Raw genomic sequence first — 144,179 nt, forward strand, 5'->3', positions numbered from 1 at the left:
TGGTTTGGGCCTGCTTTTCTTCAGCAGGGACAGGGAAGATGGTTAAAATTGATGGGAAGATGGATGGAGCCAAATACAGGACCATTCTGGAAGAAAACCTGATGGAGTCTGCAAAAGACCTGAGACTGGGACGGAGATTTGTCTTCCAACAAGACAATGATCCAAAACATAAAGCAAAATCTACAATGGAATGGTTCAAAAATAAACATATCCAGGTGTTAGAATGGCCAAGTCAAAGTCCAGACCTGAATCCAATCGAGAATCTGTGGAAAGAACTGAAAACTGCTGTTCACAAATGCTCTCCATCCAACCTCACTGAGCTCGAGCTGTTTTGCAAGGAGGAATGGGAAAAAATTTCAGTCTCTCGATGTGCAAAACTGATAGAGACATACCCCAAGCGACTTACAGCTGTAATCGCAGCGAAAGGTGGCGCTACAAAGTATTAACTTAAGGGGGCAGAATAATTTTGCACGCCCAATTTTTCAGTTTTTGATTTGTTAAAAAAGTTTGAAATATCCAATAAATGTCGTTCCACTTCATGATTGTGTCCCACTTGTTGTTGATTCTTCACAAAAAAATACAGTTTTATATCTTTATGTTTGAAGCCTGAAATGTGGCAAAAGGTCGCAAAGTTCAAGGGGGCCGAATACTTTCGCAAGGCACTGTATTTGTCCCCTGTGAGGCTCAGTCTGTGAGGTGGAGCATACATTACTTCTGAAGGTACAGGGGACCCAGACAAACATACTCCTAATACCCATTCAAATCCTTATTGATGCGGTGGCTCTGGAGAACTCAAATAGAGATAACTACAGTAACTGTAAATGGGTGTTTTGATGAGGAATTGTGGTTGTGTTATGCTGTTGAAAGTTAGAAGGGGCTCTGTGTGTGGAATGAATGTGATGTTTTTCCAGCCCTACTGGAGCCATAGGCCTTCTCGTCTGTCTGCCTCCAACCCAGTGACAGGAGCCATTATATTTGACTGACAAAATTGGAATGGAAACAGATTTACAGAGTAGACACAGTGGAATAGCTCATCTAATGATCAGTTTAATGGTAGTCATAATAACTGGTGTGTTACTGATTGAGTTGGAACAGATGAATGTCTACAACACCAAGAAGTGACAGCTAGATATTTAATTTCAGACTCACTACTGTAGTGACACAAGGTTCCATTATATAGAGCTGGCAAACCATCCAGCTCCCTCTGTTGCTCTCTCTAAGTCTTAGTCACAAATGGCACCCTATTTCCTACATAGTGCACTAATGTTAACCAAAGTCCTATGAATTTTGGTCAAAGTAGTTCACTATTTGGGGAATAGGGTGCCATTTGGGATGCCGACTAATACTACTACCTATAAAGATGTGTGCTGAGAGTCGGGAAGCAAGTTCAGGGAGTGAGTGATTTAACCAATTAACGAAACACGAACAACGCACAGACATGAAACTGAAACAGAAACATTTATAGGGAAGGTAATCAGGGAAGTGATGGAGTCCAGGTGAGTCTGATGACACGCAGGTGCGCATAACGATGGTGACAGGTGAGCACCATAACGAGCAGCCTGGTGTCCTAGAGGCTGGAGAGGGAGCACACGTGACACTACCCATACAATAGAGTAAGCCCATCCGGTGCCTCCATTAATCACAGCTAACAAACAACTTCTATCTGAAGGCCATCAGACTGTTAAATAGCCATCACTAGCCAGCTTCCACCCAGTTACGCAACCCTGCACCTTACAGGCCTTATATACATAGACTGGGAATCACTGGCCACTTTAATAATGGAACACCTAGTCACTTTAATAACATTTAAATAATGTTTACATACCGCTTTACTCATCTCATATGTATTTACTGTATTCTATTCTACTGTATTTTAGTCAATGCCACTCCGACATCGCTCAATCTATTATTTATGTCTTAATTTCATTTTTTTACTTTTAGATTTGTGTGTATTGTTGTGAATCATTTTTAGATACTACTGAACTGTTGGAGCTAAGAACTCAAGCATGCATCTACACCCGCAATAACATCTGCTAAATATGTTTATGTGACCAATAAAATTATATTTTGTTTTATTGTATTTGGTCCTCTACCAGGCTCCCCACCAAGCAGCCAGGTGTGTCCCAAATGGAACCCTATTCCCTATATAGTAAATATGATCCATTGGGTTCTGATTCAAAGTAGTGCACTATACAGGGAATACGGTGTCATTTGGGATGCAATCCATGAAAAGACTCGTCCAAACAATCTCTGACATCATAAGCTCAAGGATTTCCCAGGTGTTCCGGAGCCAATGACATCACCCTACCATTCTAGAGTACAATGGGGACTTTGAGAGGTGGCTGGTGACTGGTGTCTAGTGGCTGGTGTCTGCTGGCTGGTGGATGGTGGCTGGTGCCTGGTGACTGGTGGCAGGAGGCTGGTGAGAACAGTCAGTTAAACAAGAACTGAAACAGACATCAACAAAAAGTCCTCTCTCTTAAAAAAAACATAAAGTGGAGATGAGATCCAAAATAGCTTTGCAGCTGAACCCAGTTAACACTATTTGGAAAATATTGAAGGGGGGCAGTCTGTGGCTAACATTTAGGAGAGTGTGTGTGTGTGTGTTTGTGTGTTTGCAGTCAACACTGGATGGGGCATACATATTCAAAACATAAACAATATCCTTTTTTTAACTCCACTAGAATTCTGCAGTAAAAACACATGTATTATTTCTATGTTTTGAAGCCAAGGTCTTTCTGAAACAACTAGGTGTTTGTGTTAGAGCCCTAGACTGTGCTGTCAGCTTTACCTTATTAAAATGTAATTAAACAGCATATTTATTCATTGCTAACCAGCACTGTGATAGCAGGCAGACAGCAGAGCCTCCACAGCAAAAAACAGATTCCGTATGCGTCCCAAATGGTACCCTATTTTCTATGTAGTGCACTATAGGGCTCTGGTCAAAAGTAGTGCACTATATAAGGAATGTGGTGCCTTTTATGATTCAGCCAAACTCCCTTTCCTTCTCCCTTTCCATGGCAGGCTGACTTATTCCCAGACTGCCTGTGTCAGGCAGTGTCACACCTGCTCCCGCTACTCCTCCCTGGCGCCAGGCTCCCCTGCATTACACACTCCTGCTACCATCAGTACGCACACCTGCCTTTCCCCGTCACACACATCAGCGTATTATTGGACTCATCTGGACCCAATCACCTGTTTATTGCTTGTCCTATATTTGTCAGTTCCCCATCTCTGTTCTGCGCTGCTGCATTGATTGTCGTTTGTCATTGTGTATCCGTGTGCTGACGCTGTTCCTGTCTTGTTCTACGTCTGTTCCTAGTTACATTTCAACTCCATGTACAGTATCTGTTCTCATCTGCGGCATCGGTCCTTTCACAGAAATAAGGTTTATTACGCAATGTATTCACAGGCACTCTTTGATAGATGCTTCTCCATTATTATTATTATTATTATTATGTCCTGGCTGGGTAGTATTTTCCTGGGTGTCATTAAAGACCAGGTCTACTTTACTTGTGTCAGATTCCAACGGCCAAGATGCAGGGCCCGATCTGAACATCGAAATGAGTTGGCAGTGTCAGGGTGCTGGGTTGATGGCAGGCGCAATGTTCAACCAACACAGTTACAGACAGCAGCATTAGGGTTCAGCTCAGGGAAAGTGAACATTTTTCCCATTAAATACAGTGCCTTGCGAAAGTATTCGGCCCCCTTGAACTTTGCGACCTTTTGCCACATTTCAGGCTTCAAACATAAAGATATAAAACTGTATTTTTTTGTGAAGAATCAACAACAAGTGGGACACAATCATGAAGTGGAACGACATTTATTGGATATTTCAAACTTTTTTAACAAACCAAAAACTGAAAAATTGGGCGTGCAAAATGATTCAGCCCCCTTAAGTTAATACTTTGTAGCGCCACCTTTTGCTGCGATTAGAGCTGTAAGTCGCTTGGGGTATGTCTCTATCAGTTTTGCACATCGAGAGACTGAATTATTTTCCCATTCCTCCTTGCAAAACAGCTCGAGCTCAGTGAGGTTGGATGGAGAGCATTTGTGAACAGCAGTTTTCAGTTCTTTCCACAGATTCTCGATTGGATTCAGGTCTGGACTTTGACTTGGCCATTCTAACACCTGGATATGTTTATTTTTGAACCATTCCATTGTAGATTTTGCTTTATGTTTTGGATCATTGTCTTGTTGGAAGACAAATCTCCGTCCCAGTCTCAGGTCTTTTGCAGACTCCATCAGGTTTTCTTCCAGAATGGTCCTGTATTTGGCTCCATCAATCTTCCCATCAATTTTAACCATCTTCCCTGTACCTGCTGAAGAAAAGCAGGCCCAAACCATGATGCTGCCACCACCACGTTTGACAGTGGGGATGGTGTGTTCAGCTGTGTTGCTTTTACGCCAAACATAACGTTTTGCATTGTTGCCAAAAAGTTCAATTTTGGTTTCATCTGACCAGAGCACCTTCTTCCACATGTTTGGTGTGTCTCCCAGGTGGCTTGTGGCAAACTTTAAACAACACTTTTTATGGATATCTTTAAGAAATAGCTTTCTTCTTGCCACTCTTCCATAAAGGCCAGATTTGTTCAACATACGACTGATTGTTGTCCTATGGACAGAGTCTCCCACCTCAGCTGTAGATCTCTGCAGTTCATGTTTAAAGCTTGGGAAATATTTTTGTATCCAAATCCGGCTTTAAACTTCTTCACAACAGTATCTCGGACCTGCCTGGTGTGTTCCTTGTTCTTCATGATGCTCTCTGCGCTTTTAACGGACCTCTGAGACTATCACAGTGCAGGTGCATTTATACCAGGATTGTAGTTATCATCATTAGTCATTTAGGTCAACATTGGATCATTCAGAGATCCTCACTGAACTTCTGGAGAGAGTTTGCTGCACTGAAAGTAAAGGGGCTGAATAATTTTGCACGCCCAATTTCTCAGTTTTTGATTTGTTAAAAAAGTTTAAAATATCCAATAAATGTCGTTCCACTTCATGATTGTGTCCCACTTGTTGTTGATTCTTCACAAAAAAATACAGTTTTATATCTTTATGTTTGAAGCCTGAAATGTGGCAAAAGGTCGCAAAGTTCAAGTGGGCCAAATACTTTCGCAAGGCACTGTAATAGCTTTTTTCAGTCTCTATGTAAACTAGACATGTGCATCCCAAATGAACCTTTACTGCCTTTATAAGGCACTGCTGTCCTAAATTATCCTTTGAAGCTCAGTTTGTAGAGCATGGTGCTTGTAATGTCAGGGTAGTCGGTTTGATTCCCAGGACCACCCACACCTAAAATGTATGCACGCATAACTATTCACTTTGGATAAAAGTATCTGCTAAATGTTATATATTATTTGGCAGTCTCTCTCCCTTCTGGGTTCCTGGGTTGCAATTAACAAGGGCAGAGAAAATGAGTTGTGGATCACATACATATGGAATGATGTAGATAAGTGGTTTTCTCCAAAGAGAGAAGTCAATTAAGTAAGGTACAGTCTTGATTTCAATCTCACCGACTCCTCGCATCCAAGCATCACAAATGTGTAGGCCCGCATCCTAAATGGCACTCTATCCCTTATATAGTGCACTGTATAGGGAATTGGGTGCCATTTAGGACTCAGCCTAAATCATTCCAGTAGTTAGCACTCTACAAGAAACTCTGTATATCACGTAGAGGACGTCTGCATTCGTCATTCTCATTACATGTAGAAGGGAGTTACAGTTTAACCACTTTGGCCAGACTCACATTTTATCACCCTCATCTCATGGGAGGTAGAACTGATGTGAGGAAGTGGGCTATGATTCCATTTTGTATTCACATTTGCATCTCATCCTGGCAGCTCATCAGAGAGAGAAGGGATATCTTGTTTAGTAAGGACCTTTATGATGAGGTGTGTATGTGTGTGTGTGTGTGTGTGTGTGTGTGTGTGTGTGTGGCATCTAACACGTTCACCACGTTAGAGGGCAGAGAATAGAGAATGCAGGGCACTCCTGAGTGTGTGTGTGTGTGCGCATGTGTGTCCATTGAAGTCTAAAAGGTGGTTAAAATTCAATGGAATTTATGTGGTTAGAATTCCATGGAGTTTAGAAGGTGGTTTGAACTCTGTAGAGGTCCGGTGGTTAGAATGCCATGGAATTTAGAAAGTGGTTAGAATTCCATCGGGAGTTAGAAGGTGGTTATAATTAAATGGGGGTTAGAAGGTGGTTAGAATTCCACAGAGTTTAGATGGTGGTTAGAATCCCATGGGGTGTTTAGAAGGTGGTTATAATTACATGGGGATTAAAAGGTGGTTAGATCTCCATGGAGTTTAGGTGGTTTGAATTCCGTGGAGTTTAGCTGGTTGGAATTTTGTGGAGTTTAGGTGGTTTGATTTCCATGGAGTTTAGAAGGTTGTTAGAATTCAATAGAGTTCAGAAAGTGGTTGGATGACCATGTGGGTTAGAAAGTGGTTAGAATTCCATAGAGTTTAGAAGAAAGCTAGAATTCCATGGAGTTAAGAAAATGATTAGAATTCCATGGGGTTTAGAAGATGGTTAGAATTCCATCGGGGTTAGAAGACAGTTAGCATAATCCATGCAGTTTAGAAGGTGGTTGGAATTCCATGGGGGTTAGAAGATGGTTAGAATTCCATGTGGCATTAGAAGATGATTAGAATTCCATGGTCATTAGAAGGTGGTTAGGATTCCATGGAGTTTAGAAAGTAATTTGAATGCAATGTGGGATTAGAAAGTGATTAGAATTCCATGGTCATTAGAAGATGGTTAGAATTCCATGGTCATTAAAAGATGGTTAGAATTCCATGGTCATTAGAAGATGGTTAGAATTCCATGGAGTTTAGAAGGTGGTTAGAATCCCATGGAGTTTAGAAGGTGGTTAGAATCCCATGGAGTTTAGAAGGTGGTTAGAATCCCATGGCATTTAGAAGGTGTTTAGAATCCCTTGGGGGTTATAAAGTGGTTAGAATTCCATGGAGGTTAGATGATGGTTAGAATTCCAGAGTTTAGAAGGAAGTTACATTGCCATGGAGTTTAGAAGCTAGGTAGCATTATATGGGTGGATAGAATTCCATAGGGGGTTATAAGGTGGTTATAATTATATAGAGTTTAGAATGTGGCTAGAATCCCATGGGTGTTAGAACATGGTTAGAATTCCATGGGGGTTAGAAGGTGATTTGAATCCCATCGGGGTTAGAAAGTGGTTAGAATCCCATGGGGGTTAGAAGGTGGTAAGAATTCCATGTTGTTTAAAAGGTTATTAGAAATTCATGGAGTTAGGTGGTTAGAATTCCGTGGAGTTTAGATGGTTAGAATTCTGTTGAGTTTAAGTGGTTAGAATTCCATGGAATTCCATTCCCTGGACTTTAGAAGGTGATTTGAATCCCATGGGGGTTAGAAGGTGATTTGAATCCCATGGGGGTTAGAAGGTGGTTAGAATCCCATGGGGGTTAGAAGGTGGTTAGAATCCCATGGGGGTTAGAAGGTGGTTAGAATCCCATGGGGTTTAGAAGGTGGTTAGAATCCCATGGGGGTTAGAAGGTGGTTAGAATCCCATGGGGGTTAGAAGGTGATTTGAATCCCATGGGGGTTAGAAAGTGGTTAGAATCCCATGGGGGTTAGAAGGTGGTTAGAATCCCATGGGGGTTAGAAGGTGGTTAGAATCCCATGGGGGTTAGAAGGTGATTTGAATCCCATGGGGGTTAGAAAGTGGTTAGAATCCCATGGGGGTTAGAAGGCTGTTAGAATCCCATGGGGGTTAGAAGGTGGTTAGAATCCCATGGGGGTTAGAAGGTGATTAGAATTAGAGTTTAGTTGGTGGTTAGACAATTGTCATTACTTGGTATGATGATTACTTCTCCAGTTGAAGTCGTTCAGTTCCACAGGGAGACATTACAGACACAGAGAATAAATGATCTTACCACTTAAATGAATTAATGGATTCTTTAATTTACAGTTTTTATGTCAGCAATTGAGACTTTAGCACTTTCAAGTTCAAAATACTGTCTTTATAAAATCATTCTGAACAATAAAGGATTAAATTACAACAATCAAACACACATACACTGTCACGCCCTGACCGTAGAGACCTTTTAATTCTCTATGTTTGGTTGGTCAGGGTGTGACTCGGGTGGGAAACTCTATGTTCTGTGTTTCTATGTTTTTGCCGGGTATGGTGGTTCTCAATCAGGGACAGCTGTCTATCGTTGTCTCTGATTGGGAATCATACTTAGGCAGCCTTTTTTCCTTTTGTATTTTGTGGGTCTTTGTTAGTGGACTGTATAGCCCTAGTAAGCTTTACGTTCGTTATTGTTGTTTCGTTTGTTGGCGACATTTATAATAAAGAAAAATGTACGCTCACCACGCCGCACCTTGGTCCGGTCATTTGCGTGACGATGATCGTGACATACACAGCATGCATCCTGCAATTAGCAAACAAACACAGAGTACCAAACTAATGCAAACAATAAGTATACATTATTAGGAATGACTTCTATATTTGTCTAGCTGCAAACGACCACATCTTTACTGGAGTCTGCCCTGTCTTAATGTTTATGTATGTACCAAACAGATTTCTCTCGTCGCTAGGAGACTCATCAGCGATACACACTGAATGACAAAAACATTCCATGACATACGCTGACCAGATGAATCCAGGTAAAAGCTCTGATCCCTTATTGATATGACTTGCTAAATCCACTTCAATCAGTGTAGATGAAGGGGAGGTGTAACGGCATTCTTCCTCCTCTTCAGAGGAGAAGTAGTGAGAAGGATCGGAGGACCAATGCGCAGCGTGGTAAGTGTCCATAACGTTTATTTAAAGACATAAACTGAACACTACAAAACAATACACGTGAAACGAACGAAACCGAACCAGTACCGTGTGGCAAACAAACACTCACACGGAAAACAAACACCCACAACTCAAAAGTGAAACCCAGGCTACCTAAGTATGATTCTCAATCAGACAACTAACAACACCAGCCTCTGATTGAGAACCATACTAGGCTGAACTCAAAACCCCAACATAAAAAAACACACATAGACTGCCCACCCCAACTCACGCCCTGACCATAATAAATAAAGACAAAACAAAGGAAATAAAGGTCAGAACGTGACAGGAGGAGACAGGTTAAATAATTTTTTCAACCTTGAGGCAATTGAGACATGGATTGTGTATGTGTGACATTCAGAGGGTGAATGGGCAAGACAAAATATTTAAGTGCCTTTGAAAGGGGTATGGTAGTAGATGCTAGGAGCAGCAGTTTGTGTCACAAATTGCAACTGCTGGGTTTATCATGCTCGGCAGTTTCCTGTGTGTATCAAGAATGGTCCAGTACCCAAAGGACATCCAGTCAAGTTGACTCAACTGTTGGAAGCATTGGAGTCAACATGGGCCAGCATCCCTGTGGAACACTTTCAACACCTTTTAGTCGATACGCTGATGAATTGAGGCTATTCTGGGGGCAAAAGGGGTTCCAACACAATATTAGGAAGGTGTATTGAGGAATTTAAATGACAATGCTGTGTCAAGTGGCTTGCTTTCATAGCATTGCATGTGATGAGGCTGGCAGAGTAATTTATGCCTTACTCTTACCCTACTGAAGGTATAGTCCTATATCTCAAACCTGTATTTAAACTAGTCAGGCGTCCTGAGACAGTTACACTTATCTCTTCAATAGAACCCATGTTGATATAACACCAACAATTTCAGAGGATGTTTCAAAGATAGTAGTATAAACATTTTATATACTAGTAAGATGGACATGTACAGGAGAGTGGATGCTGTAAAACAGGGTTCCCCAACTGGCGGCCCACAGGCTGAATTTGGCCCGTGGGTGGTTTTATTTGTCCCCCCAAGTTGTCTGAGCATTAAACCTGTAAAAACTCCAGGAGTTCCAAGTAGCATCCACTCTCCTGGGTAAGAGTAAGACATAAACTGATAATGTGGTCATTGTTCAAAGCCTGTAGTCAGACATCTTGGACAGTATCTTGGTCACAAAGACAACTCCAAGACTACAGAACTTCTACCCTTGGCACCCGCCATTCAGACACATAGATGGAATAAACTGGCTCTGCCCTTGACTATTTTTATTTTTTTATTTTCTTTATTTAACCTTTATTTAACTAGGCAAGTCTGTTATTAAGAACGGTCAGATGTGATTCAGTTTGGATTTGAACCAGGGACTGTAGTGACGCCTCAAGCACTGAGATGCAGTGCCTTAGACCATTGAGACATTCGGGAGCCCCATGCCGTGTGGCGAACAAGGTTTCTCACGCTCTGGCTGATATTAACAAGTCATTGAATGCAGAATTTTAATTAGGCCTGTGGGGCCTCTAGCAGTAGATAAATAAATGAAGGCTAAACTTATTCCAGGCCGCAGATGCTGATGTTAACAAATAGTGTTCACTATTTACCGAATTACCAAGCCGGCTTCTCCAGAATGTAAATATTGTGAGGCGAGAGGTTAGCTGGATTCACGCTTAAACATGAAAGATGGTGAGTGGAAGCTTATCGGCCAGTGAGTGATGGTGAGTTTATTGCCCAATTGACGATGATGAAAATTAACCTCTGGAACATAATTTCCTTCTCATCAGCTTTTAACACATCACGCGCCACCTCATTCATTAATGTCATTAAGTGATGGAGTTATAGGTATTTTCAGTTACACAACCATGCTATTTCAAAAACACTTGAAGATACACTATATACGTATGTGGACACCACTTCAAATTAGTGGATTTGGCTTTTTCATCCACACCCGATGCTGACAGGTGTATAAAATCGAGCACACGGCCATGAAATCTCCATAGACAAACATTGACAGTAGAATTGCCTTACTGAAGAGCTCAGTGACTTTCAACCTGGCACCTTAATAGGATGCCATCTTTCCAACAACTCAGTTCGTCAAATTTCTGCCCTGCTAGAGTTTTCCCGGTCAACTGTAAGTGCTGTTATTGTGAAGTGGAAACATCTAGGTGCAACAACAGCTCAACCGCGAATTGGTAGGCCACAGAAGTTCACAGAAAGGACCCGTCGAGTGTAGAAGCGAGTAGCGCATAAAAATTGTCTGTCCTCAGTTGCAACAGTCACTACCGAGTCCCAAACAGCTTCTGGAAGCAACGTCAGCACAATAACTATTCATAAGGAGCTCCATAATATGGATTTCCACAGCCAAGCAGCTGCACACAAGCCTAAGATCACCATGCGCAATGCCAAGTGTTGGCTAGAGTGGTGTTTAGCTCGCCGCCATTGGACTCTGAAGCAGTGGAAACACGTTCTCTGGAGTGTTGAATCACGCTTCACCATCTAGCAGTCCGACGGACGAATCTGGGTTTGGTGTATGCCAGCAGAATGCTACCTTCCCGAATGCATAGTAATTACTGTGAAGTTTGGTGGAGGGGAGAATTATGGTGTGGGGCTGATTTTCATGATTCAGGCTAGGCCTCTTAGTTCCAGTGAAGGGACAACTTAACGTGACAGCATACAATGACATTCCACATGATTCTGTGCTTTCAACTTTGTGTCAACAGTTTGGGGAAGGCATCTTCCTGTTTCAGCATGACAATGTCCCTGACCACAAAGTGAGGTCCATACAGAAATGGTTTGTCGAGTTTGGTGTGGAAGAACTTGTCTGGACTGCACAGAGCCCTGACCTCAACCCTGTCGAACACCGTTGGGATAAATTGGAACGCCGTCTGCAAGCCAGGCCTAGTCACCCAACATCAGTGCACTATCTCACTAATGCTCTTGTGGCTGAATGGAAGCAAGTCCCAGCAGCAATGTTTCAACATCTAGTGGAAAGCTTTCCCAGAAGAGTGGAAGCTGTTGTAGCAGAAAAGGCGGTACCCTTCTCCATATTAATGCCCATGATTTTGGAACGAGGTGTTCGACGAGCAGGTGTCCACATGCGGTTGCCCATAGAGTGCAGTTGTAACGCTATCCCACCAGACGTCACCTCAAACACGCGCACACAGCCAATCACTTCACCAGACATCACCCCAAACACAGACACATACACCAACACACACACACTCTGCTGCCAATCAACCTTGTTTTCATAACGTTAGTCTGTTTCCACAGAGACGGGGAGAGCTCAGGTGTTTTCATAGTGTGGGGTTTCAATTCCAGCGTTCTAGGGTCTCCCTCAAACAGACACCTGGCCTCCCTGACTGAATGATTGACTGAGGAGCGAGAGAGAGAGATAGTGAGAGATAGGTGTAGAGGTAAACAAAATATTGGAGAATAATCTATGTTACAATAATCTATGTTATAATAATCTATTGTTACATATGTTCATAGACTTTCTATACAGTTCTGACAAAAGGAAGTTGGGGAGCCATAGTCATCTCTTCCCACACACCTATGACTGAATTCTAATCCTCATACTCTCCCTTATAGAGCAATAACTGTTTATTATCTTTTTCTTACATGGGAAATCAAGATTTTGATTGATTGCAGTCACGCTATAGTAGGGATTGATTGAATCTCAATGTTAAATTCAAATTTCCCTACCGTCATGTCTAAGCCAATATGACACCAATGTCGAGGAAAATCAGGAAATCAACTTGATTGGAGGTACACAACACACTCCCTGTCTCCCGTCATAGTGGTTACAGAGAACAGCTATACCGGATTTTTAGTCATAGGGACGTCAGACACATTTTTTGCCCAAACCTAGCTCAAATTCGAGAATTCGTATTAAAACGAGGCTACAGAGTCCATTAGGTGACAATTAGACTTGAATCAATTTGGACGGAATATGTTTGTAGGTGTAACAGTTTTTATTAATTGTATAATTCATCGCTCTCGTGCCCATTTCAGTCCATTAAGAACCAATGATGTGTTAAAGAACATGGACCAACAAATTAGGTTTGTGTGTAGCAGCTAGCTAGTAGCAGGCTAACAGCTGTAGCTAGCTAACATTAGCTAACACCAGTAGATGAGAAGCAAAGGAAGCTAGCTTGCTAGGTATATTTTGCTATGGAAGGTTTTTCATATGGCTAAATTCATCTGTGTAAACTAAATCAGAGCACAAACAAATAAGCTAGCGAACATCCTTGGCTGCTATTATAGACAGTTAGCCAGGTGTAGCTGCAAGCCAACGAGACTGTACCATAGCTGTATAGCACCAACCACAACTCAATTTTGACAATATAGCCTAGCTAGCTACATTCTTCCATAAAGCATAGCTAGCTAGCTGTACAAACTTGTAAATCATAGACATCTATGATTGGTTCAGATTGGGTCCAGACCAAAACGTCCGTGGACGAGATTCTCTAAAAACACTCTACTTTGATACAGCTTCAACTTTTTCATAACAGGTTAGCCGAATATACACAACAGGTTAGGATGATTCACGCAGCAGTTTGGGATACTTAAAGTAGCAGTTTAGGAGAATTGGGTTAAGGTTAGGAAAAGGGTTAGGGTTAGCCTTTTTGGGATAAGGGGCAGCATTTTCACATTTGGATGAATAGTGTGCCCAGAATGAACTGCCTCCTACTCTGTCCCAGATGCTAATATATGCATATTATTATTAGTATTGGATAGAAAACACTCTGAAGTTTCTAAAACTGTTTGAATGATGTCTGTGAGTATAACAGAACTCATATAGCAGGTGAAAACCTGAGAAAAGTCCAACCAGGAAGTGGGAAATCTGAGGTTTGTAGTTTTTCAAAGCTTGGCCTACTCAAATACACAGTGTCTATGGGGTCAAGTTGCACTTCCTTAGTCTTCCACTAGATGTCAACCATCTTTAGAAACTTGTTTCGGGCTTCTGCTGTAAAGGAGGGGGGAATGGGAGCTGAATGAGTCATGGGTCTGGCAGAGTGTCTCAGGCTCGTGACGCGAGTTCCCAACAGAGTTAGATCTCGTTCCACTGCTTTTCTACAGACAATGGAATTCTCTGGTTGGAACCTTATTGATGATTTATGTTCTAAACATCCTAAAAATATATTCCATACATCGTTTGACTTGTTTCTACGACCTGTAACGGAACTTTTTTAGTTTTTGTCTGGACGTAGTGCTCGCGCCTCATGAAGATGGATTACTGGGCTGAACACGCTAGCAACAAGTGGACATAAATTATGGACTTTATGGAACTTTATGGAACAAATAAGTCATTTATTGTCGAACTGGGATTCCTGGGAGTGCTTTCTGATGAAGATCATCAAAGGAAAGTGAATATTTATAATGTTATTTCTAACTTCTGTTGACTCCAACAGGGCGGATATTTCTTTGGCGGATTGGTCTCTGAGCGCTGTACTTTCCATAAAGCTTTTTTGAAATCTGACACAGCGGTTGCATTAAGGAGAAGTCTATCTTTAATTCTGTGAATAACACTTGTATCTTTTATCAATGTTTATTATGAGTATTTCTGCAAAATCACCGGATGTTTTGGAATCAAAACATTACTGCACGTTATGCGCCAATGTAAACTGAGCTTTTTGGATATAAATATGCACATTATCGAACAAAACATACATGTATTGTGTAACATGATGTCCTATGAGTGTCATCTGATGAAGATCATCAAAGGTTAGTGATTCATTTTATCTATATTTCTGCTTTTTGTGACTCCTATATTTGGCTGGAAAAATGGCTATGTTTTTTTGACTTGGCTCTGACCTAACATAATCAAATGTTGTGCTTTCACTGTAAAGCCTTTTTGAAATCGGACACGATAGGTAGATTAACAAGAAGTTTATCTTTCATTTGCTTTATTGGATTTGTTAATGTGTGAAAGTTACATATTTCCCCCAAAAAATGTTTTATTTCGCGCACTGCCTTTTCAGCGGAATGTTGTCGAGGGGTTCTGCTAGCGGAACGCCTGCTCTAGAAAGGTTAGCAAAAATGCTCTCCTAACCTGCTACGAGATTACCAGACTATTTGCATTGTGTGCCCCCCTCCCTAACCCCTCTTTACGCTGCTGCTACTCTCTGTTTATCTTCAAAGCATAGTCACTTTACCTATGCATTCATGTACATACTACCTAAATGGCCCAACCAACCAGTTCTCCCGCACATTGGCTAACCGGGCTATCTGCATTGTGTTCCACCACCCGCTAACCCCTCTTTTTACTCTTCTGCTACTCTCTGTTCATCATATATACAGAGTCACATTAATGATACCTACATGTACATACTACCTCAATAAGCCTGACTAACAGCTGTCTGTATATAGCCTTGATTCTTTTTTTTGAAATGTCTTTTTACTGTTGTTTTATTTCTTTACTTACAAAAACACACACACACACACACACACCAAACAATACTGGGTAAAAAAAGGTATGTGTGAGTCTGAAAACACAGCAGCACCAGAACCCAGTCTCCCATCTACCCATATACTATATCATGCCTGACACCTTCAGATCCTTCAGTTTGACAGCAGCTGGCCCCACTTCCCAGTCTCCGTTGTCTTTGCTTTCACAGATAATTATTGTTACTGTGGCAAAATAATCACACAGACTGAGAACTGTGTTTGTTTTGGAGCTTGTCTGGACTATCAGGTGTCCATCATCAACAGAAATGTTGGGAATGACTTGTCTAGCACCTCAGTCCAGGCCTACCAGTGAAAGCTATACTTAACCTGAACACCTCAGGCTTCTTTTGAAGTACACTCATAGGAGCTCATGTAAAGGAAATATGTAAGAGACCATGTTCAATTAAGGAAAGATAATGTTTATAAAAATATATACTGCTCAAGCTAATTATTGACTGTTACTGAAATGGGGCTCAATCATATGATGTCATCTATGGTGGATAAGACGTCTGTGCTGTTTAGTGCTGAACGATTAACCAAAATGTTGTAATTTTTTTTGTTTTTTACACCACGTCGAATCAATTATTTTAATTCCATTCACCAATTAGTTTTTAGAAGAGATGTAGTCGGGAGTTGTAGTTTCCAATAGGCCAATATTCTACATAGTTAAGTGCAGAAAACGTGATCATTAACTACAATGACCATAATCCATTGCATGCCTACTTGCCCAGCCTGTGTTTCTTTTACATCTGCTACATTAGTTTAATGTGGGCGGAGAGGAAGAGGCAAAGTGAGAGGGATAACTGGACCCTAACCTAGTCTTCTCCAACAGGTGCTGTTTTTTCCTCTTTTTTTGCTAACCAAGTGAGGAGTTTTTTTATGGATGTCAATGAGTGTCAAACAAAATATGCAACGGCTTATTTTCTGTGTGACTTACTCGATCAAATATACTTTTCATATTGCTTAGGGTGTTACAAGTGTACTGATATAAGTAGGACAAGTGACATCCTTTGAGAAAAAAACACTTTATATCGTAGTTGTGCCTGTTGTTCACACGTATATATCTGCCCTTTCATTGGCTAGAATGGTCCCGCCTGATCTTGGCTCCTCCCTACTCCATTTTTGAAGACATTTTATTTTCATTGTTAGAGCGGCGACTAGAGGATCTGGCCAACATAATGGATTATCTGTGGTGTGGGCCAGACATGGAGAGGGAGAGAAGAACGCTAGATCCAGAGGGATAAAGAGCAATTGCTTCTAGATGAAAATACATGATCTAAGTGATTGATAGTTGGTAATCAGCAGTCATAAAAGCATGTATTACTTACTTTGAAGAACTACTAAAATAGTGATTTTGTCAGACAGCATACAGTAGGGAGCAGCTCTATTGAGATGAGATGATGACTTGGAATGAAATAATAGTCATCAAATAAAACAAATGTAATATACACAACAACTGAAATGTTTTATTAATGTAAAGTAATGTGAATAAGTTATGGTTAAAAAGGGATAAGGAGTAATGGGCAGTCACTACCATCATAGGAATTGTATTCATTGTTGTATGTGTTACAGCATTCAATCCATGTAATGCATTATGCATTTAATGTAACTTTTTGAAATCTAAAACGAAATAGAAAAAACTGTGAATATTTGTTAATAGCTGAACTGAAACCGAGTCGCCCTCAAAAAGCCCTAATCCCTCAGCACTAGTAGTTATGTTAGCGAAAGACAGCTGGCTTAAACCCTCATCTACACATCCATATCCCATAACATAAAATGAATACAATTTCATACATGTTGCATGATATTTCATCAATTACCTCAAATAAATCATCTTCACCGAGAATTCAAACTGTAGCTGTACGTAACCCACCAGACCACGTAAGGATATTCAACCCTACTCCTGAGTCACAGTGACGCTATGCAATCATTTCATTCAGGAAGAAAAACAACCGATTCAACAAATGACTGACTAAATTGATTTGGCTTCATTCAATACATATGAGAAAAAACTGCAAGAAAATATGCTAGATTTCAGTAAGTCCCAAGCCCTATATGAATTTAAAAACAACAAAAATCCCAGAATGAACAACCAGTGCTGTCCAGCTGCACTATAATGGACCACCAGCTCTGTCCAGCAGCACTATAATGAACCACCAGCTCCACCAGCAGCACTATAATGAACCACCAGCTCTGTCCAGCTGCACTATAATGAACCACCAGCTCCTCCAGCAGCACTATAATGAACCACCAGCTCTGTCCAGCAGCACTATAATGAACCACCAGCTCTGTCCAGCTGCACTATAATGAACCATCAGAGTGGTGGTCTGTAACGGACCTAGATCTGCACTATAATGAACAACCAGCTCCTCCTTCTGCACTATAATGAACCACCAGCTCTGTCCAGCTGCACTATAATTAACCACCAGCTCCTCCAGCAGCACTATAATGAACCACCAGCTCTGTCCAGCAGCACTATAATGAACCACCAGCTCTGTCCAGCTGCACTATAATGAACCACCAGAGTGGTGGTCTGTAACGGACCTAGATCTGCACTATAATGAACAACCAGCTCCTCCTTCTGCACTATTATGAACCACCAGTGCTGTCCAGCTGCACTACAATGAACCACCAGCAGTGTCCAGCTGCATTATAATGACCCACCAGTGATGTCCAGCTGCACTATAATGGACCACCAACTCTGTCCAGCAGCACTATAATGAACCACCAGCTCCACCAGCAGCTCTTTCATCAACCATCGGCCAATCCATCTGCACTACATTGAACAAGCAGCTCGTCCATCTGCACTATAATGAAGCACCATCTCCATCTGCAATATAATGAACCACCAGCTCCTCCATCTGCACTATAATTGACCACCAGCTCTGTCCAGCTAAACTATAATGAACCACCAGCTCCTCCATCTGCACTATAATGAACCACCAGCTCTGTCCAGCTAAACTATAATGAACCACCAGCTCTGTCCAGCTAAACTATAATGAACCACCAGCTCTGTCCAGCTAAACTATAATGAAAACCAGTGGTGTCCAGCTGCACTATGATGAACAACCAGTGCTGTCCAGCTGCACTATGATGAACAACCAGTGCTGTCCAGCTGCACTATGATGAACAACCAGTGCTGTCCAGCTAAACTATAATGAACCACCAGCTCTGTCCAGCTAAACTATAATGAACCACCAGCTCTGTCCAGCTAAACTATAATGAAACACCAGCTCTGTCCAGCTAAACTATAATGACCCACCAGTTCTGTTCAGCTGCACTATAATGAACATCCAGTGCTGTCCAGCTGCACTATAATGAACATCCAGTGCTGTCCAGCTGCACTATAATGAACATCCAGTGCTGTCCAGCTGCACTACAATGAACATCCAGTGCTGTCCAGCTGCACTATAATGAACATCCAGTGCTGTCCAGCTGCACTATAATGAACATCCAGTGCTGTCCAGCTGCACTATAATGAACATCCAGTGCTGTCCAGCTGCACTACAATGAACATCCAGTGCTGTCCAGCTGCACTATAATGAACATCCAGTGCTGTCCAGCTGCACTACAATGTACATCCAGTGCTGTCCAGCTGCACGATGATGAACAAGCAGTGCTGTCCATCTGCACTATGATGAACAACCAGTGCTGTCCAGCTGCACTATAATGAACATCCAGTGCTGTCCAGCTGCACTATAATAATCCGCTGTCCAGCTGCACTATAATGAACATCCAGTGCTGTCCAGCTGCACTATAATGAACATCCAGTGCTGTCCAGCTGCACTACAATGAACATCCAGTGCTGTCCAGCTGCACTATAATGAACATCCAGTGCTGTCCAGCTGCACTACAATGTACATCCAGTGCTGTCCAGCTGCACGATGATGAACAAGCAGTGCTGTCCATCTGCACTATGATGAACAACCAGTGCTGTCCAGCTGCACTATGATGAACAACCAGTGCTGTCCAGCTGCACTATAATAATCTGCCAGTGCTGTCCAGCTGCACTATAATGAACCTCCAGTGCTGTCCAGCTGCAATACCATAATCCACCAGTGCTGTCCATCTGCATTATAATGGACCACCAGCTCTGTCCAGCTGCACTATAATGGACCACCAGCTCTGTCCATCTGCATTACAATGGACCACCAGCTCTGTCCAGCTGCACAATAATGGACCACCAGCTCTGACCAGCTGCACCATAATGACCCACCAGTGTTTGTCCAGCGGCACTATAATGGACCACCAGCTCTGTCCATCTGCACTATAATGGACCACCTGCTCTGTCCAGCTGCACTACAATAAACCACCAGCTCTATCCATCTGCACTATAATGGACCACCAGCTCTGTCCAGCTGCACTATAATGGATCACCTGCTCTGTCCAGCTGCACTACAATAAACCACCAGCTCTGTCCATCTGCACTATAATGGACCACCAGCTCTGTCCATCTGCACTATAATGGACCACCTGCTCTTCTGTGACTTAATCCAGCTTGTCTTTTAACCTTATCCTGCTTACTTGAAATATGGGGCTCCCTGTGCTGGAAAGACTCCCTAACCTCCACCCACCCACCCTCTCTCTCTCTCTCTTTTTCTATCTCTGCATCCCACTTCATCTTAAGTTACGGAATGGGACACTCACACACATACCCACACACACCCACCCGCACACACCCACACACACCCACAAACATGCATGCACACACACACTCAACAAACAGTCTGAGATTTGAATGTTAATGATGTGGTGAATGAAATGTTCTGTTCTGCAATTCATGTTATTAGATCTTTGTTGTAAAAGCATGAGTGAACCAATGAGGTCTTTTCATTTTAAGATATTATCCAACCAGAACACTGGGAATAATTAATTAACCTCTCCGTGATTGGTGTCCCTATACCAGGATGGTTGTTGCTAATGTGCGCTAATGTGACTAGCATGACGTTGTAAGTAACAGCAAACTTTCTAGGACTTAGACATGTCTTATAAGGGCAGAAAGCTTAAATATTTTTTTATCTAACTGCACTGTCCAATTTAAAGTAGCTTTCACTGTGAAAAAATACCATGCTATTGTTTGAGGAGAGTGCAAAACAACAACAACAAAATAATCACGGCAACCTGTTTGATACATTCACATCTGAAGGTAAATAATGCACTTATATTCAGTAATCTTGCTCTGATTTGTCATCCTGAGGGTCTCAGAGATAAAATGTAGCATATTTTTGTTTGATAAAATCCGTTTTATATTCGAATGTAGGAACCGGGTTCTACAGTTTGAACTGCCTGACCATCTAGATGTGTGAAAGTTAGTGTATAAGTTAATGATCCATCATGTATGACATTCCTGGGAGTGTGTAAACTGCAATTTTCTATTACCATAATTTTTGTATGTTCTCTATAGTTATGTAATTGAAAATGTATTAATTGATCAATTCGGCACATTTGGGCAGACTTGATAAAGAATATTGTGCAGTATTGCAATGCTTCGCTGGATCAATCTGAAACTTTGCAAACACACTGCTGCCATCTAGGTGCCAAAATCTATATTGTGCCTAAACTCCTATATTACATTATGGTCTTTCTCTTTGTATTTCAAAGATGTTGGAACAAAACAATATATATAAAATGCCTATTTTTTTGTTTGTATTATCTTTTACCAGATCAAATGTGTTCTATTTTCCTACATTAATTTCACATGTCCACAAACTTCAAAGTGTTTCCTTTCAAATTATAGCAAGAATATGCATATCCTTACTTCAGGTCCTGAGCTACAGGCAGTTAGATTTGGGTATGTCATTTTAGGCGAAAATTGAAAAAAAGAGTCTGATCCTTTTAACCTAATTCAACTGACAAAAAATTGCAGGGTACTTTGCTTCATACAATATATATTTGTGACACTGTGATACAGGTCATGCAAACACAAATAAATAAAACATTCTCAATCTTTTTGAAGACCTCTTTAAATTGATGAGCTATGGACCCTTAAAGTCCATGGAAAGTAGTGAATGGACCTCCATCATATCCTTCCATTCTAAAAAAAGAATCTTCCTGATCAAGTAGCCTCTCTTTAATCCCCTGCCTAGTGCCTACCGCTCACACACACAGCAAACAAACTTTCAAGATAACTCACTTACAGATTAATCATATTGTTTTTGACATATTGTAAAGACATTTTAAAAATCCATGTCAAAACAATCAACTTCACTTGAGCAGTAATCTGATTTAGAGTTTGATTTATTTGTGTTTCCGTGGTTACTTAATAGGAACCCTTCCTCCTATTCAGGCTCAGATGATGACAGTGAAAACATCACCCCAGTGACTGGCCCACAGCTGTGTATATACAACCCAATACATTTCCTCCCTGTCTCCACAGAAAAAAGCCTACAATATGCAGCTATGCAACACTTTAGGTCTGCCCACCTGGATATACAGTGAATGATATGTTGCTATTATATCATGTGATACATATGTTGTGTATCAGGAAAGATGGGTTTCATTATTCCCTGAAACCTGTTACTTTAATCCAGACCTGGGTTCAAATATTATTTTAAATCATTTTAAGTACTTTATCTGGGCATGATTGAGCTTACCTGGAGCATTGGAACCAAAAGAATAGTTACAAAAGGGAAAAACCGTCTGGCACTCCAGACAGACTATAACAACAGATTTCAAATACTATTTGAAGCCAGGTCTGCTTTAATCCCCACTCAAATAATCTAAAGTAGTTCATTACTGGGTGCTGAAGAGGGTATGACATCGCACTGGGTGGCATTAAGCTCTGTCTTTTACTTAGCTCTTACTAACTGTCTTAATTGAACTCTTAAGTGTACGATGCCACTTCAATTCACTTTTTCTTTTTTTGCCAAGTTGCTCTGTTTCAGCCAGAGATCAAATACTGAGCTTGTGTGGAAAGTTTTAATTTAGCTCATAACTCACCCCAGGGAACATATTATGAATCATAATTTAAATTCATCCATTTGTAAAAGTTTTTAATGGTAGTATATTCGTATAACAATGTTTACACTGTGTAGGCCTCAGACTTATTTATCCTGTGTGTCATCCTCAAACCCAATCAAATCAAATTGTATTTGTCAAGCTTCATAAATAACAGGAAATAATAGAAAAGTTAAACACTTTATAGTAAAAGTAATAATAAATACAGAATGAGTAACGTTAACTTGGCTTCAAACACAGGGTACCAGTACCAACTTAATGTGCAGGGGTACAAGGTAATTGTGGTAGATATGTCCATTTAACTGGGAATAAGTGACTAGGTAACAAAAAACAGTAGCAGCAGCGGATGTGATTAGTCCAAAAAGTTTTTTTTAAAGTGTCAATGCAGATATTCTGGGTAGCTATTTGGTTAACTATTTAACTAACTATTTAGCAGTTTTATGGGGTTGAAGCTTTGGGGGTTGAAGCTGTTCAGAGTCTTCTAACAGTAGGAAACTTCTGACCACGTCCAAATCCCACCAGAGAGTTCTGATGAAATTAGTATTTCTGTTTTACAGCCTTGAATTTCCAGAAGCCTCCAGCAGTATGTGGCAGTAAAGATGTCTCTTGTGAAAGACAGGTCCCAAATCTCATAAAGCGGACAATGATGTGAAGGCCTGAGACGCACAGTCCGCATCCCAAATGGCACCCTGTTCACTATACACTGACATTATACACAACTATACAAAACATTAAGAACATCGCTTTTTCCATGACAGGCTGACCAGGTGAATCCAGGTGAAAGCTATAATCCCTTATTGATGTCACTTGTTAAATCCACTTGAATCAGTGTAGATGAAGAGTAGGAGACAGGTTGAAGAAGGATGTTTAAGATTTGAGACAATTGACAATTGATTGTGTATATATGCCATTCAGAGGGTGAACGGACAAGACAACAGATTTAAGTAAACGGGGTATGGTAGTAGGTACCAGGTGCATCAGTATTTATCAAGAACGGCAACGTTGCTGGGTTTTTCACACTCAACAGTTTCCCATGTGTATCAAGAATGGTCCACCACCCAAAGGACATCCAGCTAACTTGATACAACTGTGGGAAGCATTGTAGTCCACATGGGCCAGCATCCCTGTGGAACGCTTGTAGAGTCCATGCCCTGATGAATTGAGGCTGTTCTGAGGTCAAAAGGGGTGGCAATTCAATATTAGGAAGGTGTCCTAATGTTTTTTATTTCTCTTTTTTTTATTATTATTCTTTTTGCATTTTCCAATTACGAACATTCAAAACAAAAGTTAAAAAATTATTAGACAACGATAGGACAAAGTGACAGTAACAGACGAGCGTAACAACAAAAATAAAAATAATTATATATACAAACATACAATAAAAAATAATAATAATGAGACATTGGATCATATGGTCACATATTATACATTACATGTGAAACATTATGTGAAGATTATATAGAGATTCAATCAATGTGATGTGGGGGAGATTCTCCATGTAGTCAATAAAAGGTTGCCAAATTCTGTAAAATGTCTTTAACTTATTCCTCAAGCAGTAAGTGATTTTCTCCAGTGGGATACAACTATTAACTTCTGATAGCCACATTGCAACTGGCAGGGAGGAATCCAATTTCCATTTCAAGGCAATACATTTCTTGGCAATCGCTAGCAATATTTATGTTAGCTTTATAGTATGGCTTTGCCTAAGATTGTTGTTAGTAAAGTTACCCAGTAAGGGAATGCAACCCCGTGAATTGAGGATATGGTATCACATACCCCCTGCCAGAAACCGTGTAGTTTTGAACACTGCCATGTGGAATGGAGGAATGTTCCTTCATGTGAGCCACATCTAAAACATAGGGAGGAGATATCTGGGTTGAACTTGTGCAGTCTAGATGGGGTGATATAGAGCTGATAGAGGAAATTAAACTGGATCAGTCTGTATCTGGAGTTCAAAGTGGATGTAACACCATCCCTGCATAGGTCACTCCATAGACCCTCATCAAGATCAATACCCAGATCTTTTTCCCCATCTAAGTCGGGGTTTATCTAGCCCAGGCAGTGTTAGTCCTGACATAAGAGCATCGTAAACACGGGAAATGGTCTTGAACAGTGGTTGGTCTGCGTGGCAGAGTTGTTCAATAGGTGACATCTTAGGTAGGTTCCATTGTCCCTTGAGAGTCACCCTAATAAAGTTTCGTAGTTGTAGGTAGCTAAAGAAGTCCCTGTTAGACAAGTGGTATTTCTGTTTCAGCTGATCAAAAGACATAATAACTCCCTCCTCACAACAATGTTACAGAAGAGTGATCCCCTTATCAGACCATGGTCTAAAGTTACTATTCTGGAAAAACATAGGGATCAATCTATTGTTCCATAAAGGGGTTTTAGGGGAAAGGAATCACCTCTCGTCCAAACAGCTCATGCAGTTTGCACCATGCCAGGACAGAATGTATGATTAAAGGGTTGTCTGTGATGGTTTTTATAGACTTTCTGTCCCATTTGTAAAACAATTCTGTCCCAGTGTCATCATTTACCTCAAGCTTTTCAATGTTCAACCATGAGGGAGAGGGACCATTGTCAAACCTCTGAGCCAGAAACCTAGACTGTGCAGCCCAGTAGTACATTCTAAAATTGGGGAGGTTTAAGCCCCCTTGACTGTAATCAAGGGTCAGTTTATCCAGGCCAACCCTAGGGGTTTTGCCATGCCAGATAAACCGTCTGGTCAGCTTGTCGAGAGAGGAAAAGAATGCTGCGGGAACAGGGATAGGGAGAGATTGAAACAGATATAGAAATCTGGGCAGAACATTCATTTTAATTACATTGATTCTACCCAGTAGAGTGAGCCGTAAGTCCATACATTTACAAAGGTCACCCTCCACCTTTTGCAACAAACTGGCCAGATTGAGTTTATAGAGGTTGTTCAGATTACCATCTACCATTATGCCCAAAGATGTGAAGCCCATAGGCGACCATCTAAAAGGAAACTTGTGCTTGATGGTATGATGGTCAAAAACAGACAACGGTAAGATTTCGCTTTTATCCAAATTGACTTATATCCAGAGAAAGAACTATAACACTGTAGCAGGATCTACAAGTGAGAGAGGGAGTGTTCTGGGTTTGTTAGAAATAAGATAAGGTCGTCCGCAAAGAGTGATCATTTATGGGTATGGGGGCCCACCTCAAAGCCATGTATGTCAACCTTGTCTGTTCCCCCTATAAAGAGCTAAAGAGGAGGAAGTAATCCCATTGGTAGCAATCCTATCTTTAGGAGATTTGTAGAGTGATTTTATAAAAATGTACAAACACGGTACCTAAACCAAACTTTTCCAAGACGCGAAAGAGGTATGGCCATTCAACCCTATCAAAGGCCTTTTCAGCATCGAGGGAGACTGCGACACTAGGTATTTTGTTTTTGTTAGCAAGGTGAATTATATCAAAGAACCTTCTGAGATTATTGGAGGACAATCTATTAATTATGAAGCCAGTCTGATCTGGGTTGACCAACATTGGAAGACATGACTCCAGTCTCTTAGATAGCATCTTGGTGACCAGTTTACAATTTAATGGCGTCCTAATGTTTTAAACACTCAGTGTACAGGGCACTACTTTCGACCAAGGCCCATTAGGCTTTAGTGTACTACTTTTGGCCAGAGCCCTATGGACCCTGATCAAAAGTAGTGCACTATATAAGGAATTGGGTGCCATTTTGGACATAGCCCCAGTCTCCTTGCTGTATCAAGACTACTGGGCCAATTCAATAATGTTGGCGCAAACAAGGTTTCATTATTAATACACAGTACTATAAACAGGAAAACATACGAATCTGCAGAACTATAATTTAAAACAACAATCAGGGCCAGATTATTTTATGATTTTGGTATTTGTCTTCTTTGTTGACAGTGTTGACTTTGCCTTGCCGTGGCCCTTAGAATTTATTCAGTATACAGGGTAAAGTGTAAGTCTTTATTCTGAGGATAATAAACAGCTTTGTGTTTTGCACTCCCTTTAAACTTAAACCCCAACTCTGCATCCAAGATTCCGACAAGGATCCGTCAATGTAACCATAGTACAGTAATTTGGATAAATAGTGAAGATGAAAGGGGGATTTTGTTCTTACATGCCTTCTAGACTGTTTGCACATTTTTGCTTAAACACCAAAGTCTGGGTGTATAACTACACTCTAAATGCTGTTTTTTGTTTTTGAAGAAAATGTGTATCCTTGCACTCCATTACCATGTTACACAGACAAACCCCAGATCACACAGGCTAAGTCTCGAAAAATATAGAAAAGCTGCTTGATGGATAGTTCTCCTGAATCACTACAAAATCTGTGTGTCTAACTCTTGACTGTCCTCCTGCACAAGGAAGCAGAAACTCTATGAGGTAAGATATGCAGCCATTTCTTCTCTCTCTCTCTCTCTCTCTCTCTCTCTCGCTCTCTCTCTCTCTCTCTCTCTCTCATATAGAAACTCAGCAAAAAAAGAAACGTCCTCTCACTGTCAACTGCGTTTATTTTCGGCAAACTAAACTTGTGTAAATATTTGTATGAACATAACAAGATTCAACAACTGAGACACAAAATGAGCAAGTTCCACCGTCATGTGACTAACAGAAATGTAATAATGTGTCCCTGAACGAAGGGGGGGTCAAAATCATAAGTAATAGTCAGTATCTGGTGTGGCCACCAGCTGCATTAAGTACTGCAGTGCATCTCCTCCTCATGGACAGCACCAGGTTTGCCAGTTCATGTTATGAGATGTTACCCCACTCTTCCACCAAGGCACCTGCAAGTTCCCAGACATTTCTGGGGGGAATGGCCCTAGCCTTCACCCTCCGATCCAACAGGTCTCAGACGTGCTCAATGGGATTTAGATACGGGCTCTTTGCTGGCCATGGCAGAACACTGACATTCCTGTCTTGCAGGAAATCACGCACAGAATGAGCAGTATGGATGGTGGCATTGTCATGCTGGAGGGTCATGTCAGGATGAGCCTGCAGGAAGGGTACCACATGAGGGAGAGGATGTCTTCCCTGTAACGCACAGCGTTGAGAATGCTTGCAATGGCAACAAGCTTAGTCCGATGATGCTGTGACACACCATAACAGACCCTCCACCTCCAAAACGATCCCGCTCCAGAGTACAGGCCTCGGTGTAATCCTCATTCCTTCGATGATAAACGTGAATCCGACCATCACCCCTGCTGAGACAAAACCGCGACTCATCAGTGATGAGCACGAATCCGACCAAATCCTGCACCTCCTGTGCAGGTGTTGTTCCACGTGGTCTGCCACTGCGAGGACGATCAGCTGTCCATCCTGTCTCCCTGTAGCACTGTCTTAGGAGTCTCACAGTATGGGCATTGCAATTTATTGCCATGGCCACATCTGCAGTCCTCATACCTCCTAGCAGCATGCCTAAGGCACATTCATGCAGATGAGCAGGGACCCTGGGCATCTTTCTTTTGGTGTTTTTCAGAGTCAGTCGAAAGGTATCTTTAGTGTCCTAAGTTTTCATAACTGTGACCTTAATTGCCTACCGTCTGTAAGCTGATAGTGTCTAAACAACTATTACACAGTTGCATGTTTATTAATTGTTCATGGTTCATTGAACAAGCATGGGATACAGTGTTTAAACCTTTTACAATGAAGTTCTGTGAAGTTACTTGGTTTTTAAAAATTATCTTTGAAAGACAGTGTCCTGAAAAAGGGACGTTTTTTTTTGTTGCTGAGTTTATTATTATATATATATATATATATACTGCGCCTTGCAAAAGTATTTAAATCAAAAGCACCATTAGCACCATTAAATCATTAGCACCATTAAATCCATTATTAAAAAATTGAAAGAATTTGGCATCACAACAAACCTAGTCTATTGCATAGTTACAATGTGTAATCATTGATGTCCCAGGAGCAGGAGTGGTTGAAGACGGAACACGGTTGAAGTGTATAATTGTAATACATTCATGCAGACACAGCATCATTCAAATAATGGAGTTAGATACAGTGCCTTGCGAAAGTATTCGGCCCCCTTGAACTTTGCGACCTTTTGCCACATTTCAGGCTTCAAACATAAAGATATAAAACTGTATTTTTTTGTGAAGAATCAACAACAAGTGGGACACAATCATGAAGTGGAACGACATTTATTGGATATTTAAAACTTTTTTAACAAATCAAAAACTGAAAAATTGGGCGTGCAAAATTATTCAGCCCCTTTACTTTCAGTGCAGCAAACTCTCTCCAGAAGTTCAGTGAGGATCTCTGAATGATCCGATGTTGACCTAAATGACTAATGATGATAAATACAATCCACCTGTGTGTAATCAAGTCTCCGTATAAATGCACCTGCACTGTGATAGTCTCAGAGGTCCGTCAAAAGCGCAGAGAGCATCATGAAGAACAAGGAACACACCAGGCAGGTCCGAGATACTGTTGTGAAGAAGTTTAAAGCCGGATTTGGATACAAAAATATTTCCCAAGCTTTAAACATCCCAAGGAGCACTGTGCAAGCGATAATATTGAAATGGAAGGAGTATCAGACAACTGCAAATCTACCAAGACCTGGCCGTCCCTCTAAACTTTCAGCTCATACAAGGAGAAGACTGATCAGAGATGCAGCCAAGAGGCCCATGATCAATCTGGATGAACTCCAGAGATCTACATCTGAGTTGGGAGACTCTGTCCATAGGACAACAATCATTCGTATATTGCACAAATCTGGCCTTTATGGAAGAGTGGCAAGAAGAAAGCCATTTCTTAAAGATATCCATAAAAAGTGTTGTTTAAAGTTTGCCACAAGCCACCTGGGAGACACACCAAACATGTGGAAGAAGGTGCTCTGGTCAGATGAAACCAAAATGGAACTTTTTGGCAACAATGCAAAACGTTATGTTTGGCGTAAAAGCAACACAGCTGAACACACCATCCCCACTGTCAAACATGGTGGTGGCAGCATCATGGATTGGGCCTGCTTTTCTTCAGCAGGGACAGGGAAGATGGTTAAAATTGATGGGAAGATGGATGGAGCCAAATACAGGACCATTCTGGAAGAAAACCTGATGGAGTCTGCAAAAGACCTGAGACTGGGATGGAGATTTGTCTTCCAACAAGACAATGATCCAAAACATAAAGCAAAATCTACAATGGAATGATTCAAAAATAAACATATCCAGGTGTTAGAATGGCCAAGTCAAAGTCCAGACCTGAATCCAATCGAGAATCTGTGGAAAGAACTGAAAACTGCTGTTCACAAATGCTCTCCATCCAACCTCACTGAGCTCGAGCTGTTTTGCAAGGAGGAATGGGAAAAAATGTCAGTCTCTCGATGTGCAAAACTGATAGAGACATACCCCAAGCGACTTACAGCTGTAATCGCAGCAAAAGGTGGCGCTACAAAGTATTAACTTAAAGGGGCTGAATAATTTTGCACGCCCAATTTTTCAGTTTTTGATTTGTTAAAAAAGTTTGAAATATCCAATAAATGTCGTTCCACTTCATGATTGTGTCCCACTTGTTGTTGATTCTTCACAAAAAATACAGTTTTATATCTTTATGTTTGAAGCCTGAAATGTGGCAAAAGGTCGCAAAGTTCAAGGGGGCCGAATACTTTCGCAAGGCACTGTACACCTGGTCTTGGATATGGCTGAAAAACAACTTGCTAAATAGCGATTTTCGTAAATTAACTTTATGACAAAAATTATGCACAATAGTTTATCTCTACATTAACTAACATATTCCTATCAATTGTAAAAATAAAAAAAAAATGGATTGACTCATTATGACGTTATAACTACTTACAGCCATTGTTGCTGAAGAAAGTCACCAGGGACGGGTGGCTCGAGTCAATTTCGTCATTGGAACCATGGGATATGATTGGTCATGTAAAAACCTTGAGACCCAAATGCTCTAAGTGCTTTAAATCCCCCTTGTGGTGGGTACCTACCTCTAAGTCTCGCGGTGTAAGCTCGCAACTTTTAAAGTAGGAACCACTATAAGGCAACAAAATAGGAAAAATGCTAAGGGGTGAATACATTTTACTGTTCAAAAGTTTGGGGTCACTTACAAATGTCCTTGTTTTTGAAAGAAAAGCTAATTTTTTCTCCATTAAAATAACATCAAATTGATCAGGAATACAGGGTACACATTGTTAATGTTGTAAATGACTATTGTAGCTGGAAACAGCTTTTTTTTTTTTTTATAGAATATCTACATACGTCTACAGAGGCCCATTATCAGCAACCATCACTCCTTGTTCCAATGGCATGTTGTGTTAGCTAATCCAGGTTTATCATTTTAAAAGGTTAATTGATCATTAGAAAACCCTTTTGCAATTATGTTAGCACAGCTGAAAACGGTTGTCCTGATTAAAGAAGCAATAAAACTGGCCTTCCTTAGACTAGTTGAGTGTCTGGAGCATCAGCGGGTTCGATTACAGGCTCAAAATGGCCAGAAACAAAGAACTTTCTTCTGAAACTCATCAGTCTATTCTTATTCTGAGAAATGAAGGCTATTCCATGTGAGAAATTGCCAAGAAACTGAAGATCTCATACAACGCTGTGTACTACTCCCTTCACAGAACAGCACAAACTGGCCCTAACCAGAATAGAAAGACTGAACAAGAGGACAAGTACATTAGAGTGTCTAGTTTGAGAAACAGACATCTCACAAGTCCTCAACTGGCAGCTTCATTAAATAGTACCTGCAAAACACCTGTCTCAAAGTCAACAGTGAAGAGGCGACTCCGGGATGCTGGCCCTTACCCTCTAATCACTCTGTGTGACACTGATTTAGCCCACTGCAGTAAAGTTAATAAAGTCTTGAGGTTCTGCTCGCCTCAGTTAGAATACTTCATGATAAGCTGTAGAACATAGTATTTACCAGGAAGGATTTCATCTCTATTTTTCGTAGGTGTCTATTTACCACCACAAACCGATGCTGGCACTAAGACCACACTCAACGAGCTTTATAAGGCCATGAACATACAAGAAAATGTTTATCCAGAGGTGGTTCTCCTAGTGGCCGGGGAATTTAATGCAAAAAAACTGAAAAAACTGAAATCCGTTTTGCCTAGTTTCTACCAGCATGTCACATGTGCAACCAGAGGGGAAAAAACTCTAAGTTACCTTTACTCTACACTGAGAGACGTGTAAAAATCCCTCCCTCGTCCTTCATTTGGCAAATCTAACCATAACTCTATCCTCCTTATTCCTGCTTACAGGCTTATTCCTGCTAAACAGGAAGTCAGTGAAGCGCTCAATGCAGAAGTGGTCCGATGAAGCGGATGCGAAGCTACAGGACTGTTTTGCTAGCACAGACTGGAATATGTTCCGGGATTCATCTGATGGCTTCATTAATTAGTGCATTGATGACGTTGTCCCCACAGTGACCCCACAGTACATATCCAACCCAGAAGCCATGGATTACAGTCAACATCCACTCTGGTGCTCTCATGCATGTTTCAGTGTTATTTGCCTCGAAGCGAGCATAGAAGTAGTTTAGCTCATATGGTAGGCTCTTGTTACTGGGCGGCTCTCGGCTGTGCTTCATTCTGTAATGGTTTGCAAGCGCTGCCACAGCCGACGAGCATCAGTGCCGGTGCAGTAGGATTTGATCTTAGTCCTGTATAGACGCTTTGCCTGTTTGATGGTTCGTCAGAGGGCATGGCGGGATTTCTTAAAAGCTTCCGGGTTGGAGTCCCGCTCCTTGAAAGCGGCAGCTCTAGCCTTTAGCTTAATGCAGATGCCGTCTTTAATCCATGGCTTCTGGTTGGGGTATATACATACAGTCACTGTGGGGATGACGACATTTATCGATGAAGCCAATGACTAATGTGCTGTATTCCTCAATGCCATCGGAGGAATCCCATAACATATTCCAGTCAGTGCTAGCAAAAGACTCCTGTAGCTTAGCATCTGCTTCATCTAACCACTTTTTTATTGATCTAGTCACTGGTGCTTCCTGCTTAAATTTTTTCTCGTAAGCAGAAATCAGGAGGATAGAATTATGGTCAGATTTGCCAAATAGAGGGCAAGGGAGAGCTTTGTATGCGTCTCTGTGTGTGGAGTATAGGTGGTCCAGAGTTATTTTTCCTCTGGTTGCACATTTAACATGCTGATATAAATTTGGTAAAATGGATTTAAGTTTCCCTGCATTAAAGTCCTTGGCTACTGGGAGCGCTGCCTCTGGGTGAGAGTTTTCTTGCTTGCTTATGACGGAATACAGCTCATTCAATGCTGTCTTAGTGCCAGCCTCTGACTGTGGTGGTATGTAAACAGCTACAAAGAATACAGATGAAAACTCTCTCTGTAGGTAGTGTGGTCTACAGCTTATCATGAGATACTCTACCTCAGGCGAGCAATAGCTTGATACTTCAGAAATCGTGCAGCTGTTGTTCACAAAAATAAATAGTCCGCCACCACTTGTCTTACCAGACACCACTGTTCTATCCTGCCGGTACATCGTAGAACCAGCCAGCTCTATGTTGATATTGTCGTCTTTCAGCCACGACTCCGTGAAGCAAAATCATTTACAGTTTTTAATGTCCCGTTGGCAGTTTAATCATCCGCCTAACTCGTCGATTTTACTCTCCAAAGATTGCTTGTTTGCCAGTAGAATTGAGGGTAGTGGGGGTTTATTAGATTGCCTACGAATTCTCAGAAGGCAGCCTGCCCTTTGGCCTCTCTTTCTCCACATCCTCACAGATCACGAGGATCGGGGCCTGTTCCCGAGGAAGCAGTATATCCTACGCACCGGGCTCATCAGATTTGTGAAAGGAAAAAAAGGATTCTGCTAGTCTTTTGAGAGAAATCTCAGTCCTGATGTCTAGAAATGATTTTCTAGACATTTTCTAGATATGGTAGCGGCAACATTATGTACAAAATAAGTCAAAAAATAAGTTACAAACAAAGCCAATAAACGAACAAAAAAACACAATCAGCTGTGGGCACATAAAACATGCACCTTTTTCTCCGGTGCCATCAAACTCTTTACCTCCTCCAAGCTAATCAGTAAGCTAAGTACCCAGGGACTGAACACCTCCCTCTGCAACTGGATCCTGGAACTTCCTGTTGGGCCACTCCAGGTGGTAAGGGTAGGCAACAACCCATCCACCACGCTGACCCTCAACACAGGGGCGCCTCAGGGCTGCGTGCTTAGTCCCCTCCTGTACTCTGTTCACCCACGAGATTTGGCATGGGTAGTCAGATCCTCAAAAATGTATACAGCTGCACCATCGAGAGCATCCTAACTGGATTGCCTCACCACTTGGTATGGCAACTGCTCAGCATCCGACCGCAATGGCGCTACAGAGGGTAGTGCGTATGACACAGTACATCACTGGGTCTGAGCTCCCTGCCATCCAGGACCTGTCAGAGGAAGGACCTAAAAATTGTCAAAGACTCCAGCCACCCAAGTCATAGACTGTTCTTTCTGCTACCGCATGGCAAGTCTGGGACAAAAAGGAACCTTAACAACTTATACCCCCAAGCCTGTTGAACAGGCTTGGGGGTATAGCCTGCTGAACAGTTAATCAAATAGGCATCAAGTAATCAAGTAGGCTCAATGTACACTCAGTGGACTATAACCACACACCCACACATATTACACTGACACTCCAACACACACACAAACATGGACAAACACACAAAACACACACTCACATACATTCACATTCCTTCACACTCTTCTCATAACCAGATTGGCCAGACGGAAGGCACTCCTCAGTAGAAGGCACATGACAGCCCTCTTGGAGTTTGCCAAAAGTCACCTAAAGACTCTCAGACCATGAGAAACAAGATTCTCTGGTCTGATGAAACCAAGATTGAACTATTTGTCCTGAATGCCAAGCGTCACATCTGGAGGAAACCTGGCACCATCCCTACGGTGAAGCATGGTGGTGGCAGTATCATGTTGTGGGGATGTTTTTCAGAGGCAGGGACTGGGAGACTAGTCAGGATCGAGGGAAAAGATGAATGGCGCAAAGTACAGAGGGATCCTTGATGAAAACCTGTTACAGAGCACTCAGGACCTCAGACTGGGGTGAAGGTTAACCTTCCAACAGGACAACAACCCAAAGCACACAGCCAAGACAACAGAGGAGTGGCTTCGGGACAAGTCTCTGAATGTCTTTGAGTAGCCCAGCCAGAGCACGGACTTGAACACGGTCGAACATCTCTGGAGAAACCTGAAAATAGCTGTTTATTAACACTCCCCATCCAACCTGACAGAGCTCGATAGGATCTGCAGAGAAGAATGGGAGATGCTCTGCTAATACAAGTGTGCCAAACTTGTAGCGTCATACCCAATAAGACTTGAGGTTGTAATGGCTTCAAAAGGTGCTTCACCTCAGGGTCTGAATACTTATGTAAATGTTATATTTCATTTTTTGTGTGTAGATTGATGAGAGAAAAAAAATATTCATTACATTTTAGACTAAGGCTGTAAAGTAACAAAAATTTGAAAAAGTCAAGGAGTCTGAATACTTTCCAATTGCACTGTATCTTCGTTATTGTTATTGTTATATTTGTTTAGTTTATATAGCAAATTTTTCTTACTTACCTTTTTAAAACTACATTGTTGGTTAAGGTGTCATAAGTCAGCATTTCACGATAAGGTCTACAACTGTTGTATTCGGCGCATGTGACAAATAACATTTGATTTGATTATCTTTCTCTCCCTCATTGCATTCCTCCATCCTGATGGCAATGATGTGATTTGACCCACGGCATCCGCGGGGCGGCATGGGAGCCGGGAAGGACCCTCCTATTGCCTCTCCTTTTTTAGGAAAGTCAAAAAGGCAGGGGGCACCCCCTGTATTGTGGGGGCATCTGGCATTAGTAATACAGCCCTGTGTAATGGTCTCTGTGGTATCTGTCCTCTTTCTCGACCAGTGAGCTGTGCACCCTTGAAGCACTGCCCAGGCATTCTCATGCTAATACACAAATGGCTGACAGCAGATGGGAAACATTTGGTTCTTGTTCACTTGTAAAGTAATAATGTGCCTGTTACCATTATTTTACTTTCTGCTCTTCCGCTCTGTATTATAAAACAGAGAGACAGAAAGTTTACAATGGAGGCCATCTTCTTAGGTGGCCTGACGCAGAGAGAGGGTTGAGTTTACGTGTGACTGTTGGGAAATGGAAAATCTAAGGAGAGTGATGGAGAGACAGTCCCAATCGTTCTCAGGTTGACTCAGTCGGAAAAAAAAACATTTTAGCTCCAGAACAAGGGTAAACCACAGTCATTGAATTATACTATAAGGAAAATGTTAACAATGACTTAATAAAACTGTGTGTGTATGTGTGTGTGTGTGTGTGTGTGTGTGTGTGTGTGTGTGTGTGTGTGTGTGTGTGTGTGTGTGTGTGTGTGTGTGTGTGTGTGTGTGTGTGTGTGTCTGTTTTTGTTGAACTATCCTTGTGGGTACTAAAAGACATTCGGATAAGTGGGGTAATTTTGTCGATCCCCATGAGGTAAAATGCTATTTTAGGTTTAGGGGTTAGGTAAGGGTTACAATTAGGATTAAGGTTAGGTATAGGGTTAGGGGTTAGGTATCATTTTAGGGTTAGGGATTTGGGGTTAATGTTAGGTTTAGGGTTAAGGTCAGGGTTAGGTTAAGTGTTAAGGTTAGGGAAAATATGATTTTGGATGGGAATCAAATTGTTGGTCCCTAGGAGCATAGCAATATCTAACTATGTGTGTGTGTGCATGCCATGCGAGTGTGTGTGAAAGCCCCTGAGAAAAGGGAAATTGTACCCTCCCTACTGCGATTTTATTGGTTCCTGACATCACATAGGCTACCTTTGCTAAAAGTTTAAGCAGACTAATTGGCTGAAGACATGACATTGTTTACTCCACATTGCAGTTGTCTGATGTTTTCAGAAGTTTGATACAACAACTGCAATGTGGAGTAGACAGAGGTGCTGAAGTTACCATTGCCTCGTCTTTTTGACCTGGCATTACACATGGACATTTCATTTAAACAATAAACAAACATAACCTAAGTGTCATCTTTTAGTCGTGGCTAGGCTACTTATAATGCTGTTTTGTTAATAAAGGATTCGTTTTATGCGGGACTGCCAGCCTATATAAACAACATTCGACATTTAGAATTGCACTGCATATTCGACAGTTTTTGTTTTATGTTGACATAGACCTACACTATTATTTATTATAGTGTACAGCTCGAGCTCTGGGACACATGTGAGAGTTATTTTGGTGTGACGCGTGTGCGAGGTCTAATCCTCTGCTGGATGCGGAGCAAGCTCAGGTAGCCTAAGAGCTGTCCTCTCTATTTCTTAATGGCAAGACCCAAGAATGTCTGCTTAGCATGGCTGTGGCTCCTGAACCGGCGACCCAAGGACCGTTATGGCTTTTAGAACAGTCTATTCGGACCCCCTGTCCCGAAGCATTTTCAAGAAATTCGTGGTTATGCTGTGTTCTCTCCTCACCTCCATGTACCTCCTCCACTGCCTCACGGACCGCTGTAGCAGCATGCCCACGCCGGTGAAAGCCTCCAGCCAAGTCGTGGGCTTTTTCGCATCGGAACTACAAGACTTGATGTCGCTGAGGAGGAAAAGACTGTTAAAGAAATGGACCACGGAGTCCAAGGTGCGCTTGAGCTACGAGAGCGCTGACGACACTAAACGGATCTCTGAGGACTCACGGTTCGACGATACTGATAAGGGACAGGTTTTGTACGAACCGGTGGACAGCGATAGCGAGAACCGGGAATTGTCGCGTGATATCCAGCTTTCATTGGATGACATCGTTTCTTCGAAGAGATTGTCACACCGGTTTACAGTGAAGACGGGAAGTACCGGTAAACTCAGTCCACTTGGAGAGGGGAGAAAGGAGCTGCCCCAGGCGCTGATCATCGGGGTGAAGAAAGGAGGGACGCGCGCGCTACTCGAGTTCCTCCGCGTGCATCCAGACATCAGAGCCGTGGGAGCCGAGCCGCACTTCTTCGACCGTAACTACGAGAACGGACTGGAGTGGTACAGGTAAATGTAAATATATATATTTTTAAATATAGGTGAAATAATTATACTTTTTTATTGTTATTATTATTATTATTATTATGAGTAGTATTAGTATTAATATTATAATATTATGTGCAGCCTATGCCTTATGTATACTTTTCCCAAACTAACTGCTGAGTTAAATAGTATTTGCTGAAAAGTTTTAAAAGTTGTGCTGTTAAATGCAACGCCAGTGCCTTTCACTGGCAACACTTGTTCACCATTGGGATAATACAAATGGCCCCAGTTTTATAGCATGCTTCTTTGCTATTACTTCATTGCATTTTCTATTTGGACAACCTGGTGCTCTATAGTTCTACTTTATTCAGCTGTTCAACCAGTGTCAATGTTGTGGGAAAGCTCTAATCACACCAAAATATATCTTATAATTCACTACTGATTCATTCGATATTTTCTGTAGCCTAAAATGAACACTGCATAGTTATGACCTATAGACTAACGAGATGGTTGTCCTACCCAATTAGATATTGTTTACATGTTCAACAGTAGTTTACATGCCTAAGTAGCCAATCTAAGCAATAAGTAAATATTTTATTAATTTATCAAAACTTATCTTGGTGAAATTCGTTAAACGAAACTACTGTCTAGGCTTAATGGCAGAGCTCTGCTATGATATCACCTTGTAAAATGTATCGAAATATATGACTATTAACATAAATTAAGACACTTTCCATATGAAATAAAGTATATACATCCAATGTAAAAAATGGACCTAATTGCTGTCTTGTAAAGAATTTAAATTATTATTATTTTTTATTTTAATTTTAAATACAATAGAACAACTGTTTTTCATAGGCCTTATTCAACATCACCAACAGTTGAATTGGGAGCTAAAAGTACAAATTTTCAATTTCAAGGATTATATGGAAGAGGCCCAGATTTAAGTAACAAGCAAAGTACCGCTTCCAAAGTGAGTAGCACTTTATTAAAGTGCTGATGGAGTAGGGTCAATGTCTGACCTGAAATAAATATTCTGAACAAACTCTAGATACACATAATTACACACAAACACTTGCTTCCCCTCAATCCCCTCTCTTCTTTGAGAGTTATCGTATTTTATCTCACTTTTCTCTCTCTGTGTTAAATGGATTTGTGATTGATTTTTATCAGTAGCTTCATGTTCTTGTGTGTGTGTGTGTGTGTGTGTGTGTGTGTGTGTGTGTGTGTGTTCTCTCTCCAGGGGAAAGTGTCTCTCCCCTCTCACTGTGTCTGTGTGTAACGGGGCATTGCCGACACTGCAGCTCTGTTAGTAAGAAGGATTAGGGTTGTAAAACGGATTAGGGTTATAATGAAGTTACCTGAGTGTCTCCAGAGTTATAATTCACCTTTTGATTGAGGTAACACCAAGAAGCTCACTTTAAAAGCCTGGAGAATCTTCTGCTCTCACCCGGGCCCCTCCCTCTAACTCCCCCAAACTCCCCTTCCAGCCTCAGCCCCCTCTCATACATTAGCACTCCTACCCTCTCCCCACACACAGATACATCCCTCTTTGTGCCTGAGAGTGAATACTCTATATTTTGGCCATCACTCTTTCTTTCTTTTAAAGAAAAGCTACAACAATGTGACTGACTAGTCAACCTGACGGAGTGGATCTGCTGTGCGGAGGAACACTCCTGTCAACTCTGTTTCAGGGAGTCTGAGAGAGAGACCCTTTATTAATGGTCTTTGTGTGTGGACGCTTTTGATAGGAAGTACCAAAAAGCTCTGGAAATGTTTTCCTTCTCTTTTTTTTGTCTTTTGAACTGCTGAATGGAATGGCAAAAAAAAAAAATCTACAGATTATATAACAGACAACAATTTGATGAATGTGTGCAAATGAATAAGAAATAAGGAAACAAACGGACCCTGCGCTATTCATTCATTCCACTTGTCAAGACACTGTTAATTCATTCCACTTGTCAAGACACTGTTAATTCATTCCACTTGTCAAGACACTGTTAATTCATTCTACTTGTCAAGACACTGTTAATTCATTCTACTTGTCAAGACACTGTTAATTCATTCCACTTGTCAAGACACTGTTAATTCATTCCACTTGTCAAGACACTGTTAATTCATTCTACTTGTCAAGACACTGTTAATTCATTCCACTTGTCAAGACACTGTTAATTCATTCTACTTGTCAAGACACTGTTAACTTGTTATGGCTGCAATCCCCCTATTGGGATAAGTGTCATCAACAACCGCTGAATTACATACATTCAATAAATATTACTACAAATATTTATATTCATGAAATCACAAGTGCAATATAGGAAAACACAGTTTAGCCTTTTGTTAATCCACCTGTCGTTTCAGATTTTGAAATTATGCTTTACAGCGAAAGCAATCCAAGCGTTTGTGTAAATATATCGATCGCACGACAAAACATTAAGTTCACTTCGCATCAGGAAGCTTGGTCACGAAAATCAGAAAAGCAATCAAATTAATCGTTTACCTTTGATGATCTTTGGATGTTTTCACTCACGAGACTCCCAGTTACACAACAAATGTTCCTTTTGTTCCATAAAGATTATTTTTAGATGCCTCCGTTTGTTTGTCCGCGTTATGTTCAGAAATCCACAGGAAAGAGAGGTCACGACAACGCAGACGAAAATTCCAAATAATTTCCATAATGTCCACAGAAACATGTCAAACGTTTTTTATAATCAATCCTCAGGTTGTTTTTAAAATATATAATCGATAATTTATCAACCGCAAATGTCTTTCACAGTAGGAGAGGGATAAACAATAGCTGTCCAAATTCTGTTGCGCGAGCAAAACTCATGTGACCACTTGACGCGATGTTATCGTTCTGGCTCATTTTTCAAAATAAAAGCCTGAAACTATGTCTGAAGACTGTTGACACCTCGAGGAAGCGATAGGAAAAGGAATCCGGTTCATATCCTTTTAAATCCAGCAAAGGGAGGCTATGGAACATGGAGTTTTCAAAATAGAAGCAACTTCCTGTTTTGTTTTTCCTCAGGGTTTCGCCTGCAATATCAATGCTGTTATACTCACAGACAATATTTTGACAGTTTTGGAAACTTAAGAGTGTTTTCTATCCAATACTAATAATTATATGCATATATTAGCAACTGAGACTGAGGAGCTGGCCGTTTACAATGGGCACCTTTTCATCCAAGCTACTCAAAACTGCCCCTGCAGCCATAAAAAGTTAATTCATGCTACTTGTCAAGACACTGTTAATCAGAGGTGTGGACTCGAGTCACATGACTTGGACTCGAGTCAGATTCGAGTCACAAATATGATGACTTGCAACTCGACTTTGATTTGAACACCAATGACTCGTGACTTAACTTGGACTTGAGCCTTTCGACTCGAACTGACTTGATACCCTTCCCAAGCCCAAATATACTGTATAAAAATTATGCTATTAAAAAAGTGTGCAGTGCATCAACTCTTAATTTAATGGATTACAGTTTGAATCGGACAGCAGCCAATCAAATTGGGCCAGCTGAGAAAAAGTTGCGCGTGGAAGTGCAGAGGAATGTCTGTGAGTGAACTCAGATGGAGCCCTTGGAAAGATGATAGCCAAAATTATTATTTGCGGATATAAAGACTACACTGAAAAATATATAAAGACTACATCACTGTGAATAATTCAGGCTGTTGTGGAGGCAAAGGGGAGTCCTACCCAGTACTAGATAGGTGTACCTAATAAAGTGTACAGTAATGTCAAATCTGAAAACATGTTCTGGAAAAGCGGTACATGGGACCATAGAAACAGTGTCTGATAAAGAATGATGATGAAATATTACATCCATAGATAATGTAGTCCAATTGGTTCATGTTCCACAGTAATTGGTGTAAATGGATCTCGTTATCCTGAAACTTTCATGATTTTATTAACTTGGAATATTGTTTGTTAGTTTCCATAAAACTATGCATTAAGAGTAATGCAACAGTTACTTATCATTTTGAGCAGTTGTATCAATTGATAGTCAGATCACTGTAATGAAATTAATAGACAGTCATCTCAGATGTAATGTGTGAATTGCATTTTGAAATGGTAATACTTTGACGTTAAGTTGTGTCATTTTTTTGAACAGGTTCAATTAACAAATTGTCTGAGCTTTATGTGTATTGTATCCAATCAATTGGAAAAAGTGTTAGAGTTTTGAAAAAATAGCATTTTGATCATTGGTTGTGAGTTTTGTGTTTGGAGTTTTGAAAAATGACATCAAAGTTCCAAAATTAGTGCTAAAGTGATTGTAAAAAACTGTAATTCATTCTACTTTTCAAGGCACTGTTAATTAATTCTACTTGTATTGACACTGTTAATTCACACTACTCGTCAAGACACTCTTAATAATCCTACATCGTTTGAGTATTGTTTCACAATTCTAGACCATCTTTCTACAACTGTTTTCGTTATAGAAAGATGGTCTCGGTGGTAGTGGGAGCAAGGCCATGGTTTTGTATAGATATTCACTGTGGCCAATTTTGCTGGATTTATGTGATTATTTTCATTACTGTGTGTGTGTGTATGTGTGTGTGCGTGCATGCATGCGTGTGTATGTGTGTGTGTGTGTGTGACGTGGCAACAACAACAACTAGCCGTCTGTGTTCATCCTACTTCCCCAGTGGAAACATAGACAGACATATTGAAGCCCCCAAGTTCACAAGTAACGTTCTCATTGTTTGTGTAGGAGTTCCCAAGATATATCGTCATTATTTGCATCATATTTAATAGAAAATACATAGTATACTCCACCCCATAGTATACTCCATCTCATACACAGTATACTCCATCCCATACACGGTATACTCCATCCCATAGTATTCTCCATCACATACATTGTATAGATCCCATAGTATACTCCATCCCAAAGTATACTACATCCCATAAATAGTATACCCGATCCTGTAGTATACTCCATCACATAATATACTCCATCTCATACATAGTATACTATATCCATAATATACTCCATCACATGGTATACTCTATCCCATAGTATACACCATCAAAAAGTGTACTCTATCCCATTGTATACTCTATCCAGTATTAAAACTATATTCCAGTGTATACTACATCTCATACTTAGTATACTCCATCCCAATCTTAGTAAACTCCATCGATCCCATAGTATTCTATATCCCATAGTATACTCCATTCCATAGTATACTCTATCCCATATAATCCTCTATCTCATATAGTATATAATTTCTCCAAGCCATACTTAGTATACTCCATCCCATACATAGATTACTATATCCCATAAAATACTCTGTCACGTGGTATACTCTATCCCATAGTATAATCCATCTCATACATTGTGCTACATCCCATACTTAGTATACTGTATCCCATTGTATACTCTATCCCATAGTATACTCCATTCCATAGTTTACTATATCACATATTATACTCTATCCAATAGTATACTCCATCTCATACATAGTATACTCCATCTCATACTTAGTATACTCAATCCCATACATAGTATACTACATCCCATAATATACTCCATCACATGGTATACTCTATCCCATAGTATAATCCGTCTCAAACATAGCATACTTCATCCATACTTAGTATACTCCATTCAATAGATAGTATACTCCGACCCATAGTATACTCTATCCGATAGTATACTATATCACATAGTATATTCCATTCCATAGTATCACATAGTGTATATTTCTCTCTCTCACTGACGTACAGTATGGTCTCTCTGGGTGTTTGATATAGATGCAATACTATGGCTCAGTTGATTTATCTGATTTTCCTTGGCATAAAGGTGCTGGTCTACTGGTCTACTGGAAAACACAAAGCTGCATTGAAGTACCCAGAACAGTGCTGGACAGGGTGGTAACAGATCCCCAGAGGGAGAGAGAGAAGCGATTCCCAAACCTTCCATTAAAAAGCCTATAGAGAGATGAACCTGGAGAAGAGTCCCCTAAGCAAGCTGGTCCTGGGGCTCTGTTCACAAACACAAACAGACCCCACAGAGCCCCAGGACAGCAACACAATTAGACCCAACCAAATCATGAGCAACAAAAAGATAATTACTTGACACATTGGAAAGAATTAACAAAAAATACAGAGAAAACTAGAATGCTATTTGACCCTAAACAGAGAGTACACAGTGGCAAAATACCTGACCACTGTGACTGACCCAAAATGAAGGAAAGCTTTGACTATGTAAAGAGTGAGCATAGCCTTGCTATTGAAGAAGGCCACCATAGGCAGACCTGGCTCTCAAGAGAAGACAAGCTATGTGCACACTGCCCACAAAATGAGGTGGGAACTGATCTGCACTTCCTAACCTCCTGCCAAATGTATTACCATATTAGAGACACATATTTACCTCAGATTACACAGATCCACACAGAATTTGAAAACGAACCCAATTTTGATAAACCATCTACTGGGTGAAATACCACTGTGTGCCATTACAGCAGCAAGATTATTGACCTGTTGCCACAAGAAAAGGGCAACCAGTTTTCTTTTTTGTGCCTTTATTTAACTAGGCAAGTCACTTAAGAACAAATTATTATTTTCAATGACAGCCTAGGAACAGTGAGTTAACTGCCTTGTTCAGGGGCAGAACAACAGATTTTTACCTTGTCAGCTCAGAGATCTGTTCTTGCAACATTTCAGTTACAAGTCCAACTCTTTAACCACTAGGCTTCCTGCCCCTCCTGGAGTTTTAAATGTTGTATATTGTAAATGCAACCCATATTTATGTTTTTTTTTTTTTTGTCCTTCAAATATTTACACATAATATGACATTTGAAATGTCTTAATTCTTTTGGAACATTTGTGAGTGTAATGTTTAATGTACATTTTTATTGTTTATTTAACTTTTGTTTATTATCTACTTCACTTGCTTTGTCAATGTAAACATATGTTTCCCATGCCAATAAAGCTCTTAAATTGAAATTGAATTGAATTGAGAGAGAGAGAAAGAGTGAGAGATAGAGAGACCTCCTGAGCATGAGCCCCTGCCCATGTCAGGGTTGTAAAGTGATCCCACTGGAGGAATGTAACCCACCAACACCACACACACACTTCGTAAAGTGATTATCATGGAGTATAATTGTATAACGGGACACAAGGCCCCTCAACTCCCGCTGGAGAAATGTAACCCAACACCGCACACACACACACACACACACACACACACACACACACACACACACACACACACACACACACACACACACACACACACACACACACACACTTCGAACCTACACAACCACCCCTGCACACCCCTAGGAGGCCCCCATATAGAGGAGGCAGCGTAGGTTTTGGCCACAGTCCTGGCTGTCAGCAGCTGCTCCCTGGCATGTAGGGAATGGGAGGGTGAGGACAGGCAGCAGGTACAGGTGCTCCTCAGACACCCTCAGAATCCCCCGACACTCATACCTGATGTTTTCTCCTAACTGACGGTCTGACGGATCAAGGCAACCAAAATAACAACCTGTTTGTTGTCTCTCCATCCGTCTGTCATTCGTCCCCATGGGGGTCTAAGGATAACTTTGGTACAAATGTCCGAAGCCTGGGACCCCTGAGAGGCTGTGATAAGAGAAAGTATAATTGATCAGGGTTAGTGTTAGGGCAGCGAGGGCCACCTAGATGGCTACCAACAGAATGTGCCCCCTCACAGAGTTCAGAAGTCACTATAGCAGACAGCAGATGGCCATGTTGGGAATAGAGTTACACTTCTTGCTGCATTCTGCTTATTGTTTATTTGCTTTGGAGATTTGCATACATTAGTCAGACAGAAACCCTTTCTGAACTTTAGACCACTTCAGTTAAAGCCTTCGACCTACAAGTCAGCAACACATTACCACTGTAAGGCAATATGTGTAACTCCTAAATAGAACGATAGTGATTTACCGGTTCCCTTTCAGTCAATCAATCAATCAATCAATCAATCAATCAATCAAATGTAGTTGTAAAGCCCTTTTTACATCAACAGATGTCACAAAGTGCTGTACAGAAACCCAGCATAAAACCCCAAACAATGTAGATGTAGAAGCACGGTGGCTAGGAAAAACACCCTAGCAAGGCAGGAACATAGGAAGAAACCTAGAGAGTAACCAGTCTCTGAGGGGTGGCCAGTCCTCACCTGGCTGTGCCGGGTGGAGATTATAACAGTACCTGGCCATTAAGGACAGATCCTTCTTCAAAATGTTCAAACGTTCATAGATGACCAGCAGGGTCACAGTGGTTGTAGGGAGTGCAACAGGTCAGCACCTCAGGAGTAAATGTCTGTTGGCTTTTCATAGTTGAACATTCAAAGGTAGAGACAGCAAGTGTGGTAGAGATAGAGATGGAGGTGGACAGAGAAATAGGGAGCGGGAGAGGGAGGGAGAAGGTTGAAAACATCAGGTCCGGGACATGGTAGCACATACATTGAACAGGTCAGGGTTCCATAGCCACAGGCAAAACAGCAGAAACTGGATCAGCAGCATGACCAGGTGGTCGGTGGACGGGGACTGCCAGGAGTCATCTGGCCAGGTAGTCCTGAGGCATGGTCCCAGGGCCTCCGGGAGGAGGGGAGAGGGGGAGGAGAGAGAGAGAGATGGGAGAACTAGAGGGAGCACACTTAAGTTTACACAGTACACTAGATAAGGCAGGCGAATTTCACCAGATAGGACAGACTGACCTTATCCCCCTACACATAGACTAAGTGTATGCTGAGACAGGGGGCGGTCGGACGACACTGTGGCCCTGTCCGACAATACCCCCAGACAGGGCCATCCAGGCAGGATATTTCCCCACCCACTTTGCCAAAGCACAGCACCCACACCACTAAATGGATATCAGCAGACCAACAATTTACTACCCTGAGACAAGGCTGAGTATGAACCATGGAGATCTCCTCCATCGCACGAGACCGAGGGGTGCTTAACCGGACAGGAAGATAATGTCAGTGACTCGAACCACTCAAGTTGAGTAGAGCGAAAAAACCTAGCACCACATGATGCATCCATCCTAGGGAAGGCACGGAAGAGCACTAGTAAGCCAATGACTCAGCCTCCGTAATAAGGTCAGAGGCATAAAATCCCAGTGGAGAGAGGAGAGCCGGCTAGGCAGAGACAGCAAGGGCAGTTTGTTACTCCAGGGCCTTGTCGTTCACCTTTGCAGCCCTGGGCCAGACTGCACTCAATCATAGGAGCTACTTATCATGACACAAGGCGAGACCCAAATGCAGACACAGGAGGCAGATGTTTGGAGTTTAAGATGTTTAATATATCCAAAAGGAGTAGGCAAGAGAATGGTCGTGGACAGGCAAAAGGTCATAACCAGATCAGAGTCCAGGAGGTACAGACGGGCAGGCAGGCTCGAGGTCAGGGCAGGCAGAATGGTCAGACAGGCGGGTACAGAGTCCAGATCAGGCAAGGGTCAAAACCGGGAGGACAAGATAAAGGAGAAAAGGCAATGCAGAACAACGGGAAAAAACGCTGGTAGGCTTAGACATACTTGACGAACTGGCACAGAGAGACAGGAAACACAGGGATAAATACACCTGGAGGTTGTGGAAACAATAACGAGGACAGGTGAAACAGATCAGGGTGTGACACTACTGAAGAGATGAGTCTTCAGTAAATACTTAATGGTCGAGACAGAGTCTCCATCTCTCACATTGAATAGGTAGACCATTCCATAAAAATGTTGCTCTATAGGAGGAAGCCCTGCCTCCAGCTGTTTGCTTAGAAATTCTAAGGACAAAAAGGAGGCCTATGTCTTGTGACCGTAGCATACGTGTAGGTATGTACGGCAGGACCGAATCAGAGAGATAAGACTAGGAGAAAGTCCATGTATTGCTTTGTAGGTTAGCAGGTAACCTTGAGATCATCCCCAGCATTAACAGGAAGCCAGTGCAGAGAAGCTAGCACTGGAGTAATATGATCAAATGTTTTGGTTCTACTCAAGATTCTAGCAGCTGTATTTAGCTATAACTTAAGTTTATTTAGCGTAGACCATTGCAGTAGTCTAATCTAAAAGTGACCAGCATGGAATAGCAGTGTGAACAGACAACAACACAGAGTTACACATGGAGTAAACAATAAACAAGTGAATAGCACAGTAGAAAAAAAGAAAAAAAAGAGTCTATATACATTGTGTGCAAAAGGCATGAGAAGGTAGGCGAATAATTACAATTTAGCAGATTAACACTGGAGTGATAAATGATCAGATGGTCATGTGCAGGTAGAGATACTGGTGTGCAATAGAGCAGAAAAGTAATTAAATAAAAACAGTATGGGGATGAGGTAGGTAAAATGGGTGGGCTATTTACCGATGGACTATGTACAGCTGCAGCGATGGGTTAGCTGCTCAGATAGCAGATATTTAAAGTTGGTGAGGGAGAAAAAAGTCTCCAACTTCAGAGATTTTTGCAATTCGTTCCAGTCACAGGCAGCAGAGAACTGGAAGGAAAGGCGGCCAAATGAGGGGTTGGCTTTAGGGATGATCAGTGAGATACACCTGCTGGAGCGCGTACTGTGGGTGGGTGTTGCCATCGTGACCAGTGAACTGAGATAAGGTGGAGCTTTACCTAGCATGGACTTGTAGATGACCTGGAGCCAGTGGGTCTGGCGCCGAATATGTAGCGAGGAACGGCCGACTAGAGCATACAGGTCGCAGTGGTGGGTGGTATAATTAAGGTGCTTTAGTAACAAAACGGATGGCACTGTGATAAACTGCATCCAGTTTGCTGAGTAGAGTATTGGAAGCTATTTTGTAGATGACATCGCCGAAGTCGAGGATCGGTAGGATAGTCAGTTTTACTAGGGTAAGTTTGGCGGCGTGAGTGAAGGAGCTGACTTTAGATTTGATTTTGGATTGGAGATGTTTGATATGAGTCTGGAAGGAGAGTTTACAGTCTAACCAGACACCTAGGTACTTATAGATGTCCACATATTCTAGGTCGGAACCATCCAGGGTGGTGATGCTAGTCGGGCGTGCGCGGGTGCAGGCAGCGAACTGTTGAAAAGCATGCATTTGGTTTTACTAGCGTTTAAGAGCAGTTGGAGGCCACGGAAGGAGTGTTGTATGGCATTGAAGCTCCTTTGGAGGTTAGATAGCACAGTGTCCAAGGAAGGGCCAGAAGTATACAGAATGGTGTCGTCTGCGTAGAGGTGGATCAGGGAATCGCCCGCAGCAAGAGCAACATGTTTTGACAAAAAGATTCAGACTTTTGCAATGTTACGAAGAAGGAAAAAGCTGCCCTTGAAATATTCTTGATTCGTTCATCAAAAGAGAGATCAGGGACCAGAGTAACGGTCCAACACTTGAGACTTACTTGAGACGACTGTATAAGCAACAAGATTAATTGTCAGATCAAACAGCAGATCCCTTTGTTTTTTGGGACCTAGAACTAGCATCTCCATTTTGTCTGAGTTTAAAATTATAACCTTTGCCACCATCCACTTCCTTATGTCTGAAACGCAGGCTTCCAGGGTAGGCAATTTTGGAGCTTCACCATGTTTCATCAACATTTCTGTCAACTTCGGTAAAACATACTATAGAAAGTCACACTCTCGGCTGAAGGCCCGGTTGAACGCCCTACAATCATGCCTGATTGGAAGCCCAACTTTCCACAGGTGATAAGAGTGAGGCTCGGATTCATTCCTTAAATTATTCCGCTCTTCACTTCGTTGTGAACAGGAAAAAATCAAACTACTAAAACAAAGTACTGGAACACGAGACTGTCTTATGTTGTTCCACTTGATATGAGTCTGAATGAAAAGGACCCATGTCAGTAATTTCACTCACTTCCATTAATACTTCCCTCCTCTGGTATTTCAGTTTTTCTGGCAACCCGAGAAAGATGGGAGTAAAGTGAAATCTTAAACCTATAATTTGGCATGGGAGAATAGTGGCGTTCAAGTCTCTGGCTGTGGTTCAAACACTTAAAAGACACACCCTCGTCCACTTACCCTAACCTTATGCCCTTGGGGGAATCCCCGTCACCATCTTGGATGGTTGTCCAAATGATTAGTCAAGCAAGGGAAGTTTGCAATGTAAGCCCCTCATCACTCGTTTTTAGTGGGCTTTGCGAGTGTAAAATTATGTTCACTCCGGGGCCTGAAACTCCCCATAATTCAATTTACGACTACTATACATCCGCTAAGAAAAGTCAGCGAAAACTTAAAAACAACATCAATGGAGAAGTCAACATACAAGTGTAAGTAAAAACAAATGCAAAAAAGTTTGGAATTTTGCTACTACGGAAAAAGTAAATATGTTTTTGTTAATATTAATAATTAATAATTATATATTTCATATAAGTAGACATGCACCCATAATTGAATGTAGCGCATATAAAGAAAGCCACCGGTGGCTGAAAACACAATCATTGTGGGATAAACGAGTGACACATTTCCGGCCAAGGGTGGTCCATTTAAAAATAATTCCTTCCTCCCTTCCTCCCAAACTGCAAGTGTTTACTCGTCAGCCGTCATGATACGTCATCAGAAGTGTCCATTTAATTTAAGGGCTGAGGGGATAGGGTGTGTTTTTTAAGTGTTTGGACCACAGCCTCTGAGAGCGCTTGAGGCTACATGCACGGTCTCTATGGTCTCTCCACTAAACAAACCGCTAACGAAAACATGTATGCAAATGGAGAATTTCTTTAGACAGAAAGCTGCAATATTTTTGCACATAGATTTGAGCCAAAACCGTGTTATTTAGTCAGAGAGAAGGCCAGGTAAATGATGCGTGATAAGGTATTAAGGTATTATGGAATAAACTCTCCTCCTCGGTTTGATGGATCTCTCTCTCCCATCAAACAGGCAACAGCTTTATCACAGGACAGGGAGCCATCCACCATGTTTCCATGAAATAGAAAAAAAAGAGGTGGGGGGGAGAGAGAGAGAGAGAAAGAGAGAGAGAAAGAGAGAACCCAGAGCTTTGGAAAGCCTGGCAACTAATAAAAAGAAGGAAGCCCTCAACTATTGAGTGTTCTGTTTTCAGTTTTGACCATAATGACTTTGCCACTCTTCCAATGTGTCCAGCTATTTGGCACATATTTTGGAGTGACTGTAAAAATTAACAGCAGTTTTGGTCAGATAAATAATTACTTCTCAAGAGGTTACACGTCCACAGCTCCTTAATTACCTCTACAGTGAAGTTGTAGCTCTCTTCTCCTCCACTGGTCCTATTCATCTGTTCAAACATGAAAGCAACACACTCTCCTTTTAGTGCTTGCGGCCTCCATGCTCCCTCCCTGCTCCCTCCCTGCTCCCTCAGAGACTTGGATGCTGACACATTTGCCATGTGTGTGTTATCTGCAGCCGTCCGTGTTGCAATAGAATGCCTCCAAACCATACTTCCTTTTCCCCTCCTGCTCCAGAGGGGCATGTGGAGAGCCAGCCAGGCACTCTGGCAGAGTCTGGACCTCCCCTGGTCCTTTCTGCGGGATAAACAGACTCTGCTAGAGCATGGAGAGAAAACCCTCTATTCATCAGACAGACGCCCACTGCACAACCGCTATCTACCGTACGAGCACACTAGGGATGTACCATACAGTCAGACTGTCTTTGTGTAAGGCCTAGATTCAATCAAATCAATCGTTAACCGTCGAAAGCCAACACCTGCATAGCTTATTTTTATGATGGATGTGTAACTGCTTTGGAGCCGTCAAATCAGCGAGCAGCTGCTCTAGTGATCATTGTCAGGAAGCCACACCCGTCACTTTAGAAGTTCAGAACAAGAAAGTGTGGGCCATATTGAAATGATGACCCTCAAATACAAAATCATGAAACAAGATAATTAGGATTTGTTTAAGCTTAATCAATGTGTAGATTATTTCACATTCCAGTGTTCAAAGTTGTAAACAAGGCTGCATGGGATTTCTCTTAATGCGACTCGGTGCAACCAATGGCAATGTCCGCTTTAGGTATAATGCCGGGAGCCGCTAGTAGATTTGGCAGCTCTAACACAGTTCCACCTCAAACACTGCCAAAAAACCACCATGCAGGTGTTGGCTAGAGCGGATGGATGTGATAGAGTCTAGCAGTAAGTCCCGTCGCGGAACCTGTAGTGACAAACAGTCATCCTCTTCACTGTGGGTGTGTTTCTGTGGGCACAAGCACTGTTCATGACACAAACTGTTCACACCACTCTTGTTGGTGGAGAGAAAATTGCAGGTTTAAAGCTTTTTTCCTGCAATTCTACACATTGTCATGGGGTGCAAAGAAAACTTGTCAGTTAAAAAAATACACAATTGAAGTCGAAAGTTTACATACACTTCAGCCAAATACATTTAAACTCAGTTTTTTACAATTCCTGACATTTAAGGTCAGGTAGGCTCACCACTTTATTTTAAGAATGTGAAATGTCAGAATAATAGTAGAGAGAATGATTTATTTCAGTTTTCATTTCTTTCATCACATTCCCAGTGGGTCAGAAGTTTACATACACTCAATTAGTATGTGGTAGCATTGACTTTAAATGATGTAACTTGTGTAAAATGTTTCGGGTAGCTTTCCACAAGCTTCCTACAATAAGTTGGGTGAATGTTGGCCCATTCTTCCTGACAGAGCTGGTGTAACTGAGTAAGGTTTGTATAGGCCTCCTTGCTCGCAGACACTTTTTCAGTTCTGCCCACACATTTTCGATAGGATTGATGTCAGGGCTTTGCAATGTCCATTCCAATATGTTGACTTTGTTGTCCTTAAGCCATTTTGCCAGAACTTTGGAAGTGTTCTTGGGGTCACTGTCCATTTGGAAGACCCATTTGCAACCATGCTTTAACTTCCTGATGTCTTGAGATGTTGCTTCAAAATATCTATGCAATTTTCCATCCTCCTGATGCCATCTATTTTGTGAAGTGCACCAGTGCCTCCTGCAGCAAAGCACCCCCACAACATGATGCTGCCACCCCCGTGCTTCACGGTTGGGATGGTGTTCTTCGGCTTGCAAGCGTCCTCTTTTTTCCCCCAAACATAATGATGGTCATTATGGCCAAACAGTTCTATATTTGTTTCATCAGACCAGAGGACATTCTCCAAAAAGTACGATCTTTGTCCCTATGTGCAGTTGCAAACTGTAGTCTGGCTTTTTTTATGACGGTTTTGGAACAGTGGCTTCTTCCTTGCTGAGCGGCCTTTCAGGTTATGTTGATACAGGACTTGTTTTACTGTGTATATAGATACTTTGCTCCTCCAGCATCTTCAAAAGGTCCTTTGTTGTTGTTCTGGGATTGATTTGCAATTTTCGCACCAAAGTACGTTTATCTCTAGGAGACAGAACGTGTCTCCTTCCTGAGCGGTATTATGGCTGCATGGTCCATGATGTTTATACTTGCGTACTATTGTTTGTACAGATGCACGTGGTACCTTCAGGTGTTTGGAAATTGCTCCCAATGATGAACCAGCCTTGTGGAGGTCTACAAATTGTTTTCTGGGATCTTGGCTGATTTCTTTTGATTTTTCCATGATGTCAAGCAAAGAGGCACTGAATTTGAAGGTAGGCTTTGAAATACATCCACAGGTACACCTCCAAATTATGTAATTTAGCCTATCAGAAGCTTCTAAAGCCATGACATAATTTTCTGGATTTTCCCAAACTGTTTAAAGGCACAGTCAACTTAGTGTATGTCAACTTCTGACCCACTGGAATTATGATGCAGTGAGTTATAAGTGAAATAATCTGTCTGTAAACAATTGTTGCAAAAATGACTTGTGTCATACACAAAGTAGATGTCCTAACGGACTTGCCAAAACTATAGTTTGTTAACAAGACATTTGTGGAGTGGTTGAAAAATACGCTTTAATGACTCCAACCTAAGTGTATGTAAACCTCCAACTTCAATTGTATATATACAGTATATACAATACCAATCGAAAGGTTGGACACAGCTTATTCAAGGGTTTTTCTTTATGTTTACTATTTTCTACATTGTAGAATAATAGTGAAGACATCAAAACTGTGAAATAACACATATGGAATCATGTGACCCAAAAGGACCAAGCTATATGACCAAGAAGGAGAGTGATGGAGTCAGATGACCTGGCCTCCACAATCATCCGACCTCAACCCAATTAAGATGGGCAAAGGGTGGCTACTTTGAAGAATCACAAATATAAAATATATAAATATAAAATACTTTTTTGGTTGCTACATGATTCTATTTCATGGTTTTGATGTCTTCGCTATTATTCTACAATGTAAAACAATGTAAATAGTAAAAATAAAGAAAAACCCTTGAATGAGTAGGTATGTCCCGCTGCCGACCCACAGTTTGGGAATGACTGATAAGGGATTGATTAAAGTTTGGAATTGAAACAACACGATTAGCTAATAGTTGGGTTGCTGTACTTACATATACAATTCTAGCTAATGGTGGTATCTCTGAAATTCAGTTCACCCTGCACTACTATTAGAATCAGATGTGCTTTTGATCCTCCTGAGTGATGTCTCGTTCACAATCGTCCAATGTGCAGAAGCCAAGTAAATCACGGTAGAGTGGACTGCTGTGTAAGAAAGAGAACATGCAGGAGATTAGGGTTTGGCAGTGCTATCATAGCTGTCTGTTTGGCCAGAAAGCCAGCGTATTTTCTAATATGGTGTGTGTTCCAAACGGCACCCTAATCCATATGTAGTGCACTACTTTAGGCCAGGGCTCTTGTCAAAAGTAATGCCTATGTAGGGAATATGGTGTAATGGAGCGAGAGAACGAGGAGAGAAAGACAGACTGCATATTTATCTGGCCTGAAAGGCATTTTATTGAACAGAAGCACCATAGATTCATTACATTTGTGGTTTCTAAAATACATACCTGGGTTTCTCTCAAGTAGAAACCCAGCTGTTCACAATATGTATTGTATTGGACTCCAATAAAATAAATCTACATATTTTAAGAGACAGTCAGTCATATTATAGCCTCCATAGGCAGACTTGTTGCCTCCCACACTGTTTCAATGCTACGTCACTTTGCCTAGGGTCGGGTTTACGAGATTAACTATGGAAAGCTTGTTAGGACATTGGTAAACTGAGCTGGGTCAGTGAATGTTAGAGGTTTGTGTGAAGGCCTATGTTTACTCTTGATCTCTCATACATTCATACACAGAACCACAACTGCTCTGTTTCTTCTTCATTCGTGCCTTATTTTAATCCTTTGGAAGAAAAATAATGATATAAGATCCTTACTGACTCCCCCAGTGCCTTACAGTGGCTTGATTAAAGAGAAGAATGTGTTAGAAAAGGAGTGGACCCCTTTATTGGTAGATAGAGAGCAGCAGCTCAGCCATTTCCCATAAAGATGGAGGGAGAGTGTGTCAAATCAAATCAAATTTGATTGGTCACATACACATGGTTAGCAGATGTTAATGCAAGTGTAGCGAAATTCTTGTGCTCCTGGTCCCGACAATGCAGTAATATCTAAAAAGTAATCTAACAATTCCCCAACAACTACCTAATACACACAAATGTATAAGGGTTGAATGAGAATATGTACGTATAAATATATGGATGAGCGATGGCCAACCTGCATAGGCAAGGTGCAATAGATGTATAAAATTGAGTATATACATTTCATATGAGTAATAGAAGATATGTAAACATTATTAATGTGGCATTATTTAAAATGGCTAGTGATCCATTTGTTAAAATGGCCAGTGATTGAGTCTCCATGTAGGCAGAGCCTCTCTGAGTTAGTGATTGCTGTTTAACAGTCTGTTTAAGAGTCTGATGGCCTTGAGATAGAAGCTGTTTTTCAGTCTCTCTGTCCCCGCTTTAATGTACCTGTACTGACCTCGCCTTCTGGATGATAGCGGTGTGAACAGGCAGTGGCTCGGGTGGTTGTTGTCTTTGATTATATTTTTTGCCTTCCTGTGACATCGGGTGCTATAAGTGTCATGGAGGGTAGGTAGTTTGCCACTGGTGATGCGTTGTGCAGACCTTACTACCCTCTGGAGAGCCTTGCAGTTGAGGGTGGAGCAGTTGCCGTACCAGGCTGTGATACAGCCCAACAGGATGCTCTCGATTGTTGATCTGTAAAAGTCTGTCAGGGTTTTGGGTGATAAGCCAAATTTCTTCAGCCTTCTGAGGTTGAAGAGGCGCTGTTGCGTGTGTGTGTGTGTGAGTGTGCTGTGTGTGATTGCGTAAGCGCATGCGTGTGAGTGTGTGTGTGTGGTGATTCAGGGTCTCTCTGGCTCCCAGGATGTGATTGATATGGCCACAGTGGGGCACGGGGGAAGCCACCCAGTAATTCAATGAATTTTAACCTGAACACTTGTAATTGCTAATGTAAATAGTCTTGACTTTTCATGAGGCTGATGCAGGGGGAGATTGCTGCTGCCACAAAGCATGTAGCTGTACCTGGACGGTGATAGAGACAAGGAACATCGTCAATGTTCCAGAGATCCAGTTCCTGAACAAAACAGGTTCTTTCTGCAATGTAGTAATAATAATAATTATTATTATACATTGAATTCGCATAGCGCTTTTCATTAGAGTTATCTCAGAGCTCTCCTAAGAAAAAAGAAAGAACATACATTTAAAGTGTGAGGGTGATGTGGTCTGACTTCTTGGGCCTGGTGCCATAGGGCTCTGTCTCTCCTTTCTCCTAAAGATGAGCTACATACTAACGAATGAAGCTGGGATCAGAGCATGAGGCTTGGATAGGCTGTGATACTGCAGAGAAATGGAGAGCAGAACATATGAGTAATAATTATAAAAATGGGGTATCTATAAACTCCGTCAGACACCATAAAAGGTATTTCATTTTTCCAATGATTGTCCAACTACTGTTTAAAGGCCTTGATTGTTTAATCATAACATTTGATTATTTAAATAGTATCACGTTTCAGGAGAAGACCCAGATGCAGACAGTGTCGAAGTACCAAAGTGTATTACTAGAACAGGGGGCAGGCAAAACGACAGGTCAAGGACATGCAGAGGTCAGTAATCCAGATCAGCGCCCATAAGGTACAGAACAGCAGGGGTGAGGGCAGGCAGAATGGTCAAAACCGGGAAAACTAGAAAACAGGAACTAGAAAAAGACAGGAGCGAGGGGGAAAACGCTGGTAGGCTTGGTATAGCTGACCCTGCTCATTCCTGATACATTTTAGACAAATCTTACAGATTTGACCAAAATCTCTAGACACATCTTTTAGGAATCACAGTTTTCAGATAAATATTTTTTTTCAATCACCCAAGATCATTAGATCATTTCTATTAATATCAATTATTGTTTTTAGAATTTTGTCATTTAGAACACATGCCAACTTATGCAATGTTTTATTATTATTTTGTTATTCTTTTGTGTTCAGCATCCATCATTTCCTGTCCCCTTGTGTCTTGACAACAAATGCTTTAAACCACCCCTGAAAATCGTTTGAATAATGTTGATCCTATTGTTTTGTGTAACGATGCACGTTAAGAGTCGGGAAGCAAGTTCAGGGAGTGAATACATCTAATAAGTAAACAAACACAACAAGAAACACAAACAGCCCACCAACATGACACAGATACAGAGACAATGATGACTGGGGAAGAAACCAAAGGGAGTGACATAAAGGGCAGGTAATCAAGGAGGTGATGTTGTCATGGTTAGTGTCATTATGCGCAGATGCGCGTGACAGGTGTGTGCCATAACGAGCAGACTGGTGACCTAGAGGCCGGAGAGGGAGCACACGTGACATTTTGAATGGAGGGTAAAACAATGGATCTAAGGTGCTGACTCCTAGAGACAGGAAGCGGGGGTGTTTTTATTAGCTGTTTTTCATGCATCGTCTTGACAATGGACACTTTGAGAACGGTAGTTAATACACGTTTGCAGTAAAATCTATTTTTTCTAACCCTCTTGTGTCCCATTCATTACTTTGTCACACATATCAACTCCGCCTATCAACTCCAGTTCTCTCCTTAGACAGTACCTTGAACAAGTTCAGCAGCAGTGGTAGTTCTGAACTATGTTGGCTCTCACCACCACCTCCTCCCCAAACACACCGCCATACATGATTATTTCAGCCAATTAGGTGACCTGCATTATTGGCAGTATTCCAGAGCTTAGAAGTTGCTGATGTTACAATGCCTGGATAGGTATTTTAAGTATCAGCTTAACACGTCATATGTTATAACAATCTGTCAGTCGATAATACAGTCGATGACGTGGCACTCAACCATTGGTTGTTGCATTGCCTCGCCTTAACTGTGGAGCGCGGACCATTCACCAGATGCTGTAATCATTTACACCAAGCACTTCTACATATCCCAGAAATCCCCACTCAGGGGACACACCACGGTGAAGTTACCCCTAGTCACTGATCTTGGATAAGTTTGGCATTTTGCCCACTAATGGTTAAGGTTACGGTTGGGAGAGGGAAAGCTGATCCTGTCCTCTTGGTCTCTACTAGGATAAGCTGCTTGATTGTGTCAATCTGTGTCCCCACACATTTACATTTACATCCATAGACTATTACTTCACTCATTATCATAATTATATTATGTAAACTCATGTATGGTGTCATGGCCTCAAGGATCAAGTCATTTTAAGAGACAGACACAGTAGGACCACACTGTTGATCTCTGATGAGCAAATAGTAAAAGCAGTCCTCCCTTTGTCCTGAAGAGAGGGCAGACTATAGACAGACTAGTATCTAGGGCTGCTGCTCGATGTTTTAAAGCTTTATGACCCCTCAAATCGCTCAGAAAAATTACTTCCTGCTTCCTGTTTCCACCCTATTGTTTACTGGACGTGCAGTCGGCACAGCGACCAGCCGGCAAGTCACCATCAGAAGGGATTTATTTTCATTTCCTTATCTGCTTAATTGATGTCCCCCAGGCCCCCCTGGCCCTGACAACGTTTGTTTCATTACACAAACAATTTAGAGAAGTTTTATTAACACAAATGAGAGTTCAAGGCTCCCCACTGCTTACCCCATGTTGTTCCCACACATTGACGGCCTTAGTTGATCCTCACTGTTTCTCACGTCGACACATTCTTCACTGTTTCTTACATTATCTCTGTCTGAGCCAAGCAAGGCCTTGGCCTAGGGTCATTAATAACCAACTCCCTATCACAGAGGGCAGAATATAAGGAGGGAAGGAATGTCATTATTTGTCTGTCTATTTATCTTTTAGATAAATATTTGTCTCTGACAGTAAACATAACGTATCCCTTTCTGGGGGATTTCAATGAATGAGGGTGGAAAAGGTGAAAGAGTGCTACAAAATATTTCCGTGTGCCAAACAGCATAGCGTTACACTTTGTAAAAACACAATATGATGTTTCGTTCCAAATCTATGAATGTATAATATGTTGGGAACTAAGTCAAATGAAAAGTGAGTAACTGAATAAAAGCCAAGAAATCACTTGGCCGAGGTCAGATATATTTATCTCACTTTGGTAACTGAGGAAACATTTTCTTGCAGTGAAAAAAGTTTCTAAATCCAATTATTTAGCAATAACAAATGGAATCCATTTAATCAAATTGTTTTTCTCACATTATTATCTTAAATCACGAAGCAGATTTTTTCAGAGCTGGTTATTACATTTACATTACAGTGTTTGGAGAGAGAGAGAGATTATTTTTAATTGCATATCACCAGTGAGGGTCTTGGAAATGTAATTTTTTTATATTTCTATATAAAATGTGCTTTTAGTTGGACCTCCTTAAAGCTAAAATCCTTAGTTGCTACATACATTTCTGGACCTAAAAATGTATGTACGGACCTGGCGACCGTGTCAGCGTGCATGCACCTTGCCCGCCACAGGAGTTGCTAGAGTACGATGGGTCAAGGACATCCCTGTCCCCTAACCCGGACGATGCTGGGACAATTGTGTGCCGCCCCGTTGGTCTCCCGGTTGCGGCAGGCTGCGACAGAGCCTGGACTCAAACCAGGGTCTCTAGTGACACAGCTAGCACTGTAATGCAGTACCTTAGACCCCTGCGCCACTCAGGAGGCCATGGGCCGGGCTGTTTCTGACATACCATTCATTACATCATATTATTTTCCACTTAGCCAGCACCAGTGAATCATTCCTTTTACTGCCCTGTTTATCTCTTATGTTTCTCCTCTCTTTCTCTTGCTGCTTTTCTCTTCTGTCCAACTGGCTTCTACTTTAACCGAGGTCTGCTCTGCTCTGCCAAGGCTGAAACCCACCAGACTTTCCCACAAACCTTTTTGGATCTGCCATGTGGCAGTCCTGTTCATGTCTTCAGTCTCCTAGTGATCACCTCCATGCACATTACAGCAGGAAGTACCTTTAAACCATGCATTGAGTCACTTACGGAAATGTCCCTAATGGATATACAACCTGATTTCACATGACATTTCCACATGTATAGCCTCTGGCCCCAAGGTACTGTCCTGAAGCACAAAGTCCTTCTTCCAATACTAAATGTTTAGTATTTACTATTTACATGTTGGAACACTAATGTAAATGCCAATGTGATTCATTTATCATGAATATTAACAGTACTATGCATTCTGTTCTTGTACTCATTTTGTTTTTGTAACATAGCCCATTATTATTTTCTTTCCACATTACTGAAAACATTTTCTAATCACAGTTTTGATGGAGCATATTTATTAATGGGGTTATACTGTGTGGTATGGACGATGTCATTCAAGGCTGGCAGAGTATGACTCAATAACACTTAAAATATTCACACATTATCCCTCTCCAGAATACTCCCTCAATGTTAATATGTTTTAGGACCATTACTTCAATGTGAAAAAATAAATAAATGACACCCTGATTGATAATATGAATCATCAAGACATCGTTCCGATGCTTCTTGAACACCTCATTTAGCATCGTGCTGGCAACATATAGGGAGCAGTGTGTGTGTGTGTGTGTGTGTGTGTGTGTGTGTGTGTGTGTGTGTGTGTGTGTGTGTGTGTGTGTGTGTGTGTGTGTGTGTGTGTGTGTGTGTACATGCACATGCACATATGAGGGTGTGTGTGGGCTGGGTTGGTCAGAATTAGGACATTAGTTACTAGTCAGATAATACAGGCAGACAGTTACAAGGGACTGAATATTATAAGGCCATACATAAATACAGAGACCTGCTGGTAAATGAATGAAGGGAAACATCCCTCATGCAGATAACGGTTCATCTGTAGCCTAGTAGTTCATGTTAAAGGACCTTGTCAATTTTGCGTACTATTTGAGTTGTGGTGGTTAACCCATTAGATGCTGGTGCAGAGCATGACAGCTAAAGATAATGTTTTTATTTGAGTTATGATGGTTAACCCATTAGATGCTGGTGCAGAGCATGACAGCTAAAGATAATGTTTTTATTTGAGTTGTGATGGTTAACCCATTAGATGCTGGTGCAGAGCATGACAGCTAAAGATAATGTTTTTATTTGAGTTGTGATGGTTAACCCATTAGATGCTGGTGCAGAGCATGACAGCTAAAGATAATGTTTTTATTTGAGTTGTGATGGTTAACCCATTAGATGCTGGTGCAGAGCATGACAGCTAAAGATAATGTTTTTATTTGAGTTGTGATGGTTAACCCATTAGATGCTGGTGCAGAGCATGACAGCTAAAGATAATGTTTTTATTTGAGTTGTGATGGTTAACCCATTAGATGCTGGTGCAGAGCATGACAGCTAAAGATAATGTTTTTATTTGAGTTGTGATGGTTAACCCATTAGATGCTGGTGCAGAGCATGACAGCTAAAGATAATGTTTTTATTTGAGTTGTGATGGTTAACCCATTAGATGCTGGTGCAGAGCATGACAGCTAAAGATAATGTTTTTATTTGAGTTGTGATGGTTAACCCATTAGATGCTGGTGCAGAGCATGACAGCTAAAGATAATGTTTTTATTTGAGTTGTGATGGTTAACCCATTAGATGCTGGTGCAGAGCATGACAGCTAAAGATAACGTTTTTATTTGAGTTGTGATGGTTAACCCATTAGATGCTGGTGCAGAGCATGACAGCTAAAGATAGTGTTTTTATTCATTTCTTTGTGCACATTGCCTTGCAGGAGTTGTCTTCTTTATGGGGTAGCTCTGCAAAGAAACTCACATTCCTGTCTATCTGTTGTTTGCAAAGGCTGCATCCCAGATGGTATAGGGTACATCCCAGATTGCATCCTATTACCTATATTGGGCACTACTTTTGACCAGAGTCATATGGTCCTTGGTCAAAGGTAGTTCACTACATAGGGAGTAGGGTGCCATTTGGGATGCATACATGGTCAGTTTAGCCTGCCGATGGGGTGCTGTGGCTTTCAGGTTCTTACCGGGGTCTATTGAGTCTGTCTGTTGGGCTGGAGCCCAGTCAACCGCTGCCCAGCCTGGTCCTGCTTTAGCCATTTGTGTCATTTTACCAACTGTGACATTCTACAGTAGACTTGTTCCACAGTAGACACCCTCTCCCTCCTTTCCTCCCTCCTTTGTTCCATCCTCTCCTCCCTTCTCCTCCTTTCCCTCTATTGGCATTACTTACTGTTATCAAGATGGCATGGGCCCCTCCCTCTCATACCTCATAATCACCTGTCCGTTATGCACAGTGCCAGCACCACTGTTAGCTGCCTCGACAGAAACAAAAGAGGTGCTTTAAGTTCCTCCCCAGGCTATTAACTGAATGGATAATTCAGGGGGCTCAGAATGGAAATCGTGCATACAACCATGTTGTTTACCCTGCTTGCCTCCCCCACCAATGCCAACCCTCCACGCAGTGCTACATTTACATTTAAGAATACATTAACTTAGTAATTATTATTACCGCATCTCTTGATTTATTCCTCCCAATGTTTAACGGAAACACTATCAGATGTTAAAGCTGAACAGAATGTTTGTGACTGTCTGGATCCAGTAGAGAGTCTCTCTCTCTCTCTCTCTCTCTCTCTCTCTCTCTCTCTCTCTCTCTCTCTCTCTCTCTCTCTAGTAAAGAGCCTCTCTGTTCCTCTCCTTCCTTCCTTCCATCCCTCTTTCTCTCTCTCTGTCTCTCCATCGCTCTCTGTCCACCTCTCCATACATCTGTCTCCATCCATTGCTGTCTGTCGCTCTCTGTCCGTCCCTTTCCGCCCATCTCTCTCTCTGTCCCTCTATCGCTCCGCTCTGCCTCAGCCACTCTCTCTCTCCTAGAGAGAGGATAAAAGCCTGGCGTGGGTGTAAGGAGAAGCCGGGTGTGGGTGTAATGAGAAGCCTGGCATGGGTGTAATGTCGAGAGAAGCGATAAGAAGCCGGTTTTAGACATGCTAATCTGAACCCCTCTCCAGAGCTGCTTCCAGAGAGAGTGATGCCAGGATGGTGGGGAAGGTGGGGGGATGTAGGATGAGGAGTGGGGATGGAGGGTGAGGAGTGGGGATGGAGGGTGAGGAGTGGGGGGATGTAGGATGAGGAGTGGGGGATGTGGGATGAGAAGTGGGGGATGGAGGGTGGGGAGTGGGGGATAGAGGGTAAGGAGTGGGGCGATGGAGGGTAAGGAGTGGGGGAATGGAGGATGAAGAGTGGGGAGGGAGGGTGAGGGATGGAGGGTGAGGAGTGGGGATGGAGGGTGGGGAGTGGGGATGGAGGGTGAGGAGTGGGGGGATGTAGGATGAGGAGTGGGGGATGTGGGATGAGAAGTGGGGGATGGAGGGTGGGGAGTGGGGGATGGAGGGTAAGGAGTGGGGCGATGGAGGGTAAGGAGTGGCGGAATGGAGGATGAAGAGTGGGGGAGGGAGGGGGAGGGGTGAGGGATGGAGGGTGAGGAGTGGGGGATAGAGGTTGAGGAGTGGGGTGTGAGGAGTGGGGGGATGGAGGATGAGGAGTGGGGGAGGGAGGGTGAGGGGTGAGGGATGGAGGGTGAGGTTATTTTTTGGTATTTGCTATTTTATTAGGATATTATTAGCTGTTGCGAAAGCAGCAGCTACTCTTCCAGGGGTCCACACAAAGCAGGAAACATTACATAATACAGAACATTAATAGACAAGGACAGAACTACATCAATATAAAAAAGACACATGTAGCCTACATATCAATACATACACCCAAACTGTCTAGGTCAAATAGGGGAGAGGCTTTGTTCTGTGAGGTGTTGCTTTGTCTGTTTTTTTAAACCAGGTTTGCTGTTAATATGCGCAATATGAGATGGGACGGAGTTCCATGCAATAATGCCTCTATATAATACTATACGCTTTCTTGAAATTGTTCTGGATTTGGAGACTGTGAAAAGACACCTGGTGGCCTGTCTGGTGGGATAAGTGTGTGTGTGTCAGTGCTGTGTGTAAGTTGACTATGCAAACAATTTGGGATTTTCAACACTTATAATTTCTTATAAAAAGAAGAAGTGATGCAGTCAGTTTCTCCTCAACTCTTAGACAAGAGAGACTGGCATGCATAGGATTTATTTCAGCACTCTGATTACAATGAAGAGCAAGAAGTACCGCTCTGTTCTGGGCCAGCTGCAGCTTAAGTAGGTATATGCTTGCAGCACTCGACCTCACAACTGGACAATAATCAAGACAAGAAGAAACTAGAGCTGCAGGATTTGCTTTTTGGAGTGTTGTGTCAAAAAAGCAGAGCATCTCTTTTTTACAGACATACCTCTCCCCATCGTTACAACCATTGCATTTCTATATTTTGACCATGACAGTTTAAAATTTAAGGTAACAACCTCCAGCATGACAATGCCTCCAGCCATACTGCTCGTTCTGTGCATGATTTCCTGCAAGACAGGAATGTCAGTGTTCTGCCATGGCCAGCGAAGAGCCCGGATCTCAATCCCATTGAGCACATCTGGGACCTGTTGGATCGGAGGGTGAGGACCTAGGGCTATTCCCGCCAGGAATGTCTGAGAACTTGCAGGTGCCTTGGTGGAAGAGTGGGGAAACATCTCACAGCAAGAACTGGCAAATCTGGTGCAGTCCATGAGGAGGAGATGCACTGTGGTACTTAATGCAGCTGGTGGCCACACCATATATACTGACAGTTACTTTTGATTTTGACCCCCCCCCCCCCCTTTGTTCAGGGACACGTTTTCAATTTCTGTTAGTCACATGTATGTGGAACTTGTTCAGTTTATGTCTCAGATGTTGAATCTTATGTTCATACAAATATTTACATGTTAAGTTTGCTGAAAACAAACGCAGTTTACAGTGAGAGGACTTTTCTTTTTTTGCTGAGTTGATTTGGTTGAATCATCGGCACACACACAGGCCAGAAAAAATCCATTGTTTACAGAAAATAATAAGCAAACACTTTTGGTGTTCACCAAAAGGCATGTGGGAGACATTTGGAAGAATGTACTCTGGTCATATGAGACTAAAATGGAGCTTTTGGCCATCAAGGAAAACGCTATGTCTGACTCAAACCCAACACCTCGCATCACCCCAAGATAACCATCCCCACAGTGAAGCATGTTGGTGGATGCAACATCACCTGTGGGATGTTTTTCATCGGCAGGGACTGGGAAACTGGTCAGAATTTAAGGAATGATGGATGGCACTAAATACAGGGAAATTCTTGAGGGAAACCTTTTTCAGTCTTCCAGAGATTTGAGACTGGGACGGAAGTTCACATTCCAGCAGGACAATGACCCGAAGCATACTGCTAAAGCAACACTCGAGTGGTTTAAGGGGAAACATTTAAATGTCTTTGAATGGCCTAGTCATAGCCCAGACCTCAATCCATTTGAGAATCTGTGGTATGACTTAAAAGAACCCATCCTACTTGAAGGAGCTGGGGCAGTTTTGCCTTGAAGAATGGGCAAAAATCCCAGTGGTGAGATGTGCCTACCTTATAGAGACATACCCCAATAGACTCGCAGCTGTAATTGCTGCAGAAGGTGGCTCTACAAAGTATTGACTTTGGGGGGTGAATAGTTATACACTTTCAAGTTTTCTGGTTTTTTTTGTCTTATTTCTTGCTTGTTTCACAATATGACATATTTTACATCTTCAAAGATTTAGGCATGTTGTGTAAATCAAATGATACAAATTCCCCAAAAATCTATTTTAATTCTAGGTTGTAAGACAACAAAATAGGAAAAATGCCAAGGGGGTGAATACTTTTGGAAGTCGCTGTATTTCATGAGATGCCTATAATTCATGAGTTAATGCTTGGAGTCTTCACAGATCATGTGACATAAAACACTACCTTTCTTTCCTTACATGAATGATATAACAGTGTTATTTGTCATTATTAAGCATTTAAAAATGTTATTAAAATATTGAAATTAAACCCTGTAGGAATCATGGCTCTCAGAGATCTAGGAAAGGGCACTGTAAGTGTAACTATGCCAAAGTAACTTTCCATTAATGACATCAGCTGATCCAGGAAAGGAAACAAATATTTATAGAAAATAATGAAGCGAAATAAATGGTCTACTGCTTCTGGCCACAGATGGCAGAGAGAACACCAGTACCTGTGCGCACCTGAAAAACAAAGCAATGACAGCTCTAAACAGCTGGCTGACAAAAATAAACAATGATAAATCAGCCTATGAGCCTAAAGCATTGTTAAAAAAGCTTTTTCAAGACAAATGGCAAACAAATGGCAAAAACAAGGAAGCACAAAGGATAATCCAGTAACTAACAGATAAAAGTCTGATCCAAAAGGTTTCTGTAATGTAACTAACAGATACGTGTCAGGTCCTAAAGCTTTCTGTAATGGAACTAACAGATAAGTGTCAGGTCCTAATGCTTTCTGTAACTAACAGATACGACTCAGGTCCTAATGCTTTCTGTAACTAACAGATACGATTCAGGTCCTAATGCTTTCCGTAACAAACAGATACGACTCAGGTCCTAAAGCTTTCTGTAACAAACAGATAAGAGTCAGGTCCCAAAGCTTTCTGTAACAAACAGATACAACTCAGGTCCTAAAGCTTTCTGTAACTAACAGATACGACTCAGGTCCTAATGCTTTCTGTAACAAACAGATAAGAGTCAGGTCCTAAAGCTTTCTGTAATGTAACTAACAGATAAAATTTAAGTCCTACAGCTTTCTGTAATGTAAATAACAGATAAGAGTCAGGGCCTAAAGCTTTCTGTAATGTAAATAACAGATAAGAGTCAGGTCCTAAAGCTTTCTGTAATGTATATTTTTTATTTCACCTTTATTTAACCAGGTAGGCTAGTTGAGAACAAGTTCTCATTTACAACTGCGACCTGGCCAAGATAAAGCATAGCAGTGTGAACAGACAACAACACAGTTACACATGGAGTAAACAATAAACAATAAACAAGTCAATAACATAGTAGAAAAAAAGAGAATCTGTATACATTGTGTGCAAAAGGCATGAGGAGGTAGGCAATAAATAGGCCATAGGAGTGAATAATTACAATTTTGCAGATTAACACGAGTGATAAATGATCAGATGAACATGTGCAGGTATAGGTATTGGTGTGCAAAAGAGCAGAAAAGCAAATAAAATAAAAACAGTCTCAATCAAATTTATTTTATATAGCCCTTCGTACATCAGCTGATATCTCAAAGTGCTGTACAGAAACCCAGCCTAAAACCCCAAACAGCAAGCAATGCAGGTGAAGAAGCACGGTGGCTAGGAAAAACTCCCTAGAAAGGCCAAAACCTAGGAAGAAACCTAGAGAGGAACCAGGCTATGTGGGGTGGCCAGTCCTCTTCTGGCTGTGCCGGGTGGAGATTATAACAGAACATGGCCAAGATGTTCAAATGTTCATAAATGATCAGCATGGTCGAATAATAATAAGGCAGAACAGTTGAAACTGGAGCAGCAGCACAGTCAGGTGGACTGGGGACAGCAAGGAGTCATCATGTCAGGTATTCCTGGGGCATGGTCCTAGGGCTCAGGTCCTCCGAGAGAGAGAAAGAAAGAGAGAATTAGAGAGAGCATATGTGGGATGGCCAGTCCTCTTCTGGCTGTGCCGGGTGGAGATTATAACAGAACATGGCCAAGATGTTCAAATGTTCATAAATGATCAGCATGGTCGAATAATAATAAGGCAGAACAGTTGAAACTGGAGCAGCAGCACAGCCAGGTGGACTGGGGACAGCAAGGAGTCATCATGTCAGGTAGTCCTGGGGCATGGTCCTAGGGCTCAGGTCCTCCGAGAGAGAGAAAGAGAGAAGGAGAGAATTAGAGAACGCACACTTAGATTCACACAGGACACCGAATAGGACAGGAGAAGTACTCCAGATATAACAAACTGACCCTAGCCCCCCGACACATAAACTACTGCAGCATAAATACTGGAGGCTGAGACAGGAGGGGTCAGGAGACACTGTGGCCCACTCCGAGGACACCCCCGGACAGGGCCAAACAGGAAGGATAGGGGTATGGGGAAGTAGGGGAAGATAGAAGTATGGGGATGAGGTAGGTAAATTGGGTGGGCTATATACCGATGGACTATGTACAGCTGCAGTGATGCAGTGAGCTGTTCAGATAGCAGATGTTTAAAGTTGGTGAGGGAGATAAAAGTCTCCAACTTCAGAGATTTTTGCAATTCGTTCCAGTCGCAGGCAGCAGAGAACTGGAAGGAAAGGCGGCCAAATGAGGTTTTGGCTTTAGGGATGATCAGTAAGATACACCTGCAGGAGCGCGTGCGACGGGTGGGTGTTGCCATCGTGACCAGTGAACTGAGATAAGGCGGAACTTTACCTAGCATAGACTTGTAGATGACCTGGAGCCAGTGGGTCTGGCGACGAACATGTAGCGAGGGCCAGCTGACTAGAGCATACAGGTTGCAGTGGTGGGTGGTATAAGGTGTTTTAGTAACAAAACGGATGGCACTGTGATAAACTGCATCCAGTTTGCCGAGTAGAGTATTGGAAGCTATTTTGTAGATGACATCGTCGAAGTCGAGGATCGGTAGGATAGTCAGTTTTACTAGGGTAAGTTTTGCGGCGTGAGGGAAGGAGGCTTTGTTGCGAAATAGAAAGCTGACTCTAGATTTGATTTTGGATTGGAGATGTTTGATATGAGTCTGGAAGGAGAGTTAGCAGTCTAGCCAGACACCTAGCTACTTATAGATGTCCACATATTCTAGGTCGGAACCATCCAGGGTGGTGATGCTAGCCACGGAAGGAGTGTTGTATGGCATTGAAGCTCGTTTGGAGGTTAGATAGCACAGTGTCCAAGGAAGGGTCAGAAGTATACAGAATGCTGTCGTCTGCGTAGAGGTGGATCAGGGAATCGCCCGCAGCAAGAGCAACATCATTGATATATACAGAGAAAAGAGTCGGCCCGAGAATTTAACCCTGTGGTACCCCCATAGAGACTGCCAGAGGACCAGACAACATGCCCTCCGATTTGACACACTGAACTCTGTCTGCAAAGTAGTTGGTGAATCAGGCAAGGCAGTCATTAGAAAAACCGAGGCTACTGAGTCTGCCGATAAGAATATGGTGATTGACAGAGTCGAAAGCCTTGGCCAGGTCGATGAAGTACTGTCTTTTATTGATGGCGGTTATGATATTGTTTAGTACCTTGAGCGTGGCTGAGGTGCACCCGTGACCAGCTCGGAAACCGGATTGCACAGCGGAGATGGTACGGTGGGATTCGAGATGATCAGTGATCTGTTTGTTGACTTTGCTTTCGAAGACCTTAGATAGGCAGGGCAGGATGGATATAGGTCTGTAACAGTTTGGGTCCAGGGTGTCTCCCCCTTTGAAGAGGGGAATGACCGCGGCAGCTTTCCAATCCTTGGGGATCTCAGATGATACGAAGGAGAGGTTGAACAGGCTGGTAATAGGGGTTGCGACAATGGCGGCGGACAGTTTCAGTAATAGAGGGTCCAGATTGTCAAGCCCAGCTAATTTCTATGAGTCCAGGTTTTGCAGCTCTTTCAGAACATCTGCTATCTGGATTGGGTAAAGGAGAAGCTGGGGAGGCTTGGGCGAGTAGCTACGGGGGGGAGTTGGAGCTGTTGGCCGAGGTTGGAGTAGCCAGGAGGAAAGCATGGCCAGCCGTTGAGAAATGCTTGTTGAAGTTTTCGATTATCACGGATTTATCGGTGGTGACCGTGTTACCTAGCCTCAGTGCAGTGGGCAGCTGGGAGGAGGTGCTCTTGTTCTCCATGGACTTTACAGTGTCCCAAAACGTTTTTGAGTTAGAGCTACAGAATGCGAATTTATGCTTGAAAAAGCTAGCCTTTGCTTTCCTGACTGACTGCGTGTATTGGTTCCTGACTTCCCTGAACAGTTGCATATCGAGGGGACTATTCGATGCTATTGCAGTCCACCACAGGATGTTTTTGTGCTGGTCAAGGGCAGTCAGGTCTGGAGTGAACCAATATCTGTTCTTAGTTCTGCACATTTTGAACGGGGCATGCTTATCTAAGATGGTGAGGAAATTACTTTTAGAGAATGACCAGGCATCCTCGACTGACGGGATGAGGTCAATATCCTTCCAGGATACCCGGGCCAGGTCGATTAGAAACGCCTGCTCGCAGAAGTGTTTTAGGGAGCGTTTGACAGTGATGAGAGGTGGTCGTTTGACCGCTGACCCATAGTGGATACAGGCAATGAGGCAGTGATTGCTGAGATCCTGATTGAAAACAGCGGAGGTGTTTTTGGAGGGCAAGTTGGTCAGGATAATATCTATGAGAGCGCCCATGTTTACGGATTTAGGGTTGTACCTGGTGGGCTCCTTGATGATTTGTGTGAGATTGAGGGCACATAGCTTAGATTGTAGTACTGCCGGGGTGTTAACATTTCTAGCGCAGGCGTTCTGCTAGCGGAACCCCTCGACAACATTCCGCTGAGAAGGCAGTGCGTGAAATTCAAAAATATTTTTGGGAAATATCTAACTTTCACACATTGACATGTCCAATACAGCAAATGAAAGATAAACATTTTGTTAATCTTCCCATCGTGTCCATTTTCAAAAATGCTTAACAACGATAGCACAACATATGATTATGTTAGGTCATAGCCAAGTCGAAAAAACAGCCATTTTTCCAGCCAAAGATAGGAGTCACAAAAAGCAGAAAAATAGATAAAATGAATCACTAACCTTTGATGATCTTCATCAGATGACACTCATAGGACATCATGTTACAAAATACATGTATGTTTTGGTTCGATAAGGTGCATATTTATATCCAAAAAGCTCAGTTTACATTGGCGCCTTACGTGCAGTAATGTTTTGATTCCAAAACATCCGGTGATTTTGCAGAAATACTCATAATAAACATTGATAAAAGATACTAGTGTTATTCACAGAATTAAGGATAGACTTCTCCTTGCAACCGCTGTGTCAGATTTCAAAAAAACTTTTACAGAAAAAGCATAACCTGAGAACGGCGCTCGGAACCCAAAACAGCCAGAGGATCATACACCATTTTGTAGTCAACAAAGTTGATCAGATGCACTCCCAGGAATCCCAGTTCGACAATAAATTACTGATTTGTTCCATAAAGTTCCGTAAAGTCCATCAATTATGTCCAAATAGCCACTTGTTGTTAGAGTGTTCAGCCCGGTAATCCATCTTCATGAGGCGCGAGCATTTTGTGCAGACAAAAACTCAAAGTTCCGTTACAGTCCTTTAGAAACATGTCAAACGAAGAATGGAATCAATCTTTAGGATGTTTTTAACATAAAACATCAATAATGTTCCAACCGGAGAATTCCGGAGACTCAAAGAGGTCTCATGAGCCTCTCCTTTATAGTAGAATCCTCTGTCAAGTTTCTAAAGACGGTTGACATCTAGTGGAAGCCGTAGGAGGTGCAACTTTATCCATATCTCAATGTGTATTCGGTAGGCCAAGCTTTGAAAAACTACAAACCTCAGATGTTCCACTTCCTCGTTGGATTTTTTTTTTTCAGGTTTTTGTCTGCCATATGAGTTATGTTATACTCACAGACATCATTCAAACAGTTTTACAAACTTCAGTGTGTTCTATCCAATACTAATAATAATATGCATATATTAGCATCTGGGACAGAGTAGGAGACAGTTCACTCTGGGCACGCTATTCATCCAAAAGTGAAAATGCTGCCCCCTATCCCAAAAAGGTTAAGCATATCCCAGTTTAGGTCACCTAACAGAATGAACTCTGAAGCTAGATGGGGGAGGGGGAGGGCGGGAGGGGGGGGTCAATTCACAAATGGTGTCCGGGGCACAGCTGGGAGCGGAGGGGGGTCGATAGCTGGCGGCAACAGTGAGAGACTTATTTTTGGAGAGGTGAATTTTTTTAATTAGAAGTTCGAACTGTTTGGGTATTGGCTTGGAAAGTATGACAGAACTTTGCATGCTATATCTGCAGTAGATTGCAACTCCTCCCCTTCTGGCATTTCTATCATGACAGAAAATGTTGTAGTTGGGTATGGAATCTCAGAATTTTTGGTGGCCTTCCTAAGCCAGGATTCACACACGGCAATGACATCAGCGTTGTAGGAGTGTACTAAAGCAGTGAGTAAAACAAACTTAGGGAGGAGGCTTCTGATGTTCACATGCATGAAACCAAGGCTTTTTCGATCACAGAAGTCAACAAATAAGGGTGCCTGGGGACACGCAGGGCCTGGGTTTACCTCCACATCACCCGAGGAACAGAGGAGGAGTAGGATGAGGGTACAGCTAAAGGCTATCAAAACTGGTCGCCTAGAGCGTTGGGAATTAAGAATAAAAGGAGCAGATTTCTGGGCGTGGTAGAATAGATTCAGGGCATAATGTGCAGACAGGTGTATGGTGGGTGCGCAAACAGCGGAGGTAAGCCCAGGCACTGAGTGATGATAAGAGAGGTTGTATCTCTGGACTGATTATAATGGGTGACTGCTGGTTATAATGGGTGAGGGCACCGCATGGGTGGGAGGTGGGACAAAGGAGGTATCAGAGGTATGATGAGTGGGACTAGGGCTCCATTGTAAACTAAAACAATGATAACTAACCTAAACAACCGTATACAAGGCATATTGACATTTGAGAGAGACATACAGCGAGGCATAAAGTAATCACAGGTGTTGATTGGGAGAGCTAGCTAAGACAACAACGGGTGAGACAACAACAGCTAATCAGCTAAAACAATAACAACAGGTAAAATGTTGATGATTGGACAGAGAGGGTCGGTTACACACAGAGTCTGAGTTTGCGGCTTGGGCCGACAGATAAAATAAAATAAAAATAATGGAGTACCGTGATTAATGGACAATCCAGCAGGCATCAGCTATGTAGCCAAGTGATCATAGGGTCCAGGGGTTAGCAATAGATGGAACAGGGAAGCCACTGAGTAGTCGCTACTACTCTAGCACGCGGGCGACACAGCTTTTAAAGTTAGTAGCCCGGGGCTAGTAGAAGCGTCTGCTCCGACTTCCGACGGAGGCCGGTTGAAGGCACAGCGGATGGAGTATTTGTCGGCAGACCAGTCGTGGTGGTGCGGCGGGGCACCGTGTCGACAAAGGATCCAAGCCAGATGGCGAAAGAGGTATTGTAGTTGTAGTAATTTAGTTTTTTAGTCGGGGGATGCCCCTGGCTCACTGCTAACTGGTGCTAGCTTCGGGTAGGGGCTTTAGCCACTATAGCCACTCGGTAACAGCGGTGATCCGGTGCCAAGGTCCAGAGCTTATGGCAAGGATCCGGTGGAGTAGTGGGTTCTTGCCTCGTTTGGGTGGAATCCGGGTGAACAATTGAGTAGGCCGGGAGGTGGGCCACAGGGAACTCTTGGTAACTCGGTGGGTGCTAGCTAGCTGTGAAGATCAGGAGTAATGGTCCAGCGATTACGGCAGGAATCCGGCGTTGTAGTGGAGAGACAGTCCGATACTGGTAGGCTGGTGAGTATTACCCAGGCTAAAAAAGGGCTGGTATCTGTGCAGAAGGTAAAGGCCGCTAGCAGTGTCTAACAATGACTAAATAGCTTGTAGCTAATTAGCTGGTTAGCTTCTGATGGCTAAGTGGTTCTTGCTACAATGTCTAAAAATTAAAAAATAATAGCGGTTTCATATCACATTGGATGAGGCAGGTTACCGGAAGGTATAATTGAACTAAAATGGAAAAGAGATTGAAAATAAAATTTAAATATATCCAAAAATGACAAAAATTACCAAAGTACACGAGAGGACGAACAAAACACGTCTGCACTGCTATGCCATCTGTGTGTGTGTGTGCGTGCGTGCGGGCATGCAGGCGTGTATATGTTGCGCCTCTAAATCTGGTGACAAACTGAGCAAAAATACTAGCTAATTGTGAATTTTATAATCTGACAGCCCACCCCAAAGGGACTAACAACACTGTTTGTTAATGTTCTACGACCCAATTTGTTCAGCTTTAGTTTTTAAGTGATGGAAGTAAAGTTCCTTTGACTGTGCTCAGACAGTTTTTTTCATACATCCTACTGACCACTTGACCTATGTTGTCACATCTAAATAATCATGAAACAACAGGACTTGAACGATGCGTCAAGTTGTCACCAACCTTTTGTTGTCACCAACCTTTAAGATCACTTTCAAAATGCAAGCCGAGATCTACCGCTCAGATCTTTATTTAACATGACTTAAAAACCGTAAACCTCTGCAACATTAACCAGTTAAAACATTACTGTAGCAATGAGGTTTGTGCAGAAAGCTATAGGCCCAATACATTCAAATCAAATTTATCGCACAATCCCCCCGTCGATGAGGTGGTAATTAAGTCACCTTCTTTTTACAGAAGGCGAGAGCGAAATCTGCATATTCTGGGAGGATGCGCACAGTGGAGACCTGGTCTGGACTTTCCACCGTGGTAGCACCAACGGAAACCCCTACACACCTCCCCGAGCACTCTCCCCCGTGAGAAACCTCTGTTGCCAGGAAATAGTGGGGTTATGAAGAGCTAACCAGGGAAGGCCTAGTACCATGGGAAACGCAGGACAGTCAATGAGAAAGTGACTGATTTTCTCCTCCTGACCCCCCTGCGTCTCCATGGTCAGGGAGATGGTGTCTTCCCTGATTAGCCCGGACCCTAATGGTCGACTATCCAGAGCGTGATCCGGGAAAGGTCTAACTACAGGAATAATGGGGATTCCCAGCTGCGCCTGAATTGACGAGTGCTTTATACTGGGAAGGCGGGGAGAAATCAGGAAAACAAACAGATACAAACAGGTGATCAACAGAGGACTCTGGATGAGTGTGGTGCGAACTCACCTGGGGTGACGCCAGAGTGCACTGCCTGTTGCCTCGACTCCCAGAGGGACCAACACGGCACCGACCGGCAGTGTGCCCTCTGCGGCCACAGATGGTGCTCGTGATGGCTCCTCCTCCAGTCTCCCTATGAGCAGCCCCTCCCAAATACATGGGTACTGGGTGCTGGAAGATGGCACCAACAGAGCCCCCTCTGGACGTCCGTGGGTGACCAGCAGGTTATCCAACCGGATGGACAAATCCACCAATTGGTCAACGGAGATGGTGGCATCCCTGCAGGCCAGCTCACGTCGGACGTCCTGACGCAGGCTGCACCGATAATGGTCGATGAGGGCCCTGTCGTTCCAGCCTGCTCCGGCGGTCAAGGTCCGGAATTCCAGGGCAAAATCCTGGGCGCTCCTCGTCCCCTGCCTTAAATAGAAGAGCCGATCCCCGGCCTCTCTACCCTTGGGTGGATGGTCAATGATGACCCGGTGAACTCGAAGTGGTCCAATGCAGCGTCTCCTTCTCCCCACACGGCGTTTGCCCACTCCAGACTTCTTCCTGAGAGAAATGAGACGAGGGCAGAAACTCTCTCCCTTCCCGAGGGAGCTGGGTGCACAGTTGCCAGGTGGAGGTCCAGTTGTAATAGGATTCCCTGGCACTGTGCTGTCGTCCCATCATACTCCCTGGGAAGGGAGATACGCATCCCACTGGGACTGTTTCCGGACGGGAAAGGTAGAGGTAACCCTGGTTGCGCTGGTCGATGCACTGGAGAGACCTCCTGTCTCTCCCAGCGGTCCATAGTCTGGACAACGCGATCCATCATGGCACCAAGATGATTTAACATAGCTGAATGTTCCTGGATGCGCTCCTCGACTCCTCTAACCGGGGTACCTGCTCCTGCTGACTCCATCGTTGGTGGGTAATTCTATTAAGGCTGTGTAAGGGAGGCAAAGTCAGGTGCAGAAGAGCAGAGTAGAGTAAACAGGCGCACTTTTATTCCGTTCAGCAATAGGCACAAAAAATGACATAAGTGCCCAAAAACACAGAACATTAATTATAAAAGTATTGTGGGTGAACATACACCGTTAACAATGAACAATTACACTGTCCATAGGGAGGCTTTTATTCTCTATGTTGGTTAGGCCAGGGATTGACTAGGGTGGGCATTCTAGTTTCTTTATTTCTATGTTTTCTACTTTTTGTGTTTGGCCAGGTATGGTTCTCAGTCAGAGGCAGCTATCTATCGTTGTCTTTGATTGAGAATCATACTTAGGTAGCCTTTTTCCCACCTGCGTTTGTGGGTAGTTGTTTTCTGTTTTGTGTCTGCCCTGTTTTCGTTTTGTTCCACTTTGTTATTTTATGTCAGTGTTCAGTTTGAATAAATGATCATGAACACATAAAACGCTTTGGTCCTCTTCTTCAGAAGAGCGTTACATACACACAAAGACATGATGGGGAACAGAGGATTAGGTACATGTAGATTGATTGGGGATTGAAAAGCAGGTGTGATTGGAACAAGACAAAACAAATGAACATATGAAAAATGGAGTGGCGATGGGTAGAAAGCCGGTGACGTCGATCGCCGAACGCCGCCCGAACAAGGAGAGGAGCCGACTTCGGCGGAAGTCGTGACACGCCTATATGGTCACACCGATAATAGATTAGATGTTGTATTACTTGTGAGGCACAGCTGAAGGAGCATACATTTAAATAATTGTATTTTTATTTTACTGGGCTGATTGTGCCTGCCTCTGATGGACAATCTCGGCGGAGGGAGAGAGCAGCAGACTGAGGGTCCGCCTCTCAACATCCCTCAGCCCTCCCTTTCCTCCACTGACACTGGTCAAAAATGGACACCACGTTCCAGCTGATAGTGAAACTTGAGTCGTACCGCATTATTTCAGCTTCATGCACAATGTTGAGAAAGTGACATTTTCCTTGATAATAAAATAGACCCAAGACACTAATAATAATAACAGAAGCCTATACAATAGATACACTTTCCTACTCATTCATTACAGCTGCAGTGCTGGTTGTAGCGTGAGTGGAAGTAGAATATGCGTTTTATGGTTCGTAAAAGTGTGGACAGTGCTTAGTAAAAACTTTAACACTCATAAAAACAGCAGCTCTTTGTTGTATTTCTTGACAATAAAACATATACGATGAGAGTCAGGAAGGAGGTGCAGAAGGAGCGTTTAATGAATAAGGCAGATTAACAAACAGGAGAAGCGTACTGAACGTGACCAAAACCAAGACTGCCTGATCACTGAGGTTACTGAGGGCTAAATAAATGGAGAGTAATCAAGGTAATGATGAGGTCCAGGTGTGTGTAACGATGGGGAGCAGGTGGGGTTAATGATTGTTGCCAGGACCAGTGGTAAGTAGACTAGCGACGTCGAGCGCTGGAGCGGGAGTAGGCATGACAGACAGTCTCTCTAGTCATGGTTTTAAAAGTTTTGAAATCTCACAGTATCAACTTTGCTTTAGCTTTTTGTTATGACATTGTTATGCCATCCAATGGGAACACTTCGCCTACCCGGCGCGCAGGGCAGCTGAATCAAGTGCACCTACCGCCAATAGCGCGAAATGAATTAAAAAATAGGAACGCAAGGCATTATCGTTGGGTTTTGAAATCTCACAGTATCAACTTTGCTTTAGCTTTTTGTTATGCCATTGTTATGCCATCCAATGGGAACACTTTGCCTACCCAGCGAGCAGGGCAGCTGAATCAAGTGCACCTACCGTCAATAGCGCGAAATTAATACAAAAAATAGGAACGCAAGGCATTATCTTTGTTTTTTTTCTGAAATGTTTAGTGATTGACTATGAATGCCTTGGAGATCGATTAGTCGATCGTAATCAATCGGTTGATGACCACTGGTTTAGTCCATAATGTTGCTTGATCGGTGGTTAGGCTATTAGCTGGACAAAAGTAGGCTACATGAAAAGTGCAACACTGTTAATATAACTGTGTGTTCGTGTGGGTGTCCTGTGAATTTATATCAATCATGAATCTGCATTTCCTGGAAAATTCTCATCAACAAAATTAATCAAATTAAGATCCTACATCTGTACCAATCTGTTTCCCTTCACCAGTTTTCTCAGCAGTTATTGCTGTCCAATATGGTGATATTTTATCTACATCCCATGAGTCTTTCTGGTATCTCTTCATTGCCCCACTTTATCAAAACCATGTTGCTGTTGTTTTCCCAGAGGAATGACTAACAGAGGTCCTGTCCTTTTCCAGGAAGAGATGAGCCTCTTATCTAGTAATTGTGTCGCTCTCGAAAATTACTTCCTACACCTTACAATTCCCATGCATCACTCCAATCCCCCCACAATTCCCATGTGAGTGATTCCATACAAAACCCTCGGAGTGTGGGGTCAAATCACAGCCAGGGTCAGCCATTATCAACGGTGACCCTGGAGCAATTATTGTTTCTCAAGGGCACATCGACAGATCTTTCACCTTGTCAGCCCCGGGATTCAAATGAGCTACCTTTCAGTTACTGGCCCAATGCTCTAACCGCTGTACTATGATTTCCCATTGTAGCCAATTCTGTTACCGTTTCTTAGGAAATTCTCTTACTGATTTGGTTACAGATTTTTGAGTTTTACCCACTTAATAATTCATAAACAAAATGTATGTCAGCAAAATCACTACAGCTAATTGATAGGTCTAACTAATTGATAGGTCTAACTAAGCACAAGGTAATGTTTCTTAAACTTACAGAAGGCAGAGAAAATTATTATACCAAATAAGTGTGGATATTAGTTGGCAAGGGTCTTTATTTCAACAGTGTGTTTTGATTTATTTCTAATACCTTTTAAGACTTTTTCTGGTGGAAGACCCCTTTTCCATCTGTTTGACCACAAATGAAAGCCTTTGCTTTTTCCTAATGTTTAAGATTCAGTCTTATGTAGCAACATTTGAAATTGTGTTTTTTTACATTGGATAAAAGTAGAGAATCCGAGCAAAAAATGTGTATATCATACACCGCAGTTGAGGAACAATGGCAAAGTAAGTATGCTTTGAAGGTGTAAACTGTACAGTGAAATTACTTACATAGTAGAGTATATGGTTTAGACATGTAGCAAGCTAGCTACCTAAACTATTAACCATGGTTGAAAATCTATATATGCTTTCATTTCTCAAAAATCTACACTCTTAGCTTTCATTTGACACCAAATTTGACTCTTTTTTTCACCTTTATTTAACCAGGAAGGCAAGTTGAGAACAAGTTCTCATTTACAATTGCGACCTGGCCAAGATAAAGCAAAGCAGTTCGACACATACAACAACACAGAGTTACACATGGAGTAAAACAAAACATACAGTCAATAATACAGTAGAAACAAGTATATATACGATGTGAGCAATTGAGGTGACATAAGGGAGGTAAAGGCAAAAAAAAGTAAGTAAGTAAATACACTATAGCAAGTAAAACACTGGAATGGTAGATTTGCAGTGGAAGAATGTGCAAAGTAGAAATAAAAATAATGGGGTGCAAAGGAGCAAAATAAATAAATAAAATAAATAAATACAGTAGGGAAAGAGGTAGTTGTTTGGGCTAAATTATCCAGTTTCAGAGATTTTTGTAGTTTGTTCCAGTCATTGACAGCAGAGAACTGGAAGGAGAGGAGGCCATAGAAAGAATTGGTTTTGGGGGTGACCTGAGAGATATACCTTCTGGAGCGCATGAGACAGGTGGGAGATGCTATGGTGACCAGCGAGCTGAGATAAGGGGGGACTTTACCTAGCAGGGTCTTGTAGACGAGTATGAAGTGAGGGCCAGCCAACGAGAGCGTACAGGTCGCAATGGTGGGTAGTATATGGGGCTTTGGTGACAAAATGGATGGCACTGTGATAGACTGCATCCAATTTGTTGAGTAGGGTATTGGAGGCTATTTTGTAAATGACATCGCCAAAGTCGAGGATTGGTAGGATGCACAGTTTTACAAGGGTATGTTTGGCAGCATGAGTGAAGGATGCTTGTTGCGAAATAGGAAGAGATTAGATTAGAGACTAGAGACTAGATTTAACTTTGAATTGTAGATGTTTGATGTGGGTCTGGAAGGAGAGTTTACAGTCTAACCAGACACCTATGTATTTGTAGTTGTGCACGTATTCTAAGTCAGAGCCGTCCAGAGTAGTGATGTTGGACAGGGGGCAGGTGCAGGCAGCGATCGGTTGAAGAGCATGCAATTAGTTTTACTTGTATTTAAGAGCAATTGGAGGCCACGGAAGGAGAGTTGTATGGCATTGAAGCTTGCCTGGAGGGTTGTTAAAGAAGGGTCAGAAGTATACAGAATGGTGTCGTCTGCGTAGAGGTGGATCAGAGACTCACCAGCAGCAAGAGGGATATCATTGATGTATACAGAGAAGAGAGTCGGTCCAAGAATTGAACCCTGTGGCACCCCCATAGAGACTGCCAGAGATCCGGACAACAGACCCTCCGATTTGACACACTGAACTCTATCAGAGAAGTAGTTGGTGAACCAGGCGAGGCAATCATTTGAGAAACCAAGGATGTCGAGTCTGCCGATGAGGATGTGGTGATTGACAGAGTCGAAAGCCTTGGCCAGATCAATGAATACGGCTGCATGGTATTGTTTCTTATCGATGGCAGTTAAGATATCATTTAGGACCTTGAGCGTGGCTGAGATGCACCCATGACCAGCTCTGAAACCAGATTGCATAGCAGAGAAGGTATGGTGAGATTCAAAATGGTCGGTAATCTGTTGACTTGGCTTTCGAAGACCTTAGAAAGGCAAGGTAGGATAGATACAGGTCTGTAGCAGTTTGGGTCAATAGTGTCCCCCCCTTTGAAGAGGGGGATGACCACAGCTGCTTTCCAATCTTTGGGAATCTCAGACGACACGAAAGAGAGGTTGAACAGGTTAGTAATAGGGGTGGCAACAATTTCAGCAGATAATTTTAGAAAGAAAGGGTCCAGATTGTCTAGCCCGGCTGATTTGTAGGGGTCCAGATTTTGCAGCTCTTTCAGAACATCACCTGACTGGATTTGGGAGAAGGAGAAATGGGGAAGGCTTGGGCGAGTTGCTGTGGGGAGTGCAGTGCTGTTGACTTTGGTAGGGGTAGCCAGGTGGAAAGCATGGCCAGCCGTGGAAAAGTGCATATTGAAATTCTCAATTATGGTGGATTTATCAGTGGTGACAGTGTTTCCTATCTTCAGTGCAGTGGGCACCTGGGAGGAGGTGTTCTTATTCTCCATGGACTTTACAGTGTGCCAGAACTTTTTTTAGTTAGTGTTGCAGGAAGCAAATTTCTGCTTGAAAAAGCTAGCCTTGGCTGTGTATATTGGTTTCTAGCTTCCCTGAAAAGTTGCATATCACGGGGGCTGTTCGATGCTAATGCAGAACGCCATAGGATGTTTTTGTGTTGGTTAAGGGCAGCCAGGTCGGGGGAGAACCAAGGGCTATATCTGTTCCTGGTTCTAAATTTCTTGAATGGGGCATGCTTATTTGAGATGGTTAGGAAGGCATTTAAAAAAAAAATAACCAGGCATCCTCTACTGACAGGATGAGATCAATATCCCTCCAGGATACCCCGGCCAGGTCGATTAGAAAGGCCTGCTCGCTGAAGTGTTTCAGGGAGCATTTGACAGTGATGAGTGGAGGTCGTTTGACCGCTGACCCGTTACGGATGCAGGCAATGAGACAGTGATCGCTGAGATCTTGGTTGAAGACAGCAGAGGTGTATTTAGAGGGCAAGTTGGTTAGGATGATATCTATGAGGGTGCCCGTGTTTACGGCTTTGGGAAGGTACCTGGTAGGCTCATTGATCATTTGTGTGAGATTGAGGGCATCAAGCTTAGATTGTAGGATGGCAGGGGTGTTCAGCATGTTCCAGTTTAGGTCGCCTAGCAGCACGAGCTCTGAAGATAGATGGGGGGGCAATCAGTTCACATATGGTGTGCAGAGCACAGCTGGGGGCAGAGGGTGATCTATAGCAGGCGTCAGCAGTGAGAGACTTGTTTTTAGAGAGCTGGATTTTTAAAAGTAGAAGTTCAAATTGTTTGGGTAGAGAGCTGGATAGTAGGACAGAACTCTGCAGGCTATCTTTGCAGTAGATTGCAACACTGCCCCCTTTGGCAGTTCTATCTTGTCTGAAAATGTTGTAGTTAGGGATGAACATTTCAGAATTTTTGGTGGGCTTTTTAAGCCAGGATTCAGACACAGCTAGAACATCCGAGTTGGCAGAGTGTGCAAAAGCAGTGAATAAAGCACATTTAGGGAGGAGACTTCTAATGTTAACATGCATGAAACCAAGGCTATTATGGTTGCAGAAGTCATCAAAAGAGAGCGCCTGGGGAATAGAAGTGGAGTCACCTCTACATCACCAGAGGAAATGAGGAGGAGTAGGATAAAGGTATGGCTAAAAGCAATGAGAATGGGTCGTCTAGAACGTCTGGAACGGAGAGTAAATTGAGGTTTCTGGGGGCGATGAAATAGCTTCAAGGTATAACGTACAGAACTTCACATGTTGGTGCTCATGGGTCCTTTTTACATGGAAATTATTTTATTTTGTTGTGACAATATAGGTCATGTGATCTGTAAGATGTACGAACAATTTGTCTCCTATGAAGCTTTACTGCTTGCTGTTATATGAGAGGTATTTAGATTTAAATCCCCCAAAATATAAACATGAATATTAAAAAAACTAAATTTGAGATTTGACACATTTTTGGCATTAAATAATAAATAAATAATAAAAATAGGCTTATCTAAGTCAGATGAACTCATGGATGCCATTGGTACCACTCTGCGTGCAGTTTGAAGGGGCTTCATTGGCAAAATCCCAATGTATACCTTAATAATGTCACGCCCTGACCATAGAGAGCCCTCGGGGTTCTCTATGGTGCTTTAGGTCAGGGAGTGACTCGGGGGTGTTCTAGTCGTTATATTTCCATGTTGGTGTTTTAGTATGGTTCAGAATTAGTGGCAGCTGAATATTGTTGTCTCTAATTGGGGATCATACTTAAGTTGTCCTTTGTTCCCACCTGTTTGTGGGACATAGTTTGTGTTAGTGTTTTGTGCACTACGGCTGTCACGGTCGTGTTATGTTTATTGTTTTTGTAGTTTCACGTTGTAATAAAGTATGGGGAACTCAACTCATGCTGCGCCTTGGTCCGTTCCTATCGACGAACATGACAAATACATTGTTGAACATAATATAGACTGGGCATATCAAAGATCCAGAGTGGGATCTCTGCTACTTTTAAAGTTATGATCCAATGTATATGCATTACCAACAAAGTGAATGTGAAAATGGATTCAAAATGGTCATCCTGGTGATTTGCAAGATGTGCAATGCTAGAATTAAAAGGAGGGCTGTGATCGGTTACATTGCCTACTGTGCCAATTTCTATGTAATAGATTTTACAACTAGCGGAGCTTTGATATTCCTGAGGATAATATTACTGTTTATATGTTTCAATATTCATCCATCAGAAGAAAATATTTTTATTGAACTCTAAATAGTACTCAAATTACAGAGCCAGTGGTAAAGCTTCATACGACACCACCTACAGGTGAATCACTATGGAGTATTAAAGTAGCTACAGGTGAAACACTATGGAGTATTAAAGTAGCTACAGATGAAACACTATGGAGTATTAAAGTAGCTACAGATGAAACACTATGGAGTATTAAAGTAGCTACAGATGAAACACTATGGAGTATTAAAGTAGCTACAGATGAAACACTATGGAGTATTAAAGTAGCTACAGATGAAACACTATGGAGTATTAAAGTAGCTACAGATGAAACACTATGGAGTATTAAAGTAGCTACAGATGAAACACTATGGAGTATTAAAGTAGCTACAGATGAAACACTATGGAGTATTAAAGTAGCTACAGATGAAACACTATGGAGTATTAAAGTAGCTACAGATGAAACACTATGGAGTATTAAAGTAGCTACAGATGAAACACTATGGAGTATTAAAGTAGCTACAGATGAAACACTATGGAGTATTAAAGTAGCTACAGATGAAACACTATGGAGTATTAAAGTAGCTACAGATGAAACACTATGGAGTATTAAAGTAGCTACAGATGAAACACTATGGAGTATTAAAGTAGCTACAGATGAAACACTATGGAGTATTAAAGTAGCTACAGATGAAACACTATGGAGTATTAAAGTAGCTACAGATGAAACACTATGGAGTATTAAAGTAGCTACAGGTGAAACACTATGGAGTATTAAAGTAGCTACAGATGAAACACTATGGAGTATTAAAGTAGCTACAGATGAAACACTATGGAGTATTAAAGTAGCTACAGGTGAAACACTATGGAGTATTAAAGTAGCTACAGATGAAACACTATGGAGTATTAAAGTAGCTACAGATGAAACACTATGGAGTATTAAAGTAGCTACAGATGAAACACTATGGAGTATTAAAGTAGCTACAGATGAAACACTATGGAGTATTAAAGTAGCTACAGATGAAACACTATGGAGTATTAAAGTAGCTACAGATGAAACACTATGGAGTATTAAAGTAGCTACAGATGAAACACTATGGAGAATTAAAGTAGCTACAGATGAAACACTATGGAGTATTAAAGTAGCTACAGATGAAACACTATGGAGTATTAAAGTAGCTACAGATGAAACACTATGGAGTATTAAAGTAGCTACAGATGAAACACTATGGAGAATTAAAGTAGCTACAGATGAAACACTATGGAGTATTAAAGTAGCTACAGATGAAACACTATGGAGTATTAAAGTAGCTACAGATGAAACACTATGGAGTATTAAAGTAGCTACAGATGAAACACTATGGAGTATTAAAGTAGCTACAGATGAAACACTATGGAGTATTAAAGTAGCTACAGATGAAACACTATGGAGTATTAAAGTGGCTACAGATGAAACACTATGGAGTATTAAAGTAGCTACAGATGAAACACTATGGAGTATTAAAGTAGCTACAGATGAAACACTATGGAGTATTAAAGTAGCTACAGATGAAACACTATGGAGTATTAAAGTAGCTACAGATGAAACACTATGGAGTATTAAAGTAGCTACAGATGAAACACTATGGAGTATTAAAGTAGCTACAGATGAAACACTATGGAGTATTAAAGTAGCTACAGATGAAACACTATGGAGTATTAAAGTAGCTACAGATGAAACACTATGGAGTATTAAAGTAGCTACAGATGAAACACTATGGAGTATTAAAGTAGCTACAGATGAAACACTATGGAGTATTAAAGTAGCTACAGATGAAACACTATGGAGTATTAAAGTAGCTACAGATGAAACACTATGGAGTATTAAAGTAGCTACAGATGAAACACTATGGAGTATTAAAGTAGCTACAGATGAAACACTATGGAGTATTAAAATAGCTACAGATGAAACACTATGGAGTATTAAAGTAGCTACAGATGAAACACTATGGAGTATTAAAGTAGCTACAGATGAAACACTATGGAGTATTAAAGTAGCTACAGATGAAACACTATGGAGTATTAAAGTAGCTACAGATGAAACACTATGGAGTATTAAAGTAGCTACAGATGAAACACTATGGAGTATTAAAGTAGCTACAGATGAAACACTATGGAGAATTAAAGTAGGCGTGGGTAAGGCCAAACGTCACAAATATGCCAACTTTGGTACATTATTTCTAAATTATGCTTTTAGATATACAGTATGCCATTTAGTATGTCAATCTAAAGGACCATTTACAGATTTTTTTTTCGTACTAGTTAGAAATGGAATCACTCGTGTTTGTTGGTAATTGTGCCAGTCAATGGTAGCCTAGCGGTTAGTGTTGGGGCGGTAACTGAAAGGTTGCTAGATTGAATCCCCTAGCTGACAAGATAAAAATCTGTCGTTCTGCCCCTGAATAAGGCAGTTAACCCACTGTTCCTAGGCCTTCATTGTAAATAACAATGTGTTCTTAACTGACTTGCCGAGTTAAATAATAGTTCAATAAATAATAAAAAAAATTGCATGAGAAAGACATTTCAAATTGGCAATATAAGGATTGTATCTGGTATAGCTGAGCAAACCATAATCCTTAGACTTTGGATCATAACTCTAAAAGTAGCAGAGATCCCACTCTGGAACTTTGATATACCCGTAGAGTATATTATGTTCAACAATATATTAAAGGGATACCTCGGGATTTTGGCAATGAAGCCCATTCAAGGTGTGTCACAGCTGACAGGGGCACGAGGAGCGACACTAAACCCAAATGAAGAACAGGATTTGGGGTTAGGCTTACATCTGTGATCCCCTGACCCATACCACCATGATAAACAGATGGATCTCTCACCACCGGGAGCTCCCTGATGTTTAGTTGAATACATAAGAGGTTATATAAAACAGTTGTTTCTCCCACCATAGCATACTACTGTACTCCCCTCTCACATCACACCTCCTATGCCAGCCTTGGCCCACTTCCAGTGCCTGGGGCATTTGCTGTCCCCAGGGTCAGTTAAAGGTGCTACACTGCTACCAGAGAGGTTGACAGAGCTGTAAAGCAGTACGTCCAGCAGAACAGGCGCAGGCGGACATACCACCACACACAGCAGTCATTACTCTAAATCACTGACCCACCCTCCTCTCCCCAGCTCCATCCTCCTCATGACTTCAGCTATAAACCAGTGACCTGGAAAATGTCTGCTGAGCAGAGCTATTCTCTCCTTCCCCTTCCCTCCCTTGCAAACAGCAGAAATATTGAGACACTTACCAGATGATTATCTGGTCACAACACCGGCCATGGCGGCCGTGTGGAAAACACTCTGGGAGTGGAGGAGTGGATGTACAGTATGCTTCACACTGGAATAGAAGAAGGAATCAAAGGCTTCTACATGGGGAGAATTGGACCGGGATGGCTCTTAGTGCCTGTTCCACTAGCCTTTTGGCCTCTATTGCTCCATTGAGAGACATGTACAGATGTAGGATCTTAATATGACCTGTATTGTTACAGCAAAAATGTTCCTACAAGATTTGAACATTTAGTCCATAATGTTGCTGGATTGGTGGTTAGGCTATTAGCTGGTCAAAATTAGGCTAAATGAAAAGTAGAGTACAGTTAATTTAACTGTGTGTTAGTGCAGTTTTTCATTTAATGATCAAATTAAGATCCTACATTGGTAGACGTAAATGAGGGACCCCCTTGTTTGCCGGTCACCAGACACTCATTAATTGGGCCAGATATTAGACCTAGTCCAACCCCAGACCCAGCCCAAGACCCAGACCCAGACTTAGCCACCATCCAAACCCAGCCCCAGTCCAACCCAAAACCCAGTCCAACTCCAGCCCCAGTCCAACCCCAGACCCAATCCAACCCCAGCAACAGTCCAACTCCAGACCCAGTCCAACTCCAGACCCAATACAACCCCAGCCGCAGTCCAACTCCAGACCCAGTCCAACTGCAGACCCAGTCCAACCCCAGACCCAGTCCAACTCCAGACCCAATCCAACCCCAGCCCCAGTCCAACTCCAGACCCAGTCCAACTCCAGCCCCAGTCAAACCCCAGACCCTTTCTGATTGATCTGTGAGTAAAGCAGGAGGGATTTGCTTACTTGCTAGTTTTGTTTTGTTTGTTATATACTGCATTTGTTTCCGATCATAACCTTTGCTATACCTCAATATGTACTCTATGTAGCCTGAAAAATGGTATGTAGTGGGAGGGAGGGAGAATGAAGAGGAAGATGAGGAGTAGGATGAGGGGGAATGAGTATTGGTACTGTATATATTTGTATTTATTGGGGATCCCCATCATACAGTACCACTACCCACTCCTCCTCCTCCTCCTCCTTTTTACCACTACACATATATAGGCTGCATGGGTTTTGTAAGAGAAGTAACATGGATGGAGGGAGGGAGGGGGAAACTAAAGCTGTGATGCATCAGACCATTTGTGCCAAAGTACTCCTTTTATAGACAACCTTACAAAGGACTCATTGACTGATCTCCTCTAGCATTACCTTGTCCTTCAGAATGTGTTCAAACAGGGAATAGAGTAACCTCCAATGAGTTTTGACAGACAACATTGCCTAGGTAGTAGAACCATATGAGCGTATTCTCTCAGAGTACAATTTACGCCGTGTTCTGTCTCACATATTTTCTCCCTAAAAAGTACAGTGGTTATTTGTTTGTGCTCTCAAACGTTTCCCACTCAACCTGTCATTTTCATTTTCTACTGAAAATGTGACACCATAAATCGTCAATTCACTTTCCACTTTCCGCCATATCTTTAAGTTAGTTCCAGCATCAAAATGTTAATATAAACCATGCTTACACTTACATACTGTATATCCTTACTCCATTCTGCTCCGTTGTTTTATGAGTTGACGCCTGCTGTCTGTATTCCATGCATTAGTGTGTATGGGGAGTCGTATTTTAGCAGTGCACAGAAGACATCAAAGCAGGTCTGTGGAGATGCAGTAAATCTCAGGCACTTGGAAGGTACCTCGTTCATTACATCACCTACGCTGCCAATAAAGTTTCATTAGATTGCATGCGGTTCCTGTTGGAATTGAAATAAATGCTCTTGTGTAGCCTGCATGAACAAAAGCCACTCTCTTTTCTCTTCCCTGTATAGTCATCCCAGACCTGTGAATGAATCTATCATGGATCAACTTCAAACTCTCTCCCCACTCAATCCCCAGTCTTTATTCCTTGGGAAGACAGTTAGAGATGATTTTCTTTCTTTAGCATTGCAGAGTTTATTCAAACTACACATCCTCCATATGCTGAATTATGCATGGGAACCAAACATCTGGAAAGTTCTGCTTTGTAGAAGAAGACCATGGTTATGGTTATTATTATATTACTATAATGGTTATGGTTATTATTATGGTTATTATTATATTACTATAATGGTTATGGTTATTATTATTATGTGTATTATTATATTACAATTATGGTAATTAAGATGTTTGCTATTATATTACTATAATGGTTATTGTTATTATTATGTTATTATATTACTGTAATGTTACGGTTATTATTATGTTCTTAATTGTATTACTTTAATGGTTATGAATATTATTATGTTTATTAATATATTACTATTGTGGTTATGGCTACCAGGTGGCCTGCTCACATTACCATATTTCTGAGGGGACCTGATACTATCCTCATACAATCCTGATGCTATTCTGATACTATCCTGATACTTCCTAACACTATTCTGATTATTTTCTGATACTGTCTTGATAATATCCTGATACTACAGTGATACTATCCTCATCCTATTCTGATACTAACCCGATACTATCCTGATACTCTTCTGATACTGTCCTGACACTATCCTGATACTATCATGAGAGTACGCTGATACTATCATGATACTATCATGATACTATTCTGACACTATCCTGATACTATTCTAAAACTATTTTGATTGTATCCTGATACTATTCTGAAACTATCTTGATACTTTTCTGATACTATCCTTATACTATCCCAATACTATCATGTTTCTATTCTGATACTATCCTGATACTATCTTGAAACTATCTTGATACTATTCTGATAGTATCATGATACTATCCTCATACTATCCTGATACTATCATGATACTATCCTAATACTATCCTGATACTGTTCTGATTCTGTCCTGATTCTCTCCTGATAGTATCATGATACTATCCTCATACCATTTTGATACTAACCCGATACTATCCTGATACTCTTATGATTTTATCCTGATACTATCTTGATACTACCCTAAAACGATTTTGATTATATCCTGATACTATTCTGATACTATCTTGATACTGATCCTGATACTATCCTGAAACTATTCAGAAACAATCCTGATACTATCTTGAAACTATCCTAAAACGATTTTGATTACATCCTGATACTATTCTGAAACTATCTTGATTATTTTCTGATACTATCCTGATACTATCCTGATACTATCCAGATACTATCCTGATACTATTCAGAAACAATCCTGATACTATTCTGAAACTATCTTGATTATTTTCTGATACTATCCTGATACTATCCTGATACTATCCTGATACTATCTTGATACTATCCTAAAACGTTTTAGATTATATCCTGATACTATTCTGAAACTATCCTGATACTATGCTGATACTGATCCTGATACTATCCTGATACTATTTAGAAACATTCCTGATACTCTTCTGACACTATCCTGATACTATCTTGATACTATCCTAAAACTTTTTAGATTATGTCCTAATACTATTCTGAAACTATCTTGATACTTTTCTGATACTATCCTTATACTATCCCAATACTATCATGTTTCTATTCTGATACTATCCTGATACTATCTTGAAACTATCTTGATACTATTCTGATAGTATCATGATACTATCCTCATACTATCCTGATACTATCATGATACTATCCTAATACTATCCTGATACTGTTCTGATTCTGTCCTGATTCTCTCCTGATAGTATCATGATACTATCCTCATACCATTTTGATACTAACCCGATACTATCCTGATACTCTTATGATTTTATCCTGATACTATCTTGATACTACCCTAAAACGATTTTGATTATATCCTGATACTATTCTGATACTATCTTGATACTGATCCTGATACTATCCTGAAACTATTCAGAAACAATCCTGATACTATCTTGAAACTATCCTAAAACGATTTTGATTACATCCTGATACTTTTCTGACACTATCCTGATACTATCTTGAAACTATCCTAAAACGATTTTGAATACATCCTGATACTATTCTGAAACTATCCTGATACTATGCTGATACTGATCCTGATACTATCCTGATACTATTTAGAAACATTCCTGATACTCTTCTGACACTATCCTGATACTATCTTGATACTATCCTAAAACTTTTTAGATTATGTCCTGATACTATTCTGAAACTATCTTGATACTTTTCTATTACTATCCTTATACTATCCCAATACTATCCTGTTTCTATTCTGATACTATACTGAAACTATCTTGATACTAATCTGATAGTATCCTGATACTATCCTGATACTATTCTCATATTATCCTGATACTTTCCTGATACTATCATGATACTATCCTAATACTATCCTGCTACTGTTCTGATTCTGTACTGATTCTCTCCTGATAGTATGATGATACTATCCTCATACCATTCTGATACTAACCCGAAACTATCCCGATACTCTTCTGATTTTATCCTGATACTATCCTGTTACTATCCTGATACTATTATCATACTATCCTGATACTATCATAATAGTATCATAATACTATCCTGACACTGTTCTGATTCTGTCCTGATACTCTCCTTATACTATCCTGATAAGATCCTGATACTATCATGATATTATCCTCATACTATTCTGATACTATCCTGATGCTATCCTGATACTATCTTTATACTATTCTGATACTATCCTGATACTTTTCTCATACTTTTCTCATATTTTCATGAAACTATCCTAATTCTATCCTGATACTGATCTGTTTCTGTCCTGATACTGTTCTGATACTCTCCTGATACTATCATGATACTATACTCATACTATTCTGATACTAACCCAATACTATCCTTATACTATCTTGATGCTATCCTGATACAATCCTGATACTGTCCTGATACTGTCCTGATACTATCTTGATACTATCCTGATAGTCTCCTGATACAATCCTGATACTGTCCTGATACTGTCCTGATACTATCTTGATACTATCCTGATAGTCTCCTGATACAATCCTGATACTGTCCTGATTCTGTCCTGATACTATTCTGATTCTGTTCTTACTGTAATCAGGTTGCATTAACCTCAGTGGATGGATTCCAAACTGCACCCTATTTCCTTTATTGTGCACTGTGCACTACTTTTGACCAGGGCCCATAGGGCTCAGTGTGCCATTTGCAACACAACTTATTCCTGATGCTTATGTTGAGGGGCTGGTGGGTAACCTCAAATAACCACAGTCCAATTCCTGTACTCTGCACCTCCTTCAGTACCCCCCTTTCCCAAATCTAGTTTTTCCAGAAATCCTGATTGGAATATTATTGGAATCAGTAGGGAATAAGCAGGAAATCTGAATTCATCCAAACAGGATATCTGGAAAACCCTGGAATTTTGAGAAAGTTACCAGAATGTTGTAACTCTGCACTGCACATAGGAGAGCAGACCATGAACCAGGGTGATAGCCAGGCCACGGAGGTGATGGGGCAAATAATCTTAGGTGGAAACATAGATATTGAAACAAACTATTCCAAAAATCTGTCTGCAATGCAGTATGCAATAGAGCATGCTGGGAAAAAATGATAATGAAGGGTGTGATGATGGGTGTGGTTTTGATTCAAAGTGATGTGTATTAGTTTTAGGGCCCAGTATTAAGGTAAAACTAGGCCCTCAAAATAAGTCCTTGCGAAATATGTACGGTATTGTGTTAAATACTGTAAATATATTTTTTACAATAATATATTCGCTTAGGATCTCACTTGGTGAAGATCATAAGACCAAAAATGAGTGCAACAACCTTGTCTCTGTGTTCCTCTCCTTGTTCGGGCGTTGTTCGGCAGTCGGCGTCACCACCTTTCGTCGCCGATCCACCTTTCGTTTTCCATTTGTTTTGTCTTGTCTTCCTGCACACCTGGTTTTCATCTCCTACTAATTAACGTGTATTTAGCCCTCTGTTCCCTCCATGTCTGTGTGGGGTATTGTTTATTGTCAGGGTTGGTACGCTGCCGGCTGGTTTGCGCCGGGTTTTGTTTTATACTCGTGCTTTGTGGCAGCCAGTACTTTGTACTAAAGGTTTTGTACTTTGAGCTGCCTTACTTGTTCTTTGGGAATTTGTGGTTGCGTTCTGCATGATGATTGCCTAAGTAAAGTGCTTTGTCCTTTCATCTCTGCTCTCCTGTCCCTGACTTCCATGCACCAGCTACACCCACCATTGACACTCTGTCACTAACAAGTGCAGTCATGGGCGGTAACTGTTACAATAAACTCGAGCGGCAAGACACTCTGTGAAATATTTTAATAAGGCTGTGGTTAATTTAATACTGTTCCGGTGTCTATATGGGTCCACAGACAACACTTTCAGTGTTGATTTAACACTCTCAGTGTATATATATATTTTAAAACTGGAGAACTAACTGTGTGTAGCTGTGCTGCCTCACCCTGATCTTGTGACATGAGGCTGCCAGGTTAGAGTCACTCAGGAGGCTCAGGCTATTATACCTTGGAAGCATCTGCACCCTGAAGGGCAGGAGAGGCACATAAACCACGCAGGGACACTTCAAGGTGAAAGCTCTCTGTGTATCACACAGGTGGTTTGTGGCACCTTAATTGGGGAGGACGGGTCTGATATACATCATGGTGTCCATGTGTTTGATACAGTTCCATTCACTCCATTCCAGACTTCCAGTCCTCCCCTCAATAGCCTCCTGTGGTGGATAAATCTTGGCAAAACATAAACTATTTTAAACACATTTAGGTGTCATAGTGGAACCAAAAAGACACTGCCATAATTGAATGTGGTCCTTTTTTGGGTGAAACCAAAACCTCTGTTTTCAGGCTGGATATGGACATTTATTCAAATATCTTGACTTTCCCAGCATCAGTGCAAGAGGGAAATCTTGGAGAGAAGCGTAAGGGCGTAGTGAAGTCATCCACTTCACAGTCTGACAGCTGGCATCTCTCAGAAGCACTCTCACTCTGATAAACACATCTCTCTAGTGGCATCTCAGATGCCTCGTCTTCTTTAGCTGCATGGAGGTTAAACGGAGCATGATCTTTTACCTGCCTGTTTGTGAGACAGAAAAACGGTGCTGCCGTCACATTAGGAAAGTAGCAAGTTTGGTGGTGGAGGATGGCTGTGTGGAGCCGAGAGCTATCTGCTGATGTGTGTCGCTTTATAAAGGCCCTGAGATTGAAAAGATGAGTAGGCCTCACCCTCCTCCTCTCCTCTCATCCTTTCTTCCTCCCCATTTTGACCAGCCAGGGGACCTGACAGAGGCTGAGCCCGCCTCCTTCCCCTAGCACAGCTCAGTAGTTCCGTCACGGACAGTAAAATGCATCTGCCATGGGAGCAGCGCAGGCAGGCCACTTTGTCAGCACACACACACACACACACACACATCCTGGGCTTTAAGCAGAGCCACACTAGCAGAGAGATAGAGAGAACTAGGATGAATAATTGAAGTGTGCATTCTGCAGAGGCTCTAAATGGCTGGGAGAAGAAGACGTTAATGATTCATGGGCTGCTTTTATCTGCTTTGGTTCAGGTCACTGTCCTGAAGGCACTTGGGGCAGCGGAGGAGAGACGAGGGTGGAGAGGGAAGGGGAGACAGAGGAGAGAAGCTGGAAAGGTGTGGTGTCATGGCCGAATAGATTGTGTGAAAAATGGGCCCGCACAGATTAAGAAATATTGCCAAAGAAAACGTTAAAACAAATATTAAGGCTGAGCGGCCTTCCCAGTTTAACTTTTTTGCTGTAAATATTTGAGGTGGGATTTATGTGTATTCTTTCATCACCAGGATTTAATTTCCCAGGCTTTGTCCCAAATGGCACCCTATTCCCTACATAGTACACTGGTTTTGACCAGAGGTCTAAAGTAGTGCACTATACAGTATAGGGAATAGGATGCCACTGTGGAAACAGCCCTTGAGTCCAACAGGACCACTTTTGCTGTGACTACTATGTCTCTGCTATGGTCTGTTCACTCATCTGCAGCTGTTTAGAAGGCGGCCCCGAAACATAGGGTTTCTCTTTTCCAAATCAAGTGTCCAATAAATGTGATATTAAAACTGAAGAAAAAAACATCTCTAATCACAATATGATGCGGCCTGATACGAACACTTTTCATTTTTAATATCTACAGAATAACAAACAGAGAATATGTCCATGCAGCAATGAATCAAATTGTGGTTCTCAAATAGTCTATTTGATGACGTTCCAGATCCAGATTCAGACAAGCTTAGAAACATGTTGTTCCACTGCTGTGTGTCACGAACGAAGGATGAGTTTCTTTCTGCTGGGGAAAGGTTGTTAACGCTGTTGTTTTCTTCTAGTGGTACAGGGAATTCAGGGCCGGCTCCAAGAATAAGAGACAAAAGCTTTTTGGGGAACTCAGTCGGGGTCTCAACTTACTGTTGATAGTAAGAATAGTAGAATACATCAGATGCAATTTAGAAATGTGGTTGTACATCATTCGGCAGGTTTTCCCTTGTTATGTCAGTCACAGGCAGTCACTCACTGACTACCTATAATTTGTTAGATGACAAATTGTATTATTAAACATGTAAGCTAACAATGATAGTTAGTCTAGTCAGGTATCTAAACTTGCATTAATCATGACCAAATACTGACCAGGCACCCACCTCCCTTGGGCCCTGACCTCCAGTGGGCCCCCATTGACTGTGTTAGTCATTCTCACTCAGATATCAGATTAACATGGCAGAAATCATGCCTAAATGTGTAGAACTGCAAGAAATTAGCTGAAAACTGCAATATATTACTTGTGATGCGCCCTGGTCAAAAGTAGTGAACTATATAATCAGGGAATAGGCTGCATAGGAAACACTACCGTAGAAAAGACATCGCTCCCACGCACCACACAACTATCAATATGCTGATGCACTACACACCTATCAATACTCCCACACACTACACAGCTATCAATACTCTGATGCACTACACAACTATCAATACTCTCAGACGCACTACACAACTATCAACAAGTGTAGATGTGATACTGTACATTTGGCCCCGCTTTTCTGGCTAGTTTTAAAGCTTGCAGACTGTAGCTGCATGATGAAGAAATTTCAAGACAAATCCAATGAAAATAAAGTGTTAGATGTGTTTGTTTTGTGTTTTCTCAGTCTCACATGTTTGTTGTACTTAAAGTTGTTCTTGTCAAAGTTTATACGTATCTGACAGTCTGACAGTCAGGTCTGACAGTCAGTCAATCATTGTCTTCTCAACATATCCCTCTCCTCTCTTCAGAGAGCTGATGCCCAAGACCCTGGAGGGCCAGATCACCATGGAGAAGACCCCCAGCTACTTTGTGACCAGAGAGGCCCCGGCCCGGATCTCTGCCATGTCCCGGGACACCAAGCTGATCGTGGTGGTGAGGGACCCCATCACCAGGGCCATCTCTGACTACACACAGACGCTGTCCAAGAACCCAAAAATTCCCACCTTCGAGAGCTTGACCTTCAAAAACAGGACTACGGGGCTCATCGACACATCCTGGAGCGCCATCCAGATCGGCATCTATGCCAAGCACCTGGACAACTGGCTAGAGTACTTCCCCATGGGCCAGATTCTGTTCGTGAGCGGGGAGCGTCTGATCAGCGACCCTGCCGGAGAGCTGGGCAGGGTGCAGGACTTCCTGGGACTCAAGAGGATCATCACAGACAAACACTTCTACTTCAACCAGACCAAGGGCTTCTCCTGCCTCAAGAAGGCTGAGGGCAGCAGCAAGCCCCACTGCCTGGGCAAAACCAAAGGGCGGACCCACCCCAACATCCACCCAGAGGTGGTGCAGAGGCTACGGGACTTCTACAGGCCTTTCAACAGGAAGTTCTACCAGATGACGGGACGCATGTTTGGTTGGGACGACTGATTTTGCCTTGTTGGATTTACATTTGAGTCATTTAGCAGATACTCATATTGAGTGATTTACGGGAGCAATTATAGTTAGGTGCCTTGCTCATCAGATTGTCCACCTAGTCGGCTCAGGGATTCATACCAGTGATCTTTCAGTTACTGTCCCAACACTCTTAACCGCTAAGCTACCTGCCGCTCCAGAATACAGATGACCAGAGAACACAGATGACTGTTGACACTGCAGTATAACTGTGGGACAGCAACAACACTTAGCCTAGAGGCAATATGTGTCTGTGATAGCGGGGGAAAGGCCTTATCTGCTCTTACTGGCAATTCAGATATTAAACGTGTTCACTGTGTTACTGTGTCTCAGAACCAATATCAGCTGAGGCTGGTTGAAGGAAATGGAGAGGGATTATCCCTTATAGAGCATGTGGTGGTTCTAATACTGAGAGATACTGCATCTCTACCTCTCCCTGTAGTTCCTGTCAGAGGGCTTTCTTTTTGGCAACCTTTCAGTGATGCAAAAGACAAATATGTTGTTACTGTATAGGAGGTTATATGAAATCAAAACAGAGAGACTTTGGATAAAAAGCCTTGTCTGAGTGATTATATACTATATTGTAAAGCAAACCCAGCTGCTTTTCAAAGAATTGTATTTTTCTAGAAAAATTTTGAAAAGTTAAAATTATATTTAATTTATTTAAGATGGGTGTACACATGCGGAATATAATATACATGTTGATATGCTTTATGTTTTCTGTGCTTATAGAATGTTGTTTTATACTGTACACATTTTTTTCTTCATCATGTTTATTGAGGTTATTCATTTGAATCTGTATATGCGATTCCCGGACTCTTTTCCTGCTGAGCTTGTAATTATAATCCTGCGAGGGTTTGTTATTCTGAGGGCAGTTTCCCCTAGCTGAGTTAATGGAGTTGATTGAATTACAGTGTAGAGAGTGAGATAGAGTAAAGATAGCACTCAATGGAAGTGTCCAGTGGCACCCTATTCTCTATATAGTGCACTACTTTTTACCAGGTCCCATAGGGAATAGGGTGCCATTTGACCAGCATCCATAGGGAATAGGGTGCCATTTGACCAGCATCCATAGGGAATAGGGTGCCATTTGACCAGGGCCCATAGGGAATAGGGTGCCATTTGACAAGGGCCCATAGGGAATAGGGTGCTATTTGGGATGCATAGTGAGTCAACTGTTGTATCAGTAACAGCAACTCATCAACTAATGTTATAATGAGACCTCTAGTGGGCCTAACCAAATTATTTCTCAGATTTTCTCTTTAACATGCCTCCTTGTGAACTGAAAACAGTTGCTGTCATCCAGCCTTTCCTTGCCTCGGAAGCAACCATGGATGGAGGTGTCTCTCTGTGTCTTTTTAAAGGCGCCAGAGAACAATTTTGAAGTTGTGTTTTTGATTTATATCTGCCTGGTTGTGAGCTTCCAAAAAGCCTCTCCCCTTTCAAATGTTCCTCAAAGGGAAACTTCATCATGCTCAGTGTTTTCAATATCAGTTCAGGGGGAAACATATCAATTTGCCATCACTATTTATCATACGTACATTATAATTTTGCTATTTCATTTGAAGTCATGTTGGATTTCTAAATCACACTTTATAAACAGTTCACATTTGTGAAGTCCTGATCCTGCCTCATCATCCTCACCAGTGGGCCTGTTGTTATGCTTCAGAAAAGTCACTCAATGGACCACAGTACAGCAGATGTATTCCTACGAGGTTAAGTACTGTTGTGTCAAAGTTATTTTGAGTAAAGGCTTATTTACACAGCAAAGAACTACAACTAGCAACGCAAAATGGTGATCCTGCGTAGCAAAGATCTGTGTGCAGCACCTCAATTATAAACCCTCTCCCATCTCCCCACAACTCCTTCTCTAGTTGTCTCTGCTCATCTCGACCAAGCTTACAGGATGTCAAAAGAGGCTCCAACCATGCTAAAATATGCTTTCTATCTAAAAGGCTTATTGTTGGACTGCTGGTTTCCCTTGCGGGGTGAGGTCCTAGTCCGGGAGGCTTGTAGAGCACAGCCTTAAGAAGTTGGTAACAGCACTCCTCATGTCCCCTGGCTCTGAAACACTGTGTGGAACTGGTTGCTAATGTGTATGGTTAAGAGGTTGCACTGGCAACCACAGATGACACTCCAGGGGACGCTCAAGGGGAAAAAGGTTTGTCTTCTCTCAAGAGAGACTCTATACCGCTTGGTACCCTTGCTTATTTCGCTAGTGTTTAGACCTTGGCTAGATTCAACGCTTATCACAGAAGACCCTATTGAAATGTGAAGGACATTCTTGATTAAGCTGACATCAATCAAATCAAATTATAATGGTCACATACACACAGTTAGCAGATGTTATTGTGTTTGTACCGAAATGCTTATGCTCCTAGATCCGACAGTACAGCAGTAACTAACAGGTAATATCTAAGTCTTTGGTAACGGGCCGTGTCCGTGGCACTGTATTGTCCTCAAAGCGCGCAAAGAAGTTGCTTAATTTGTCTGGGAGCAAGACGTCGATGTCTGCGACGAGGCTGGTTTTCTTTTTGTAATCCGTGATTGTGTGTAGACCCTGCTACATACGTCTCTTATTTGAGCCGTTGAATTGTGACTCCACTTTGTCTCTATACGGACGCTTTGCTTGTTTGATTGCATTACGAGGGAATAACTACACTGTTTGTATTCTGCCATGTTTCCAGTCACCTTGCCATGATTAAATACAGTGGTACATGCTTTCAGTTTTGCGTGAATGCTGCCATAAATCCACGGTTTCTGGTTAGGGAAGGTTTTAATAGTCACAGTGGGTACAACATCCCCTATACACTTCCTTGTAAACTCGCTCACCGAGTCAGCGTATAAATCAATGTTATTGTCTGAGGCTACCTGGAACATATCCCAGTCCATGTGATCGAAGCAATCTTTAAGCGTGGAATCCGATTGGTCAGATAAACGTTGGATAGACCTAAGCACGTGCGTCCTGTTTTATAGGAGTGGAGCAACAAGATGAATCATGAAACATCATGAATCATGAAACATACACCCCCACCCTTCTTCTTACCAGAGAGATGTTTGTTCCTGTCGGCACGAAGCACTGAAAATCCCGTTGGCTGTACGGAATCTGACAGCATGTCCCTAGCTAGCCATGTCTCCGTGAAATAGAGTATGTTACAATCCCAGATATATCTTTGGAAAGAAACTCTGGCCCTAATTTCATCGACTGTACATTATCGAGTAATATACTCAGAAGCGGTGGGTGGTGAGTGCGCATCCGAAGCCTCACTTGAAGACCGCTCCGACACCCTCTCCTCCGACGGTGTTGTTTTGGGTCGACCTCTGGAATCAGTTCAAATGCCCTGGGAGGTGCAGACAAAGGATTCGCTTTGGGAAAGTCGTACTCCTGATCGTAGTCCTGGTTGTGCTGTTAAGGTAACATCTCTCTGATATCCAATTGTTCTTCCCAGCTATATGTAATAATACTTAAGGTTTTCTGGGTTAACAATGTAAGAAATAATAATACATAAAAAAAAACTAAATACTGCTGTCAGGACTCCCACCAAAGGTGGCTGCCCTGCCTGTTTGGGCGGCGCTCGGCGGTCGTCGTTGCCGGTCTACTAGCTGCCACCGATCCCCTTTTCCTTTTCTGTTTGTAATGTCTTATTGGTTGCACCTGTCTCTTATTTTGTTTTGATTCAGGACTATTTAAGCCTGTTAGGCCCGCCTGTTTTTGTGCAGGCTTGTTTTCTGTTAGTCGAGGTTGTTGCATGTAGTGTTCCTGTCTGTTTGTGCCCTGTGTTGGGTTGGAAATGTTTTGATTATTCGCCTGTTGTTTTGGACATTAATATTGGAGGCAGTAATAATGTCCGGTTTCCTCATTATCCTCTGCTCTCTGCGCTTGACTCCGCACCCACCACTTCAGGCTCTGTGACAACTGAGTTTCCTAAGGACTTGAAGCGAAGCTGCCATCTCTATCGCCGCCATCTTGTAAAGGACATAGGACACAAAGGACACAGCTTTTAACGTGAATGCAGTCTCCGTGAACCCATGAATGTTGCCTTTAAATTTCAATCACGTTATACAGTGTGAGGAATGAATCTCTCTCTCACTCTCTCAATTTTGTTTTCATATGCACAAGGAATCTCAGCATCAGATAATTTCTACCTCTTCTTCTGCCCTAAATTTAGAAGATGTTACATTAATTACACACTTAACATCTGCACTTTCAAATCACTTATGCTTGAGTTGAATACATAATGAAAGCCTGTCACTGTCTGACACTGTGGGATTCCCTTAGAAGACCGAAGGAAGTCTGATGAACATCGAAGCGTATGAATACAGCTGTGAAGCTAAACCGTGTTGATAGTCATGGAGATGGAGACTACACGAGCCAGACCTAAAAGGCGTATGTTCACTTGTTGAGTTAGATCATTAGCATTCTGGATGCTGTTTCTTATTCCTCTCTGACTGGGACAGCGAGCCTCTTCAGAGAAATCTGTTAGGGACATAAACAGAGACTGAATCCCAAATAGCACCCGATTCCCTACATAGTGCACTATATAGCAAATAGGGTGCCATTTGGAATGCGTACTTCATGTTCTTGTCTAACTCTCTGAAGGAGAGAGAGGTTAACGAAGCAAGAAGGAGGAAATTAAAGTGTAACATCTACTGTGTGTTATGGGCTTGTGTCCTAAACCTTATTCCCTTCACTTATTTTGACCAAAGACCTATGGGCCCTGCTCTAAAGTTGTGCACTATGTAGGGAATAGGATGCTATTTGGGATGTAGCCATGTTCTGTACAGACAGACAGAGACAGACCACCACTGTCAGATAACATTCAGCTCAATATCAATAGCAGCACGAACAGAGAGAAAACAAGATCACTGTTTGTTCAATGAGCTTGACTGCATGTGGTTGATTTTAAAACAGACAGAAAGAAAGGCATTTATGTTTTGCTATTCTTCTCCCCTGCTGAAAAAAAACAGCACATACCAGCATAGGCTGGTGACCAGCCTTCTTTGTGCTTTCACTGGTGACCAGCCTTCTTTGTGCTTTCACTGGTGACCAGCCTTCGTGAACAGCCTTTGTTGTACTTTCGAAGGCTGGTCACTAGCACAATAAAGACTGGTCTGCCAGCATAACCAGCTGGACAATTAATTTCACATGTTCCACCCTAAGCTGTCATAATCACATCTCACAAGTATTAGACACAGCAAGCTCCCAGCTACTACCTAATCAAGGTAACATTGACCCACCCCTGGTTAGCCACCATTGGCTTAAAAAGCCAAACATAACGCAATATCTTCCAATTAATTTCCAGCAATATTGCCCCTGTATGTCTCTGTGGTGTTCACGTTTGTCCATTGCTCTGTGTGTAGCCAGTGATTGTGATAAGCTTCTTGTGAGCTGATAGAAATATTTTCCCCAAAACCTACTCAATTAAATGTTTCCTTTAAAGTAGGCTTACCTGGAAGAAGTATATTATGAGTGAGTATATCATGTGTATCTATTATTTGTTATTTGCAAACTTTAACTTGAAATTAGTAGCAGCAATACAGAACCATTACTAGACCGACACATTAGACAGCACATTAGATGGCACGTTCCTCACTCACTAGATGCGCAATTAAAGGGCCAGATGTGCAATTAAAGGGGAATTACACAAAAAAAATTACAATTGTTTTCTTCAAGGCTTTAAAAAAAGTTATTCTAATGTGATTGATGCCTTAACATGGACTCAGAATATCACATTTCTTTGTTTGTCTATGAACAATTGAGTGAAAAACAAAAGGGAATAGGGTGACATCTGACCAGCATCTGACCAGCATGGACTAGCTTGACCAGCATCCGACCTGCTTGACCAGCATCCGACCAGCTTGACCAGCATCTGACCAGCATGGACTAGCTTGACCAGCATCTGACCTGCTTGACCAGCATCCGACCTGCTTGACCAGCATCCCACCAGCATGGACTAGCTTGACCAGCATCCGACCTGCTTGACCAGCATCCGACCTGCTTGACCAGCATCCGACCTGCTTGACCAGCATCTGACCTGCTTGACCAGCATGGACTAGCTTGACCAGCATCCGACCTGCTTGACCAGCATGGACTAGCTTGACCAGCATCCGACCTGCTTGACCAGCATCTGACCTGCTTGACCAGCATGGTCTAGCTTGACCAGCATCCGACCTGCCTGACCAGCATCCGACCTGCTTGACCAGCATCTGACCTGCTTGACCAGCATGGACTAGCTTGACCAGCATCCAACCTGCTTGACCAGCATGGACTAGCTTGACCAGCATCCGACCAGCATGGACCAGCATCCGACCTGCCTGACCAGCATCTGACCAGCATGGACTAGCTTGACCAGCATCCGACCTGCTTGACCAGCATCCGACCTGCTTGACCAGCATGGACTAGTTTCACCAGCATCCGACCTGCTTGACCAGCATGGACTACCTTGACCAGCATCCGACCTGCTTGACCAGCATGGACTAGTTTGACCAGCATCCAACCTGCTTGACCAGCATGGACTAGCTTGACCAGCATCCGACCAGCATGGACCAGCATCCGACCAGCCTGACCAGCATCTGACCAGCATGTTACCAGCATGGACTTGTTTGACCAGCATCCGACCAGCCTGACCAGCATCCGACCACCTTGACCAGCATCCGACCTGCTTGACCAGCATAGACCGGCATAGACCAGCATGGACCAGCATAGACCAGCATTGACCAGCATGGACTAGCATAGACCAGCATGAACCAACCTGAAATGTATATAATCTATGCTGTCAATGCTGTTTTTTCGGCTGGGTCTCTATCACTCTGTCTTATTTTCTCTCTCTCTTTCTCTCACACGCACGCACCCACGCACACACACAAATCGTCTCTCTTCTCCCCTCCATCTGTTTGAGTCTGTGCATGCCAGGTCAGCATCTGGTGTGCTGAAGCACCTGCACAGAGTCACCTGTGCCCTTCTTCCCCAGAGCCCTGAGTAAGCCACCAGCCCCTCTTAGCCTCTCTGATCACCCAGGCCCTCCACTTTCCACACGCACACTGCCTCTCGTTTTCCACACAGCAGAGCGGAAACAGTCCAGGCGGCTCCCCAGAAAACTGGGTCCTGCGTGTGGCGCTCCATTGAAGTCTCTGCCGGGGGCTTCAGATATGTCACTCTGCCACCAGTAATCTGATGAGACAGGCAGATCAGAGAACAGCCCTTTGAAGAATGGAGGAGAGACTGTTGTGGTGTTCTGAATCGGAGAGGGACGCACACAGAGAAATGTACGCACACACACATAAACACATAGACGCACACACACACTCGCACACAGACACACACGCATTCACGCATGCACACACACACACACAGACACACACGCATTCACGCATGCACACACACTCGCACACAGACACACACGCATTCACACATGCACACACACACACAGACCGCCAAACTCACCACCACACAGCTTGGTCCTGCCCCGCAGAGGGATATGGAGGAGATCAGACTTATGTTTTCTCTGGATGTCAGGAAAAAAGCCCTTTAATTAAATACATTTAGAAAGAAAGAACAAACATTTCCTAATCTTGTATCTCTCAGATGTAGGATAGACACGTCAAAACAAACTTCCTTTAGATTCTTCTTGGGAGTGTAATGGTTTTCTTCATCTGAACGAGAGGCGGACCAAAGCGCAGCGTGGTGGTTATTCATGTTTTAATAAATCACTTCACATGAACAAACTAACAAAAACAAGAAATGTGAAAACTCAAAACAGTCCTATCTGGTGCAAACACAGAGACAGGAACAATCACCCACAAACACACAGTGACACCCAGGCTACCTAAGTATGATTCTCAATCAGAGACAACTAATGACACCTGCCTCTGATTGAGAACCATACTAGGCCAAAACATAGAAATACCCAAATCATAGAAAAACAAACATAGACTGCCCACCCAACTCACGCCCTGACCATACTAACTACATACAAAACAAAGGAAATAGAGGTCAGAACGTGACAGTACCCCCCCCCCCACCCCTCCCAAAGGTGCGGACTCCGGCCGCAAAACCTTGACCTATAGGGGAGGGTCTGGGTGGGCGTCTGTCCGCGGTGGCGGCTCTGCGGGTCTGGTCGCCGGTACGCAGTTTTGGTCCAGGGTATCCTGCGCCGGCTCTGCGTGCTGTGTCTCCGGGGCGCTGGGAGGGTGCAGTGCATCCTCTGCCTGCACTCCGCTCGTGCCGGGCGAATGTGGGAATGGAGCCGAAGGCGTGTAGTAAGCACTAGATCTCCCTTGCTTACCCACAGCCCTGTTCAACCTGTGCCTGCACTCTGGAGGGTCCGGGCTAGAGTGGTTATCCAGCCTGGGGAAGTGGTGCCAAGGTTGCGCACCAGAGCTCCAGTGCTCCCCCACAGCCCGGTCCTTCAGGTGCCTCCTCCTAACCCAAAGCCTCCTGAGGGTCTCCCCAGCCTGGTGGTTCCTGTGGCAGCCCCACGCACCAGGCTGTCTCTCTGTCTCCTCCCTGCAGGTGGTCCTGTCTGTCCGGCGCTGCTTCCGGAATCTCCCGCCTGTCCGGCGCCGCTGCCGGAGTCTCCCGCCTGTCCGGCGCCGCTGCCGGAGTCTCCCGCCTGTCCGGCGCCGCTGCCGGAGCCTCCCGCCTGTCCGGCGCCGCTGCCGGAGCCTCCCGCCTGTCCGGCGCCGCTGCCGGAGCCTCCCGCCTGTCCGGCGCCGCTGCCGGAGCCTCCCGCCTGTCCGGCGCCGCTGCCGGAGCCTCCCGCCTGTCCGGCGCCGCTGCCGGAGCCACTCTGCCCAGAGCTGCCCCTCTGCCCAGAGCTGCTGCCCCTCTGTCCCGAGCAGCTGTCCCTCTGTCCCGAGCAGCTGTCCCTCTGTCCTGAGCAGCTGCCCCACCTCTGTCCCGAGCTGCCCCTCTGTCCCGAGCAGCCCCTCTGTCCAGTGGGGTCATTGAGAGGGGTGGTCATGGTGAGAAAGCCACGGAGGCGGACAATAAGGCGGACTAAGACAATGGTGAAGTGGGGTCCGCGTCCCGCGCCAGAGCCGCCACCGCGGACAGACGCCCACCCAGACCCTCCCCTATAGGTCAAGGTTTTGCGGCCGGAGTCCGCACCTTTGGGGGGGGGGGGGGTACTGTCACGTTCTGACCTTCATTTCCTTTGTTTTGTATTTATTTTGTATGGTCAGGGCGTGAGTTGGGTGGGCAGTCTATGTTTGTTTTTCTATGTTTTGGGGCATTTCTTTGTTTCGGCCTAGTATGGTTCTCAATCAGAGGCAGGTGTCATTAGTTGTCTCTGATTGAGAATCATACTTAGGTAGCCTGGGTTGCACTGTTTGTTTGTGGGTGATTGTCTATGTTAGTGGCTTGTGTCAGCACAGGTCTCATTTTGTAGCTTCACGGTCGAATTTGTTTTATTGTTTTTGTTACTCTTTTGTATAGTGTTCAGTCTTTCTTTATTAAAGATTTACCATGGACACTTACCACGCCGCATATTGGTCCTCTGATCCTTTTCGCCTCTCCTCTTCAGATGAAGAGGAGGACGACCGTGACAGGGAGGACTATCTGTTGGTCCATGTAGTGAATCTGTTATTCAATGAATTTTTATGGGCTAATAGCAGTAAGCCCAAATAAAATGCTTAATTAAATGTATATACCATTTTTTTTGTATTGGTCTTAAAATTCTAAATCAAATTGAAAAATTATCTTTGGTATGACCTTAGACAGGGCTTAGACTCTTAAGGGTTAATCACTTTAATTGTCTGAGCAAATATCTGTGTGAGGCACGCTCCAGACCCTGCATGAATAAAACAGGAAGAGACTGAGTGCCCTACACTACCTACAGGGTTCTGATTTCTCTGTTCTTTGGTGTTTCTCCTGTCCCAAATAGCAGCATTTGACCTATATAGCGCACTGCCCTGGTCAAAAGTAGTTTACTATAAAGGGAACAGGCTGCCATTTGGAACGCAGTCCTCTGTCTGAAGGACCCGAGCAGCAAACACCATCACATGCATATGTTCCCTATCGTGACAGAAGAGAAGAAGGACAGTGGCCTGCTTTGAAATACATTGGAAATATGTGTCTCTCTCCTTGTCAAAATAATTGTTGGTTTAGCATTTAAAGATGCATCAGTGATTCTCATGAAATGCCCAATTGTTTGTGTATGATCAAAATAATATTTCACTAATGGTTTGCATGCTACTCGGGGAAAACAAAGGTCTCTGGTCTCCTTTTCAACGGGCACTTCTGTGCCTACTAGACAGCACACCTAAACATTGGGCAATTAACTTAATCTGGAGAGCAGGACACTTTCCAAACATATGCGTTTCGACTTCTGCAGTAGTTTTCACGCATCCTTCCTAAGGAGAAGAAACAACTCCTCTTCAGAAGAGGCTAATTTGTCATGACACTTGATGAAAGCCATATTCATGTTAAACTGACATGTTCCCTCCCTGGGATGAAAACCACAGGGACAGTATTTACACAGGTAGGCTGGACGGGCTTGGGGTAGAGTGGAAGGCTCCCCAGAGGCAGAGGGGCCCTGCTCAGTCAGCTGAAGGCTCTGTCAGGCCTTGTGTAGCCCTGCCACTCTCTCCCTGAAGCCTCTGTGGCCCTGACTGACATGACATCCCACTGGCCCTGGTGACAGCACAGTAAGGGGCTGCTAATGTTATTCTTTCTCCTTTTCTCATGAGTTACCTTTGACTAGACAGCTTTTCAAATTGTTGACTGTCATCTTAGTTGATTTCTTGTGTATTTCTATTAGAGTTAAAATACAATACCATAGCTCAGAGCTACCATAGACTGAAAATGTATGTTATTTGACTGTACACTAGTTTAGTATGATATATTGAAAGTATGACAACAGAGAACGACAGGGTGATAGAGATCCACAGATAGAAACATTACAGTTGTACTATTTCTCCGGGAAAAAGTCATCCTGGTGGTCTGAAACTAATAGCTGTAAAGAAATCAACAACACTTTTTCCTATTCAGTGAGCAGTTTATATTTGCCCATCCCCCTCATTGCAGACTGTGTAATGAGGTACACACACACACACACACACACACACACACACACACACACTAGTTCACCAACCACTGTGCCTTATATCCAGCCCTTCTCTTACCCACTCTCTCTATCTCAAACACTCAATCACAGCTGTCCTCACATGTACATCTACACTCACAGCTGTACTCCCACTCTGTAAACAGCTAGATTCCAAACAAACTCCAGACTCCCACTCTGTGCACAGCTAGACTCCAAACAAACCCCAGACTCCCACTCTGTACACAGCTAGACCCCAATTAAACCCCAAACTCCCACACTGTACACACCGAGACTCCAAACGTACCCGACTTCCACTCTGTACACAGCTAGACTCCAAACAAACCCCAGACTACCACTCTGTACACAGCTAGATTCCAAACAAACCCCAGACTACCACTCTGTACACAGCTAGATTCCAAACAAACCCCAGACTCCCACTCTGTGCACAGCTAGACTCCAAACAAACCCCAGACTACCACTCTGTACACAGCTAGATTCCAAACAAACCCCAGACTACCACTCTGTACACAGCTAAACTCCAAACAAACCCCAGACTTCCACTCTGTACACACCGAGACTCAACACATACCCAACTTCCACTCTGTACACAGCTAGATTCCAAACAACCCCCAGACTCCCACTCTGTGCACAGCTAGACTCCAAACAAACCCCAGACTCCCACTCTGTGCACAGCTAGACTCCAAACAAACCCCAGACTACCACTCTGTACACAGCTAAACTCCAAACAAACCCCAGACTACCACTCTGTACACACCAAGACTCCAAACAAACCCCAGACTCCCACTCTGTGCACAGCTAGACTCCAAACAAACCCCAGACTACCACTCTGTACACAGCTAAACTCCAAACAAACCCCAGACTACCACTCTGTACACACCAAGACTCCAAACAAACCCCAGACTACCACTCTGTACACACCAAGACTCCAAACAAACCTCAGACTACCACTCTGTACACACCAAGACTCCAAACAAACCCCAGACTATCACTCTGTACACACCAAGACTCCAAACAAACCCCAGACTACCACTCTGTACACAGCTAGACTCCAAACACACAGAAAGTTCCCCAAGGCATTGGAGATTATCAATATTTAGTGCCATCAGAACACCAAAGTGCTGCACAAAGGGGCAACATACAAACAGGCCAGAAGAAAAGTCAGTGCCTCAATTAGTAATTATTCAATAGCTGAGCTGGATGTGGGGTCAGGTGGTTCTTGGGGGCAGGTGGGTCGGGGTAATGTGTTAGTTTAGAAGTGTGGCAGGTGGGTTGAGGTAATATATTACAGAGTCGACATGGCAGAGTAGGGTTAGTGGGAATGCTATAAGTTGTTTACAGTAAGGTGGCCTCAATACATGACGCCAGACATGTACACTGGACATTGGGAGAATAAATGAAACTAATCAATATGAAATTAATCAATTTATTTGATCAACAGAAATACTTATAAAGCGGCTCCAGAAGGAAGCAACATTACATAACCCTACATCCCATATGGAATGGTGAATGCATGTTTCAAAGTGGTATACAATATGATGGTGCCTTTGGAAAGTATTCAGACACACACACACACACACACACAAACACACACACACACACACACACACACACACACACACACACACACACACACACACACACACACACACACACACACACACACACACACACACACACACACACACACACACTCACACCCTGTAACATATGACACTGTAGTTGTTTATCCAACAGACCTTTCAGATCACCCACTAAACTCACCATATGGGGATTCTCCAAATCAAATAAAATGTGTTTATATAGCCCTTCTTACATCAGCTGATATATCAAAGTGCTTTACAGAAACCCAGCCTAAAACCTCAAACAGCAAGCAATGCAGGTGTAGAAGCACGGTGGCTAGGAAAAACTCCCTAGAAAGGCCAAAACCTAGGAAGAAACCTAGAGAGGAACCAGGCTATGAGGGGTGGCCAGTCCTCTTCTGGCTGTGCCGGGTGGAGATTATAACAGAACATGGCCAACATGTTAAAATGTTCATAAATGACCAGCATGGTCAAATAATAATCACAGTAGTTGTTGAGGGTGCAACAAGTTAGCACCTCAGGAGTAAATGTCAGTTGGCTTTTCATAGCTAATCATTGAGAGTATCTCTACCGCTCCTGCTGTCTCTAGAGAGTTGAAAACAGCAGGTCTGGGGCAGGTAGCACGTCCGGTGAACAGGTCAGGGTTCCATAGCCGCAGGCAGAACAGTTGAAACTGGAGCAGCAGCACGGCCAGGTGGACTCGGGACAGCAAGGAGTCATCATGCCAGGTCGTCCTGAGGCATGGTCCTAGGGCTCAGGTCCTCCGAGAGAGAAAGAAAGAAAGCAAGAAAGAGAGAATTAGAGAGAGCATACTTAAATTCACACAGGACACCAGCTAAGACAGGAGAAATACTCCAGATATAACAGACTGACCCTTGCCCCCCGACACATAAACTGCTGCAGCATAAATACCGGAGGCTGAGACAGGAGGGTTAGGTGACACTGTGGCCCCATCCGATGATACCCACGGACAGGGCCAAACAGGCAGGATATAACTCCACCCACGTTGCCAAAGCACAGCCCCCACACCACTAGAGGGATATCTTCAACCACTAACTTTCCATCCTGAGACAATGCCGAGTATAGCCCAACCCAGACAGGAAGACCACGTCAGCGACTCAACCCACTCAAGTGACGCACCCCTCCTAGGGACAGCATGGAAGAGCACCAGTAAGCCAGTGACTCAGCCCCTGTAATAGGGTTAGAGGCAGAGAATCCCAGTGGAGAGAGGGGGACCGGCCAGGCAGAGACAGCAAGGGCGGTTCGTTGCTCCAGAGCCTTTCCGTTCACCTTCACACTCCTGGGCCAGACTACACTCAATCATCTGACCTACTGTCACGCCCTGACCTTAGAGAGCCGTTTCATTTCTCTATTTGGTTAGGTCAGGGTGTGATGTGGGGTGGGCATTCTATGTTTCTTTTCTATGTTTCTTTATTTCTCTGTTTTGGCAGGGTATGGTTCTCAATCAGGGACAGCTGTCTATCGTTGTCTCTGATTGGGAATCATACTTAGGTATCCCTTTTTTCTCTCCTTCAGTGTGGATAGTTAACTTTGTTAGTGGCACTTAGCCCTGTAAGCTTCACGGTTGTATATCTTGTTTCTTGTTTTGTTGGCGACATTCCTTAAATAAAAAAGAGAAATGTACTCTCACAACGCTGCACTTTGGTCCACTTCTTTTGACGGCCGTGACTACCCACCACCAAAGGACCAAGCAGCGTGGTCAGGAGGAGAGGACACGACGGAAACCTGAGAGGCAGCCCCAAACTATTTTTTGGGGGAGGGCAGATAACGTCGGCATCGGTGCTGAGGGGTGAGTCAGAGACCGAGGAGGAATTCTTGGACCGTTTGAGCGAGGAGTGGTTGGCAGTGGAGAGGGACGAAAGAGTTTGGAGGGGTTGGAGTCTGGAGCAAGACAGTCGCTTTGAGGAGCATGTGACCCTTCAGAATCCACGCTTTGCGGTTACACGTACTACGTCCCGCACCAGAGTCGCCACCGCGTATAGATGCCCACCAAGACCCTCCCTTAAAGGTTCAGGTTTTATGGCCGTTGTCCGCACCTTTGGGGGGGGGGGGGGGGGGGGGGGGGGGGTACTGTCACACCCTGACCTTAGAGAGCCGTTTTATTTCTATATTTGGTTAGGTCAGTGAGTGATGTGGGGTGGGCATTCTATGTTTTTTTTCTATGTTTCTTTATTTATACAGTGCCTTGCGAAAGTATTCGGCCCCCTTGAACTTTGCGACCTTTTGCCACATTTCAGGCTTCAAACATAAAGATATAAAACTGTATTTTTTTGTGAAGAATCAACAACAAGTGGGACACAATCATGAAGTGGAACGACATTTATTGGATATTTCAAACTTTTTTAACAAATCAAAAACTCAGTGCAGCAAACTCTCTCCAGAAGTTCAGTGAGGATCTCTGAATGATCCAATGTTGACCTAAATGACTAATGATGATAAATACAATCCACCTGTGTGTAATTGCTTTGGAAGAATACGCAGATTTAAAGGAGTTTGCTTTCTAATGATCATGATCTTTTCCTCAAAGAAGTTCATGAATTTATCACTGCTGAAGTGAAAGCCATCCTCTCTTGTGGAATGCTGCTTTTTAGTTAGCTTTGTGACAGTATCAAAAATTAATTTTGGATTATTCTTATTTTCCTCAATTAAGTTGGAAAAATAGGATGATCGAGTAGCAGTGAGGGCTCTTCGATACTGCACGGTACTGTCTTTCCAAGCTAGTAGGAAGACTTCCAATTTGGTGTGGCACCATTTCCGTTCCAATTTTCTGGAAGCTTGCGTCAGAGCGCGAGTATTTTCTGTATACTAGGGAGCTAGTTTCTTATGACAAATGTTTTTCGTTTTTAGGGTTGCAACTGCATGTAGGGTATTGCGCAAGGTAAAATTTAGTTCCTCAGTTAGGTGGTGAACTGATTTTTGTACTCTGACATCCTTGGGTAGGCAGAGGGAATTTGGAAGGGCATCAAGGAATCTTTGGGTTGTCAGAGAATTTATATTACGACTTTTGATGCTCCTTGGTTGGGGTCTGAGCAGGTTATTTGTTGCCATTGCAAACGTAATAAAATGGTGGTCCTATAGTCCAGGGTTATTTATTTATTCCATGGGACAAAACTAGGTCCAGAGTATGACTGTGGCAGTGAGTAGGTCCAGAGATATGTTGGACAAAACCCACTGAGTCGATGATGGCTCCGAAGGCCTTTTGGAGTGAGTCTGTGAACTTTTCCATGTAAATATTAAAGTCACCAAAAATTTGAATATTATCTGCTATGACTACAAGGTCCGATAGGAATTCAGGGAACTCAGTGAGGAATGCTGTACATGGCCCCGGAGGCCTGTAAACAGTAGCTATAAAAAGTGATTGGGTAGGCTGCATAGATTTCATGACTAGAAGCTCAAAAGACGAAAACGTTGTTGTTTTTTGTAAATTGAAATTTGCTATCGTAAATGTTAGCAACACCTCCGCCTTTGCGGGATACACGGGGGATATGGTCACTAGTGTAACCAAGAGGTGAGGCCTCATTTAACACAGTCAATTCATCAGGCTTAAGCCATGTTTCAGTCAGGCCAATCACATCAAGATTATGATCAGTGATTAGTTAATTGACTATAACTGCCTTTGAAGTGAGGGATCTAACATTAAGTAGCCCTATTTTGAGATGTGAGGTATCACTATCTCTTTCAATAATGGCAGGAATGGAGGAGGTCTTTATTCTACTGAGATTGCTAAGGCGAACACCACCATGCCGTGCCCAACCTAGGTCGAGGCACAGACACGGTCTCAATGGGGATAGCTGAGCTGACTACACTGACTGCCTGCTGCCTGGCCTGCACCCTATTTCATTGTGGATCTAGGGGAGTTAGAGCCCTGTCTATGTCCGTAGATAAGATGAGAGCACCCCTCCAACTAGGATGGAGTCCGTCACTCCTCAACAGTCCAGGCTTGGTCCTGTTTGTGGGTGAGTCCCAGAAAGAGGGACAATTATCTACAAATTCTATCTTTTGGGAGGGGCAGGCAACAGTTTTCAACCAGTGATTGAGTTGTGAGCTCATCGCTCCCCCTAACTGGGAGGGGGCCAGAGACAATTACTCAATGCTGACACATCTTTCTAGCTGATTTACACACTGAAGCTATGTTGCACTGAAGCTATGTTGTGCTCCCCACTCTTTCATTCTTTTGTTCCCCCATTCACCTGTTCTATGTTAAGCTAGGACTTGTTATAATGACAGATGAAGGTCCCGAGGGGTCTTTCTGGGAAGCATGTACTAGCTGTGACTGTTTTAAACTCAGGCCTCAGACTCAGAAATACCACAGGTATGGCACTTTTTTATTTCTTTCCAAAGGAGTGTGTTTCTTTAGCTCTTAGTGATTCATATTTTTCTGAAAGTGACTGAAGTAGCAATCAGTAAGAGTGTATTGCTAGTCTATGTTGCTATGCAGTATGAGAATGTGAATCCAATAAATGTATCGCATTCTTGAACTAAAACATTTTTCAAGACATTGTAAAATGTCTGTTTAGGACATGAACTTTGTAGTCAGGAGGGGCGGTGCTGTGTATGTGTGCAGGTGAGTCCAGGTGATCCAGGTGGATTGTAAGGGTTTCTGGTTTCATAAAACAGGTGTTGAGCGTAGTACCCCCCCCCCCCCCCCTCCCCTCTAAGGTCACCCTACTGCCCCCTGGCTCTATGGCTCCACTCCTCCATCACCTGTCATCACAGTCATCTGATCTGAGTTGCCACATAGAGGAGAGCACCAGCTTGTCCATGTGACAATGGAGGTCTTTTAATTAGCGGGCAATGGATGAAGGCCTCCCTAGCTCCAGTGATGAAGAGGGAGAGATGGATGAGAGAGAGGTGTATGTCCCTGTCACAGGACTTACAGTACAGCCATTCAGGAACTATGGTAACTGATCATTTGACAGGCTAGGTTAAGCAATGACCTGGTAGACAAAGATAGTTACAACCAACCACCACACCGGCTTCTTCGTTGATGAAATGTGTAGTGTTTAAGAAATCTAGAACCTGGGCCATAGAAGCCATGATCGGGCCAAAAATGAATTAATAGGCATTGTAGTTCCTTTTGGAATGCCCTACAGACATCGACCCCCTTAGTCTGGGGTTACTTAGCCATTCTATCTGGGCCATATTACAGGGCCAGCTTGTCATAACCAACAACATGCTGAAGTCTGTTTGCCTGCCTGAAGCATCACTCTCTCTCCCGGACAGTGGACCTCTATACAGCTAACATACTCAGTACTACCAGGCCCCTCACTACCATGACAAACAATGCTGCAGAGCCGAGGCTACACCGGGCTTCCACACCAGGCTTCCACACCGGGCTTCCACACCGGGCATCCACAATTGGCTTCCACACCGGGCATCCACAATTGGCTTCCACACCGGGCTTCCACACCAGGCTTCCACAACAGGCTTCAACACCAGGCTTCCGCAATGGGTTTCCCTAGGCCAAAAGGCAACAAATAGGGCCAATCCAGAGGTTTAGACTGAGGTCAAGGTCAGCACTGTGTTAGACTGAGGTCAAGTTCAGCACTGTGTTAGACTGAGGTCAAGGTCAGCTCCGTGTCATTCCCACACAGTATGTGTCTTGGGAAAGTCTGTGATGGGATAGGTCTGCTCCATGGATTCAGGAGCCTTGAGTATTGTTGTGCAGAGCACAGTATGGGGCCCTCCTTTTTTGACCACCACAGATGCCTGGCCTGAACCTGAGGCCCTCACTCTTTGCTTCAGGACTTTCCAGTTCTTAGGGAACTTGACCATCTGTAATACACACCAGTTATTTTTAAGGATATCTACAATTTTTGACATGTCATGTCATGAAATATTATTTGCAGAATATGATTGATGATTGAGAGGCTAAAGCAGTGAGTTCTAACTAGTTCCTTTTCTCTTGAATGTTAACTAGATAACATGACAGAGGAACATGAGACAGAACATGACAGGGAATTGTTGAAGGGGGTCCACAGTAGGACAGACAGGCAGGGTTATATACTTCACACAGATTCCATTCCATCTATTTGGGTTGTCAAGATCCTTCAATCTGGGCTCCCTCCCTAAACCAGAGTAAGAGGTTCAGTAGGGATAACATTCGGCAAATTAAAAGAGCTTCATGACCTGGGTTTTAAAGTGTGGTCTCTCCAGTGCACCAAGGAAATTGAGTTTGCGACCGACAAAAAAAACACATTTTTCCTCATGACCAAGCCGTTCACAGACACACTAACTTTTTTGTATTTTATTTTGTATTTTTTATTTCACCTTTATTTAACCAGGTAGGCTAGTTGACAACAAGTTCTCAATTACAACTGCGACTTGGCCAAGATAAAGCAAAGCAGTTCGACACATACAACAACACAGAGTTACACATGGAATAAACAAACATACAGTCAATAATACAGTAGAAAAAGTCTATATACAGTGAGTGCAAATAAGATAAGATAAGGGAGGTAAGGCAACAAATAGGCCATGGTGGCGAAGTAATTACAATATAGCAATTGAACACTGGAACGGTAGATGTGCAGAAGATGAACGTGCAAGTATAGATATTGTGGTGCAACGGAGCAAGATAAATAAATCAATAAAATAAATAAATACAGTATGGGGATGAGGTAGTTGGATGGGCAATTTACAGATGGGCTATGTACAGGTGCAGTGATCTGTGAGCTGCTCTGACAGCTGGTGCTTAAAGCTAGTGAGGGAGATATGTCTCCAGCTTCAGTGATTTTTACGGTTCGTTCCAGTCATTGGCAGCAGAGAAATGGAAGGAGAGGCGGCTGAAGTATGAACTGGTTTTGGGGGTGACCAGTGAGATATAACTGCTGGAGCGCGTGAAACGGGTGGGTGCTGCTACGGTGACCAGTGAGCTGAGATAAGGCGGGACTTTACCTAGCAAAGACTTGCAGATGACCTGGAGCCAGTGGGTTTGGCGTCGAGTATGAAGTGAGGGCCAGCAAACGAGAACGTACAGGTCGCAGTGGTGGGTAGTATATGGGGCTTTGGTGACAAAACGGATGGCACTGTGATAGACTGCATCCAATTTGTTGAGTAGAGTGTTGGAAGCTATTTTGTAAATGACATCACCGAAGTCGAGGATTGGTAGGATGGTTCGTTTTACTAGGCTATGTTTGGCAGCATGAGTGAAGGATGCTTTGTTGCGAAATAGGAAGCCGATTCTAGATTTAATTTTGGATTGGAGATGCTCACTTAATGTGAGTGGATGTGCGGTATGCTCTGGTTTGAATCGCTTTGTGCAAACTGGCAAGTTTTCCGAGGTAAAGGTTAGCTGATGACCGCTAGCAGTGGTTAGCTGACTACTAACTAGTAGCTAGTCAGTTGGCTAGCTTCTGTTGGGGTTCCGATTCAGGAGTAAAAAAAATGTATTTTTAAAAAGAAGATCCACACCATATTGGGTGAGGCGGGTTGCAGTATAGTGTTTTGAAGTTGAGGTTTAGAAAAAAATATTAAAAAGATATGCGAAGAAAAAATATATACAAGATATATACATGGAACACTACAAAGACGAGGACAGAGACGTCATCTGCAACACCATCTTGGCTTTCTTTTTGAAGGCTGAACAGGCAGAAATGAGGGAGGAATTGCTCTTCACCAGATTTATGGAAGGCCTTATACTATTACACAAGATGTATTTGTGGGCCTCAACAGCTTTTAACCTTTCCCTGGTCCACTCTGTGATTCATGGGGAGGGGTGGCGGCGCTTCCGTGTGAATGTTGCTTTATGTCAATCTATATGGTGCTCTGGAAAACATCAGCCATTTCAGTGTGTGTGTGTGCACTCGCTCATTTGACAGCATCACTGCAACTGAATTATACAAGCAAACGATCGAGGGCTAGTCCTCTGACAGTAGCGGAAATATATTGTCCTTAAAAATAAGTTATGCTATTTTGTCCGAAATATGTCAACAGTAGGAAATAAGAAGCATGGGTTTGCACTGATGTGTATCGACGGTTTTTGGGAGAAGAAGCCCCATCAAAACAAAGGGAGACAAGGAGATGGCATTCTGAGGCACATCAAAACTGACAACATGGGAGGCCTGAGGTATATTACAGGTTGCATCTGGTTACAAGATTTGCGACCTCTTTCCTTTGCAAACAAGCATGCATGTCAATCACAGTCATTGAATCACAGTCAATCACAGTCATCATCATCATTGGCGTTTGGTGTTTATTTTTTATTTCACCGGTATTTCACAGGTAGGCCAGTTGAGAACAAGTTCTCATTTACATCTGCGACCTGGCCAACATAAAGCAAAGCAGTGCGACACAAACAACAACACAGAGTTACACATGGAATAAACAAGCATACAGTTAATATCACAATAGAAAAAATGAAAGTCTATATACAGTGTGTGCAAATGGCATGAGGTGGTAAGGCAATAAATAGACCATAGTAGCAAAGTAATTACACTTTATCAAATTAACACTGGAGTGATAGATGAGCAGATGGTGATGTGCAAGTAGAAATACTGGTGTGCAAAAGAGCAGAAAAGTAAATAAAAACAATATGGGGATGAGGTAGGTAGGTAGATTGGGTGGGCTATTTAGAGATGGGCTATGTACAGCTGCAGCGATCGGTTGGCTGCTCAGATAGCTGATGTTTAAAGTTAGTGAGGAAATATAGGTCTCCAGCTGCAGCGATATTTGCAATTTGTTCCAGTCATTGGCAGCATAGAACTGGAAGGAAAGGCGGCCAAATTAGGTGTTCGCTTTGGGGATGACCAGTGAGATATACCTGCTGGAGCGCGTGCTACTGGTGGGTGTTGTTATCGTGACCAGTGAGCTGAGATAAGGCGGAGCTTTACCTAGCAAAGACTTATAGATGACCTGGAGCCAGTGGGTGTGGCGACGAATGTGTGTTGGTGTGTTGACACGTTGGAGGAGCGACAAACAGAGAAAGAGAGACAGGGAGCGAGAGTGAGAGCAAGAGAGAGAGAGAGAGTGAGAGACAGAGACAGAGAGAGAGCGAGAGTGCGAGAGAGAGAGAGAGATTGAGCGACAGAGAGCGAGAGTGAGAGAGAGTGACTGAGAGCGAGAGAGAGTGAGAGCGAGAGAGAGTGAGAGCGAGAGACAAAAAAAAATCTAAAATAGTGGTAAACACTTACAGCCAGGCAGCCAGGCAGCCAGGCAGTAAGTGTTTACCACTACACCACAGGGTAGGGTGGGTTGTGGGACGGGTCTGAACAAAACAACAGGTCCCAGTGCAGAAGCTTTAAATGAAATGGAAGTCTCTCAGAACCAACACACACATGCAGGCATTGCGCACACACACACACACACACACACACACACACACACACACATGCATTCACACAGACGTACACACGTCTCAAAACCTTAGAACATGAGAGCACAGGCACACGTGTGTAAACGCACACACACACGTGTGCAGACACCCTGTCTGTATGATTTTTTTATGGAATTAGTCAACAGTTCATTTCACTCACAACATCAAGGGATTTGGAAACATGTTCACAAACAAACTAAAGTGTTTAGTCAGGTAGTGCAAAGCCACACAAACGGGCCAAGGCTAGCTAGCATATGTACATGTTTGCCATCAGCGGCCCATCGTTCTCCCTTCTATTTACTTTCCATTTCATCAGACATGTAAACATCACCAGCTTCTTTGAAATATACTCCACATCAGTCCTCGGAAACATATGTGTGTGTTGTGAGCGCTAAGCAACAAAGACGGCTGGGGAAAAACGGAAAGAAGAAGGGAACATTTGAAAGACAGAAGGAAGAGGAGACTGAATAATTCATATCTGTCTACTTCTTTAAAGTGTTTTCAGGTTAGATAGTCTGGTCTGGTACAGTCTAGTCTAGTTTGGCGGTTCTGTTCCGCTCTGGTCAAGTTTAGTCTGGTCTAGGCTGGTCTGGTCTAGTCTGGTCTGGTCTGGTCTAGTCTGGTCTGGTCTAGTGTGGTCTGGTCTATTGTGGTCTGGTCTGGTCTGGTCTAGTGTGGTCTGATCTAGTCTGATCTAGTCTGTTCTAGTCTGGTCTGATCTAGTGTGGTCTAGTCTGGTCTAGTCTGGACTAGTCTAGTCTAGTCTGGTCTAATGTTGTCTAGTCTGGTCTGGTCTGGTCTAGTCTTTACACATGGGCAGGGTGGGGGTTGTAGTCTAGTCTTTACACATGGCAGGGTGGTGGATGTAGTCTTTACACATGGGCAGGGTGGGGGTTGTAGTCTAGTCTTTACACATGGCAGGGTGGTGGATGTAGTCTTTACACATGGGCAGGGTGGGGGTTGTAGTCTTTACACATGGGCAGGGTGGGGGTTGTAGTCTAGTCTTTACACATGGCAGGGTGGGGGATGTAGTCTTTACACATGGGCAGGGTGGTGGATGCAGTCTTTACACATGGGCAGGGTGGGGGTTGTAGTCTAGTCTTTACACATGGCAGGGTGGTGGATGCAGTCTTTACACATGGGCAGGGTGGGGGTTGTAGTCTTTACACATGGCAGGGTGGTGGATGTAGTCTTTACACATGGGCAGGGTGGGGGTTGTAGTCTTTACACATGGGCAGGGTGGGGGTTGTAGTCTTTACACATGGCAGGGTGGTGGATGTAGTCTTTACACATGGGCAGGGTGGGGGTTGTAGTCTTTACACATGGGCAGGGTGGGGGTTGTAATACAATGTGTTTGACATTGACGATGTGTTCCACTCATGCAGGCCTTAATCATTGTTTGAGGTACAGTTCAGTACATGCACACGTGTAAATCGACTTCCATTTCCTAATAGTTGAAGTTTTGCAGATTTGCTGTATCATACTACAGGTTTCAACCCACACAGTTTTGCAATGATTCATGTAATGTCAATGTAACAGTTTGTATGGATCAACAAAACTCAACATGGCCTTAGCTAACGATTTAAACCCCAGCGAGGAGCTCTGAAAACCGACATTAAAGAAGCCTAAATCCCCAAAGAACCATGTGCTTAGCATGCTCTCTGAAAGGTATCGAAGCGTTAATGTTAAACGTAAGCACTAGTTGATCATAGGGCTGTTCTAGAGACTGGGAATGAAGGCCTTGTCGGACTCAACACTGCTTGACGACATTCACAAGGTTTTTTCCTCTACTCAATGTAAGAGTGTAGGTGTGTGTTTTGTTTCTCTCACCAGGGAGGAGGGATAAACACATCAAATCCTTCCAGATCAATGAGAGGGTAATGGAGGATGGAAATAACTTGGTCCTTTGTCTGTCTGTCAGCGACAGACTGGCAAACTAGGCCCTACACAGTAGAAAAACCTCAGTCCTCTTTCTGTCAGCCTGGACTGGCTAGCTAGGCAGTAGAAATACAGTATAAATACCTCAGTCCTCTTTCTGTCCGCCTGGACTGGCTAGCTAGGCAGTAAAAATACAGTAGAAATACCTCAGTCCTCTTTCTGTCCGCCTGGACTGGCTAGCTAGGCAGTAGAAATACAGTATAAATACCTCAGTCCTCTTTCTGTCAGCCTGGACTGGCTAGCTAGGCAGTAAAAATACAGTAGAAATACCTCAGTCCTCTTTCTGTCCGCCTGGACTGGCTAGCTAGGCAGTAGAAATACAGTAGAAATACCTCAGTCCTCTTTCTGTCAGCCTGGACTGGCTAGCTAGGCAGTAGAAATACAGTAGAAATACCTCAGTCCTCTTTCTGTCAGCCTGGACTGGCTAGCTAGGCAGTAGAAATACAGTATAAATACCTCAGTCCTCTTTCTGTCAGCCTGGACTGGCTAGCTAGGCAGTAGAAATACAGTAGAAATACCTCAGTCCTCTTTCTGTCAGCCTGGACTGGCTAGCTAGGCAGTAGAAATACAGTATAAATACCTCAGTCCTCTTTCTGTCAGCCTGGACTGGCTAGCTAGGCAGTAGAAATACAGTATAAATACCTCAGTCCTCTTTCTGTCAGCCTGGACTGGCTAGCTAGGCAGTAAAAATACAGTATAAATACCTCAGTCCTCTTTCTGTCCGCCTGGACTGGCTAGCTAGGCAGTAGAAATACAGTAGAAATACCTCAGTAATCTGTCTGTCAGCCTAGACTGGCTATCTAGGCCCTACACAGTTTAAATATTGCAGTCCTCTGTCTGTCAGCCTACTGAAAGACTGGCTAGCTACTGTAGTCCCCACACAGTATAAATACCTCAATCCTCTGTCAGTCAGCCTTGACTGGCTAGCTAGGCCCTACACAGTTTAAATACCTCAGTCCTGTGTCTGTCAGCCTAGACTAACTAGCTAGACTACAGACTATAGGCCCCCAATGTATGTACGCAAGTTGCTTCTACACCTGCATTGCTTGCTGTTTGGGGATTTAGGCTGGGTTTCTGTACAGCACTTTGTGACATTAGCTGATGCAAGAAGGGCTTCATAAAGGAATGACATGTAGGATTATTGTGGGAGTTATTCCAACCCAGACTTTGATAGGTACTCTGGAAGGGAAAATAACAGAATCAACTAGAGAGCCAAGACAACCAGTCCTATATTTGACTTAGCTACAATATTGTTCTCTTCATAATTGCTGAACGTGCTTGATATGATCCTATGTTGAGGTCCTACAGGTACAGATGTTGATATGATCCTATGTTGAGGTCCTACAGGTACAGATGTTGATATGATCCTATGTTGAGGTCCTACAGGTACCGATGTTGATATGATCCTATGTTGAGGTCCTACAGGTACCGATATATGATCCTATGTTGAGGTCCTACAGGTACCGATGTTGATATGATCCTATGTTGAGGTCCTACAGGTACAGATGTTGATATGATCCTATGTTGAGGTCCTACAGGTACAGATGTTGATATGATCCTATGTTGAGGTCCTACAGGTACAGATGTTGATATGATCCTATGTTGAGGTCCTACAGGTACAGATGTTGATATGATCCTATGTTGAGGTCCTACAGGTACAGATGTTGATATGATCCTATGTTGAGGTCCTACAGGTACAGATGTTGATATGATCCTATGTTGAGGTCCTACAGGTACAGATGTTGATATGATCCTATGTTGAGGTCCTACAGGTACAGATGTTGATATGATCCTATGTTGAGGTCCTACAGGTACAGATGTTGATATGATCCTATGTTGAGGTCCTACAGGTACAGATGTTGATATGATCCTATGTTGAGGTCCTACAGGTACAGATGTTGATATGATCCTATGTTGAGGTCCTACAGGTACCGATGTTGATATGATCCTATGTTGAGGTCCTACAGGTACAGATGTTGATATGATCCTATGTTGAGGTCCTACAGGTACAGATGTTGATATGATCCTATGTTGAGGTCCTACAGGTACAGATGTTGATATGATCCTATGTTGAGGTCCTACAGGTACAGATGTTGATATGATCCTATGTTGAGGTCCTACAGGTACAGATGTTGATATGATCCTATGTTGAGGTCCTACAGGTACAGATGTTGATATGATCCTATGTTGAGGTCCTACAGGTACAGATGTTGATATGATCCTATGTTGAGGTCCTACAGGTACAGATGTTGATATGATCCTATGTTGAGGTCCTACAGGTACAGATGTTGATATGATCCTATGTTGAGGTCCTACAGGTACAGATGTTGATATGATCCTATGTTGAGGTCCTACAGGTACAGATGTTGATATGATCCTATGTTGAGGTCCTACAGGTACAGATGTTGATATGATCCTATGTTGAGGTCCTACAGGTACAGATGTTGATATGATCCTATGTTGAGGTCCTACAGGTACAGATGTTGATATGATCCTATGTTGAGGTCCTACAGGTACAGATGTTGATATGATCCTATGTTGAGGTCCTACAGGTACAGATGTTGATATGATCCTATGTTGAGGTTCTACATCCATACGCACATGTAGGCACAGACACACAGTGCTACCTTGGCACAGCGCAGTCTCCACAGCTTAATGCCTGCGTTAACACTGGTGTTTAATATTCTCTGAGGCCTAGTTCCCCTCCTCCTCTCTTTTCACAGACTCAGAACAAAGGCACCATTTCCAAATTGTCATAGGGAGTGGCTGTGTGACAAAACAAAAACACAACAGGTCTCCTGGGTGGAACTGTTGATGACTCTATCGGAGCACTGAGTGATGCCTGAACTATGTGAAGAGATGACGTTATGGATGTTGAAAGGACGATAAAGGAATAGTCGCAAGGTGAAAGAGAGCGTGGACGGGTTGAGAGGAGCTTAATTAAGTGGATGCCACATTATGTATAGAGAGAGGGTCCAGGTTGTGTTGAATGGTGGATCACACAGTCAGTCAGGTAGGCAAGTTGCAGAGCTGGTGGTGGGTCAGAGCTTTGGCACTGAGATATCAACATTTTGTTCGCTGCACACACAGGAATCATTGTAACGGCAGCACTGCTTCAAGCCAAAACACATAAGGGAACATTTTAATCAAAACATGCATGCATTACCTCAGTAATCCAGGCTACGGTTCTGTGCTGGCCTGGAGTGAAGGGAGGAGGGGCAGGGAAGCATGCTGGAAGTAGAGGGAAGCCGGGTTGGTGTTAATGGGTGGGTAGGAGTGTGTAAAAGCAACCCTGAGGTAGACACACTAACCGGCTATTCTGGGGCTACTAGCTGTTTCATCATATGTGGGTTTCATAATGTATTTTCATGGAAGATAATCTTGTTTTCTAATTGATACGACACACATTTTGATCGACAAGATTATGAACCGCCTTATCTCAGTTCACTGGTCACGATGGCAACACCCACCCGTAGCATGCGCTCCAGCAGGTGTATCTCACTGATCATCCCTAAAGCCAACACCTCATTTGGCCGCCTTTCGTTCCAGTTCTCTGCTGCCTGTGACTGGAACGAATTGTAAAAATCGCTGAAGTTGGAGACTTATCTCCCTCACCAATCTGCTATCTGAGCAGCTAACTGATCGCTGCAGCTGTACATAGTCTATCGGTAAATAGCCCACCCAATTTACCTACCTCATCCCCATACTGTTTATATTTATTTACTTTTCTGCTCTTTTGCACACCAGTATCTCTACCTGCACATGACCATCTGATCATTTATCACTCCAGTGTTAATCTGCAAAATTGTAATTATTCGACTACCTCCTCATGCCTTTTGCACACAATGTATATAGACTCTCTTTTTTTTCTACTGTGTTATTGACTTGTTAATTGTTTACTCCATGTGTAACTCTGTGTTGTCTGTTCACACTGCTATGCTTTATCTTGGCCAGGTCGCAGTTGTAAATAAGAACTTGTTCTCAACTAGCCTACCTGGTTACATAAAGGTGAAATAAAAATATTAATAAATAAATGATCAGAAGGACCTGTATGAATTCCAAGAGTTTCTGAATAGAAAGTTGTTAACTTGTAATAAGTGGAGTGAGAAAGAGAAGTGTTGGCAGGTAGCCTAGCGGTTAAATCCAAGTGATGTGAAACAAACCTCTGTTGAGGAGTTGATTCCATTACAATTCTTTGTCCCAAATGGCACCCTATTCCCTACATATGGAACCCTGGGGCAGAGAGGAACCAGGTTATTACCGGGTCTTAATTCATTGACCATCAAAACTGCCCGTGACCATCGACCCCCCCCCACATCTGCGTCATGTTATCCTGTTTGCTGATTCATTGTAGCCATTCCTGTGTGGAAAGGCCTGTCCAAATAAACCAGGCAGGCTTAGTGGCTGATGACATCACAGATGGTGAGAGGAGGAGGTGAAGGGACTGATGGGAAGGAACAGCAGCCTCTTACAGATGATCCAACAGCATAGGGGAACCCTCCACAAAGAGGTTTCAATATCTGAGAAAATCTGTGCTGTCCTGACCCTCAGGCATTTTGCCTTGGCTCAGACACTCACATTTATTTAAGAGGAGCTTGAAATATAGCATGAAATATAGATACAAAGGGTTTAGGTTTAGGGCCACAATGTTCTGGAAGTTGGGATCCAAAATTCTGTTAACTTTCCCAATATTCCCAGGTTTTCCAGAAATCCTGGTTGATTCTTTCCTGATTCCAGGAATCTTCCAACCAGGATTTCAGTAAAACCTGGGAATATTGCGATAGTTACAGTACATGGCGTTCCAAAATTCTGGTATCTCCTATCTCCCCATGCCTCAGATCATCCAGTCATGTCCCATCAAAGCCTTACGCAGTCAGTGGGAACATGTTTCTCTCTCCGTACTTGCTGTTTGGTGAGAGACCACAATGTCTTTTTCCTCTCCACTCTCTCCCTCCCTCTCACCGTCTCTTTCATCAATGGCAGACAGCTCCAAGTCTCAGACTCATGAATAAAGGACAGACCTTCAGATTAATGTTTGCAATACTGTTAAAACCCCATGTCAGGGTGAGGCCATCTATGACAGGCCCAGGGGAGGGAGGGAGGGAGGGAGGGAGGGAGGGAGGGAGGGAGGGAGCGAGCGAGCGAGAGAGAGCGAGAGAAGTAACAACAGGTGTGGGACATTTTAACTGGGATCCACCACCATCATGAGAGAGGAAGACAAGGCAAAACAACGATGAATAACAACATCCTGGTTTCGTTCTTCTCGTGAAGGTTTCTTTCTGCCTCATGGTTTCAAGGTTAATGGCTGTGTGCTTGACCTGCATTTGGAATTCCAATGAAAGTCATCACATCTTGGTGTGTGTCTTACACACATTGATACACTGGCACACACACACACACACACACACACACACACAGGACATGCTGGGATCTCTTTTGCAGACTGATGAGCTTTCTGGACCATTAACCTGAGCATGGTCCAGTACGCTTTGTCAAGAACACTGCAAAACCTATTGATTCTTCAGCATGGAGAAGAAGCCAAATCCTTATGTTTTGCTTACTTTACAATTCTTGGGAGCGTCTTTGGAGGGAGAGATATCCGGTCTCATTTTGAGTGTTCCTCGTAGAGAGCTTACCAAGTCTTTTACAGCTCCAGTGATAGGTGGAGGTTTTAAAAAAGGTGCTTAGACGTGTAAATTCATCCAGCAGACAGTCCATCCGTCCATCCCACATAGTAATCTACTGAAAGTGTAGAGACAATCACATCATGGACCTGTGTCTCTTCATATGACACTACTTGAGTCAGGATGCCTCTTTTGGGGGGCTGTTTTGTGCTGCCTAACTCCTGTATGACCCTTCAACCCCCTTCCTTGGTTCATCACAGCAGCACAGAAGTGAAAAGAATATTTATCTTTCCCCTTGACCTGGTATTCTCTCTCCCCCTGCCCTGGCTTTCTCTCTCCCCTTGACCTGGCATTCTCACTCCCCCTGCCCTGGCTTTCTCACTCGCCCTGCCCTGGCTTTCTCTTTTCCCCTGGCGCTGTCTTTCTCTCTATCCCTGCCCTGGCTTTCTCTCCCCCTGGCCCTGGCTTTGTCTCTATCCCTGCCCTGGCTTTCTCACTCCCCCTGCCCTGGCTTTCTCTCTCCCCCTGGCTCTGGCTTTGTCTCTATCCATGCCCTGGCTTTCTCACTCCCCCTGCCCTGGCTTTCTCTCTCCCCCTGGCTCTGGCTTTCTCTCTCCCCCTGCCCTGGCTTTCTCGCTTCCCCTGCCCTGGCTTTCTCGCTTCCCCTGCCCTGGCTTTCTCGCTTCCCCTGCCCTGGCTTTCTCGCTTCCCCTGCCCTGGCTTTCTCTCTTCCCCTGCCCTGGCTTTCTCTCTCTATCCCTGCCCTGGCTTTCTCTCTATCCCTGCCCTGGCTTGCTGTCTCCCCCTGGCTTGCTCTCTCCCCCTGGCTCTGGCTTGCTCTCTCCCCCTGGCCCTGGCTTTCTCTCTATCCCTGCCCTGGCTTTCTCTCTATCCCTGCCCTGGCTTGCTCTCTCCCCCTGGCTTGCTCTCTCCCCTTGGCTCTGGCTTTCTCTCTCCCCCTGGCCTTGGCTTTCTCTCTATCCCTGGCCTTGGCTTTCTCTCTATCCCTGCCCTGGCTTTCTCTCTATCCCTGCCCTGGCTTTCTCTCTATCCCTGGCCCTGGCTTTCTCTCTATCCCTGGCCCTGGCTTTCTCTCTATCCCTGCCCTGGCTTTCTCTCTATCCCTGCCCTGGCTTCTTCTCTATCCCTGCCCTGGCTTTCTCTCTATCCCTGCCCTGGCTTTCTTTCCATCCCTGCCCTGGCTTTCTCTCCATCCCTGCCCTGGCTTTCTCTCTTCCCCTGCCCTGGCTTTCTCTCTTCCCCTGCCCTGGCTTTCTCACTCCCCCTGCCCTGGCTTTCTCACTCCCCCTGCCCTGGCTTTCTCTTTTCCCCTGGCTCTGGCTTTCTCTCGCCCCTCTGCCCTGGCTTTCTCACTCCCCCTGCCCTGGCTTTCTCACTCCCCCTGGCTCTGGCTTTCTCTTTTCCCCTGGCTCTGGCTTTCTCTCGCCCCCCTGCCCTGGCTTTCTCTCTCCCCCCTGCCCTGGCTTTCTCTCTCCCCCCTGCCCTGGCTTTCTCTCTCCCCCTGCCCTGGCTTTCTCTCTCTCCTTGCCCTGGCTTTCTCACTCCCCCTGCCCTGGCTTTCTCACTCCCCCTGCCCTGGCTTTCTCACTCCCCCTGGCTCTGGCTTTCTCTCTATCCCTGCCCTGGCTTTCTCTCTCCCCCTGGCCCTGGCTTTGTCTCTATCCCTGCCCTGGCTTTCTCACTCGACCTGCCCTGGCTTTCTCTCTCCCCCTGGCTCTGGCTTTCTCTCTTCCCCTGCCCTGGCTTTCTCTCTTCCCCTGCCCTGGCTTTCTCTCTTCCCCTGCCCTGGCTTTCTATCTTCCCCTGCCCTGGCTTTCTCTCTTCCCCTGCCCTGGCTTTCTCTCTATCCCTGCCCTGGCTTTCTCTCTATCCCTTCCCTGGCTTTCTCTCTATCCCTGCCCTGGCTTTCTCTCTATCCCTGCCCTGGCTTTTTCTCTATCCCTGCCCTGGCTCTGGCTTTCTCTCTCCCCCTGCCCTGGCTTTCTCTCTCCCCCTGCCCTGGATTTTTCTCTCCCCCTGCCCTGGATTTCTCTCTCCTCCTGCCCTGGCTCTGGCTTTCTCTCTCCCCTCGTTCATTTACGAGAAGGAGGGAGGAAGGGGCGGAAGATGAGAATCTGGCTCTGGGCGCTGAGTGATGTCATATGCTGAGATGATTAATGTGTTGTGCAGTTGGAAGGCAGTAGTATTTCATGTGTTGTGTAGTTGGGAGGCAGTAGTATTTCATGCCTTGTTTTGTGGTGGTGGCGGCTGGAAGCAGTGGCATGGAGGAGACTGTACAGCGTATAATGTTTTCCTCTGTGGTCTGTTTGTTTAGAGCAGACTAGGATCTCACTCAGTTTTCTTTGCTTGGTGGCTATTGGAGCTAGCCTAGCTATTAACCAGCATTCCTGTTACTTTATGTCCCACCTCTGCGCCTGTCAGTCTTTGGTCTATTTGACTCATGTGGTTGGGCTTTAGGAGATGGCAGGTTCCGAACTGGCTTGAGAGAACATGAAGCGCTGACAATCAGTCCACTGAAGGATTATGTAACAAGTTATAGTAGGGATGGCAGGGAGAATAGCGGTTAAGAGCGTTGGGCCTGTAACGGAAAGGTTGCTGGTTTGAATCCCCGAGCCGGCAAGGTGGGAAAAATCTGCCAATCTGCCCTTGAGCAAGGCAGTTAACACCAAACAACAATTGCTCCCTGGGTGCCGATGACATTGATTAAGGCAGTCCCTGCACCTCTCTGATTCAGAGGGGAAGTGGAAGACGCATTTCGGATAAATGCATTCAGTTGTGCAACTGACTAGGTAACCCTTTTCCCTAATGAATGTAATAGTGTAGAGGTAGTAACAGTGTTCAAGAAGAGGAGCAGATACCTGAGCAGCACCAACCCAGGTGCTGTGGCTAAAGGTTTTATCCAGATAGCTATCAAGTTGTGCACTCATGCAGTGAAGGGTATGGACATTGCCGATGCAAGAGCAGATCATGTGTCAGAGGATATCCTTGACTGCAATCCAAATGGCAACCTATTTCCTTCATAGCCTTTTGACTAGGGAAAAGGTTGCCAGTTAATAGGCAGCCCATATTGAGTAGAGCTAGTGTAAGTGAGTAATGGGAAAGGGTAGGGGTAAGGGCAGGTGCAGGGGTAAGGGTAGGGGTAGGGGCAGGGGTAAGGGCAAGGGTAGGCGTAAGGGCAGGTGCAGGGGTAAGGGCAGGTGCAGTGGTAGGGGCAGGGGTAAGGGCAGGTGCAGGGGTAAGGGTAGGGGTAGGGGCAAGGGCAAGGGCAAGGGCAGGGCAGGGCAGGGTTGTGGCTCCATGTGGCCAGCAACATAACTGTGGTGGTGTAGAAAAATCCAGGGTGGTGCAACTCTTAAGCAGAGGAATTAGAGCAGGCCTCAGTCCAAGCTCTGTGCTGGGAGGATGACTTCACCCGGGCATCAGGCCATAGATTCCTACAGCATGTGGGTGGTTTTTTGAGCATGCTGGGATATATGATAATGATGTGGGTGTGGTTTTGATGGGACTGTATAAACAGTGACTCTGGTTATTAACACCAACTCTGGTTATTAACGCCAACTCTGGTTATTAACGCCAACTCTGGTTATTAACGCCAACTCTGGTTATTAACGCCAACTCTGGTTATTAACGACAACTCTGGTTATTAACACCAACTCTGGTTATTAACACCAACTCTGGTTATTAACGCCAGCTCTGGGGTTCTTTTGCACCACTGAGTGTTAATTTCACTCTTACAGAGTTAATTTAACTCCTGAATCAACGCTAGAAATGTTACAAAGAAAAACCAACACTGACTAATTTGTTGTTTGAGATGGAGGGTTGGGGTGTGTGTTTGTGGGGGGGTTGGTTTTGTGTGTGTGTGTGTGCGTGCATGAGTGCGTCCTCACAGGATTGAGGAGCTGAGACAAAGCAAATTAATCTTCCTTGTTGTTACATGCAGCTTGCCAGCGACCATGATGGAAAAACAACTAGCCATAGAATAATGAGGATTGCAGTGAAAAAGGGAAAGGGGAGATAGATGGCTGACAGGCAACATGCTTTACAATACTTAATGAAGAGATAGATGGCTAACAGGCAACATGCTTTACAATACTTAATGAGGAGATAGATGGCTAACAGGCAACATGCTTTACAATACTTAATGAGGAGTTATTTGGCTAACAGGCAACATGCTTTACAATACTTAATGAGGAGATACATGGCTAACAGGCAACATGCTTTACAATACTTAAAGATCGTTACGATTGAGAGAACAGTATTTGTCAGGGTCCATCACTTTTTTCTGTGTTTGTGTGTTACTAAACTGTAGCTCATTCCCCTACCCTAGATAGCAAATTAATCACATTTCCCCAGAAATCTGGAAAGGATTTTTCTCATTGTTAATCTGATTCCACATTTCGAGGAGACAGAATGGATTTTGATGCCATGCATTTTTAAAGTGTATTTTGTAAAATGCTCTCTAGTATGCAAATTACTATGTTTTACACACGCTCCTTCCTATCCAAAGAGTTTTACAGGAGCAATTAGGGTTAAGTGCCTTGCTCAAGGGTACATCGACATAGTGTCCATCTTGTTCGCTCAGGGATTCGAACCAACATCCTTTTAGTTACAGGTCCAATACTTAACCACCAGGCTACCTGACACCCCTTACAACTGCCATGACTGAAAATCAGATTTTTGATCCAGTAAAGATGAATATGTGGAGCTCAGGTGGTAGAGCATGGCACATGTGACGTCAGGATAGTGGGTTCGATTCCCAGGACTAACCATTTGTAAAATGTTTGTGCGCATGACTAATTCATTCTGGATAAATTAATTTGACAAATATCATATTTTATTATCATGATATACTAAATCCACAGTTGTTTAGAAGAACCATATGAATCCAGAGACACAGCCAACATCCTGAGGGTTTTATGATGGAGTTTCCCTAAATGCTGAGTTCAGGCTAGCACTCAGGGTTATCATCAAGTCCATCCTCTACTCTCAAGGCTAACATCAATGTCTCAGGGGTGTTGGGATAACAACCATAATTTTATCTGAACTCAATGGTCGGATTCTCTGGTCTGATGAAACCAAGATTGAACTCTTTGACCTTTAAAATAAAGGATAAATACAAAATAAATGGCTTTGTCCATTCATAAATACAGTCCATGGTAAAACCTCTGGCCTCACAGACAATATTAGATTTGAGTTGTGAGGTGTTTGTGTATCGTCCCAGACAGAGAAAGAGGGGTTTCCCTCTCCATTGTTGCATTGTGGTCCGGGAGGTTTGTTTGTCTGTATTCTGTCAATCACATCTTTTATCAATGTCAATGTCATTTAGGTCTGGTTTATTCCCCTCAACGAGGGTAGCTAGCCTCGGTAGCTAAGTCATTTTATGTCTCTGATTGCCTTTCATTTGCAAACCAAGCTGGTGAGTTTATGAGTACCTACACCTGTGACAGCAGGGCCATTCCCTCTGTGTTGCAGTGCCACACTACAATGACACTGCGGTGAGCCTAAGTTAACAACTCCTTAAGTAACCTAGCTCCCCTAGGTTAACAATTACTTAAGTAACCTAGCTCCCCTAGGTTAACAACTCCTTAAGTAACCTAGCTCCCCTAGGTAAACATCTCCTTAGGTAACCTAGCTCCCCTAGGTTTTAACAACTCTTTAGGTATCCTAGCTCCCCTAGGTAAACATCTCCTTAGGTATCCTAGCTCCCCTAGGTACTCATTGGGTAGGAATGACGGACTCTGGCATTTACTACCTATTATGGGTCCAGCCATAGTGGATGCAAGACAGACTGCATGGATCAATTATATCTACTATAATCAACAGCGTTTTGTGAATTACTCTCGTGATGCACTCACTGGTATGTCTGAACAGCTGGAGGCCACATCTAGGATTGCCAGACAGAATAGACTTGCTTTGGATATGCTTCTTGCCAGTCAGGGGGGTGTCTGTAAGATGATCGGTGAACAATGTTGCACGTTTATATCTAAGGCCCTTAATGGGCTTGATAAACTATCTGCTGAGATGAGGACCATGGCAGGGGTGGAGGAGTCTGGACTGTTCTCTTGGTTGGGAGCCTGGTTTGGTAAGTACACTGGTACTTAATTGGATTTCTGACCCTAATTCTTGTATTTTTATTATTGATGTGTTGTGCTGCTTGCATCATACCGTGTTTTAAGAAGTCTGTTACAGATGTGGTGAAGGCTTCAGGCATGATGCCTTTGCTTGATGCTCCAGTTGGAGATGCTGATATTGAATCAAGCTTTCAGGGGAGGATGGGACTGACTGAGGATGACCCATGGTATGCTGTGGGTGAGGATGGGACTGACTGAGGATGACCCATGGTATGCTGTGGGTGAGGATGGGACTGACTGAGGATGACCCATGGTATGCTGTGGGTGAGGATGGGACTGACTGAGGATGACCCATGGTATGCTGTGGGTGAGGATGGGACTGACTGAGGATGACCCATGGTATGCTGTGGGTGAGGATGGGACTGACTGAGGATGACCCATGGTATGCTGTGGGTGAGGATGGGACTGACTGAGGATGACCCATGGTATGCTGTGGGTGAGGATGGGACTGACTGAGGATGACCCATGGTATGCTGTGGGTGAGGATGGGACTGACTGAGGATGACCCATGGTATGCTGTGGGTGAGGATGGGACTGACTGAGGATGACCCATGGTATGCTGTGGGTGAGGATGGGACTGACTGAGGATGACCCATGGTATGCTGTGGGTGAGGATGGGACTGACTGAGGATGACCCATGGTATGCTGTGGGTGAGGATGGGACTGACTGAGGATGACCCATGGTATGCTGTGGGTGAGGATGGGACTGACTGAGGATGACCCATGGTATGCTGTGGGTGAGGATGGGACTGACTGAGGATGACCCATGGTATGCTGTGGGTGAGGATGGGACTGACTGAGGATGACCCATGGTATGCTGTGGGTGAGGATGGGACTGACTGAGGATGACCCACGGTATGCTGTGGGTGAGGATGGGACTGACTGAGGATGACCCATGGTATGCTGTGGGTGAGGATGGGACTGACTGAGGATGACCCATGGTATGCTGTGGGTGAGGATGGGACTGACTGAGGATGACCCATGGTATGCTGTGGGTGAGGATGGGACTGACTGAGGATGACCCATGGTATGCTGTGGGTGAGGATGGGACTGACTGAGGATGACCCATGGTATGCTGTGGGTGAGGATGGGACTGACTGAGGATGACCCATGGTATGCTGTGGGTGAGGATGGGACTGACTGAGGATGACCCATGGTATGCTGTGGGTGAGGATGGGACTGACTGAGGATGACCCATGGTATGCTGTGGGTGAGGTAGTAGAATACATATTACACCACCACAGTTCCTTCTTTTACATTTTGTTGTATGATACGTTTTCTTTCCAGGATGTTTGTTCTCCCTGTTGTGAAGGTTTGGAGTCCCTGGGTGGCATGGTGCCCACCTGGTGCAGGATAGGAGTAGCTGAGAGGACCAGATGGTTTATTGGTTGGGAGTCTGGTTTGCCACACTACAATGCTTTGCTCTGCTTTCCTCTGTTTTTATCCTACATCTTACATGTCAATAAACAATAACGTTTTATCCTGTTGTTGATATGTGACACCCTTATGGGTGTCAAAAGGGGGAGACAAAAGCATATCACTTGTTGATTATTATTATTTTTTCTATTTTTCTTTGATTATTTCTCTTTTCTGTTTTTCTGTAAATAAAAAAGAAATAAAAATAATGTTTTATTAATAATAAACGTTTTATTATTTTCATGAAATGCTATTAACATATTACTATGTTGGGACCGCTGAAGTAAAGGATAATGAGTGACACCCTAGGGGGTGTCAAAAGGGGGACTTAAATTTAACACCATTTTCTTTTATTCTGTTTTTAAATGAGCTGTTGTTCTCTTTTGACATGAGGGTTTTAAGTTCCTAGGTGGCTGGTAGCCAATCTAGTACATAGTGGTATCGAATGGAGGACATGAAGGTATTTTAAACTTTGTAACTGTTATATGATTCATTGCTGAATTTTTATTCACACCCTTCAGGGTTGAATAAAAAAAGGGGGTTGTGGGATTCTGTATTTTACATTATAGCCATTACTATATATATGATTAAATATTATCTGATGTTGGCTGTGTGAGGTATCTGCATTTGTGCACTTGAGCATCATCATCAGATTAAACAACTGCTTGCTACATCTACCTGCCTGTTTGTGTGTGTGACAAGAACTGAGTAACATGGTGTGACCTGCATGTTGCAAAACTGTAGATAACAGCCCAGCAGATGCTTTGTCCTTGTGTTTGTATGTGACAATATTGAGCACACGGTGTGACTTGCTGTATCTTACAAAGTTGTGGTTAACCAGGTATAGGGAGGGGTGGTCATCACGAGGTTTAACTGAGATGGAAAAATACCGAACACCACAATAGCAGGAACTGAGCAACTGTTATAACTAGGCTGTGATACCAGAACAGTAAGAATCTATACATCGACGGAGGGAGGACTCCAAGAACCGCCAAGAGGCGGGGACCAGCCTGAGCAACAACTCATTGGGTAACCTCTCTCATATAGGTAAACAACTTTCACAGCAGTAACTATTCCTTTTATTGTGATTCAAATATTCCATTCTGTTTTTATCTCAATGCCCTAAAGCATTTTTACTATGTAAATAAAACATACTGTTACACTGGCATAAAGATAAAGATAAGCATTATCTCAGAGCACCTGTTACAAAACCACACCACAGCTATATGTCTACATATCGTACCTGTAAACATACCTCTCCAACCCCTTCAACAAACACAATTATCAGGTTTATTATGGGACTTATCAGAGCATCCCTGGCTTGAAGCCTGTTGGAGCAGGTGAATGAACGCACACACATGGAGGCAGCAGATGCTGCGCTGGGCTGTCCAGGCAGACAAGCCTGATCCAATATGATTGGCTATGATTATAGCATGTAAATTGATAGCAGGGGGAATGGAGACAGCCTATTGGGACGTCAATGCTCCCCGTGTGTGTGTGTGTGTGTGTGTGTGTGTGTATGTGTGTTAAGTCACAGCAGCAGCAGGTATTGGGTTGATGGGATGAGGGACTTATGAGGGGCTGTGGTAGAGGAACACCTGGGGTAGGCTACAGGGGAGAGACACAGGTTTGGATAACAGTGGCTAGTCACATCTAGGAGGAGGGAAACAATTCCAAGCTGAACTCAATGGGTTCTATAACTAGTGTGCTCTAAGTCATTTGTAGCCAATGACTTCAGTGACTTGGAGTGACCTCGAGAGGCTAGTCCTGGGTCACACAGAAAGAGAGATGAAGGAGTGAGGGAAATAAATAAAGAAAGGGAGAGGGAAATAGAAAGAGGGAAAGATAGATAGGGAGAGAGAGGGAAGGAGAGCAGACAGGAAGAGAGGACTAAATGGTGTTGGGGAGGAGGCACCTAATCGTCTATTGCAGCATGTAATGACAAGCTTACTCCACATCAATCTTTCATTATGAAGAGGTATTTCTGTTCTGCAGGCATCAGTGGCACTTTTCTAAGACTACTGGTTGACTACTGTAGGAGGAGAGAGGCAGTTATTAAGTCGACATTCAGGAATGGCCACTAACAAGGGTGAGAAGGATGGATCACCAATATCTATACCTACGGTACACCGTTCTGATGGTAGGCTATAGGAGATGATATCTCTACCTACGGTACACCGTTCTGATGGTAGGCTATAGGAGATGATATCTCTACCTACAGTACACCGTTCTGATGGTAGGCTACAGGAGATGATATCTCTACCTACAGTACACCGTTCTGATGGTAGGCTATAGGAGATGATATCTCTACCTACGGTACACCGTTCTGATGGTAGGCTATAGGAGATGATATCTCTACCTACGGTACACCGTTCTGATGGTAGGCTACAGGAGATGATATCTCTACCTACAGTACACCGTTCTGATGGTAGGCTACAGGAGATGATATCTCTACCTACAGTATACCGTTCTGATGGTAGGCTATAGGAGATGATATCTCTACCTACACAGTTCACAGTTCTGGAATGGTATGAAATACATCAAAGACATGGTGACCAGGTGTATGATGCCATTCCATTAGCTCTGTTCCAGACATTATGATGAGACATTCTCCCCTCAGCAGCATCCACTGCTCTACACTCTATAATTAAATCCTCCAATCATGCATTTACACTGAGCTTTAAGGCAAAGCCAGTCCACTGATGTAAATTCACCCTTTTCCTGTTTTTTATGGAATCTGTCCTAAATGGCACCTTATTTCCTATATTGTCCACTACCTTTGACCAGATACCTATGGTGAATAAAGTGCCATATAGGATGCAAACATACTGATAATAAAATTATATATAATGAACATAATATAGCAAGTTAGATGTGTATTGTTCATTTCAGCCATGAGCAGAATGTGAAGGTAAGGTGTTCCTGTGAGTGGTGATATAGCAAGGTTTCGCTTCTGGCCCTTTTTTCAGTGATATTCTTCTCAGCCTACTGCTGCAGTGAACAATGAAATGCAACCTTTATTTAACTAGGCAAGTCAATTATTATTTACAATGACAGCCTACCCCAGCCAAACATGGACGACGCTGGGCAAATTGTGCACCGCCATATGGGACTCCTGATCACGGCCGGATGTGATACAGCCTGGAGTCAAACCAAGGACTGCGGTGACGCCTCCTGCACTGAGATGCAGTGCCTTATAGACCGCTGCGCCACCCGGGAGCTCATACACACATAAACCAGTCACTTCATCTGATATGATTGGGGTCTCTCATAGAAGACACAGGTAGGACAATGTTAAAGCATTTAATATGATTTACATATAACGTTAAAGTACATTTTTATTACAGATTACTTAGAATAGAATTTCAATGCACATTTTAGTAAAAAGGAATCAGTTTTGTCCAATGCAGTGGAGAAGTCTTTATCATGTATGTTTTAAAGTCTCTGATATACTCTTTAAGTTGCCACCTAACCACACTGTTGTGTTAATGGAGTTGGATAAAATGGTATGTTTGTTCTCCAAGGAGTGCTTGTAGCCCTCTGAAGCTCTCTCTTCTATCAAAGCCACGTTTCGCTGCTGTAAGGATGAGTATAGTCACTTTGGTTACGCTGCCCCCTATCTGTCAGATTCATTGTGGATTTATCTTCTCAGTCAAACAACAAGGATCATGTTGTGTAGACAGGATCCTGTAGTTTGTCTTTATGAAGTTAGATATGTTTGTCCTTGGTCACATTCTTGGTAGTGTGGTTTGTGTCTCTGTTTTGGTTGATGATTGATGTTCAAGAATGGATGCAGGTTTCATGAACAAGCAAAGCTTTCAAGACAAACTCAAAGACCGAGTTCACAGACTAAGTCAAAGAGTCCCTGAAAAGCAAACGACAGCTCAAATAATACAGAACAAATGAGAGACAGGACAATAAAAAGAGTAGAAGGAGTGGAAGGGAGGGGAAGTAAAACTCTTAAATTATACATCATATCTTTCATTTGTGACACTTTCAATGGCCTATTTATCAGCTGAAAGACTGAATCAGCAAAAACCTTGAAACTGCCTTAAGTACTTAAGAATGAAAGGGCTGGGCATTATGCCAAGATAGAGGAGCAGAGAGAGAGGCTTTCTGTGTAGACTCCACTCATCTCCTTACCCATAATAAAACTGTGTATAAATATGCTTTGAGTACAGATGAATACCTCTTTAATTTATCTCTCTGTCTATCTCTCTCTCTACTGCTGTCACTCTCAGTGGATGTTTTTTTGAGTAGACTATCACTTTCTCTCCTACAGTCATCCTCTATATCACGTGTCAAACTCAGTCCACAGAGGGCCGAGTGTCTATGGGTTTTCCGCTCCACCCTTGTACTAGATTGAAGGTCACTAATTAGAGAGGAACTCCCCTCACCTCGTTGTCTGGGTCTTTACTGAAAGGAATCAACAAAAACCTGCAGACACTCAGCCCTGGAATGAATTTGACAACCCTGCTGTAGGCTTCTCAATAGAAGACACTCAGATCATTGACTGAAAAGTATTAGGGGAAGGTATAGTGGTGTTACCGGGCAGAATAAAGTATATACCCCTGAAGTGATTGTGCTTACTTTCTGGCCATTATGGTGGAGATAGGATTACACTAACCTCTGTTAAAGTAGTGCACTATTAGGGAATAGGGTGCCATTTGGGACGTACCCCAAGAACTCCATGATCTTCTCAGAGGGATCTGAGGATGATGGGCTGGACATCAGTGTCTGTTCTTTGATACCCCTCCTGTTCTGATTTGATTCCCCCAGTCTCCCTTGACTCTGTGAAGAGTTCATGTTATTCTTCTCAAGCACACAGACAACCCTACTGTAAAACCACTGTACAGACCAGTCACTGTTCTGTCTGGTCCGTGGCCTCAATGGCCTGCCCTGTCTGAGAGATCCCCATTGTGTGCAGTGCGGGGATCATTGGGCAGAGACTGCTTTCCCAGCTGTCTTAGGCACGCAAGGCAAGAGAGAGTGAGGGAGGAGTGACGGATCAGTATCCTAGGGGATTACCATGCAGAAGACATCGATGTTGTTGTGCGCTAGAAGGATTTAGAAGCACTTTACTGATAATAATGCCACTCTGAAGCAGAACGAACAGACAGACAGACAGACAGACAGACAGACAGACATGCGGAGAGGGAGAAAGACAGAGCACGCAGGCAGGCAGACAGACAGACAGGAAAACAGGCAGACAGGCAGACAGACATAAGGAAGAACATTGGAAGCCTAACAGGACAAGACTTGATGGAAGGAAGAACAACTGAGGGAGAAAATAAAAAAGCCTCATCCTGAAAACAGCTTTGTCCTGACAGTCTGAACTCAGCAGCCACCTGCTCTCTTCTCCTCCTCCAGAACAACTTCTCTTCTTTGCCTTGATGTTTACAGTTTTTATTTTCCTCCACACCACTAACATATGCTGCCCTCGTGGAAGGTTGTTTCATCTACAGGCTTCTAAGGGCTCAGGGGATGTTTCTACCCCAGGAGTAACCTATTTAAGGATATGTTAAGAGATTTACTTCATAGGATAGGATTTTTAGTATTTAAAAAATGGGGTTGGGGTAGGGGTGGACAGAATTAAAGAGAAGTTTAGACATACTGTATTGTAAGAATTACAGAACTACATTTTATTGATCATCATGACACCGTGTTGGTGGGTCATTCTGGTGAGACAGAACAAAGAGGGTGTAATTCAAAAAGGGAATACAATTTGACTATTGACTGGGTCAAATTTACAAATTGAAGGCCTAATGAAACTTGCAGAAAGGAAATAATACTCACTCTATCCTCTGGATGTCTTGTAAGTGGCTGAAATTGCAGAAAAGAACTTGCAGACTCCAACACTTCATGTAAACAGAATTGTATAATTATCAGCGTGGGTTACAGTTCAACAGTTTTATCCTGAATTGAGGCTTGCTTACATATGCCGTGATCGATTGAAATGTGAGCGAGTGACAATGAAACTGTGACATCAAACGTGGCATGGCATAAAATGTGTCACGGTCTTACTTACACGTGACACCACTTGAATATAGAACATCTAAGGCTGTGTTTGCACAGGCAACCAAATTCTGATATTTTTCACTAAATCTGGCATAAGAGTTCATCTGATGGATCAAAAGACCAATTAGTGAAGAAAAAAGATCAGAATTGATCTTCCTGTTTTCACACAGCCTACATGTTCTAAGGCAAATTGTGCCAGATCTCCATTTCTAGCGTTGTCTTGTCCTTTTAACACTATTAACATTATCCAACAGAACCTACACATTAAAGATTCAGTCAGTCCTATACATTAAAGATTCACTCAGTCCTACACATTAAAGATTCAGTCAGTCCTACACATTAAAGATTCACTCAGTCCTACACATTAAAGATTCAGTCAGTCCTACACATTAAAGATTCAGTCAGTCCTACACATTAAAGATTCAGGCTGTCCTACACATTAAAGATTCAGTCAGTCCTACACATTAAAGATTCAGTCAGTCCTACACATTAAAGATTCAGTCAGTCCTACACATTAAAGATTAACTCAGTCCTACACATTAAAGATTCAGTCAGTCCTACACATTAAAGATTCAGTCAGTCCTACACATTAAAGATTCAGTCAGTCCTACACATTAAAGATTCAGTCAGTCCTACACATTAAAGATTCAGGCTGTCCTACACATTAAAGATTCAGTCAGTCCTACACATTAAAGATTCAGTCAGTCCTACACATTAAAGATTCAGTCAGTCCTACACATTAAAGATTCAGTCAGTCCTATACATTAAAGATTCAGTCAGTCCTACACATTAAAGATTCAGTCAGTCCTACACATTAAAGATTCAGTCAGTCCTACACATTAAAGATTCAGTCAGTCCTACACATTAAAGATTCAGTCAGTCCTACACATTAAAGATTCAGTCAGTCCTACACATTAAAGATTCAGTCAGTCCTACACATTAAAGATTCACTCAGTCCTACACATTAAAGATTAACTCAGTCCTATACATTAAAGATTCAGTCAGTCCTACACATTAAAGATTCACTCAGTCCTACACATTAAAGATTCAGTCAGTCCTACACATTAAAGATTCAGTCAGTCCTACACATTAAAGATTCAGTCAGTCCTACACATTAAAGATTCAGTCAGTCCTACACATTAAAGATTCAGTCAGTCCTATACATTAAAGATTCAGTCAGTCCTACACATTAAAGATTCAGTCAGTCCTACACATTAAAGATTCAGTCAGTCCTACACATTAAAGATTCAGTCAGTCCTACACATTAAAGATTCAGTCAGTCCTATACATTAAAGATTCAGTCAGTCCTACACATTAAAGATTAACTCAGTCCTACACATTAAAGATTCACTCAGTAATACACATTAAAGATTAACTCAGTCCTACACATTAAAGATTCAGTCAGTCCTATACATTAAAGATTCAGTCAGTCCTACACATTAAAGATTCAGTCAGTCCTACACATTAAAGATTCAGTCAGTCCTACACATTAAAGATTAACTCAGTCCTACACATTAAAGATTCAGGCTGTCCTACACATTAAAGATTCACTCAGTCCTACACATTAAAGATTCAGTCAGTCCTACACATTAAAGATTCAGTCAGTCCTATACATTAAAGATTAACTCAGTCCTACACATTAAAGATTAACTCAGTCCTACACATTAAAGATTCAGTCAGTCCTACACATTAAAGATTCAGTCAGTCCTACACATTAAAGATTCAGTCAGTCCTACACATTAAAGATTCAGTCAGTCCTACACATTAAAGATTAACTCAGTCCTACACATTAAAGATTCAGGCTGTCCTACACATTAAAGATTCACTCAGTCCTACACATTAAAGATTCAGTCAGTCCTACACATTAAAGATTCACTCAGTCCTACACATTAAAGATTCAGTCAGTCCTACACATTAAAGTTTCACTCAGTCCTACACATTAAAGATTCAGTCAGTCCTACACATTAAAGATTCAGGCTGTCCTACACATTAAAGATTCACTCAGTCCTACACATTAAAGATTCAGTCAGTCCTACACATTAAAGATTCAGTCAGTCCTACACATTAAAGATTCAGGCTGTCCTACACATTAAAGATTCACTCAGTCCTACACATTAAAGATTCAGTCAGTCCTACACATTAAAGATTCAGTCAGTCCTATACATTAAAGATTCAGTCAGTCCTACACATTAAAGATTCAGTCAGTCATACACATTAAAGATTCAGTCAGTCCTACACATTAAAGATTAACTCAGTCCTACACATTAAAGACTCAGTCAGTCCTATACATTAAAGATTCACTCAGTCCTACACATTAAAGATTAACTCAGTCCTACACATTAAAGATTCAGTCAGTCCTACACATTAAAGATTCAGTCAGTCCAACACATTAAAGATTCACTCAGTCCTACACATTAAAGATTCAGTCAGTCCTACACATTAAAGATTCAGTCAGTCCTATACATTAAAGATTCAGTCAGTCCTATATATGAAAGATTCAGTCAGTCCTACACATTAAAGATTCAGTCAGTCCTATACATTAAAGATTCACTCAGTCATACACATTAAAGATTCAGTCAGTCCTACACATTAAAGATTCACTCAGTCATACACATTAAAGATTCAGGCTGTCCTACACATTAAAGATTCAGTCAGTCCTACACATTAAAGATTCAGTCAGTCCTACACATTAAAGATTCAGTCAGTCCTACACATTAAAGATTCAGTCAGTCCTATACATTAAAGATTCAGTCAGTCCTACACATTAAAGATTCAGTCAGTCCTACACATTAAAGATTCAGGCTGTCCTACACATTAAAGATTCAGGCTGTCCTACACATTAAAGATTCAGGCTGTCCTACACATTAAAGTTTCACTCAGTCCTACACATTAAAGATTCAGGCTGTCCTACACATTAAAGTTTCACTCAGTCCTACACATTAAAGATTCAGGCTGTCCTACACATTAAAGATTAACTCAGTCCTACACATTAAAGTTTCACTCAGTCCTACACATTAAAGATTCAGTCAGTCCTATACATTAAAGATTCAGTCAGTCCTACACATTAAAGATTCAGTCAGTCCTATACATTAAAGATTCAGTCAGTCCTACACATTAAAGATTCAGTCAGTCCTACACATTAAAGATTCAGTCAGTCCTACACATTAAAGATTAACTCAGTCCTACACATTAAAGTTTCACTCAGTCCTACACATTAAAGATTCAGTCAGTCCTATACATTAAAGATTAACTCAGTCCTACACATTAAAGTTTCACTCAGTCCTACACATTAAAGATTCAGTCAGTCCTACACATTAAAGATTCAGTCTGTCCAACACATTAAAGATTCACTCAGTCCTATACATTAAAGATTCAGTCAGTCCTATACAGTAAAGATTCAGTCAGTCCTACACATTAAAGATTCAGTCAGTCCTACACATTAAAGATTGACTCAGTCCTACACATTAAAGATTCAGTCAGTCCTACACATTAAAGATTCACTCAGTCCTATACATTAAAGATTCAGGCTGTCCTACACATTAAAGATTCACTCAGTCCTACACAGTAAAGATTCACTCAGTCCTACACAGTAAAGATTCACTCAGTCCTATACATTAAAGTTTCACTCAGTCCTACACAGTAAAGATTCACTCAGTCCTACACAGTAAAGATTCACTCAGTCCTACACATTAAAGATTCAGGCTGTCCTACACATTAAAGATTCACTCAGTCCTACACATTAAAGATTCACTCAGTCCTACACATTAAAGATTCAGTCAGTCCTACACATTAAAGATTCAGTCAGTCCTACACATTAAAGATTCAGTCAGTCCTACACATTAAAGATTCAGTCAGTCATACACATTAAAGATTCACTCAGTCATACACATTAAAGATTCAGTCAGTCCTATACATTAAAGATTCAGTCAGTCCTACACATTAAAGATTCACTCAGTCCTACACATTAAAGATTCAGTCAGTCCTATACATTAAAGATTCAGTCAGTCCTACACATTAAAGATTCAGTCAGTCCTACACATTAAAGATTCAGTCAGTCATACACATTAAAGATTCAGTCAGTCCTATACATTAAAGATTCAGTCAGTCATACACATTAAAGATTCACTCAGTCCTACACATTAAAGATTCAGTCAGTCCTATACATTAAAGATTCACTCAGTCATACACATTAAAGATTCAGTCAGTCCTACACATTAAAGATTCAGTCAGTCCTACACATTAAAGATTCAGTCAGTCCTAAAAATTAAAGATTCACTCAGTCCTACACATTAAAGATTCAGTCAGTCCTACACATTAAAGATTCAGTCAGTCCTACACATTAAAGATTCAGTCAGTCCTATACATTAAAGATTCAGTCAGTCATACACATTAAAGATTCACTCAGTCCTACACATTAAAGATTCAGTCAGTCCTATACATTAAAGATTCACTCAGTCATACACATTAAAGATTCAGTCAGTCCTATACATTAAAGATTCAGTCAGTCCTACACATTAAAGATTCACTCAGTCCTACACATTAAAGATTCAGTCAGTCCTACACAGTAAAGATTCAGTCAGTCCTATACATTAAAGATTCAGTCAGTCCTATACATTAAAGATTCACTCAGTCCTACACATTAAAGATTCACTCAGTCCTACACATTAAAGATTCAGTCAGTCCTACACATTCAAGATTAACTCAGTCCTACACATTAAAGTTTCAGTCAGTCCTATACATTACAGATTCAGTCAGTCCTATACATTAAAGATTCACTCAGTCCTACACATTAAAGATTCACTCAGTCCTACACATTAAAGATTCAGTCAGTCCTACACATTCAAGATTAACTCAGTCCTACACATTAAAGTTTCAGTCAGTCCTATACATTACAGATTCAGTCAGTCCTACACATTAAAGATTCACTCAGTCCTATACATTAAAGTTTCACTCAGTCCTACACATTAAAGATTCAGTCAGTCCTACACATTAAAGATTCAGTCAGTCCTACACATTACAGATTCAGTCAGTCCTACACATTAAAGATTCAGTCAGTCCTACACATTAAAGATTCAGTCAGTCCTACACATTAAAGTTTCAGTCAGTCCTATACATTAAAGATTCACTCAGTCCTACACATTAAAGATTAACTCAGTCCTACACATTAAAGTTTCAGTCAGTCCTACACATTAAAGATTCAGTCAGTCCTACACATTAAAGATTCAGTCAGTC

General features: G+C 42.9%; 1 protein-coding gene across 1 annotated transcript; it reads left to right on the forward strand.

The window, feature by feature from the left end:
* The first annotated feature begins 36,643 nt into the window (after positions 1-36,643).
* On the forward strand, positions 36,644-95,795 carry LOC110502958 (heparan sulfate glucosamine 3-O-sulfotransferase 3A1-like). Its single transcript, XM_021581305.3, has 2 exons — positions 36,644-37,215; positions 95,174-95,795. Exons 1-2 carry the CDS (start codon positions 36,644-36,646, stop codon positions 95,793-95,795), a joined length of 1,194 nt encoding a protein of 397 aa, XP_021436980.3.
* The last annotated feature ends 48,384 nt before the right edge of the window (positions 95,796-144,179 follow it).

The sequence above is a fragment of the Oncorhynchus mykiss genome, chromosome 23, assembly GCF_057628025.1.
Source record: "Oncorhynchus mykiss isolate SJ-2025 chromosome 23, ASM5762802v1, whole genome shotgun sequence".
In the NCBI taxonomy this organism is placed as follows: Eukaryota; Metazoa; Chordata; class Actinopteri; order Salmoniformes; family Salmonidae; genus Oncorhynchus; species Oncorhynchus mykiss.

Coding starts and splice junctions, on each gene's coding strand:
- LOC110502958 (XM_021581305.3), top strand. CDS start 36,644: ATGCTGTGTTCTCTCCTCACCTCCATGTACCTCCTCCACTGCCTCACG. Junction 37,216..95,173: donor AACGGACTGGAGTGGTACAG/GTAAATGTAAAT, acceptor TCCTCTCTTCAG/AGAGCTGATGCCCAAGACCC.